Source organism: Triplophysa dalaica, chromosome 11 (genome assembly GCF_015846415.1).
Source record: "Triplophysa dalaica isolate WHDGS20190420 chromosome 11, ASM1584641v1, whole genome shotgun sequence".
NCBI classification, from domain to species: domain Eukaryota; kingdom Metazoa; phylum Chordata; class Actinopteri; order Cypriniformes; family Nemacheilidae; genus Triplophysa; species Triplophysa dalaica.
In genome coordinates, this window is record NC_079552.1 from 23,557,744 (window position 1) to 23,684,423 (window position 126,680).

The window sequence follows — 126,680 nt, forward strand, 5'->3', positions numbered from 1 at the left end:
CGCCAGCCAAGTGCTCACGGGCCGTTCGCATCCCGATTCGCTCTTCTGAACGTTCCCCATCCGGTGGTGGCATACCGTCCGGATCCTCAGGCACGCTCTCGGAAACGATGCGTGACGTAGATGAGATGATGCTCGCAGCATCGGAGGGAGACTGGCATCTGACTCTGACGAATCCGAGTTCCACCCCCAGCGGTCGAGTTCAGGAGGAAGCAGAAGTGATGTCATCCGTGCTAACCCGGGGATACGTGGTTCCTGAGGTCGGTGCGCGGTGCATGAGGAGCTGTGTAAAACTTGGAATGCTCCACTCACGGACCGTTCCAGTGAAACCAGCTCCGGCTCCCTTACTTCCCTCGATGGTGGGGCAGCCAAGTACTACGTCGAGATCCCCCGGGTGGAACGTCCGCCGGCGGTGCACCTGTGCCACGGACGGCTACCACCTGGGGAGAATCGGGTGACTACCTTTTCAGGGCCTGGCGCCCACTTACTCGCAGAGTTTTTCCGTTCTCCCTGGGTGTACTTGCAGCCGATCGCACACTCCACTGGACTTTGCCCAGCAACCCGACCTCGCGCCCTGGCGAGGCGTTGGGTCATACACACACGCCAGCTGCCACCACTCTCAAACCGACAGTGTGTGCCGTTGTCCCGCCAGGCAGGCAAAAAGGAGCCAACCATCCCTCCGGAGAAAACCCTGCGACAGACGGTAAGCTCCGCCAGCCGACGAACCACCCCCCGTAGGAATGATGAAGCAGACCGTCCCCTTGGTCACCCTGTCACAGTCCCTGAGAGCTCGAGAGCTGCCCACACTGTCTCGCTGGCTAATGAGGGCGGTCCGCCTTGGTTACTCGATCCAGTTCACCAGAGACTCTGGAGAGAGGGAGGGACGCCTCCGTACTTCGGGTAGAGGTGCTGGGATGTGCTGCGAACCAGTCTGTGACTGCAGCAGAGTGGCGGAATGCCACATTATCCCACAACACAACAAGGTAGGGCAGTTTGATGCCCCTCGCCATCTCTCCTCTGCTGACACAAGTTGATTATGCAGGTCATTCAGAAAAGAAGTAAGCCTCTCTGTATTGTAGGGACCAATGAGTGGTTTGTGTAACAGCAAACCATCATTGGCAGTGTTGGAAGAAATGCGTTACAAAAGTAATGTATTACAGTACCTTATTACTTTTTGCTGTAACGCAGTAGTGTAAGGCATTACAAATCAATTTTCAGTAATATTTTCCTCGGTACATGTTCAGTAATGCTTGCGTTACAACAAACTTTTCACCCGGGAGACATTAACAAATCAAAAACACAGAAGTAAGTTCTATTTCCTGTTCCTGAATAGACGCTTGTGGTGATTCATCTCCCTCTGGCTGGCATGATTTCAGTTTCTGGGCTAAAGGTCCGAGGCAATTGGCCCCACTGGTTAGCTATAACCCTAGCGCTAGTGTTGCCAGGGTCACGGCTTTCCCGCACAATTGGGCTATTTTGAAAATGCAGTTGCGGGAAAATTTATGGAGCCGCAGGTTGCGGGTTTTTGGGCTACTTTCAAAATGTACTGCGGAAGCCAAAATGTTTATTTATATTCTAAGGATAAATGTTAATTGATGAGATTCTTAATGCAATTCTTAATTAATTCTTAATAAAACACGTTTCTCGTCCATTTCCATGCATGGCCTCAAGCACACATCCCAGATAGCAACCAAACCAGCAAATTTTTGCTGCCAAAATTTGGCCAACATCTTACTATCCATACCGCCTCATCTGGCCCACATACCGCATGGAATGATGGCACTTGGGCGGACCACTCTTGTTTTTTAACAGCAGATGTTCATAACTAATTACTCAATCATCACTTTAATAATAATGAAACTCAATAGAAATTCTGTCAAATAGGATCACAGAAAGTTGTTGGTTGTGGGATAAATCTGGGCCAGAATTGAAATGAACTGCTGTTTATATTTTGGTCAGCTCTGCCTTATTTGTTTAGTTTTTTTACATCATAGCTTCGTCTTGGCTGCGGCCCAAATATGGCAAACAGGAGCGGACCACCCAGGTGCCATCATTCGATGCTGTATGTGGGCCAGATGATGTGTTATGGGGAATAAGGTGTGGGCCGGATTTGGGTCGCAAAAATTTGGTATCTGGGATGGGATCTTTTTTAAAGGGACACTCCATCCAAAAATGAAATTTCTGTTATGGATTCTCACCCTCTTGTTCCAAACATGTATACATTTGAACACAAAGATATTTGGTAGAATGTTAGCAGCTGGAAATTCCTTGGCATCATTGACTACCATAGCTTGTTCAATTATAATGGTAAAGGTGACCCAGAATTTTTTGCTTTTGAGTTCAACAGAACAAAAAATATATACATTACCTGGGAAACTATTCAGATAAGTTAATAGAAACGTCTTTTGGCAGTAGTTAACTTTGATTTTACACCAGAAAATAATTGGGGTACTTTTCATTCCCTTTTGGCGGGTTTTCAGGCGTCATTGGGCTGCTTTCAGGAAGCTAGTTAGCAAGATCCCTGTGACCAGCAGCAATGACAAGGTAAGCTAACGTTTGAATGATGACTACCTAGAATTCTATATAATCTAGTTCAGTGATAGGATGGGACTATTTTGTATTTAATACCTTCAATTTTTTTATTGTATTTTGTATTTAAATGTGTTTAATCTTAGTATTTGTGTATTTTCAAACTAAAATATTTTGCCAATCAACCTCCTTATTAGATTGCATGGGTGGGCACTGTATAAAATACATTATTTTGAAATAGTATTTTGTATTTAAATGCATGTTATCTTAGTATTTTTAGTATTTATTTTTGTATAGCCAAGTTAATTCAAGAAATCAGCAGTCTAATAAAGAGGTTAATTGACCAAAAGTATTTTGAAATTCAAAATACCAAGACATTTTTTTTATGTTAAGTTCTACTTCTGTAGTTATTTTGGTGAAAGTAACTCAAAAGTAATACTGGAGTCATGTGACATATTTCAATTCTGAGACAGTAATATTGTAAGGTAAGGGATTACTTTTAAATTTACATTTACATTTACATTTAGGCATTTGGCAGACGCTTTTATCCAAAGCGACTTACAGTGCACTTATTACAGGGACAATCCCCCTGGAGCAACATGGAGTAAAGTGTCTTGCTCAAGGACACACTGGTGGTGGATGCAGGGATCAAACCAGCAACCTTTGATTTACCAGTTCAGTGGTTTAACCCACTAGGCCACCATCTCCACCCAGATCTCCACCTCCACCCACCATCTAAATAACGGTAACAAGTAATCTGTTTTGTGTAACAGTTTGGAAGTAACTTGCACAACACTGATCATTGGACAATGCTGCAAACCTGTTGATTGTTGTGAATTCCCCCCTTTAAGTACATTGTGTTTTTACCAGTCTGACGCTTGGGGTTACGAGGTACGTAAGTTATGTAATGATGTGTTTCTAGGGCAGGCAGACTAAGCGCAGCTGCTTATTCATAGAGTTAATCAGACGCAGCTATCGTCAGCAGACTTGCGCTCGTGCCGTGCTAGATAAAGTTTATAAAACAGAAAGTATACATTTAAAGGCAAAGTTTGTGTAATTTGATTGCAATCTGTGTAAATTCTTATGTTAGTTACAAGATAACGTTTATGTTTGCACTTGCAGCTGCAGTACATTAGCCCGCTAGCATCTCGTCTCGTGCTGGAAATGATTCCTCAGTTTCTAGTTGTCATTAATGTTCTTGGTGCTCTGACGTTTGTCAGTACTTGGCATTATTACTGGCTGTATGAATGTTTGTTATTGCCATACAAGTCGGATTTCAAATGTTATATTGCATTGCCTATGTAACTTATTATGATTATAAAGGACTAGCCATGGTTAAGATTTTGTATATTTAAACAATGCACATATTGTTTATTGAATTTGTAATTTCAGTTGTAATCTCCTATTTACAAATTGCTTTCTGTTATTTTATTTATTTCAGAAACTACCTATATAAATATCTGTCTGGTTACCTCAAATGTATAGATGGTCAACAGCGCAATTGTCATGATTCCGCTATTATGTCATGTTTATTCTTGTTCGTGCAGCGGAGTCATGGCTAAGCCTAGGGTTTTGTGTGAGAAGGACATGGCATGGTTTAATTATTGGCTGTCATGCGCCTTCTTGTGTCTCGTCTATGGCCCTGCCCCTCTCGTCTCCTCGTTAGCTCCCCTTGAGTGTTTTGTTACCCACACCTGCCTATTGTTAATAATCCTTTTGTTCGTCTCCCTATTTAATGCCCTTGTATGCCCTTGTCCTGTGCTCGTGTGTCTTGTAAACTTTGATGTCCGTTTGCTCGTCTGATTCTGCTGATTTGTCCATATGCTGTGTCCCAGCGTTTCTGCTCCAGCACTCTGTACCTGAGAGTTTTTGTTACAGTTTGTTACCGTCCATGAGTTTTTTTGTTCCTGTTTGGCTGTCTCTGTTATCTTAGTTATTTTACCCCATTGTGGGTTTTTGTTTTAGTGTTTTATTAAAGTCTTTTGTTACCCCGTACCGCTGCCTGCATTTGGGTTCTTCCTTCCTGTTTCGTGACAACAATAAACGGCCAAACTCAATCCAATGTCTCCAACTCCTTGATCAGAGTACTGTAGTGATCAATACCATAATCACCAGTTTCAGTGGGACAAACCCACAGTGATGTTAGCTCCTCTATGGCCTAGGACACCCACGGTTGCTCTCTGTCCAATCACATTTCTACCCCTGCGTCGTGTTTTTGCCAAGTTGAATCTAGCTTCATCCACAAAGATACAACTATGTGGAGTTCGGCTGGCTTCCAGCTCCATTACCCTCTAAATTATAGGCAGTTTTACAGTAATTTACATTATGCATAACTGCATGTGTATGTACCCTGCTTGGTTACTGAACAGACATCTAACCTGGACATACTGATACCGGAGTTCTTTCACTCGTTCAAAGTTGCTCTCAAATAGTACGGAGTACAATTGGTTCATCCTTATTTCATGTTTCTCTAGGACTCTGGCAAATTGTTGTTGTGCGGACCATATTCACATCACTAAAGGTGATATTTTCTGCCAGCACTCTATCCTGAATTTCCCGCAGTTTTATTGCATTGTTGGCAGTTACCATGTCAACACAGAGGCGGCGCCAGAGGGGTGTCCTAGGTTTTTTCCAAATTTTATTGGACAGTTTAATGATGATGAGGCTAACGTCAGCTACAGCCACCACCAGTGTTTAAATGTTAAGCTAACTTTGAAATTCTTAAGCTATTTATCTGGTTGTGATACTCTGACAATTCATAGTATGTGAATAATATTTTTTAAGCCAAATCTCGTTACAAACACCAGGTTAAGTAAATTATTATTTCTCTTTTGATGCCAGGTTAGGGTTACACCTAGAGATGCGCAGGTAAGCTAAAATGTCACCCGCATCCGCTGCTTCAAATAAATTATCCACCCGCCCGCACGTATAATTTTCTCTGATATAGATATCCACACCCGACCCGAATCCGATCGTCACTTTAATTACTCAGTTAATTTTATAGCACTGTCTTTGTCTGTAAATGTTTAAATCGAATCTTTCGATTTAGCACACACATGATGGGACCAGGTACATACAGTGCCTCACAGTCGTTGCATATTACATACCCACTTGATTCATCCTTGTTAACCACTTCGCTAAAACGCTCCCACACGGTTCTTTTCTTTCCTACCTTTTGTTTTGTTTTTATTTCTCCCTTTTAAAATTTCTCTCGGATCTGTGTTGCCCCCATATCTGCTTTAAGAAATAAACCGTCCTCTATCGCCACCACGTGCGCATTTCTTTTAAATTACTGCAAATTAGCGCCTGCTTTAAAATGCATTTAAAACAAATTCGTATTTTTTGAGAGATGTTCTTAATATTGTATATGATATCATCCACCCGCAATTAATCAGAATGTAATTTTTTATTACCCGACACACCAGTCCCTCGGATCATCCGCAGCGGCCGCGGATGTAACCACAATCCGCGCATCACTATTACACACTGACTTTCTATCATGGTCTATGGACCCCCTGAAGTTGCCTTGGCCACCCCCAGGACACCCCATGTGAAAAACTCTAGCTCCGCCACTGTGTCAACAATGGCAATTTCCTGCACATCTGAAAAGATTCTGCCTCTCCCTCCTCTCTGAGGCAACCTTTGGATCCTAAAACACAACAATTACTGTATTTTAATAGGTTTAACATTTTTGACATATTGTCTTGTACTGTAACATGTCTATTTTAAAGCTACTTTTGAAATCTCATCTGTTGGTTTGCCGGAAAATTTGTACTATTGATTTAACTGTGGAGCGGTGCAGATTTGGTTGCACCCTTAGACCGGCGTCTCTCAAAGTGAGACCACGGTTCACAACATGGTCAATAATTGTGGCACTTATTTCATCAGATATCATCACTCTTGGTCTTTCTCTCCTTTATCCTCCAGGCACTCTCCCTCGTACCACTCCTCTTTGCCCACCAACCTGTCTTCTGTGATCCATATTTCCAAACAAAATTCCAAGCTATCCCCTTTTACTAAAACATGGTAATGAGACTGAAGCAGGACACCTGGGTTGGCTTTGAGCTGAAATTGCAATTACCGGTAGATTGAAATGATTATTTCATTTTCTGCTAAGATTTTCTATTTCAAAATAATTACTGCAGAAATGCTTGAAATTTGCCATCATTCTGATTTGAATGTGCTTTTATCAGTTTTGAAAGCAGTATGTTGGCATGTGAAAAATATCCTGCAAATATAGGTTTTTGTAGTTTGTGGAGTATGAATGACAAAAGTGTTTGTGGATTTTGAAAATGTGGTGATTGGATGCATTTTGTCTGAAAGCAATGAAATATTATTCGCAGTTTGGTCTGTATACACTTGTGTGTCGCTGAATGTGTGAAGAGTTTTGAAAATGTTTGTTAGCAGTTGAGAAAACTTTAGGTGTTTATCTGCTGAATGCTACATTCAAAATGTTCAAAATTGTTTATATTTGTATGTCTTGTAAATATATCCTTTTTTTTCAGCATATTTAATCTCACTAGATTTGATTATATCTCACGCAGCCGATCTAACCAATATCGATATTATACCTCAAAGCGACGATGTAACGATCCCCATCTTATAACATGTACACTGCGCACTGCAGAAATCAGTTGTATATCTCGTTATCAACAGGGTAGAACAATCACCTCAACTACTAAAGATAGTTTCATAAAGAACTTACCAGATCTGACTCCTTTAATAACCTTGCTAATAAATAATCGCTCTATGACATGAGCAGCAACATGGGCTCTATTTTCTCTAACACATTAGAAGCGGTCGCACCTATGAAGTCAACAAAGATTAATGAAATATCATAGCACCATGGTACAATAGCACCACTCGCGCCCTAAAAAGAGAAACGCGTAAACTGGAGCGAAAATGGAAACAAACCTAAATTAGAGGTCTTTAAAATTGCATGGAAAGAGAGTACAAACTGCTACAAAAAGGCACTAAAAGCAGCAAAAGCCGAGCACCTCCATAACCTCATAGAAAGTAACAAAAACAATCCAAGGTTTTTATTTAGTACAATTGCTAAACTAACAAAAAAACAGACTTCACCTGACCTGGCTATTCCGCTGCACCCTGGTAGCAATGAATTCATGACATTTTTACAGAGAAAATCGAAACAATACAAGACAACATAGTAAAAACTCAACCTCCAAGTGTGTCTGATGAATAAGTATCAACCATCACCCAAAAAGAAAAGCTAGAGTGTTTATCTCCTATAAGTCAGGAAGATTTAATTAAATTTAATGCAACATCCAAACCGACGACATGCTTATTAGACCCCATTCCGACCTGTTCATACCTGCTGTAATTGAGCCCATTTATAACATCATCAACTCTTCAATTAATCTAAGACATGTCCAAGGACATTTTAAGATGGCTGTAATTAAGCCTCTTATCAAAAAACAAACTTAGACCACAATGAGCTTGGAAGCTATAGACCTCTTTCAAATCACCCGTACTTGTCTAAAATACTAGAAGAAGTAGTGTCCATATAATGACATACACGAAAAGTTTCAGTCTGGCTTTTCATAGCACTGAAACTGCGCTCATTAGAATTACAAATGACCTTCTTATTGCATCAGATAAAGGAAAGATCTCACTCTTAGTCCTTCTTGAGCTTAGTGCTGCTTTCCATACTGTAGACCATAAAATACTTTTAGATCGTTTACACAATTCTACCAGTATTCAGGAACAGGCACTACAAGGGTTCAGATCTTACTTATCAGACAGATATCAATATGTCCATTTAAATGGGGAATCGTGATATTTAACACAAGTTAATTATGGATTACCTCAGGGATCGGTTTTAGGAACCCTTCTTTTCTCCATATACATGCTGCCCCTTGGCAACATTATTAGAAAACATGGAATTAGCTTCCACTGTTATGCAGATGATACTCAGCTATATATCAAGACCAGATGATTCCTTCAAGCTATCTAAACTGGCCGAGTGCATCGAGGACATAAAACATTGGATGACTAGTAATTTCCTTCTTTAAACTGTAATAAAACAGAAATATTACTTATAGCACCAAAATCAAGTAAACAGAATATCTCAGATTATAAACTGCCAATTGAAGACTGCACTGTTACTCCAACAAATACAGTTAAAGACCTAGGCGTTATATTAGACTGCAACCTGTCATTTAAAAATCATAAAAATATCACAAAAACGGCCTTCTTCTACCTAAGAAATGTTGCCAAATTACAAAATATTTTATGGGTTGCTGATGCAGAAAAGCTTATTCATGCATTTGTGACCTCACGGCTTGACTATTGTAATGCTCTACTTAGTGGTTGTCCTGTATCATCAATAAAGAACATCTTGGTTACGTATGTAACCTCAGTTCCCTGATGGAGGGAACGAGACGTTGTGTCGAGAATGACAGATGTGGGTTCGCCCTTGAGAACCAATCAATTCTGACTACTATAGAAAAGGCCAATGAAATTTGGCGTATGAAATTTGCATGCCGGGCTCCGCCCCCGGATATCCGGTATAAAAGGAAGCCGGCGTGCAGCATTCACTTACCTTCTGTTCTGAAGAGCCTGAGAGCCTCTCACGACTGCAGCAGAATACGATACGTGTTTGTGGCATAAGGGACACAACGTCTCGTTCCCTCCATCAGGGAACTGAGGTTACATACGTAACCAAGACATTCCCTTTCTGTCAGTCTCTCGACGTTGTGTCGAGAACGACAGATGGGGTTGCCTACCGAAGCGACGGTAACAAGCCTGGGCGTGTCAGCTCGATGCTTTCGCGAAACTGAAACCTTCCAGTGTGGTGGTCGGGGGGTTCCAGAGCTTTCTTTGAGAAAGTTGGGTACAGCCCTGACCGGTAACCTTTCACGGACGAGGCCTTAGCTCTCTATTGGCGAGAGGCCGTCCAGCTCGGGTTTACACCGGGTGAGCGCAACTCTTAATCAGAGAAGCGCTGCAGAGGCCACCTCCTACCCGTGGGGAGGAATATGGTGGATATCGGTATGGTCTCGTCCTTGGATGAGAACGCTTGGAACGTGCGGACTGGGTAGTTAACCGCGAGGTGGAGGTCCACCTGGGGAAGCTCATGGGTTACCAGGAGTGGGAACCATTCTCATGAGGGTATAGCAGACGGAACAGCCCACGGAGGGGGTGTTACAGACGTCCGGTAGCACTAGGTCCGGTTAGAGCTATCTGTGATAGCTCACATGGTATCCCGGCCTAAGGGGGAAGGCAGCTCTGCCCAGCCAGCCCCCCTGGGGGTGCTTGCTTAGTGATGGCTGGAATGCCTATTCTTAACCAGTGTCTGGGTAAGAAGGGAGGTTGGTGAGGTACCAGTTTCTTAGCCATGTGTTTGGGTAAGAAGAAAAGGTAGATAGCACAATAGATCACATACACAATCATACAGGGTATAATCAGCAGTGAAATGGAGGTCAGGACAGGTCCGCTCAATGGACAGTGCAAATAAAGGATAAAGAGCATATATTTAAATATAGGTAGGAATAAGATTAAAAAATAAATAAATAATAATAAGTAAAAACAATAAAATAAGGAGTAAAATGTGCAGTAAACTAGAATGTGCAAAACAGTCCACTGTGGATTTAATAAATATCAATATAAACAGGGATGTGCAAGAGAAATGTGCAAACAGGTTGTACTGGGTATGTACACATAGCAGCAATGCGAAAGATGGATAATGATGGGTGTTACAGTTAATTAAATGAGTCCTGATGATCTTATGAGACTGAGTTTAGGAGCCTGATGGCCTGAGGATAGAAGCTCCTCCTCAGTCTCTCAGTTTTTGCCATCACGCTTCTAAAGCGGGGTGGAAAGGTGCTTTCGCAGGCATACGCCCCCCCAGATGCCAGTCCTACATGTCGCCACGTAGGCCGTGGGCTGACACCGGGTTTACGCGAAGGTTGTTAACCCTTGCGAAGGTGTTTGGGCGTAGCCCAACCCGCAGCTCTACAGATGTCTGCTAGAGAGGCGCTTCTGCCAGTGCCCAGGAGGTGGCTAAACTCCCTGTGGAGTGAGCCCTCACTGCCAATGGGCATGGGAGATTCTGAGATCGGAATGCCGTCGTAACGGCGTCCACGACCCAGTGCGCCAGCCTCTGTTTGGAGACAGCCTTCCCCTTCTGCTGTCCTCCAACAGACACGGAGCTGGTCAGAGCTTCAGAGCTCTGCGTGCGGTCCAGCACGTACTGGATACAACACTGATCGGGTTAGGTCTTCCTCCCCTATGGGGAGCGCCTGCAAGTCCACCACTTGGCCCCGGAGGGAGTAGTGGGAATTTCTTGGGCACGCATCTGGGCCTGGGTCTCAAGATAACGTGAGAGTTTCCAGGGCCGAATTTAAGGCAATCCAGGGACACGGAGGATGCTCGGTGGTCCCCTACCCTCTTGAAGGAAGTGAGCGCTGTCAGGAGGGCAGTCTTACTCTGTGAGGAAGATCGGAACCTCCGAGGGGCTCTTGGGGGGCACTGAGGCTCCCCAGGACCACTTAGGGTCCCAAGAGGGTATGGGGCGGAGATGAGGCAGATTCCGCCCTCTCGCGCCCCTTAGGAAGCTGGTGACCAGGTCGTGTTGCCCTAGAAACTTTCCACCGACTGAGTCGTGATGAGTGGCAATAGCGACTACATACACATTCAGTGTGGAGGGGAGATGTTAGTCTCCAGTCTCGAAAGAAGGAAAACACAATCCTGATCGAGCGCCTCAGTGGGTCTTTCTCATTTAGAGAGACACCAGGATGAGAAGAGGCGCCGTCTAGAGGCGTGTAACCGCCTAGTAGATGGGGCCCTAGCCTGGGTGATGGTCTCTGCCATAGAGGGGGAGTAGCCATCTCAGGATCTTCTCGTCCCGTCTAGAAACCAGACAAGGGTGTTCCAGAGGTCTGATCTGGGATGCCAGAACGTGTCCCTCCCCTGATAGAGCAGGTCCTCTGTCAGGGGAATGGTTCAGGGGGAGTTCTGTCCAGAGCATCAGCTCTGAAGCCATGTGCGGTTAGACCGGTGTGGTGTAACCAATAACACTTGGTGCTCCTGCTCCCTGACTTTGCATCTGTGCAAGGAGGCTCCTGGGGGGAAAGGTGTGCTTCCGCCCATCTCGCGGTCAGCTGTGCGCCAGGATATCCGTGCCGAGAACATGGAATACCAAGCGGGCAAATGGTGGTGTTACGGGAGGCAAACAGGTTTACCTGGGCCAACCCGAACAGCCTCCAAATGAGCTGGACTACGCGGGGGTGGAGTTGCCACTTTCCACGAGGCATAAACTGGCGTGAAAGCACATCAGCTGTCTAGTTCAGTTTGCCCGGGGTGTGTGTGACCCGCAGGGAACGGGTCACCTGTTGACTCCACCGGAGTAGGGTGATGGGTGGTGACCTCTACCCGAAGTAGGGAGGCGTCCCTGCCTCTGACAGAGGGAGAGATGATGCCCCAAAACTTGGGAGAGTCTCTGGCGAACTGGATCGAGTAACCAAGACGGACCGCCCTCATTAGCCAGCGAGACAGTGTGGGCAGCTCTCGAGCTCCCAGGGACTGTGACAGGGTGACCAAGAGGACGGTCTGCTTCATCATTCCCACGGGGGGGTTCGTCGGCTGGCGGAGCTAACCATGTCGCGGGTGTCCCCGGAGGGAAGGTTGGCTCCGTCTTTTTACCTGCCTGGCGGGACGATGCCACGCACTGTAGGTTTGAGAGTGGTGACAGCCGTCGTATGTGTATGACCTCACGCCTCGCCAGGGTGTGAGGTCGGTTCGCCGTGCACAGTCCAGTGGAGTGTGCGATTGGCCCAAGTACACCCGGGGAGAACAGAAAACTCTGCGAGTAAGTGGGCGCCAAGCCCTGAGACGGGCCCGGCTTTGGTGACGAGGCAGGAATCGTCCCGTACCGACAGATCAGAGCCGTGGGTGTGAAGGTTCGGGCCCGAAGTTTTTCTCCCTTGGGTCTTCGCGTCAATGCCCCTTCTCGGAAGAAGGTTGTTGACGGGGTGGAGGTTTCCCCCTCGACCTCTGCTTCCGGGGTGCCGCCTGTGGGGGCACAGGAACCAGAGCCGATGTCGAAGGGGTCCTGGGTTGCAGGGAAGCAGACGTCAAAAAAATTTGCCTAATTGCCACGGTCTGCTTCACCGTCAAAAACTGCTGAGCGCAGTCCTCGACGGTGTTACCAACAACCCACCCTGCGAGATGAGTGCATCAAGAAAGCGGACTTCCTTGGTGTCACTCTTCTGCACAAGGTATAGCCGGGGGTGTCTCTCCTGGACCACTACCGTGGACATCGTCCGACCCAGGGCCCGCGCCGCCACCTTAGTCGCCCATAGAGCGCTGTCAGTGGCGGCACGGAGATCCTGCATTATTCCCGGGTCGGCCTTACCCTCGTGGAGCTCTCTCCACGCCCTGGCCTGGCGGACCTGCAGGATGGCCATGGCATAGAGAGAGGAGGCAGCCTGGCCCGCGGCAGTGTAAGGATTCGACACCAGTGATGTCGAAGTCCTACACGCTTTGGACGGTAGGCGTGGCCGATTCCCCCAAGGAGGTAGCCGCCCGTGGCACAGGTGCACCGCAGGCACCCGTTCCACCCGGGGGATCTCGACGTAGCCTTTGGCTGCCCCAACAACGAGCGAAGTAAGGCAGCCGGAGCTGGTTTCACTGGAACGGTCCGTGAGTGGAGCGCTCCAAGTTTTACACAGCTCCTCATGCACCTCCGGGAAAAACATGGCACCCGGGGTGGGCGCGGTTTGCACCGCGCTCCGACCTCAGGAACCACGCATCCCTGGGTTAGCATGGATGACATCACTTCTGCTTCCTCCTGAACTCGACCGCTAGGGGTGGAGCTTGGATTCGTCAGAGTCGGATGCCAGTCTCCCTCCGATGTTGCGAGCGACATCTCATCTACGTCACACATCGTTTCCGAGTGTGTGCGTGAGGATCCGGACGGTATGCCACCGCCGGTTGGGGAACGTTTAGAAGAGCGAATCAGGGTGTGATCGGCCCGTGAGCGCTTGGCTGGCGGGTTTACGTTCGCAGAGTTCCCTATATCACTAACGCTGCTACGTGGGTTGTCATCAGGGCCGTAGCCACAGATGTCACAGCCCAGGTAGCAGACGAAATGGTGGCTGGTTCCCGTAGGAAGACAGCCACCCGTGACCGAACCTTCTGAATGACAATCTGCCCGCATAACAGCGACTGAACAACGCTTGCTATTGGAGACATATTAAGAATTTAAAGATGTAATCACCAAAACTCTAAATACAGCGGCAATAAACAAAGCAAGAGAGAAAGGTTGGCAGGAAATTGCTGATCGTCTCAATGCGTAAGTAGCGGTGTACAGTATTTAAAATAAATGTGTAAATGTGTGTCACAATACATTGCAAAGTTTGTGTGTATAACAGTAATTGCTATAACATTTACACAACAGCAACTTAAGTGAAGAAAAAAGAACCTGGCAGCAGGTTAAAATAAAATATAAAAATATTCTTCAGAATTGTAAGTAAATCTAATGGTATGTAGATATGTAATCATAGCCAGCTTGAAGTTACAACTGTTCAGTCTCATAAGTTTTTTTTAATTGCAGCTGCCAAAAAGAAGACTGAGGTTGCTGGCACTGGGGGAGGGCCACCACCAGCCAACTTTACTCCTGCAGAGGAGCTGGCATTGGAAATTAACAAAGGGAGGCCAGTCCTTGAGGGAATAGATGGGGGACGTCATCTGAAATTATACCACCTAGTATAAGTAGAGACTATATAAAAGGTGTGTGTGTGTGTTTTATTATTATCAGTATTCTTTCCTTCCATAGGCATCGTAAGCCTAAGTAAATCATAGCAGTAATGTCATGTAGAGGTACTTGTGCTAATGAAGCTTTTTGCCAAAAAAATATTTTATTCTATCATGTTTGGATTCAGTGACGAAAGATTCTGTGTGCTTGATGGCTCCAACAGACATCATGCTGCCTGTGAGTATGACAGCTTTTAAAAAGTTCATGTAAAATAATGAGTTTAACTTAGTTTAATTAGTGGTTACAGGGTGAAGGCCCATCCACAGTTGAGGAGGATGAGGAGACTGTCTGTATGTTCAAGGATGCCTGAGGTAGTTAAAAAATTTACTTGAGTGATGAGGTGATCATAATATGTGTTTTCAAATATTATTGGCTGCAGGATGCTGAAACAGTTCTAGAGCCCTCTCAGTCTGGGACCACATGTGACAAAGTGAGTATTAAGAATTGAAAACAATGTGCCAAGAGCATTCAATGAAATAACTTTAATATGCAACATATAAATAAATTTTGCAACAGAACCCAGAAAACATAAATGATGTTTAATTAACAAAGTTCGGGAGGAGCCGGAGCATATAATCAGCCGGCTGTTCCATAATCAGCAATCACTGTGTATATACAATCAGCCCTAGCGAGCTCGCTAATAAAAAGGGAAACCATCTTACCTGCTCGTTCTCCTAAGATTAAGCATCGATACGCTTCGTTCGAAGCCATGTCCGAAGATTCTCTACGAGTAGACTAATAATCATGTCTCGAACGTCTCGCAACTGCAATGCCCATCGACGCACACACAAAACAGCAGCTTGTTTACATTATACATTTCTTTCCGCTTTTCGACAACTATTTACAAATGTAAACCAAACTCTTAATGGGTTAAACAGGAAGGACGTCATGTATTCAAGGGACCTTACGGATCTTTAAACGCTGACTAGCCACGCGACAGGCCCGATCCGTAAAGCAACATTTCCAATACCTCTTCCCCGCAGCTTCGGGATGTGATTCCGTATTCCCGCTGGAATAAGTATCGCTCGTCACCTCTTTCGTTCCCTTATGCAAGTGCTGCCGGCACGCTAGCTCGCTACACAACGCTAGCTCGATGCTAAACGCCGGCTCGTTGTAAACGCCAGCGCTGCTAGAGAGAGCTCATCGCTAAAGTGACGGCAGTGTTTCAGACGCAGGCCGTTGGCTACCACTAAGCATTTGCTATCGGCTCGCAAGGTCGCCGCATTTCGAACCGATCAATACGATAGGCCAATGCCAATACGATGTCGTTTCAACGGGTGCACACATTTTCTGCGAAGAGAAACAATCATCTTGGGCGAAATAATTAATTCTGTTGTTCCATGCAGTCACTCGGATCAACCCCAAATTCCACGACTCATTTCCGATAAATCACAATGTATTTATAGACTGAGTTTACTTGAGTTTGAACCACCGAAACGCAAGAAGCTGGGTGAGTACAATCTTTTTACTCGAAAATACATTTAGTTTAATCCGCCGTCATGCCGTCGCCTCTGCTGCTCTCAAGAATGGTATATCGCTAGCCGGCACAAGCGCACTCACTTGGTTGTTTATTTTACAGGGACAATGTTTTATGTATGAACTCTGTGTCCGTGCTGTCCAGTGAACCTGTGTTGCCAATTCCTTTCATTTGATAGTAGCTAAGCCTGCCCGAAAAGTAGCTAAATGTCGCCAGATGACGTCAAGTGCTAAATTGCACATCAGTGACGTCTCCGCGTAATATCGGACTAGCTATGCACTTTAGTTCCGCTTCATACTCTCTCAGTGGTTGTATAGAGCTTTATTTTAAAGCAATACAGCCAAATGCAAAATAAATAGGTTCTTAATGACTTATTTTCTGTATCTGTTGGGCAGACAACAAGGCTTTGTAATGAGTGTACTAAACCTCGTAAACTGTACACCAGCAGTCACTTTGGTCGAACAGCTAAAATGCGTTTGTGTTCATGTTTATGCGTCCATACAGTTATCACGTTTTAAATCGTACATGCTCGAACGAGGTCAATGCTTGCCGCTGTTACCTTAAGTTAGACAAACAGCAGCACGCCTAAGCATATTTACTAGTTGCTTCACCGCAAGATCTCCCTCGTCTCTCTACATGAACACAACCGACGTAAGCTCGCAATGATCATTTAACTTTTGCAAACAGACCTTGTGCGTTCCCTAGGTTTCAGAGGCATTATACGTTCACAAACCTCGCCATGCGTCACTCAACATCATCACATGCCTGCCAGCCATATGGGCTCTCGGGGAGTCCCTGGTCAGGAGCAAACAAGTCCGCAGACTTTCTGCATCAGATTCCGGCCGCACATGTCGACATTCCCTCACAAGAAAAAGCCACGATCGCCAGGTTGCGGTAGCAGGCCATCGGCGAGCGTGGGTAGCACCACAGATTCCTGGATGCTATGGAACCCCCAGTCGGGAGCTTCCAGTAGCTTGTCCTACACTCCGCATTCCAGCACAAGTCTACCAACAACGCCCCGCCAGCAGGTGACAATGCTAGTTAGCCAGGAGACATAAGCTCACAAGCACCCGGAGCTCCGGTGCTTTCTCACCCATTCCCCGCCCCTGGCTCTTGGCCCACGGCACCTCCATCTATCACTAGCGCGAGGCTGCCTCAGCTAGCAATGCAAGTACCGGTTCTCGGCCATTTCCCTGCCCCCTTAGAACTCGCCGCTAGCGTGAGCATGACTCCGCTAGCCTCTCATGTGGCTGCAATCCCCCCCCCCATTTCTCTCTTCCGCAGAGCCGATTATACTTCTCATTTGCCACGGAGACAGCAATACCAGTGCCGGGTAAAGCACCAGCGTTAGAACAGCCTCCGGTATCGGGGAACATCAGATCTTCGATCTTGACAGAAGTTCAGGCTGCTTGCATCCGAAGCAGACCCTTTGCCAACACCGGTACCTCCCTATTCGCCGATATTCCGGTTAACCACCCTCTTCGAAGCTTCTCTAAACTCTATCATCCATGCCGTCTCCCTCAGGACCCTCCACTCTTATCTCACTGCATGGAAAACTCCAGGATGCAAGGCAACCTTTAACCCTGGATATATTAACCAGATGCATTTCCAACTTCCGTAAAGGATACCACTCCAAACACGTTGATCGCACACTCGACACTGTTTATTCTAGCGTTCTTCGGCTTTCTAAGATGTTCGGAAATTTCCACCACATCCATCTTCAACCCCCTAACCCATCCAACAGTATCAGACTTGTCAGTACTCGATTCAGAGACGATGTCATTCTCCATTAAACAGAGCAAAACGGACCAAACCAGGAGAAGACATTTTATCTACATATTCAATCTCCACTCAACCTTATAAGACCCTCCTAACCTATCTTCACTTCAGGAAATCCCAGACCAAAACCACATCGGGTCCTCTCTTCGTCAACAAGTCAAACCGCCCAGCTTCACGCCTCGGGTTACAAAAGCACCTCAAAGCCGTCCTGCTCGTATCCAGTATCCCCGCAGACCACTTTTCCGGCCACTCCTTCCGCATAGGCGCAGCAACCACAGCCGCCCAAAAAAGGTCTCTCGCAGTCTGAAATCCAAGCACTAGGGCGCTGGACATCGGAAGCTTTCAAGAGCTACATTAGGTCAGATCGCTCCATCATCAGGGAAGCCCATCGAACCCTCATTTCCCGAATCATCTAGAGAATCCATCCTTCACCCGCATGGGCGCGAACCTCCTCCATGTCAGCCTAAATCTCCCTAACAGGAGATCTCACCGCCGCAGCGGCCTCAAGGGCCAGTGCCCATGTCTCGGGCTCTGCAGAAGCAGAGTCGATAGCTGAAGCTAACATCACAGGAGCGACCGCCTCGGCAGAGGGCCGCACTTCAATCCCAAGCGTGGAAAGCTAGCATAGCTGCAGCGACCGACTTAGCAGATGTCACCACTTCCATTCCATGCAAGGAAAGCTAGCATAGCCGCAGCGACTGCCTCAGCAGAGGTCAGTACTTTCATCCAAAGCATGGAAAGCCAGCATCGCCGCAGTGACAACCCTGGCAGAGACCAGCATGTCCATTTCAAGCATAGAAGCCAGCGTTGCCACAGCAAAAGCCTCAGCCAAGGCCAGCTGTCCCTTTTCAGGCATGGAATCGAGTGCCGCAACTAAGAACCATCCGCAGCAGCCTATTCTTCCTTCACAAGCGCCAAAGCCAGCGTCGCAGAAGGGATCGGCTCCGCACATTAGATGGAAGCACTGGCCTCTGCGGAGGCGATCGCTGCGGCGACGCTCGCTGCGGCGACGCTCGCTTCTGCGCATTAGATGGAAGCACTGGCCTCTGCGGAGCCGATCGCTGCGGCGACGCTCGCTTCTGCGCGTTAGATGGAAGCACTGGCCTCTGCGGAGCCGATCGCTGCGGCGACGCTGGCTTCCATCTAATACGCAGAAGCCAGCGTTGCCGCAGCGATCGCCTCCGCAGAGGCCAGTGCTTCCACCTGACTTTCTGCCACCTACGACTTTCAACGGAAGCAAGCATCACAGCACGATTACCCCAGCAGGAGCCTCCATCAGGTGCTCCGCTACAGCCGGCTCCCTCCTTCAGTCGCCTCTTTCCAGTATCAGTCTCAACAACAGGGTTGGTTCCGAAACTTCCATATTAGGAACGGTTCCCGAAGAACCGATGGTTCCCGAAAACTTCCATATTAGGAACTCTCCCTACGCACTACTACCAGCCACTCGTGGATTCAAACTTCTCATCACTACAGCAGGCACCTTTCATCTTCTCCGTCTCAACCAACCTCGGATGAACCCCTACCCCTTTCTTGTCTCATAACGAACCACATCTCCTAAGGAGCCCTCATCCTCTCGTCTCTAACCGAACGCAGGCCACGCCTCCGCAGCGCTCAGCATCGCGTACTATGGCGGCTGTCCCACTTTCTCGCTTTATGGGGGTGTGCTCTGGGCTCAGACCGGTTCCGAGCTCGGTGCACTCACCCGTACCAAGGTAGAGTGTTTCGGGCTCGGATAGATCTGGCGAGCTCGGAGCCCGCTTCCCGGACAGCACGCCAAATACGCATAACCTTCATAACCAAGCTCTATCATTATCCCTATCAATATCGCTGTTATCTGTGTAGGTGAACTCGTGAAAAGGAGTATATAAATGCTTCCTCCTCAAACAAACGTGTTCGCCCTCGCAGATAAACAGTTCCGTTATAGGGAAAGATTGGTAAGCATGGGTATGCAGGTTATGCGTATTGGCGTGTTGTGCAGGGAGTGGGCTCCGAGCTTACTGGATCTATCTGAAAACCCGGAGCACTCTACCTTGGTCAGGGCAAGTGCGCCGGTCTCGGAACCGGCTCGAGCCCAGAACACACCCCCCAAATGCTGATAAAACTGAACATCCACCGAAGTACGCATATATCCCCAAAAAGAACCATGCTTGGCGTTGCGGAGGTGCAATCCAGAAGTGGGTAACTAAGAGAGGATGAGGGCCCCGCTGGGGCGGTTGCTGCTGTAATGCAGGCCTGTAGATGTGTGGTGTCTGCTGAGAACACTTGTTGGAAGCTCTGACCACTGCAGGGCTGTTGCTGCCATGCTGCAGGCTTCCTGGCGGGTGGTGTCTTTCTTTGCTGGTGGCGTCTGCCCTGCAGATCATGAGTTGGAAGCTCGGGCCCCTGCGGGGGCGGTCGCTGCTGCGATACTGGCTTCATGACGAGATGTGACCGCGCTGCAGATCACGAGTTGGAAGCTCGGGCCCCTGCGGGGGCGGTCACGCTGCGATACTGGCTTCGTGACGAGAGGTGTCTGCGCTGCAGATCACGAGTTGGAAGCTTGGGCCCCTGCGGGGGCGGTCACTGCTGCGGTACTGGCTTCGCGACGAGAGGTGTCTGCGATGCAGATCACGAGTTGGAAGCCCGGCCCATGCGGGGGCGGTTGCGCTGCGATACTGGCTTCATGTTGAGAGGTGCCTGCGCTGCAGAGCACGATTTGGAAGCTCGGGCCCCTGCAGGGTGGACACGCTGCGACACTGGCTTCGTGACGAGAGGTGTCTGCGCTGCAGAGCACGAGTTGGAAGCTCGGATACTGAGATACTGCTGAGATACTGGCCTCCTGGAGATTGGTGTCTGTTGTAGTGTGGCTATAGTTGGAAGCACAGGCTTTTGAATAACGAGGCTGGACAAACATACTGTAGATGTTGAGCCAGTTTGATCTGAGGTGTTACAACCTTCTTGGGAGTCTTGTGTCAACATGGCCGAGGTTGCACTGACAGCCGAGACTATCAGGCGATACGGGAAAGGAGGGTTTGATGGGCTTTCCTGATGAGCGACAAGTCCGTCCGAATGTAGTTTCTTAAAGCCTCCGATGACCATCGGCCTAGGGCTTGGATCTGTGGCTGAGATAGGCCCTTTTGGAGGGCTGTGGTGGCTGCACCTATGCGGAAGGAGTGGCTGGAAAAGTTTTCTGCTGGGATTCCTGACTGGAGCAGGACGGCTTTGAGGTGCTTCTGAAACCAGAATCGTGAAGCCGGGCGATTATATTTGTCGATAAAAAGGGGATCCGATAAGGCTACTGTCCGGGGTTGTCTGTAGCGAAGATAAGCTAGAATGGTTCCATACGGCTAAATCGGAGCCTGGAGGTTGAAGACATAGATGAAATGGCCTCTCCTGGTCTGGTCAGTCTTACTTTGCTTAATCGAGTAAGAAACTGTCTCTGAATCCAGCACTTGAAGGTCATACACTGTGGGGTGAACCGCGGGGTCAAATTTGGATGTGGTAGAGAACTCTGAGCATCGTAGAAAACCGAAGAACGCCAATGTGAACATGGCGTCGAGTGTGCGGGCAACATGCATTGAGTGGTATCCCTTTCGGAGGGTGGAGATACATTTGGTGAGAATCTCCAGGGTGATGGGTCTCCTAACATCCTGACGGGCGGGTTGGGATCTTCGAATGCCCTGGATAACCATTGATGTTTGAGAGCTTGCTATGGCCGGCGACGTAGAGTTGAAAATCTATTTGTGGAAGAACTGGAGTCCGCTTAGGTAACCTCTGATGGAGCTGGCCTGAAGGCTTTTGGCAGTGTTGAGAAATTAGATGAAGGAGGTGATGGTGAGGAGTGAAAAATCCGGGAAGGAAATGCTGAAAGCCCTGTGAAATGATTTGAAGCTTCTCCACGCCGTAAGGTATGACGTATGATTCACATCAGTGAATAGGCGAATGTCGGTGGGAGAGGAGATCATGTCACTGTAGAAAAATGACAAGCCATTCCATTGACCAAGGCATTTTATCCATAAGCTCAGCTCTTCTCTGCATGAACTTGGCAAGAAGATTGTGTCCTCTAGTGTGTGGGCATATGACGCGAGAGAGGTGCGAGACGAACGGGCGGCCTTGCGGGATTATACGCATCGCGAAATTTAGGCGGCCGAGCACGGACAGGAGCTCTCGTTTCGAACATCTGGAAACATTTCTCAAGGAGGAAATGATCAGGATCGTTCTGTCTATTTTTTCTTTTGGCAGAGAAGCCTGGAATTGGAGAGAGTCTAATTTGATGCCGAGAAATTCGATGGATGCACTTGGTCCGGATGTTTTGTCTGGGGCGAGGAGAATGTTGAGCTGCTCAAAAACTCGTTGCACTATGGTGAGATGCGCGTCTGGCATGGTATCTGGTGGTGAGATTATCAAAAAATCGCCCAACAAGTGGATTAGGTATGGGATCGCGTAATTATTGGAAAGAATCCAGCATATTGCATCTGACAATACATCGAAAATTTTGGGGCTACTTCGAAGGGGCTGATAATAAATTTGGCATCGATCTCCTTCTGTAAAAGGCGATCGACTGCCTCCGGTTCGTTTGTTGCCGACTGTAGGTTGGGGCAGAAAAAGCTTTGCGAAGGGAGATTTATGACGCCGGGGTCGAAGCCGTTCGAAAGGCCGGTCAGGAGATAATCAGTGAACTACAGGTCAGGGTGCGAAGACATCTCATGAGACAAATGAGAAATCGAGTCGAGAGGTAAGATCTGAATTTTTATTGCCATGGGAATGTGATACAGGGCAAACAAGGCGAGCGTGCGCTCCGCTGCAGAAAGTGCACACATGCAGGTACCGACAGCTCTGCCTGGTGCATTTGCCCGCGTTGAACTTGTTGCAGGCTTCTCGTGCGCGGGAGTCGGTGGTCTCGCGTGGATTCGAGGTAGCTGGGCGATTTGGCAGGTGCAGGACCTTAGAAGTGGACTGGTGAGTTGGAGATGTGCATGGAGGGTGAGAGGGAGAGACTAGAGGGCATTCGCCGGTGGAGTGCACCACGGATCGGCAAACAGCACAGGAGATGTTTTTCACCCCCAAGAATACCCTACCATGCAGCTCAGCGTCCAGGGCTCCCCAATAAGGGCACTGGTTCCACTGAGCCACACAAAATGCGCATTTGGCGGAGAAAAGCTTGTGATGTGTGTAAAAGTGAGTTCCTCCATAGGAGAGAGCGAGCTCAGCCATGAGGGACAAGTAATCACTTAGCTTGCGTTTCCTATCGGGGAACACCGTGCATATTACTTCAGTGTAGCGTGAGAAAGCTACTAGTGAATTCAGGATGATAACGTGCAGAAGTGTTGGGGTGAAGCATTTTTTAAAGTGAATGATAAATCTTCGTATGTGATCTGACGCTCAACTGATGGAGGTGACAGGGGTGAAAGAAGAGAATAAAGATCGATATCCGCACCTGCCAAAATCTGCGCTCTGACTCCGCTGGAGACTTGCGGAGGTTCCAGCGCAGGCGCATTTTGAGGCGCGGGCATCGCAATCGCCGTAGCCAATGAGAATGCTGGGCGTGCCTGTTGAAGAGAGAGAGAGGAGGGAATGGCGGCCGCTTGCACGTCGTGCAGAGACATGCTCACGCTTACGTTGGCATCGGCGCCGAAGAAATGAGGTCCAGAGACCAGAACTCTTGATTCTAGCAGGGGCCTCCTCATGCTAGAAACTGATTCCGGTGCTGCGGGCCAGGAGCCCGGGGCGGGAAAGGCGGATCTTACGGCGACTGCTTGTGTGTCTAGCGGGTGTTGTGATGTTGAGCCAGTGCTCCTGAAGGTTTCCGGCCGGCTTTGCCTGGGAGACCCACTGCGTACGATGTGATGTCATGCGCGTCGACCTGAGATGCCTCGGCCTGCCTGAGGTGCTTAGCCGGGATGTCCGCGGCTTCCAACGCAACTGGTGCGCTACCTGGATTAGCTGAATGTCTGCTGCGGCATCTCGAGTGAGAGGCCATGCCGAGCCGCGGAGGTAGATTGCTCGTGCCTGGAATGGACGGGACCTCGAGCCGAGCCTGACTCATCGTTGGCAGCCATTCGGGCCAACCTGACCGACGGGGCGTCAGTCTGGGACGACACGAAGAGGGTGTAGAGCTGTAGTTTTGACATCCGCCTGCTGAATGGGATTTCCACGATGGTGAGTGTCCTATGAAGACTCTGGACCGTCCACTTGTGGAATGTTGGTATATTGGGGTTTGCAGAGGTGTAAGACGACGCTGGTGGGAGAGATGCCGAAACCTTCGCTTAGATGCGCGCCGCTCCGAGCGGCCCCGAGGAGAAGCTTGGGAAGCGTCCGTAGAATCTGACTCTGAACTGGAGAGCTGGGGAGCGCAAGATGGCACCGAAAGATCTGTAATAACCGATACACTGTGAACTACTGAAGTCTCAGACATCGTAAAGTGTTGGGTCTCGGGCCTAGTACTTGTGGTGTTTTTTCTTTCTCTGTCCTTTGTTATTCTTGCCATGTGTCTGAATTACTCGTTTAACCCGCCCTCTTGTTACCTCGTTAATTTCCACGTTACTATGTTCTTTGATTCACCTGGGTTTCTGATTTTCCCGCTCTTTTCTCCAGCTGTTCCACGTTATCTCCCCGTGGGTTCTCCTTTATATTCCCAGTGTTTCTTGTGTTCTGTGTCAGTCCGTTTTGGTCTTCACCGAAGGTTGTTCTGTCCAGTCCAAGGCCAGTCTTGTCTTGTTCTGTCCTGCCCTGGCTGATCTACAAGTCAGTAACCATTTGTCTTGTCTAGGCTCCTGAACTGAGTGACCGCACCAAGTACCTACCTCTGTCTTGCTCACTGTCTACACTCCTGGAATCCAGGGATTCATTTCCTTTCTCAAGGGAACTCACCTCAACCTCCTAGGGAATCGGTCTGTGCTCCAGGGACTTCGTCAGAACCACTGAGAGTGACTTTCTCTCATCTCAAGGAACCTTTACAGTGGGAAGATCCTGGCCCTCGTCGGCGGGTGAACGTTCATTTTGCCTGCCTTCAGCGGGTGGATTTCCCTTGGCCCTCGTGGGTGGATTTACGTTCCTTTACCTGCCATCACCAGGAGGATTTTTGTTGGCCCTCGTTGGGTGGATTTATCTATTCCTTTGTATGGATTACCTTGACTGAACTCCCTTGCTATTTCTCACTTCTGAGAGGAGTCCCTTGTTTTTTGGCCGAGCGCTCGAGCCTTTTTGTGACTTTGCCAAGTTCCCGTTTTTTCCCCTCTGATCGCTATCTCTTGTAAAGATCTTCTGTTGTTTGTTCCCTGCCGGGGATATTAATAAAGATTCAGCAATCTGCACTTGACTCATGAGTCGTTCATAACAGAACGGACTGACCAAAATGGAGTCCGCCGGATCGGATCCTGTTCACTCGGCCCTTGCTCAGCAAGGGGCGTTGTTAGGACAACAGGCTTCCCGATTACATGCTACCGCCCAGGAGATGGGAGCTCTGAACAATCGTGTGGCTGAACTCACGCCCATCTTGGAGAGCTTCAGGCTGCACCTACCGGCCGAGTCCATGACCCAGAGCCCCATGTTAATAATCCCCCCATTTATAATGGTGATCCCTTGTCTTGTCGAGCCTTCTTGTCACAGTGTGCCCTGGTCTTTACTGCTATACCTTGGAAGCCACTAAGGTGGCCTATGTAATCACGCTTCTCTCCGGTTCCGCCCGGGACTGGGCCGTGGCAGTCTGGGATTCGAAGGCACCTTGCTGTGCTACCTTTGAACTCTTCCGCGAGGAGATGGTTTACTTGTTTGATCGAACAGCTCAGGGGGATGAAGCAGGCGCTCAGCTATCCCGCCTGGCCCAGAGAGGAGGATTGGTCACAGACTATGCCATTCGACTCAGGACTGGAATCAGAGCGCCCTGCGTGCCCGCTTCCTGGATGGGCTGGATGCTAACATCGCGGACGAACTGGCACCTCTAGACCTCCCAGAAGAACTCAAAGCTCTCATCAACCTATCGGTGCGAGTCGAGAGTCGTCTAACCCGACGCAGTCAACGCCGCCTGACAAACCCCTTCTGGAACTCCCCTCTGGCGGGAAACACGGAACCTTCAGGCAACTCACCCACTACGTCGGAACCCATGCAATTGACTTTGCCAAGTTCCCGTTTTTTTCCCTCTGATCGCTATCTCTTATCAAGATCTTCTGTTGTTTGTTCCCTGCCGGGGATATTAATAAAGATTCAGCAACCTGCACTTGACTTGTGAGTCGTTCATAAAAGTAAAGGAATTTGACGATGTTTATCTGGCGAGAAGCATCAGGCAAGATTGTTTGGCAGCTTCAATGACAGATTACAGATTTTGACTTTTGTGTGTCTGTTAAATTAAGGGCAAAGTTGAGGGTCCATTGAAAAATTTTAAAGGCTACACATGGTTTGGACCATATTAAGCAAAATAATTATTGGCATATGTGTCTCGCATGATTCTGCCTGTTTGATTTTCTTCAAATACTTCTTCAATGCCCCAGTCTTCCTCTGCAATAATCCTTGGTTGCTTCTCTTTCCTCAGACAGGCAATGTTATGGAGCACTACACAAGCAACTACAATGTCACATGGCCTAGGTGGAGTCACTCTGAGGTGCTTCAGGCACTGGAACCTTGACTTTATGAGCCCAAATGCCATCTCTATACGACCTCTTGTGCATGCATGGGCAGTGATGTAGCTGTGCTGTGCCTCTGTCTGGGGCTCCTGATAGGGAGTCAATACGTAAGGCAGGCATGCGTATCCCTTGTCTCCCAGCAAAACTCCTGAGAATTCATCTGCATAGAAAGGTCTTTTTTTTAGTATGAATTAAATTGAAGACTTTTTGCCATTCGTTAAGTGACAAGCATACCTCTTGCCAGTTGTTGGTAGACAGATGAGGCTCTAAAGATTCTGGAGTCATGCACAGAGCCTGGCCATTTGGCCTCTACATTTGTGATGATGCAATCTGCATCACAGATCATCTAACATAAAATTAAAAATGTAGCTCACTACACTGTAATTATATAATAAATATAAAACATTGTATTGTAACTACATTTAATTACAATGAACCGAACACTGGTGCTAAGCTTAGTACAGAACAATAAGTGTTAAAGAATAGCCTTCAATATCATCTCAGTGGGACCGTACCTGTACATTGATGCTGTGTACTGATTTCCTATTTACAAAGTCTGCTTCATGTGGACCAGATGGACACTTAATACGCACATGGGTGCAGTCCAGTGCACCGATAACATTTGGGAAACCTAGGAAAATGATTTGTTTGGTTTAAATGTGTCCTGTGTAACATCAACAGTCAAGAAATGTTTCCACGTTTTATACAGTCATTTTAACTTACCAGGTAATCCATAAAAGGCATTAAACCATGTTTAATGGTACAAATTGCTCTGTGGCCAGGGAATGTGATGAACAAATTGAGGAGTCTTTTTAAAGAAAGGTACACAGTTCCTACAGAGCAGCAAACCGATGCTTTGCTGATATTCTCTGCATCTCCAACTGTGTACAAAAATGTTCCACTGGCAAAAAAAGGAAGTGCAATGCACACCGTCTGCAGGACTGTGAGCGCTGTCTTGCAGCATGTGTTATGTGCAATGTGTGGGCTCAGCAATCTACAAATATACACAATCCCATCTCTTGAGAACCTATGTCGCTCATACAGGTAGCTGTAATGAAAAGCTAACGGGTCTGACCTGTCCCTGAAAGTTCGCTCTCTTTGAAATGCCCTTCGCATGATAATAGCTCTCTCATCCACCACCTCATCAATAAAAGGACACGCCATGGTTAACTTTGGAAACGAGTTCAGCTCCCTATTTATACACTTTTAATTAATTCATTACCAAACTCATCATCCAAACTCACCAAGTAAACACGTAACTTCTTTACATTTCTTAGTGTTTTTGTACCTTATAATTTCTTTCATTTATTAGTAAAGTAAATTTCCTTATTTATTTATTTTATTAATAGTGGTTAAGTGAAATAAAATGTCATGAAATTACCAGCAGGTGAGTTTTAATGGTATTCTGGTTAAGCATGAACTAAGACTTAGCCTGAGAGTCAGCCTGCTCCGGACCAGGTTAGTTTCCCAGCATAAATTGCCAGAGTAACTGAGTTTGAACTGTTTTAAGTTTCATTTGTGAAACCGAATCCACCAACAATAAGCCTGACTAACCAAAATAAGCCTGGCTTGTACTCTAATCTTGTGTTATGGAACAGGCCCCAGGTCAAGAAAATATGATCACATAACCCAAGTTTTATCATCGCTTCAGTGGCTACCCATTAAGTATCGTATTGATTTTAAAATTATTTTAATTACTAACAAAGCCTTAAATGGTTTAGCCCCTACTTACTTAACTGAGCTTTTATCACATTACAACCCATCACGCTCTGTAATATCTCAAAACTCAGGACTTTTGATAACACCTAGAATAACTAAATAACTGTCCTTCGGTCTGGCCCTGTCTCCACAGGTTTTCACAAAACTCCTTCATGTGGTCCTTCGTGGCCTTGGTACGCCCCCTTTCGTGCCCCTCAGAGACGCCTCTCTTCCTCTTATATCGATGAAGACTGCGCTCTTGATGGGGCTCGCCTCTATCAAGAGGATGGGGGATCTCCAGGCATTTTCCATGTCCCAGGGTTGCCTAGAATTTGGGCCTGGCGCCTCTCACGTGATCCTAAGACCCAGGCCCAGCTACGTGCCCAAGGTTCCCACCACTCCCTTCAGTGACCAGGTGGTGAGCCTGCAGGCACTCCCCTCTGGCAAAGAAGACCCAATCTCTGATTTGATGTGTCCGGTACCTGATGTGTCCCGTAGATTGTGCCTCTACCTGGACCGCACACAGGACCTGAGAAGGTCCGAGCAGCTGTTTGTTTGTTTGGGGAGACAGCACCAGGGGAGGGCTGTCTCCAAACAGAGATTGGCACACTGGATTGTGGATGCCATTTCCATGGCGTACCAATCCCATGATCGCCCGTGCCCGCTTGCAGAGAGAGCCCACTCCACACAGAGTATGGCCTCCTCGTGTTCACTGGCCCAGGGTGCCTCTCTGGCAGACATTTGCAAAGCTCCGGGTTGGGCTACGCCCAGCACCTTCGCGAGGTTCTATAACCTCAGAGTGGAACCAGTGTTAGCCCATGTTTTACACCCTACCATGTAGGACAGACATCTGGTCTGGGCGTACGCCTGCAAAAGCGCCATCCTGCCTCCCCAGGTAAAGACCGTTCGCTATTCTTGCCTCCCTACTTCCCCCTCTCTTGGGTGAAATATAGGCATTCCATCCATCACTAAGCAATTGGTAACGGACCGGGCGGAGCGGTCTGTTGGAACCAATTCCAGTACTGGTAGAGTACCCCCTACTTGGGTAGACCCCTATACTAGGACTATTAATCCATACGTAGTGACTCCCCCGTTGGGTAGTCCCGTATGATGATTTCCTCACTCCTGATTCCCCTGTTGGCGAATCTGTGACCTCCCCTCCGGTGGTACACCCACCTAGGCTGGCCCCCTACGGCCGGAAATTTTTCGCATGTGATCTCCTTCGGGAGACCATGTCAGTATTTCCACATGTTACCTCCCATACGGAAGGATGTGGTCTCCGTAACACACAGTGTTTTTTTGTGGCCCTGTCCGTGATGACTGTCAGTACAGGCTTCGCAGTATGTCCACTACTATACACTGGAAGGTTATATCTTGCTGCTCCGCTCACTTGTGACTCACCAGACTAGTCAGTGTCGCTCAGCTCGAGGTCGTATGATGGCTCAGCGCCGTGGCGTATTAAGAAACTCTTTCTCTGTCTAGGGCTCTTCGAACAATTTGAGCGGAGATGTCCACAGGATTTCTTAGAAAAAGGGAAGCCATTGCAGCAGACAACATTTCAATCTGAAATCTCGGATCCAGAACATAACCTGCCCCGGAACAGATAAACTGTGCAGCGTAAATTACCATGGTGATGAACACAGATTAAAGCAGAGCTACTTTCATGATACCTAAAACCAGGGCTGAACCATATGCTGAACTCTCCTAGTCCTTCATTCTGCGTGACACAGTCTTTGGTGTTTTAGGGAGTGTTTTTTTATTTGGCTCTCAGAACAATAGAGCCAAAGAGCGCCCTCTTCTGAAATGAGTAATTTATCCCACGTAATACATTTTATTATTAAAACCACAGAACAACATGCAACAAATCATTAATCTATTTCAAAAGCAATCCTTACCCTCCAGATGAAATTACCCTAACCCTAACCATGTCAGTATTTCGATATGTTACCTCCCGTACAGCAGGATGTGGTCTCCGTAACACACTCTCCTAGGAGAGCAGCGTTTTTCCCTGTCCGTGATGACTGTCAGTAGAGGCTTCGCAGTATGTTCACTACTATTCACTGGAAGGTTACATCTCGCTGCACAGCTCACTTGTGACTCGCCAGACTAGTCAGTGTCGCTCAGCTCGAGGTCGTATTATGGCTCAGCGCTGTGGTGTGTTAAGATATATCCCCAGTCTGTCTCTCAACACAACGTCGAGAGACCGACTGAAGGGGAACGTCTTGGTTACGTCTGTAACCTTCGTTCCCTGATGGAGGGAACGAGACGTTGTGTCTTCATGCCACAACGCTTTGCCGATCCACTGCAAGGAGCACCTCTCAGGTTCCTCAGCACAAAGGGTGATGAATTACCGCCGCTATCTTCCTTTTATACCCGTATGTACGGGGGGAGACTGGCGTGGGCGGGCCATTCGCCAATCCCCATTGCCATTTTAGTTTTATCTCGGAGATGATAGGTTCTCAGAATCAAACCCCAGTCTGTCTCTCAACACAACATCTCGTTCCCTCCTTCAGGGAACGAAGGTTACAGCCGCAACCGAGACGATTTCATTCAAGTTAATATCAGCCAAGGAGTTTTGTCTGTCCCTAAAAACTCTTTCTCTGTGAAGGGCTCTTCGAACAATTTGAGCGGAGATGTCCACAGGATTTCTTAGAAAAAGGGAAGCCATTGCAGCAGACAACATTTCAATCTGAGATCTCTGATCCAGAACATAACCTGCCCCGGAACATATAAACTGTGCAGCGTAAATTACCATGGTGATGAACACAGATTAAAGCAGAGCTACTTTCATGATACCTAAAACCAGGGCTGAACCATATGCTGAAATCTCCTAGTCCTTCATTCTGCGTGACACAGTCACAGAATTTATTTGGCTCTCAGAACAACACAGGCCAAAGAGCGCCCTCTTCTGAAATGAGCAATTTATCACACGTAATACATTTTATTATTAAAACCACAGAACAACATGCAACAAATCATTAATCTCTTTCAAAAGCAATCCATACCCTCCAGATGAAATTACTTAAATCCAACAAGCATCCAGTATCATGTAGGGGATCTGATCCATGATGATTCTCCTCGAAGCAACAACCTCCAGTTGAACAAGATCCACTCCAATAATACAACTTGTGTTCTTGTCCAGTTAATATAAACAGGGGGCAAGTAGTTTTTAAGTAGTTTTATAAACACGCCTTACAAAAAACATAACTTCTGTGCATTTCAAGACAAAATAATGGCACTGATGTATTTTAAGATGTGTCAGTGCAAGCAGCACATACAGCTTTAGAGGGGTCATATGACACAGCTATAACGAATATTATAGTTTGTTTTAGATGTAATGCAATGTGTATACATTTAAGGTATCGTGCATGTTTGTATCTCCTCTTTGCTCCGCCTCTCTGAAATGCACAGATTTTTACAAAGCTCATGTCTCTGAAAAATGAGGTGTGCTTTGATTGGCCAGTTTACCAGTGCGTAGTGATTGGTGGAATACTGCAAGCGTGTGAGGGAAATGTAACACCTCTGACCATATTTGTGTCTGGGGAGTGATAGCTGCCCACTGCTCCGGGTGTACGTGTGTTCACCACTTGCTGTGTGTGTGTTCAATACTCACTGGATGGGTTAAAAGCAGAGGTCACATTTCGGGTATGGGTCACCATACCTGACAAATAGGTCACTTTCGCTAATACTCTCTGTCCAAAACTGGCCTTATCAAAAATAAGTTAATTGTGTGCTATTAGTATACATCTTTTAAACTTTAAACTTCTTTTATCTCGGCATACAAGCGTAAATTACATGTAAAGTAATGTACAAGTAAACTAGCAACTGCTAATTGTTTTGATTTGTAGATTAATGTTGTTATGGGTATAATATAGATTTATACGGAGATTAAAACATGAATTTCACAACTAGTGATTCGCATTGGTAAGGTTGTCATGGTTTCACCTCTCCTTGTCAGGTATTTCTTGGTTTAGAGGTGAGATCATACAGAATCCTTTGTTTCTTGTGGGGAGAGATGTTTTTTGACCTTTTGGGCTTCCATACTCTCCCCGAATCGCCTCATCGTTCCTTCCCTCCTGTTTCATAGTTTGTGTTAATTAGCTTCCCTTGAGTGTTTATCCCCTGCACCTGTTCCCTCTTGGTTTGCTCCCTATAAAGAGTCCTCTTGTTTCATTGTCCTGTGCGCGTTCATTGTAAACTGTACCTTGTCTGTACATGTAAGTGTTACCTTGCCCGTGCCTTGCCCGTGCCTTGCCCGTGCCTTGCCCGTGCCTTGCCCGTGCCTTGCCCGTGCCTTGCCCGTGCCTTGCCCGTGCCTTGCCCGTGCCTTGCCCGTGCCTTGCCCGTGCCTTGCCCGTGCCTTGCCCGTGCCTTGCCCGTGCCTTGCCCGTGCCTTGCCCGTGCCTTGCCCGTGCCTTGCCCGTGCCTTGCCCGTGCCTTGCCGAAGTGTCAAGTTTTCCTTGTTACCTTGTTCCTGTTTCCGGTTACCCTGAGTTCTAGTAAGTGTTAGTTTAGTTTTGTGTCAAGTGTTTGTGTTCTTAGTTTTTATTAAGTCAGTGTCCTTGTCTTTATTTATACATATATATTCCTGTCCTGTTTTCCCCCAAGTGGGTTTTTGTTTTGTCATTTTATAGTCTTGTTATTTGTTAATAAATCAGTGTTACCCCCTACCCTTCTCGTCTGTGTCCTGCCTGCACTTGGGTTCTGCTCACACTGTCCGTGACAAAGGTAAATTCGGCCTGTGTTGTAAATGTTTGTTGTGAGCTTTCAAGCTTTGAGAAATGATTAACGAATGTAGTCAAACAAAAGAAAGTGATCTTTACAACCATTCACATTTTTTTTATAGTATTTCAATTGCTGATATTGACATAACTATTCAAATGTGGTGATTTAAGTGTTTATTTTCAGTGTGGTAAGTCATGTGCTCTTTTGATAATGAATAGTCAGCGTGTTTGTGTGTATAAAAGGGTTTACGAGGACACAATTGTGTGCAATGCCCTTTTGTCCAATAAAAAATGTTTTCTGTGGCAGTTAAGTTCAAGGTAAGGGAATAGAAATAAACAGTGTACAGTATGAAAATCATTACTGTACATCGTTGGACTATTTTGTAACATATCACAAGTGTGTGAGTGTGTGCAGTAGAAAATTGTGTGTGTGTTTGGAGCTGATGTGATCTTTGCATCTCTGTGGGTCTGATCTCAAATTCTTGTAATGGGTGTGGGCTTGAAGGATGGCTTAAGGTGCAGCTTGTTTCTGATTGGGTCAAGAGGGTGTATCCTAGAAGGGATGGAGTAATGGGGTTGAGTGAGCGAAGCAGCTCTTATTCCATCATAACTGCAGACACACAGCTGTGGAGGATATTCACAGCCCATCATGAAGGTGAGGATTTACAGTACATTACTCAACCAACAAACTGACACCGGGACATAAAGTGTTCGCTGCTGAAAGCTTGTGTGAAATGCTTTGATATTTTGGCTGTGCTACTTAATGCTCTAAATGAAGGGAGAAGCGTTCAGGTGTGGTGTTCAGTTTCAGTCTCTTACTGTGATGTGGATCTGATGAAATGATGGAGTAGGTTGCTTCTTTGTGATTGTGTAATGCTGCTGTGTGTTTAACAGATGTTTCTTCACCGCGTAGACAACACAATAAACCTAAACAGTCGGTGTGTAAAAATGTCTTTTCGCAGTCAAGTATGTGATGTTGTAAGATTACAGAATCCTTCCTGTGGAACAGCACTGTCAGTCACGTTGGGACATTGTGTCTGACCCAAATCTTTCCACTTCACTCAAACTTGGACTGAATATTTGCAGGAGGATTTAAGCACTTGACAACGACAAATTTCTGGCGGTTTTGCTGCTTAAAGGTTCTTGTATTTCTTCCTTTCTACATTAGAACGGATGTGTGATTGTGTTTATGATTGTTTCAGTCACACGTTTAGAGCTTGAACTTTTTCTCCAGAAACACTCTCCGAGCTCCTCTGGTGCAGCTGTAGACAGACTATTCACCCCGTCTGTTATGATTTTGATCTTGATCGATCCCTAAATGTTAGTGCGTCTAAATCGAAAGCAAGCAGCCAGTGAGAAAGACGCGGAGTGATGGGAACATCAGCGTCTCCCCAAACAGGTTGAAATGAGCCTGCAGTAAGTAAAGGACAAGCGCTGAGGTTAACCAGCCACCCTTAAGTGACCATCTGTGTACTTTAAGCAGTAGAACACACCAATGTCTCTGAATCTATTCTCTCGGTAAAGTGAGTGACATCAGAGAGGTGAAAGCTGATGACATCATTCCAAACATGTGATTTATGATCTTAAATACGACAATATAACCATAGTCACACAAGTTGATTTACTCGGGCAATTTCCTTTTTTGCACACAAAGTTGTTTTAAAGCTCATCATTTATTTATTCATGTTACAAACACCCGATGGTTATCCAAACCATTGCAGTCTATCTGTCCTTCCGGTTTCTTCCCTCCTCTGCCTCGTATTGGATTTCAACATGGCATTAGAGTGAAATCAGTCATTACAGTCTAACTATGCATAATGTCATCTGCATATCATTTCCATATGCATAATTCCATTAACTTGACAGTGTGGAAGATGAAGCTAATGGACCGCTCCAAAACCATATCATGCAGTGTCCACAATAATATCAAAATGCGCACCGTTGAACCAATGTAACTTAATGAAGAGAGGAGTGATGTGTGCTGCTGCATTCTGGATCATCTGTAAAAGTTTGGTCGTGCAAGCAGGAAGTCCAGCTAGTAGCGCATTGCAATAGTCCAGTCTAGTCCATTTAAACTTTAAAACGTTCAACATGCCACAGGAAAATGTTTACAGCAGCGCATGCTCTAGAAATATATCTATACTTTTTGTTTAACATTAGACCTCACTTGAGTGCTTAGCTCCATTAATAAGAGTGAAATATTTAATCAAACGTGTCTATAAAAGAGAAATCACAGTTCAAAATAATTCTGCCTGTATTATTAGGTGTCAGTCGCACCAGTAAAAGAATGCGTATGCATGTTTTTTTTTTCATGGCTTTACTGCAAAGAACATATTTTATGTCAGCATAAACTCTTGTCTGCTTTGCAGCTTTTCTCGCCAAGAAGTGTTAAGTCTGTTTAACCCATACACATAATAAATACCTTGACTGTGCACTGGTTGCTGGATCGTGTCAACGGCCCCACCATATCAGTCATGGCAAAATTCCCATAAACACACAAAAGTGAACGCGGAGTGAAGCTTTAAAAAAAACACAAAAAGGTTTACATTTCTCGACCAATTCAATAATTTATGATTAGCAAGGAGTAAAGGAATGTTTTGGCTCTATTTACCGATGGACTGACTTAAAAAGGAATTCGGAAAACTTACACTTTCATTCATTGTGCTTGTTTTTTGCTTAATAATTGTCGAGACATCCCTGATATGACATAATTTAAGGTAGGTCGTATGCACATGATCAGAATACAATTAGTTTAATTTAAAAAAACGAATAAAAATGCTGCTTATTTAAGTCCTTTTTTACTATATAATGCTGTTATGTACTATTTATAATGGATGACAATATCATTTGTTTAACCATATCATATATAGGAGGACGAGGGGGGAACAAAAGCTCGGCGGTTAGTGCAGTTGCCTCATAGCAAGAAGGTCCCTGGGCTCAAGCAGGGCCAGATTAACATTTCGCTGTACCCTGGGCAACAATATTCAAGTACCCCATCATCACGACCCTAGGATCACCATAATCTGGCAAAATACAGAATAAATTACAGTAATACAGTAAATATACTCAATATTACAATAACTAACTGTCATCAAGTGCATTTTGATGTACAGATGTGCAAATGCTCATAGAACTACAAATGCACCACTATGTTCTCATGTCAAGGCCACTCATTTATGATGTTATGAAAACAAAATGCATTGGCATCAGTATAATATGGCAAAATTGACCCGCTACATAGAGAGTGAAGGAAGTGTACTCTATTTTCTCAAATAAATAAATAAGCAACCACTTTCAAAGAATCCAGTATTTATTTATCAACACCTACTCCTAGGACAAATGTATTGAATTTATAGAGCCATCACAGAGGAAGTCCACAGACACAAACAAAAATCCATAATATTCTAGAATCAAGTAGCATTTTGGTCCTCACTTTATTTTTAAGCAGAAATCACCTGTCACCTCAGAATTCAACAGGACAATCAAGTTATAGTACAATATAAACATTTTGAAATCTGCTGTTTTCTCTCAACAACAATAAACAATTTACAGCATTTTCATGGATCCACCACAAGGAAAAAATAAATAAAATGCCGTATCACCTGCTCCTCAACTCATTTTCAACAAAACAGTTCAACAAAACAGGCAGTGTTAAATATTTCAGTGCAAGATAAACATTTGGAAATCTGTAAATCGCTCGATTAGACAATGCTAGATATGCTAAATTCCCTATTTTCGGTATATATTTTACATTTTCTGCGTTCCTGATATCCTTCTGCTTTTTTTCATTTCCGTTTAGCGCTCCCACTTAGCTTTTCCATGTTTGAATTTTTTGAGTTTTGTTTTGTAGCGTCGCTTGCCAACACGTGACCGGCTCAGTGCACGTTGATTGGCGTCACGTCCCTGGGGCCTTTAGAGATTGCCCAATTGCCCATATGGTTAATCCGGCCTTGGGCTCAAGGCTTTCTGTGTGGAGTTTGTGTGTTCTACGTGTGTCAGTGTGGGTTACTCTAGGTGTTCCGGTTCCTCCCACAGAGACATGCAGGTTAGGTTGATTGAGGATTCCAAATTGTCCCCCCACTTGTGTATGGATCATTTTGTTTATAGTTGATTAGTTCTCGCAATGAATATAGCCTTAGATGCTGCAATAGTGTTGAAAAAATAAAAACATATCACATACATAGGGTGACCATACGTCCTCTTTTTCTCGGACATATCCTCTTTTTGCGACAAAAAAACTGCGTCCGGAGGGGATTTCTAAATTTCCTAAAATATCCGGGATTCAGTTTTTGCGTTCTACAGACGTTAATCATTGTATGCGTTTTATCATTTTTGCAAAGCAAAACCTTCTTGCTCGCCACCATCGGTCGGTAATGTACGTACGTACGCACACACGTATGTAAACAAAGTGCATCTCAATCCATCAGCACAACGGCAACAACAAATAGCGAGAGAAGCAGCTTGCTTTTCAGTGGGTGGCACCTGAAAGCGTTAACGATACCCAAACGTAAATGTAAATTCACAGATGAATTACAAAGAAAATTCCCGTGTTTTCGTCTCGGACGAGATCTGTTTGAAGCAGAATGCATGACCTGCAAAGATGGTATGTACGCGTCAGTGTCAAATAAAGGTTCTAGCGACCTAGAAGCCCACAAAAGCTCTGCAAATCACAAAATTGCAGCTAAAGGTGAGAGCTCGTCAGGTAAATTAACTGACTATTTTGTGAGACCAGGTAAAACAAATGATGGAAAGTTTTTGCATTCCACACCACCAAGCACAATAGCTATATATCATTGGACTGCAAACATCGGCCTTGTTCAAAAAGGCTTTCACCTGATTTCGAGACTCGTAAAAAGACTGAAGCAACTATTAATGCTGTGATAGCGCCACATTCGGTTGACATAGCTCTGAAAGCACTGGAAGACATACCCTATTGTGGAGTTTCTACTGATGGAAGCAATCACGGTGCTGTGAAAATATTCCCTCTTATTCAGAATTTTGATTGGAAGAAAGGTGGCGTACAAAGTAAATTAGTTGAAGTTAAAAACACGGCAAATGAGTCTGCTGAAACGATCACGCAATACATCAAAGAAACATTGGAAATGAAAGGGATTTTTTCCAAATGTATTGTGTTTACGGGTGACAATACAATGTTCAGGGGAATCCGGCGTGATGAAGACGGAAAGAATGTTTTCGCAAACTTAAAGAGGTCATTGCAGAAGTCATTAATCGGTGTGGGCTGCCCAGCACACATCTTGAACCATTGTGTTCATTACGGGGCAGACACACTAGATGTCGATCTTGAGAACATCATCTTCCAAATATATAAATACTTTCACATCTACACTGTGCACACAGAGAATCTGAAGGAGTACTGTGAATTTGTTGATGTTGAATACAGAAGTCTCCTTGCTTACAGCAAGACGCGGTGGCTGTCATTATTCTCAGGTATTGAGAGGTTGCTACAGAGTTTTCCAGCCTTGAAAGTGTTCTTCTTGTCGCAGGAAAAGCACCCATCTCAATCAAGAAGTCTTTTGAAGAGGAGTTCAGTGAAATTTACCTCTGGTACATGCACTCACTCATGTGTGTGTTTAATTCACAAATTCAGGAGATGGAAAGAGAGAGGAATTCAATTGTGGAAGTGAAGAACATTTTGAACAAAGCCTGCACTATGCTTCTTGAACGCAAGACCAATAACTCTATGTTGCTTAAAGTCAAGGGACTACTTGCACAAAAGCACAAGGATGGACTTTGTAAGAGGTGTGCCCATTTCAGTGATCAAGTACAGGGTCTGTACAGTTCATGCCTGAAGTATCTAGAGAAATGGAAGATGGCACCCATGGAGGAGTTCTCCTGTTTCATGTAGATGGATCTGAGTGAGACACCTGACTGGAATGACATAGAAGCATGTATCAAATACCTGGGAGAAAAGGGGGTGCCAATTGATGATTTAAAGTGCTTTGATCAGGTCACCAATCTGAATAAATTCACAGAAAGATGTAACAGTGATGGATATTTCAGTGATCTGCAAGTACACAAGAAGTGGACATAATATTTTGAAAGGTGCAAAAGCATAGTTCCCTTTCTGTCGGTCTCTCGACGTTGTGTCGAGAACGACAGGTGGGATTCGCCCTTGAGCACCAATCAACTCTGACTACTATAGCAAAGGCCAATGAAATTTGGCGAATGAAAATTGCATGCCTGTCTCCACCCACGGATGTCCGGTATAAAAGGAAGACGGCGTGCAGCATTCATTTACCTTTTGTTCTTCAGAGCCTTCGCTCATGACTACGAACAAAACAAATTCAATGATTTCTTCTTCTTCTTCTACATTGCCGGATCTACGACGTAGAGAAGTGGATCGTCCCTACCTGAATCGGCCACGCCTACCGTCCAAAGCGTGTAGGACTTCGGCATCACTGGTGTCGAGGGCAAGGCTGCCTCCTCTCTCTACGCCATGGCCATCCTGCAGGTCCGCCGGGCCAAGGCGTTGAGAGAGCTCCACTAGGGTAAGACTGACCCGGGTATAATGCAGGATCTCCGTGCCTTGGGTCGGGCGATGTCCATGGTAGTGGTCCAGGAGAGACACCCCCGGCTGTACCTTGCGCAGAAGAGTGACACCGAGAAAGTCGCTTTCTTGATGCACCCATCTCGCAGGGTGGGTTGTTGGTAACGCCGTCGAGGACTGCGCACAGCAGTTTTTGACGGTGAAGCAGACAGTGGCAATTAGACACATTTTTTCTGCGCCGCGACTCGGCCGCCTAGAGGCCTTCGAGATCCCGAGTGACGTCTGCTTCCCGGCAGCCCAGGACCCCTTCGACAGCGGCTCCGGTTCCTGTGCCCCGACAGGCGGCATCCCGGAAGCGGAGGTCGAGGGGGAAATCTCCACCCCGTCAGCAGGCTTCTCGCGAAAAGGGACACTGACAGGAAAACACCAGGGAGAACAACATCAGGCCCGACCTTCTAAGCCACGGCTCTGATCGGTGGGTACGGGACGCCTCCTGCCTCGTCACCAAAGCCGGACCCTTTTCAGGGCCTGGCGCCCACTTACTCACAGAGTTTTTCTGTTCTCCCCGGGTGTACTTGCAGCTTATCGTACACTCCACTGGAGTGTACCCGGCAACCCGACCTCACGCACTGGCTAGGCATAGGGTCTTACACACACGACAGCTGCCACCACTCTCAAACCGACAGTGCGTGCAGCTGTCCTGCCAGGCAGGCAAAAAGGCGGAGCCAACCTTCCCTCCGGGGACCCCCCGCGACATATGGTTAGCTCTGCCAGCCGACGAACCACCCCCCCATGGGAATGATGAAGCAGACCGTCCCCTTGGTCCCCTGTCACAGTCCCTGGGAGCTCGAGAGCTGCCCACACTGTCTCAGTGGCTAATCAGGGCGGTCCGTCTTGGTTACTTGATCCAGTTCGCCAGAGACTCTCCCAGGTTTTGGGGCATCATCTCTCCCTCTGTCAGAGGCAGGGACGCATGCCTCCGTACTTCCAGTAGAGGTCATCATCCTTCTGGTGAAACGGGTATCAAGTCCGTCCCTCAAAACCAAGATGTTCAGTGGGTTACAACCCGCACTTCATCGTTCTCAATAAAAAACGGCGGGTTGCGCCCCATAGGTCTGCGTTCCCTGAACAAAGCACCTACAAAAGCTGCCATTCAGGATGCTCACGCAGAGGTGCATCCAGACATCTATCAGGTGTCAGGATTGGTTTCGTGGCAATCGACCTGTTCTCCCTTTCGGTCTGTCCCTGTCCCCATGGTCTTCACGAAGATCGTGGAAGTCGCCCTATCTCCCTGAGGGGAGGAAGGTGTGGGGGAACTAAACTATCTCGACTACAGGCTTATCTTTGCACACTCGCGAGATCTGTTGTGTACACAAAGGGACATGGTGCTCCGCACCTAGATCAGTTGGGATTACAGGTCAACCGAGAGAAGAGCAAGCTCTTCCGAGTGCAGAGCATCCTCTTTCTCGTTAGGGAACTGTGCGCAGGACGCGCCCAGTCAGTGTTGAACTGCCTGGAACACTTCAGGCAGTCGGCGGTCCCCCTGAAACAAGTTCAGAGGCTCCTGGGACACATGGCATCCTCGACGGGTGTAATACCCCTCAGGTTGATGCACATGCGACCGCTTCAACACTGGCTACAGAGTCGAGTTCCGAGGACAGCGTAGCACACCTGCAGCAGGCGCATGGTGATGACGCCCTTGTGCCGACGCACTCTAACCCCTTGGTCTTCCATGACGTGTCTACGAGCGGGGGTTCTCCTCGGGCAGGTTACGAGGCACGCCGTTTTGACGATGGATGCCTCACTCCAGGGGTGGGGTGCAGTGTGCAACGGGAACGCAGTAGCGGGGCGCTGGACGGGCACCCGTCTGCGCTGGCATATCAATTGCCTAGAGTTGTGGGCTGTTCCACTTGTGCTGAGAAGGTTGCGGCCTCTACTGCTGGTCCGCCTGGACAGCACGACACCCGTAGCGTACATCAATCGCCAGGGTGGTGTACGCTCGCGGCAGCTAACACGACTTGCCCGACACCTGTGGAGTCAGCAGGTGATCCGCTTCCTGCGGGCCACACACATCCCAGGCGAACTAAACCAGACAGCCGACGCGCTCAATTGTCAGTGTATGCCTTGCGGAGAGTGGCGACTCCACTCCCGCGCAGTCCAGCTCATTTAGGTGTGTTAGGACAGGCACAGGTAGACCTCTTTGCCTCTTACGACACCACCCATTGCCCGCTTTGGTACTCCTTGTCCGAGGCTCCCCTCGGCATGGATGACCTTGCACAAAGCTGACCGCTGGACGGGCGGCCCCCCCAGGAGCCTCCTTGCACAGACACTGTGCAAGGTCATGGAAGAGGAGCACCAAGTATTATGGGTTACACCGCACTGGTCTAACCGCACTTGGCTTCAGAGTTGATACTCTGGACAGCGACTCCCCCTGAACCATTCCCCTGACAGAGAACCTGCTCTCTCAGGGGAAGGACACGTTTTGGTATCCCAGATCATACCTCTGGGACACCCATGTCTGGTCTCTAGACGGGACGAGAAGATCCTGAGTTGGCTACTCCCCCTTTCTGGCAGAGACCATCACCTAGGCTAGGGCCCCATCTACTAGGCGGTTACACGCCTCTAGACGGCGCCTCTTCACGTACTGGTGTCTCTCTCAACGAGAAAGACCCACCGAGGTGCTCGATCAGGATTGTGTTGTCCTTCTTACAAGACTGGAGACTAACATCTCCGCTCCACACTGAAAGTGTATGTAGTCGCTATCGCCACTCATCACGACTTAGTGGATGGAAAGTTTCTAGGGCAGCACGACCTGGTCACCAGGTTCCTAAGGGGCGCGAGAGGGCGGACTCCGCCTCATCTCCACTCCATACCCTCTTGGGACCCTAACGTGGGTCCAAGAGCCCCTTGGAGGTTCCGATCTTCCTCACCTGACGAGTAAAACGGCCCTGCTGTGGGCGCTCGCTTCCTTCAAGAGGGTAGGGGACCTCCAAGCATTCTCTGTGTCTCCGGATTGCCTTAAATTCGACCCTGGCAATATCTCACGTTATCTTGAGACCCAGGCCCGGATACGTGCCCAAAGTTCCCACTTCTCCCTTCTGGAACCAAGTGGTGAACTTGCGGGCGCTCCCAATTGGGGAGGAAGACCTAACCCCATCCGTGTTACGTAACACCGCCATACATAACAACCAAGAATACTGCTTAACTATTGACGGATGCTCCATAAAATCCTTGTCGTCAGCTAAGAATCTTGGCGTTGTATTCGATAGTACTCTGTCATTTGAGAGCCAACACCTGTAAAATTGCATTTTTCCATTTTAAGAATATATCTAAATTACATCATATGCTGTCACTCTCAGATGCAGAGAAATTAATTCATGCATTCATGACATCAAGACTAGATTACTGTAATGCACTTTTAGGTGGTTGCCCTGCAGGCCTATTACAAAAACTGCAACTGGTTCAAAACGCGGCAGCTCTAGTTCTTACACATACAAAAATGTATGAGCATATAACCCCGGTTCTGTCAACCTTGCACTGGTTACCTATAAAGCATCACATTAACTTTAAGATCTTGCTTATTACCTATAAAGCCCTACATGGTCTAGCGCCGCAGTATTTGAATGAACTTCTATTGTATTACAATCCTCCACGTGCATTACGCTCTCAGGCGTCCTGTCAGTTAGTAATACCTAGAATTTCAAAATCAAGTGCAGGTGGTAAATCCTTTTCTTATCTAGCGCCTAAATTTTGGAATATTCTTCCCTGCACTGTCCGGGAGGCAGACACACTCTGTCAGTTTAAATCTAGACTAAAGACCCATCTTTTTAAGTCATTCGATAGCTTTATGCAAGGATTAAACCAATATAGCATAATTAAGAATCTCTTATCTGAAGCGGTGAAGGTTAGGACGTTACTCCAAGATGTTACAATGTTTTCATTATTCTTCATAATCATTAGATGATACTCATGGTTTTGTTTAAAATGTATTTTGCTAGAGACGGTGAATTACTTGCTGAGTTTAGCTTAATTTATTAGAAGACCGGAAGCGGTCTGAATGTTGTGCATCCATCCTCATACGCATTAACTTTTTTTAAACCTCTGATTTAAGTGGGGCAATCGTGGCCTAATGGTCAGAGAGTCGGACTCGTAACTCTGGCGCTGCAGTGATAGCTGCCCACTGCTCCGGGTGTACGTGTGTTCACCACTTGCTGTGCGTGTGTTCACTACTCACTGGATGGGTTAAAAGCAGAGGTCACATTTCGGGTATGGGTTAATGTGTTTAACTTGTTACATATCATCTCTTCTCGTTGTGTTCTAACTGTTATTTACTTTGGGGAGCAAAATGATCCCCGCGACTTCATAAGGAGAATGTGCTTTAAGCGCAGGTAATTTCCCAAGTAGTTAATAAGGTAATCCGTGCATTAACTGATTGTTAACAAATACAAGTATAACCAAAAATACTACATAAACGAATTGTGTGAAATGACATTAATGGGACGTGTTGTTCCCAAGCCTTAAAGGGATAGTTCACCCAAAATTGAAAATTCTGCAAAAAACAAAGATTTTTGTTTTTTGAAAAACATATTTGGAAAAAAAATTTGGATCGCTTTAATTTACTTATTGAAAATACTTTTTGATTGTTTGTGTATAAAGTTAGATTTAATGTTTGCATTTCTTTTTCTGCTTTCTTGCAGTCTCAACAGAAATGCATTGTGATCTTTGCTCTAGTGGGTTGCTGTGCTGTCCTTGTAGCATTAATATTCTCTGCTGTGGATTTGTGGGGGGACGATGAGGATGGTATTACTGAAGATAACTGCAGCAGGACATGCCGGTAAGAGAAACTCAAATACAGGGGCGGACTTACCCATTAGGCAAAGGTAGGGAATCGCCTTGGGCCCCAAACTACCAGGTGTCTCCAAAAGTTACTGGTGGACTAAACCAATAAACCATGTCAACAGCCACATAGAGCCACACTTAACGCACTTAACTCTTATTTGTTTGATTATACGGTTGGCAATGTCAGTTTTTAGAAAGAGTATTGATTTAAAGTGGTTTTACTGCGTAACTGCCAGGGCCAGGGTTCAGTTAAAATGGTCTTTTAAGAGCTTCTATTACATTCGATACAATGTAACTGTACACTGGTGCTCTGGCATCACATTATCAGATCGACATTATTAAGGCCGTAGTAGAAAACATTACTAGACACTTTCTCTCATTTAAGGCCACTTTCAATAAGAGACAGAGATAATGTCCCTCTGGAGCCACGTATGGTTCAGTGCAACATTTCTTACATACTGGGCCTTTACCAGCCTTCCTCCGTATCCACTAAACAACGGCCACTCTCCTGTGAATTTATACGATTTTTCAGCCTGTGCCGCTTGACACAATTATTAAACATTTTCATGTAAAAAGATGCACTAGTTTAGTGAGTTCTCAAAAATCTGAATTCATATTTTGGCCAAATTAGAGTGGTAATGTATAAAGACAATGTGTTCTTCATTCCAGAAAAGCAGCAGTAATTCCTTCATATGCTATTACATTGTTTACATCGCTCTACAGGGCTGCCATGCATGACTTAACTGTACACACCAGTACTTCATGTTATCTACTACCGGACTGTTTACACACACATGGCATCATTTGCACTCTATACTGCTCACTTCCACACCAGGAATATTATACTGAATGCTCATTTGCACTAATGGACCACTTTCATAACTGCATTACCTCATCTACTGCACTGTAACTTCAATAACTGCATTACCTCATCTACTGCACTGTAACTTCAATAACTGCACTAACTTATCTACTGCACTGTAACTCTATTAACTGCATCTACTCATGTATTGCACTATAACTTCAATAACCGCATTAACTCATCTATTGCACTGCAACTTTAATAGCTATGTTTATAATTAATGCACACTCAAGTCACTTGCACTATTGTATAGTCTAAATTGTTATCTGTTCATAACCACCTGTACATTAATGTTCACAGTATATAGCCTTCTGTGTATATTGTTCATATTACAAACCGACTGTCATATTTTCATAGAACAATCCTTCTGTAAAGTATTGTCATAGTACATGCCCATTGTATAGTATTTTCCTTTATATTGTATTCTGTATTTATTCACACTGTATATCCTGCATTTGCTAATTGCACTTCTGGTTAGACCTAAACTACATTTCGTTACACTGTACATGTACACTCACCTAAAGGATTATTAGGAACACCTGTTCAATTTCTCATTAATGCAATTATGCTGGTGGTGTAATGGTGTGGGGGATTTTTTCTTGGAACAATATACCTGAGCATTGTTTCTGACTATGTCCATCCCTTTATGACCACCATGTACCCATCCTCTGATGGCTACTTCCAGCAGGATAATGCACCATGTCACAAAGCTCGAATCATTTCAAATTGGTTTCTTGAACATGACAATGAGTTCACTGTACTAAAATGGCCCCCACAGTCACCAGATCTCAACCCAATAGAGCATCTTTGGGATGTGATGGAACGTCTTGATCACGTATGTAACCTCAGTTGGAGGGAACGAGACGATATGTCAAGAACGACAGATGGGGTTCGCCCTTGAGAACCAATCAACTCTGACTACTATAGAAAAGGCCAATGAAATTTGGCGAATGAAATTTGCATGCCGGTCTCCGCCACCGGATGTCCGGTATAAAAGGAAGCCGACGTGCAGCATTCAATTACCTCTTGTTCTGAAGAGCCTGAGAGCCTCTCACGACTGCAGCAGAATACGATACGTGTTTTTGGCATACACAAACATGTCCCTCCATCAGGGAACTGAGGTTACAGACGTAACCAAGACGTTCCCTTTCTCCAGTCTCGTAAGAAGGACAACACAATCCTGATCGAGCACCTCCGTGGGTCTTTCTCGTTGAGACAGAGACCAGGATGAGAAGAGGCACCGTCTAGAGGCGTGTAACCGCATAGTAGATGGGGCCCTAGCCTGGGTGATGGTCTCTGTCGTAAAGGGGGAGTAGCCATCTCAGGATCTTCTCGTCCCGTCTAGAAACCAGACAAGGGTGTTCCAGAGGTCTGATCTGGGATGCCAGAACGTGTCCTTTCCCTAAGAGAGCAGGGCCTCTGTCAGGGGAATGGTTCAGGGGGAGTTGCTGTCCAGAGTATCAACTCTGAAGCCAAGTGTGGTTAGACCAGTGTGGTGTAACCAATAACACTTGGTGCTCCTCTTCCCTGACCTTGCACAGTGTCTGTGCAAGGAGGCTCCTGGGGGGGGAAGGTGTGCTTCCGCCCGTCCCGCGGTCAGCTGTGCGCCAGGGCATACGTGCCGAGGGGGGCCTCGGTCAGGGAGTACCAAAGCGGCAATGGGTGGTGTCGCCAGAGGCAAAGAGGTCTATCTGTGCCTGTCCGAACAGCACCCAAATGAGCTGGACCGGGGGTGGAGTCGCCACTCTCTGCAAGGCGTATACTGACGACAGAGCGCATCGGCTGTCTGGTTCAGTTCGCCTGGGATGAGTGTGGCCCGCAGGAAGCGGATCACCTGGTGACTCCTTGGGAGAAGGCGTCGGGCAAGTCGTGTTAGCTGCCGTGAGCGTACGCCACCCTGGCGATGTACGCTATGGCTGTTGTGCTGTCCAGGCGGACCAGCAGTGCTGGCCCTGCACTAGAGGCCGTAGCCTTCTCATGGCAGGCAGCATAGCCCACAACTCTAGGCAATTGCCAGCACAGACGGGGGCCAGTCCGTTGCACACTGCGCCCCACCCCTGCAGCGAGGCATCCGTCATCACCACGACATGCCTCGTAACCTGCCCGAGGGGAACCCCGCCCAGAGAGTTTGCTCTTTTCTCAGTTGACCTGAAATCCCAATCGATCTAGATGCCAGGTCCCTTTGTGTACACAACAGATCTCGCGAGTGTGCCAAGATAAGCCTGTCGTCGAGATAGTTTAGTACCCGCACACCTTTTGTCCCGAAGGGGAGAAAGGGCAGCTTCCACGACCTTCGTGAAGTCCCGTGGAGACAGGAACAGACCGGAAGGCAGGGCTCTGTACTGATATGACCGCCCCTCGAACGCGAACCAAAGGAACGGCCGCTGTCGAGGGGGATCGAGACATGAAAGTAAGTGACCTTCATGTCATATAATAAAGAGTTATTAAAGGGTCAAATGCATTATAATTCTTCATAATGTGTGTTGTAATGCATTATATGTAGTTGTAAAGAAGTATTACCAATTTAAAATGTGTAGTGTTACAATGAATTGGTAAGTGTCATAATCTTTTAACTGTAATAACAATTATTTATAAGATATTACAATGCTTTAAAACTACTTTTATTTGGCATTACATTCTTCAAGGAAAGTGTTACAGAGGAAACCTTTACTCAGTGTCAGTAACCATAGTAACTTACTCTGTGAACCTAACCTGGTCGGGAGCAGGTTTTCTTGGGTAAACCCAGAGTTTCTTTCCATGTCCTCCCCCTTTTTAATGCGCAAGTGGTGTACCTCATTCACTCATTAATTAAAACAGTTGTAACAATTTGAGAATATTCAATTTCAAGATACTTTATTGGCATGATTGAGTGTTCTTACAATATTGCCAAACCATTGAACATATTATAAAAGACATACAATAAGTAAAAACATTAGATTCAAATTAAACTAAGGTGCTGAGTAAGGCATTCACGTCCTTGAGGCTTTTCTTTAGCTAATCATGAAGGCTTGTTTGGCTGCATTCTGTTCATCACAAATCAAGCATTAGCATCAGTCTCCATGTGAAGCCTGATGAAGGTGCTGAGTAAGATATAAATATAGAATGAAATATAAAATAAATTATATGTAAGTCAACAAATGAAATATGGAAATAAAATCTCAGTATCAAAAGTAGATTTCAGGCAGAAATATGAGAATGTAATAAAAGGAAACAGTAACAGATTAAGGCAGCAGTTTGTTTCTGAGAGTGTGCAGCTGATAGATGAATGTGATGTGTGTCTCTTCTCCTTCAGTAACATCTGCATTTGCCCTGTTTCTGAACACTTATCAAACTCTGGCTTGAGCTTTGACATTTTGTGAAAGTGTTTCACTCTCACATCTTTAAATTTATCACAATGAAGGAGAAAGTGTGTCTTTGTCTCAACCTCAACAGAGTCACAGTGTGCACAGACTCCATGTCCCTTTATCTACGGCCAGACTGTGATCACGGAGTCTGTATTTGCTCAGATATATCTCTGTTTTACATCTTCAGATTGTATTTTCTGTTTAGGGTCCGATAGCATTCTAGTTTAATTTGGTTTTTATTTCTGGAATATCTGTTTGGGTGAATTTGCCTTTGATGGCATAAAACACTCGTCTAGCTTTCTCTTTTAGTGCATTCACTAAATGACGCGCTGATGTTTAGGCCAAGATAATTGTAGTGTTAAGTGTTCTATTGAGGTGTTTCCCCAGAGTGAATGAGTATCTGTTATCCTGATTCACCTGTAGTTCCTCTTTCTCTCCATGAAAGGGGCGCTAGTGAGTTATAAGCAGTTAGGAACAACTTCTATTTAATCAGAGAAGATGTAAGTCTGCCATGAGAGGGAGGAATGGCCTACCTGGTTTTGACACATATTTCTCTCTTGTTGATCAAGTTGATCGCCCAGTAGGGCTTCATGTTATGTGACGACTGCTAAGTGGGTTGGCATGGTACGCTAATCCTGCATGGTTTGGCCTACTCAAAGGGAGCATGGTGTTAAAGTGCAACAAATGTTTCAATTAGTGAATTCCTGCTTATGGACAACGTTTCACAAGGATTACACATAGTATAACGACTACTACTATTTATTTAGGTAACACTTAACAATTTAATTATATTTGTTAACATCAAATGACAATAAAAATAGTTTGTCAGCATTTATTAATCTTACTATGTGTTCATTTCAGCATCTTTATTTTAAGTTGTTTCTGCTAACAAAAGTTGATGCACATTGAGGCAAGTGAATGAGGGGAAATCAGACACTCTCCAGACAGACAGTAAATGCAGATGTCAAATAGATGTAATGCCAGATGTATGTGTGCTATCAGGGTCAATATTTCACAATATCGTCACGGAAGTCCTGCCTTGCAGCTATTGTTTGTTTATTTTGATTATAGTTTGTTCGAATTTTCGCCGGTTCCAGCCTCCTTCCTTTCCTACTTTGAACTTTGCTAAACCTACCTTTGTTATCCTATTGTGGGTGGCACAGGGGGTGAGAGCAATATTCTAGATCTATATTTCCGCCTGAATTTGGCATACCAAATTTTAAATGCACACCATATCCACATACATGGATAATTTGTGTGGATAATTATTGGTGTAAATACAAAAATTTGGTTTCATATTCCGGGGAAGCCCTCCAAATTTCACAAACCACTGCTGAAAGGAATAAACATTGTATCTATTCAGTCCTATGAAAAGACAAACAAAAAAAACTGAAAGTGCATGTAAACAAGTCAAACCTGGTGTTGAGTTTGCTCGTGGTGTTTTGGCCCGCCTTCCCTGTTGCGCATTGCCTTATCTCAGCCTCCGATTGGCCTATTTGGACAAATGAGGGTTCTACATAGAGGTCAGAGCTTCCGTTAAATATGTGGATAGACAGAGGTTCAGATTTGGTGTACCAAAAGGGTGTACTTCTCCAGAAACTAGAGGCTCTAAGCTTTCAAATGATACCACATGTGATAGTTAGAGTTACAGAAATACATTAAGGGGATTCTATGACGTAATTTTGGACCTAGCCTTACAGGTTACGAAAGAGCTAGGATGACGTCACGCAAAAAGCCGCTAAGTAGGCAGGGCTGGAGAGAGAGAAATGGTAGAGCAAGCCACACATGTCTCCAGCGTCTAATTCCCTTACGTTTCCTTCTTGCCAACAAAGTGTTTTCCTTTGAGATTATTATTACCGCCACAAATTATGATAAAAACTTGAACAAAATGTCGCCAAGCTTGGGCTAAACAGAGAACCAGAATCTCCATATGGTACTACGCCGAGATGGGCAGCTGCCCATTTAAAAGTGGGGTGCACAATTAACATAAAATGACTCAAGAGGAATTTTTGAAAGGAACACAAATAATACAGTACAAATTGTACTTATAAAGATATGTGAACACAGAGAAAAGCCTTGCTATTATCATTATTGTATAATAACTTTCTCGCTTTGATTCCTGTAGTTGAGAGAATTATTCAATTCAAGTTTGTTTATATAGCGCTTTTCACAATGTGCATTGTTCCAAAGCAGCTTTACAGGGGCAAACATGAAAAACAGAAAAGGTAAAACACGGCACAGTGCATAGTGTTTATAGAACGAGCAAGATCATTCTAATAAATAATATCTAATTAATAAATAAATAATAAATAAATGAATGTAGTCTCCCTGTGAGCCAGCCAACACTGCCCTGCTGTGGCGAGGAACTCAAACTCCAATGATTAATTAATGGAGAAAAAAAAAAATAGGGAGAAACCAGGCTCAGCCGGGAGGGCCAGAACTCCTCTGACGTGTCATAGCTGCACTCAGTGACCCCGACCAAGCCACCGAGCAAATATCCACGAGGAAGAGGGAGAGCCCACCATCCGCAACCCAGAAAGTCCCACTCGCCGAAAACCGTGCAGGGTTAACCTGGTCCCACTCCACGATCAACACCAGAAAACAGATGAACAACCAGGGAAAATAGTAATGGGATGTTGTAACTTTATTCCTCTGTTGTCTGACATCGACCACAAAACAAGATCAAACCGGACCACACAGCCCCAGCAAATGAATCCCCCCAACCATAACCAACGAGCCCCCGCACTCCCCACAAACACCCACCCAGGAACCTCCAATCAGGGCCACTGAATGCAGCCATTACTTCAAACTGCTAACACTTGATGTAAGCATTAAATACAAAGTATTGTAACTTCAGCATTAATGTGAGAAGTAGTCCGTCTTTGTTCTTGGTTGGGGATGGAATGGTCTGAGCTTGGATGGTCAGATGGTCGTATTTCTCTTGGGTGGTGGTGGAATTGCCTTAGATGGAGCTGGGATGGTCAGTCAGTCTGCAGCTGTAGCTGGGTGGGGATGGGCACATGTCGATCATCTGGACATGGCGGAATTTCTTCCTACCTCGGGATGGGCATCCCGAGGCGAAGGCAGAAATAGAATTATTAGCGTAGCTGCTGTTCATTAATTATGCATTAAGTGAAAGCTTGGCTGAAAAGATGTGTCTTTAATCTAGATTTAAATTGGGAGAGTGTGTCTAACCCTCGAATAGTATCGGGAAGGCTATTCCAGAGTTTAGGTGCTACATATGAGAAACTCGACCCCCTTTGGTGGATTTAGTTATTCTAGGTGTTATCAAAAGTCCTGAGTTTTGAGATATTACAGAGCGTGATGGGTTGTAATGTGATAAAAGGTCAGTTAAGTAAGTTGGGGCCAAACCGTTTAAGGCTTTGTTATAAATTAAAATAATTTTAAAGTCAATACGATACTAAATGGGTAGCCGGTGAAGCGTTGATTAAACTGGGGTTATGTGATCGTATTTTCTTGAACTGGTAAGAACTCTGGCAGCTGCATTGTTTACTAACTTTAGTTTGTTTATTGATGATACAGGACAACCACTAAGTAGAGCTATACCTGTTCGGCTACCTTGCACTGATCCCATTAATAAATACAAGGGGATTCGTGATTTGCCAGTAAATGAATTGGTTATAGAATGAGTTTCACTTTAATTTACACACAAACATTGGGTTTCTCAGATTAACATTTGAAGTATACCGATCTCAACACTTCATCTACCCCTTTGTGAGAATGTCCAAAGTTCACAAAAGTCTTTAAGGATCCACGACGACTTGGTTCTTGGAGATCATTAGCTCCCCTCTGATGACATGAAGAGAAGATAGTAGCCTCTGTAGAAACTTTAATTGTCCATCCCGTAATCACAGTACATCCATAGATAGACTTTACAAGATTCTCCTTGAGTCCAGAACCCAGTAACTCAGTTCTATAATAAGCATCCTACCATTCAAAATCCCCTACAAGAAACAGTACACAAACATAACCACATATATTTCATATCCATCACCCTTAGTGCAGTCTGCTGGTACATAACGTCCAATTATATACCAGCTCAAATCAAGATAAAAATCATATGTAACCCGGTTGAACTTTAATCATTAGTACATTATACCAGTTTGAATAAATAATTTCATAGTTTAAAATGTTGGGGTTAAAAAGAAAAAGTTAATAATCATTAACCAGCAATGAAGTTATGATCTTGCTGTATAAGAAAATGCATATTGTACTATGTTCATGTTTTACATTTAAAAGGTTAAATATTTTTTGGTTAATAATATTTGTGATTCTTTAATAATGCAGGTAAGAATAGGAAGAAAGAGGTACAGAAATGTTTTGTGAATGTATTTTATTTCTGGAAGTTTTGTAATGAGCCAATCACGGTTGAGGTCAAAGGAGAGGGAGGAAGAGAATCGCGAGACGCAAGAGACACAAGGGTTTGGTCTGTAGAGAAAACGTGGTTAAGAGTAATATAGCGTATGCACCCGTTTTAGTGAAAGTGTTCGACCAGGACTCTTATATTTGCTTAAATGGTGATATTTGTGTCGGTGCGAGTGACAAACTCCAAACATGAAGATTGAAATTAGTGCTTGGCGTTTTGCATGGACTTTGCTAACAAGCAAGCGGCCAGCGATCTCGGGTGGTTAAGCCTGTGTGGAACTGTGAGAGGTAAAAGCAATAAGAGCCAGTGATCCTGAGGTGAGACCTGAAGACTGCTTAGAAGCCCTGGAGCATGCTTTTGGGACAGCCGAGTCAGGAGAAGAGTTGTATTTTGCATTTCGTTTACTTCAGCAACAAACAGGGGAGAAGCTGTCTGACTTCCTCAGATGGCTAGAGCAGTCGTTAAATAGGGCGGTGCAGAGAGAGGGTCTCCCCCTTGAATGTGCCGATAAAGCAAGACTTGACCAGTTGTTGCGTGGCGCAATAGCCTCTGATCTGATGTTAGTTGGATGGATGGATTTGGATTTGGATTTATTGTCATTACACATATACAAGTACAGTGTAACGAAATGGATCTAAGAAGAAAAATACAGCATAACATGAGGAAAGTGGTGAGAAAAAACAGATACGCATAATACACCATAGACAAGACTTGCAACAGGGTAAAATAATCCAGCTCCGGCAAGCAGCCATCCGGTGCAGTGCCATTACGGCGCCGCTCACAGACCCGCTTGTCAGGCTGGCGGTACAAAGCTACGGAGGTGTAGGATTAGGTCAGGGCAATGTCTGTATGTGTGTGATAGTTCTGAGTCTGTAGAGTGGGGGAGGAACGCAAGAGCGTCTCACTGCAGTGCTCTCACAGGGTTAATTTTCCAGCTGCGGCCTTGTCCAAGGCCATTGCTGGATCCAGGGAGCCGAAAAAGATAAGATTGCGATTTTTTAGTCGAGAAACCGTATACCAAATGTCACGGCAACCCTCATTGTACATTGTCAATTCTGATCTCCTATACCATAAATTTTCCTTTCCATAACTGTTAAGATCACCCTGATATCAACCATATTTCGATTAATAGTCTCAGTCTCAATGCTGACTGCTCTTCCCACATCTTCAATCGATACGGGCAGCCTTGTGAGGCTTTGGACAGGTGTTCCTTTTTATGAATTCTTCGATAACCCAGGGCAAAGCCTAATCCAATCAGCACAAGACCTGTTATTATGGTTCTGAATAGATAGATATCTTCGATGTCCTCCAAGGAAAGAGCAAGATCCGCCATCTCTCCCACGCGTCCATCGTGTAGCCAGCTGCGAACGTTCCGTCAGGGCAGACAGGTTCCCCGAACCCAAGCTTCTCATCGAGAAAATGGTGTCAATTGCTTTGAGAGACCAGTTGATCAGAACCATAATATTCCAAGTTTGGAGAGCAGTGCAGAGAGAGTCTCTCAGTAGATGAGATGAGACAAGACAAGAGACAAAAGCAGGGAAAATAAGGGCAAGGATTGGGAGTGAAAAAATGCGACCGCCTCCGCTGAGAGCCAAACGAGAAGGACCTTTGTCTGAGAGAGAGAAGAGCAAAGCCCACCATCCTTTCTTCAGCTGTTGAAGGAGGTTCGCACAGAAGAGGAATATGAGGCATCACGAAGGAAGATTACTCCTGTCTTGTGGAAATGTAAGGCAGAATGCTGATCCGAAACAGGCTGAAATTCAGAACTTGAAGTCTGAGATCAAAGAACTACAGGCCTTGGTTGCTGCTGTTGTGTCAAATCCAGCACAAGACCCGTCAGTTAGCAGCGAGAAAATTCCCCAAGGGTAGTGTACAGTGAGTGCAGTTCGGACAGTGATATAGCAGGCTTGAAAAAACAAATGAAGTGTTTGCAACAGAAAGTCACAAATAAAGTTGCTGAACCTCAAGCTGCCGTTTCAGCTGTGAATACCTCCAAAGCAGTAGCCAGCTCCCCACAATGATCAGTCAAAGTATCAGAGGAACATTTCTGCTACCGATGTGGTGAGAGTGGGCATTTTGACAGGAAGTGTCAAAGCCCAGAAAACCAGGCTAAAGTTATCAAGAGACTTATCCAAGCTTTGAAGCTGTCTAAGAACCACCAGCCGTCCAGTGATGCCCCCGCTAATAAAGTTAACTGTTCTGTTAAAGAAAGTACCGCTGACATGCCTGAGAGTGTTCATATTCCTGATGGTTTAATTGGACCGCCTAGCCTGGTGCCGCTGAAGGTTAATGGACAACCCTGCACTGCTCTATTAGATAGTGGTTCTCAGGTGACGATCAATTTTGAACCCTGGTACCAGAAGTACTTGTCGGATATCCCCATTCAGCCAGTAGCTGGTCTTTCCCTGTGGGGTTAAAGTGAATCTGGTGCTAGCTACCCTTACCGTGGCTACGTAGTAGTTGATGTGGAGTATCCAACTGAGGTGTTAGGAACCAGTCAGACTGTAACTGTCCTAGCTCTCATATGTCCTAACCCCAGGAGTGAAGATAAGACGTCTGTCATTGTGGGCACCTACGCGAGCCACGTTAGACGCTTGGTTAATCAATACAAAGACAATGGCGTTGATGTCACCCGTACACTAGGGTTTCGTGTTCATGTTGAAGAAGATCAACCTGCTCTAAAGGGTGTGGCAGTCCAAGAGGAGGAGGCGGGTCTGCCTTACCTGCAGATGTGATTTTTCACCCCATGGTTGTGCCCAGTGGGGCATTGGATGTCCACAGTTTGAGAATATTACTAAAAAATGAATCTTCAAGAGAAACTTCCATACCTGTGGGAACAGTGCTTGGATGTGTGTACCACATTGATTCAGTTGCGACGATTCCTCCTAAGGAGACTGCTTCCTCTGACTTTGATGAGAGCCTGATAAATTTTGGAGACTCCCCCATCTCTGAACAGTGGAAGTACAGATTATGTAAGAAACTGGGTCAGAAGTCTCATGTCTCTTTCCGTCAACGATCACGCCGGCTAGCCCCAGCAGAGATCGAAGACGTGAGAAAGCATTTACAAGAACTGCTGCAGGCTGTTATCATAACAGAGTCGCGGAGCCCCTATGCATCCCCTATAGTTGTAGTCAGAAAGAAGACTGGGGCTATTAGGATGTACATAGATTACCGACTATTGAATAGGCCAACCATACCCGACCAGTACACAACACCATGCATTAAAGATGCGCTGAATGCTTTATCAGGAAGTCAGTAGTTTTCTGTACTGGATTTGCGTTCGGACTACTACCAGATAGCCATGTCCGAAGAGGACAAAGAGAAGACGGCATTCATTTGCCTGTTAGGATTTCTCCAGTTCGAGCGAATGCCTCAAGGCATTACTGGGGCACCAGCAACCTTTCAAAGGTTGATGGAGAAGGCTGTCGGGGACATAAACCTCTTACAAGTGCTGGTGTACCTGGATGATGTGATCGTGTTTGCAAAAACTCTTGAGGAACACAAAGAAAGACTGCTCAAGGTCCTACATCGTCCCGGTGAAGTTGGGTTGAAGCTCTCAGTGGACAAGTGTCAGATCTGTCTGCCGAGGGTCAAGTACCTGGGGCACATTGTGTCTGCAGATGGAGTTGCCCCAGATTCAAACAAGATTGAGGCCGTCACTGCATGGCCCATGCCAACAAACCTTAAGACGTTACAATCTTTTCTAGGATTTTGCGGTTATTACCGTCGATTCATCCAGAACTATTCTGAAATTGTAAGGCCACTGACTGAACTCACAAAGGGTTATGCTCAAACTAAGAAGAGAAAGAAGTATGACCAAGATGTGAACAAAGTCTACTTGAAAGAATCAGAACTGTTCGGGGAAAGATGGGACAAGTCCTGTACAGATGCGTTTCATCACATAATTCACTGTCTGACACATGCGCCTGTCCTGGCATTTGCCAATCCACAACAACCATACATTCTGCATGTGAATGCAAGCTTGAAGGGTCTGGGTGCTGTTCTTTATCAAGAACACCCTGGAGGTTTGAGACCAGTCTACTTTGCAAGTAGAAAAGTCAGCTCTACTGAGAGAAACTACTCTATACATCAGGTGGAATTTTTGTCTCTCAAGTGGGCAGTATTCGACAAATTCCAAGATCGCTGGCTAGCTGCCCTGTCGACATACGAGTTTGTTGTGCAGTATCGCCCAGGCCGACTTGTTGTCCAGAAATATGCCAGAGGAGGATGACAATGGCTGGGTGACTATACCTCAGTCTGGAGTGAAAACCATCTGCCAGAGAGTCTGCATCACAGAGTCTGCACGTAGCACACCAGTCTATGTTGCTCAGCTTGGAGCATCTCCCCACTGTGTTCCTGACCTGTATCCGTTTCCAACACACATGGAGTTAAAGTCCCTGGAACTCATGTCCAAAATGAGTCTCAGAAAGGCGCAAGAAAAGGATAAAGCCATTGGACCGGCCATCCAAGCCATCAAAACTGGGCACTGGCCAGAGGAGGGTAACATGAGTCCTGAATTGTCCAGATTGAAAAGAGAAGCTGGGAAGCTGTCCATGAAAGATGGACTGCTTTATCGGAACAATAAGAGACCATCCGGAGATGTGGTCAATCAACTCATCCTGCCAAGAGAGTTCCGGGAGATGGTAATGCAGGCCATACATGATGACGTGGGGCATCTTGGACAAGAAAGAACTGTTGACCTACTCCGTAGTAGATTCTTCTGGCCTAGGATGTTGATGCAAGTGGAAGAGTACATCAAGAACTGTGGGGAGAGTATCACTCACAAGACCCCCATACAGAGAGCTGCTCCATTGCACCAGATCGTAAGTCAGGGGCCTATGGATTTAGTGTGCATGGACTTTCTTTCCATGGAGCCGGACTCCAAAGGCATAAGAAACGTGATAGTGGTCACGGATCATTTCACGAGATACGCCCAGGCTTTCCCAACTAAAAGCCAGAATGCCCATGTTGAGGCAAAGGTCCTGATGGAGAAATATTTCATACATTATGGACTGCCTTCAAGGATCCATTCGGATCAAGGAAGAGATTTCGAGAGCCGTCTGATCCGAGAACTGTTGACCTTGATGGGGATACGCAAGTCGCGGACAACGCCGTATCATCCGCAAGGAGACCCTCACCCAGAAAGGTTCAACAGAACTCTGCTTTCCATGCTTGGTACGTTAGGCTGGGAGAATATGCCTATGTGGAGTCAACATGTGCCTTAACTGGTCCACGCGTACAACAGTACTAAGTGTGATGCCACCGGTTACTCCCCTCACCATCTAATGTTTGGAAGAGAGGCGAGACTTCCTGTTGATCTGTGTTTTGGAACGTCCCCAGATGGCATAGAGGAGCCATGTTGTCGTTGGAATGATGCCAAACCTACCTGTGTTCAAGATCAAGCGGGAAGATGGAAGGTTAGGGACAAAGACTATACACAGGGACAACCTTCTTCCGATTGGACAGCTTGTGAGAATGCCTTTCACTGATCAAGAAGTTGATCCGCCTGAGAAACCCCAGACCAGAGCAGACACTCGTAGGAGAAGTCAAAGGGTCCCTAGACCAGAGATTCGAGAGTTACAGGAGTTTTCTAATTCTTCCTCTGACATGGAGTATTATGTCACTCACCATTGCACTCGAAGAGAGCCTGTCCCGAGGGTGATAAATACTGCTAGGCCCGTAATTGAATTAGAAGATGACTCTGAAACAGAGCAGGAAAATGATTCAGGCCCAGAAGAATTTGACCATAACTATGAATCAGGACCTGCGAATGAGGAGTGTGATCCAGAAGTATCTTTGGAAGAGACTAGTGAAGAGGGAACGGAGTCTGAACAAGAAGTAGTATCTGAGGTCCAGGAGAATAGAGTGCTGCCTAGCCACATCTGAGCCTAGACCTGAGAGAACTGCCAAGCCAACTATTAGACTTACCTATGATGAGCCTGGTAGATCAAGGAATGATCCTTTGACTATTGTACAAAGAGGGATAGTCATTGAAATAGGAATACACTAGAAACATTGGTTATTATGCCTCTATGACTCCTTTGTTAGTATTAGTGTCTGATGAGAACACGCAGACATTTAAAAGGGGGAGGGTGTAACCCGGTTGAACTCTAATCATTAGTATGTTATACCAGTTTAAATAAATAATTTCATAGTTTAATAAATAGATTTTGAGGTTAAAAAGAAAAAGTTAATAATCATTTACCAGCAATGAAGTTATGATTTTGCTGTATAAGAAAAATACATATTGTACTATGTTACTATGTTTTACATTTAAAAGGTTAAATATTTTTTGGTTAATAATATTTGTGAAGATTCTTTAATAATGCCTGTAAGAATAGGAAGAAAGAGGTACAGAAATGTTTTGTGAATTTATTTTATTTCTGAAAGTTTTGTAATGAGCCAATCACGGTTGAGGTCGAAGGAGAGGGAGGAAGAGGATCGTGAGACGCAAGAGACGCGAGGGTTTGGTCTGTAGAGAAAACGTGGTTAAGAGTAATATAGCATATGTGTAACGCAGTCAAGCCAGTGAAGTGCTGTGCAAGTATGTAAACCTCCCTCCCTCCTCCCTCCCGGTCTTTAGCCTCCTCGCTAGAGCGCCCGACTCCCATGCAGAACCGACTCGGTTCAAGGCCCGCCTGGAGCAGGTGTGGTTCGTTCCGTCACATTGGTGCCGTGACCCGGATTGGGAGTGAGGTTTAGCGGGGTGAGTGTAACGTAGTCAAGCCAGTGAAGTGCTCTGCAAGTATGTAAACCTCCCTCCTCTGCCTCAAGGACTCTCTAGCAACAGACGCTAGAGACTGCAGTCTTTAGCCTCGTCGCTAAAGTGCCCGACTCCCATGCAGAACCGACCCGGTTCGAAGCCCGCCTGGAGCAGATGTGGTTTGTTCCGTCACATATGCACCCTTTTAATGAAAGTGTTCAACCAGGACTCTTATATTCGCTTTAATGTGGATATTTCTGTCGGTGCGAGTGGCATACTCCGCACATGAAGACTGAAATTAGTGCTTAGCATTTTGCATGGACTTTGCTAACAAGCTAGCAGCCAGGGATCTCGAGTGGTTAAGCCTGTGTGGAACTGTGAGAGCGACGATGAGCAAAGACCCTGACGGAGCCGGATAGTGTTACTAAGTGGTGGACTTTGCCAGCCTCGTCGACTATGTGACTTTCCTCGTCAACAATCTTCCCTTCAACTCTTTTCGTCCTGTTTCCTGTGGCTGATGCCTTTGATCCTGTCCGTGTGAGGTTGCATCTGCATTCAGTATATAAGGTTCCATTTTTAGTTTGGCCCGTGTGGTGAAGCAGCCATTTGGTTTAAGGATACAACGTACCCAAGCTACATTCAGGCCTGCAGCATTGGAATATTTGAAGGGTATTTCAAATTTAAACTAGAGTCTTGCCGGTTATTTTATTTTCTTGGGCCCTACATTGTTTGTATGTGAATTTAAATGCCTTTGTGATATGAAAAGTGAGTTTTTCAATACCTGTTTACTTTGAAACACTTTTTCTAACGAAATCTGGTATATTTTTTATGAAACCGTTGTGGTTACTGTCTCTTTTGATATTTTTAAATTGATTAAGGGAAAAGAAAAATTTTGGGTTACCTTTGAAAGTGTTTATATTGTAAGTACTTGAAATACTTTTCATTTTCGTTGAAGGTGTAAATAATACTGCTTAAATAGTGATTTAGAGGGGAAAAGTATTTCATACCAGGAGTTAATGATCACACACACACACACACACAGGTTGCATACGGATACATTTATTAGTAAAACTCACATATTTGTCTAAAAAGACATTGATAGAACTCAGGATAGCTACCTCTCAATATAGTGAAACACGCTAGAGAGGCGGTACACATAAACTCACATTTGAGCAGCAACTGCCCGAGATTCTCAAATGGGATATAGGAAGCACAGCAAACTCTGCCATGTGGCAGCTTCAGAATTCTTGCCCTCGGTCTTGTTTTATACTGACTCAGATGACTCGAGGTGTCCACCTAGTGGTCTGGTCCCCCCCACTCCCTAAATGCACAGACTGGTAACGACTGTTACAGAGCATTACAATAGTCAAGTCTTGAGGCCATAAATGCATGAATTAGCTTTTCTGCGTCAGAAACACATAAATATTTCGTAATTTGGCAACATTTCTAAGGTGGAAGATGGCTGTTTTTGTAACATTTGAGATGTGATTTTTAAATGACAGGTTGGCGTCTAATACAACGCCTAGATCTTTAACTGTGTTTGATGGAGTAACAGTGCAGGCTTCAATTTGCAGGTTATTATCTGAGATATTCTGTTTACGTATTTTTGGTGCTATAAGTAATATTTCTGTTTTGCTAGATTTTAAAAGAAGGAAATTACTAGTCATCCAATGTTTCATGTCTTTGATGCACTCTGCCAGTTTGGATAGCTTGAAGGAATCATCTGGTCTTGATGAGATATATAGTGGAGTATCATCTGCATGACAGTGAAAGCTAATGCCATGTTTTCTAATAATGTTGCGAAGGGGCAGCATGTATATGGAGAAAAGCAAGGGTCCTAAAACCGATCCCTGAGGTAATCCATAATTTACTTGCGTTAGATTTGACGACTCCCTATTTAAATGGACATATTGATATCTGTCTGATAAGTAAGATCTGAACCATTGCAGTGCCTGTCCCTAAATACCGGAATAATTGTGTAAACAATCTAATAGTATTTTATGGTCTACAATATTGAATGCAGCACTAAGGTTAAGCAGGACTAAGAGTGAGATGTTACCTTTATCTGATGCAATAAAATGGTCATTTGTAATTCTAACGAGCACAGTATCAGTGCTATGATGCTGTCTAAAGCCAGACTGAAACTTTTCGTTCATGCCATTATTTTGTAGGAAGGTACACAACTGAGTGGACACTACTTTTTCTAGTATTTAAGACGTTAAGGGAGATTTAAAAATCGGCCTGTAGCTTCCAAGTTCATTGGGGTCTAAGTTTGTTTTTTGATAATTGGCTTAATGACAGCCAGCTTAAAGGGTCCTGGTACATGGCCTAGATTAATTGAAGAGTTGATAATGTTATAGATGGGCTCAATTGCAACAGGTAGTAACTCTTTTAATAATTTAGTTGGAATGGGGTCTAATAAGCATGTCGTCGGTTTGGATGTTGCAATAAATTGAATTAAATCTTCCTGTTGTAGGAGAAAAACACTGTAGATTTTCTTTTTGGTGATGGTCGATACTAATTCTTCAGACACACTTTGAGGTTTGGTTTTAGCTATGTTGTCTCGTATTTTTTCGATTTTCTATGTAAATAATTTCATGAATTCTTTGCTACCAAGGTGCGGAGGAATAACCAGGTCTGAGGGGGAAGTCTGTTTGTTTGTTTAGAAACTGTACTAAATAAAAACCTTGGATTGTTTTTGTTAGTTACATAAGGATACAGAAGTGTTCGGCTTTGGCTGCTTTTAGTGCCTTTTTATCACTCTCTTTCCACTTTAAACACTTCTAATTGGTTTTGTTTCCATTTGCTCTCCAGTTTATGTGTTTTTCTTTTTAGGGCGCAAGTGGTGCTATTGTACAATGGTGCTATGATCTTTTCATTAATCTTTGTTGACTTCATAGGTGCGACCGCTTCTAATGTGTTAGAGAAAATAGTGCACATCTTGCTGGTCATGTCGTCGAGCGATTCTATATTTGTTGGCAAGGTTATTAAAGGAGTCAGATCTGTCAAGATCTTTACGATACTATCTTTAGTAGTCGAGGTGATTGTTCTACCCTGTCGATAACGAGATATACAATTTATGAATTATGACTGATTTCGAAGTGGATATTTTTTGTGCAGAGGATATCACTCGGGTGAAGCATTCTAGACTCAAAAGGGCCCAACTTATGGAAATAATGTGGCACTGTGAAGTGGAGAACATTGAAGGTGATATGAGGAAGTATGAGTTAATGAATGTGCTTCTGTTATAATTTTGTATATCTGCTGTGACGGCTGAAATTCTAAGATGGCTAGGGAAGAGATGAGGAAGGAACGTGATGCGATTATAAAGTGTAGATGGCAGGAGTTGGAAAATGAGTGTGTGCGGCTAAAACTCGAACGTGATAAAGTAAATCAATTAAATAGACAGCGGGCAGAGGGAGCCATAGGCTAAATTTGATATAAAGAAGTGTTTTGCACTCATGCCACGATTTCACGCTTACACAGTTGATGAATTTTTTGAGGCATTTGAGAGAACTGCCGCAGAATGGGGTTGACCACAATCTAAATTGGTGACCCTGGTAAGGAGGGAGCTTGTGGATAAGGTCCAAGAGGCACATGTAGCCCTTGATGCAGAAATACTTTTTGAGAAACGAGATAAGAAGTAAAAAATAGACTTAGGGGGTCCCTCATATATTTTTATTTGAGTAAAAATTACGATGACAAATGTGATTTAAATTCATGCAATGGATATGGTAAAATTTTTGAATTCATTGTTTACATTCATTTATATAAAGTTTGTTTATGGGCTAGTTGTCATGTCTCTTTAAATTCGAAACGCCCCGCCGCCCGTCTAAAGGCCGCTTAGCGCAGGACATCTGTAGAATGGTTCCATAAAAGGAAGCAAGAAGGGGGGAACCGGCAGGCATTTAAACAAAGTTTAAATCAAAATAATAACAAACTACAAAGACAGCCGGCGCTCTTTCACCTGTTTGAGGCTCCCGAGGAGGAGCTTTCGGCCAAGACCCTGACCAAGGAGATGGTGGTCAGGGCTATAACCTGGGCCCACAAACGGCGAGTGGCAGAGTTCAGTCGAAATGTGTAAGTGGAAGAAGAGTGTCCAGCGGGCAGGCTGTTCATGCCGGCTACGCTGCACAGCTGGTCCGTCATAAGCAATTACATCACCCATCCTATCAGCTCTAGTGCAAGCCCTATGAATAGTTAAACCACCTTACCTTCATTCACTCTGCGTTTTCGTAGCAGTCATGTCAGAGAATAAAGTCCCAATGAAAACTCCCTTGTACGGCGCAACAGAGGATGCCAACCTTCCCGCACTACCACTTGCACCCTGAGACGCCTAGGTAATAATACATCTCCACCACCATCCAGGGGTTCGATATCTTCTTCGGGGTCCTCCTATGCCTCGGCTCTCAGCTCGGTTCCTGCCATCGAGAAATGGACCGTCCTGAGCCTAATACAGGCACTAACCAACGCGGATGTTACTTTCTCAAGGAGGATCAGTGTTGCCACAGTTACTTTGAAGAAGTAATCTGATTACTGATTATACCTCAAAAAAGTAACTTAGTTACTGTACAGATTACAAAATTTTAAAAGTAACTAAATTAGATTACTCGTTACTTTATCAGTTACATTCAGCAGCTGCCACCTACACCCCCGCTACCTCAACATAAAAATGACAATCGGTTTTGCCAACACTCACTTTATTGGAAGTGTATTTTTAACATGTCAACAATGTATCTCCTGACATTTTAAGTTGAACTTAAAGACTATTTCCTTAAATAATATAAACACTGATCTTCTTGATTTCACTTTACAATCAAATCAATCTTTCTTGACCTGACATATTTAACTGTTTACACTTTAATAATGGCAAAACATACTTTTTATAATCTACATTATTTATAAATTTAACTATTTATTTCTTTTTAACATGTCTTATGAACATTGAACCTGTTGTTCACAGCGTTAGAACAGCAAGGAATGGTTTTACAAAACAAGTTTAAAACGCACGAAACGAGCATCCACCCGCCACCCGCCCGCACGTATTATTTTCTCTGATATAGATATCCGCACCAGACCCGGATGTCATTTAAATTACTCAGTAAATTTTCTAGCACTGTCTTTGTCTATAAATACTTAAATCTAATATTTCGATTTAGCACACACATGATGTACCGTTCTCACAGTCGTTGCATATTACATACCCAGTACTTGATACACTTCGCTGAAACGCTCCCACATGGTACTTTTCTTTTCTACCTTTTTGTTGTTAATATTGTATATGATATCATCCACCCGCGACCCACCCGCAATTAATCTGATAGTATTTTTTTATTACTCGACCCGCGGATCATACGCAGCGCCCGCAGATTTAACCGCCATCCACGCATCACTACAATGCCCGACCAACTTCTTCAACTCTCCCCCACCTACTGGTTTTGCACCAAAGTCCAGAATTTGTTGTTCTGGTGGTGGGGGACCTGCTGCTCTCTGCTTCCTGCCACCTGGTGGGACTTGCTCTGTAAATTGGACTGTGCAGTGCTGCGACTCCAATTGTTTCTTCAAATTTGACGTAGTGTTTTTGTAGCTAGATAGCACTTTTCGCCAGCACAGAGAGTACAACGAACCTTAATATTGTCATATAGTGGATACAAACTCGTGACTGTATATCCAGCTAGAAACGCGCATCTGGAGGAGGATGAATAAAGCCTACCTTTAAGTCTTTTTACCTCCCTCCATCTAGATGTGCAGATTAATTCAGGCTTCATGATCGGCCCCTTTTCTAATCCTCCTTTCGATATTTTCTGCTTCAGTCCAAGCAGCGTAGCTACCAGAACATTTTCTGGTACAAAGATTAATAACCAATCTCTCATCCCTGCATAACTCTCAAATTCAAAGTGTTAACATACTTATTCCGCTCAAAGAATTCCCTTCGCCTAACTTCCAGATGCAGAAACAGCTTAAAAAATCTTTGAAATGCTATCTGAAGCTATCTGCTGGATTCTTTCCAATAACTACTCCATCCCCTACATCATCCACTTGCTAGACGCTTAATAGTTTCGCCTCCTGCTTTTATCCCAGCTAGGGTTTGAGTCGACTATTATGTGATAAAAGTTGCGTCAATGTCGACTAAATAAAATAAGAGCTAGGGAATGTTTTTAAACAAGATTTGATGGGTGTGGGCACTAAGACACTCGAGTGTGTGGGGCTGCGGGAGAATGACAAAAAACTGTAAGTGGTAGCGGGGCTATGCAGTAAAAGAGCAGAAGGTGGATCTCTACAGCAGCCTAATGTTACTTCAGATCCTAAGCGTGTGTACAGACCAAACTTCCCTGACATGTACAACAAGTCAGGTGAAAGGGTCATGTGCAGTGATAGATGAAACAACAGAAAGATGTGTTGAGTTTGTTTGTGACCTATGACTTTAAAACAACGTCAATATATTTATTTGCTAATGTTGCAGATGCTTTATCATAGCGGACTTACAAACGCAGCATCTCAGTGACACAGCAGCCAACATGAGAAACATTTTGATTCATTCTGTTTCTTAAATGTTTTATTTAACGGGGAGCAAGTACAAATTAAGCCTATAATCGGAAAATATCTGCCAGTAGAAGCGCACAGGGCACTGAAATCTATGTAACATTGGCCATTAATGTTACCTTCGAGGCTTTTGAGGCATCAGATCAAATCGTGAAAGATGTGGATGAAAAGAGGACACATTGTGAATGTTGAGTGCGGAAGGAGGGCAAGATAACATATATCATTGCCTGGAGTGTGACAGAATCCTGCCGAAGTGGATGGGAATGACATCTGTCCCAAACGCAGCTCTCTTAGAACAGTCAGCCTCTTCTTAAAGGTACAGTGTCAAAATCACATGACCCGGGACTAGTCCCGTTAATGTCGACTTGTTCGTGGAACCCCTTATCCCAGCCGCACATCTTTTAATAGTCCAAAAGGTTTTTGCTGAGCTCGGGATACCTCTCGCCCAAAACCTTGGGACCAAACACGTCCATTGAATTTTGAGGCATTAATTTAGACGTAACTAAATATCAGGCTTCTTTCCCCAAAGAAAAAGTCATGGATTGTTGGATTGTAGTTTTGGTCGCTAAAACCCTCGTTTGATAACCCAAATTGCACTAAACGCGTGCTGCCGAGGGTCAAAATAAGAGCTTTGTTCTACGAGAGGTGAAATCATATGTCAATCAACATAAGTAGGGAATCCAATTTTTCCAACCTTGGAGCCCCCCTCTGGCTCCACCACTGCTCTTGCATCCTCAGTTCACACGCTTGAGGCTCAAATATCCCTAACCAGTTAATGCAGCAAGGAGCTCAGTTTGTGGATAACTTTCCTCAAGCAGTGGAATGGCTTGTGTGACGAGGCGCCTAGAGCCTAATCAGCGTCGCCAGGGAAACGCACAATCACGGGCTCACAGCTGCCGGTCGTCAACACCTGTAGCTCGTTCCCAGCATTATCAAGACGGGAGAAAGGAACGAGACGAGAGACTTCCTTACCATGCCAACCGTAAATGCTTGTGATCTATATCTGTCTTTTGAAACAGGCTCAGAGGACAAGATGACCGGCAGAGGAACAGACACCACATTCCCGCACTTGGGCACTCAGGATTGCACCCAGAAACCCCAGAGGGATTATCTGCACCATTTTTCCCCAACTGCACTTTTAATAAACTGCCCTCCGGGGGTTTTTGACACAAACCTGAGTTGTTTCGTGCTTTGCCCGCCACAGCTTGTCATTCTTTTAAAATAACATGCTTTCTCTCCCACGGATATCCAATTATTCAAAGATGCCACTCCCCCCCCACTTATTATTAATTCCTCAGTCTTCATTGTCTTCAGCCCTGTTGGATTTATATCCTTAAATTGTCGATACATTTCTGTTGGGAAAAGAATGGTCTACCTTCCCACAGCTTTGAAGTAAACTGCGACAACGAAGCCGTCATGCATTGCATCAATAAAGGCTGTTCACATTCCTCCGCTCTAATGCCGATGCTAAGAAAGCTGGATAATGGCTTGCGATCAGTTTACTCTAACACGGTCCTGGGTCGAAATAACAATACCTGACTCTCTCTAATGTTTTGCCTGCTGGCACCAGAGGCAAAAACTTCCAACCCCAGTACCTCATTAAGAAATGATATTTCCCTGAGCCTTGTTCTGCCGGAGTTCAATGTCTAGGGTGAGACAACAAGCCGGAAACTTGGCTTCGGAGATTCTGCATAAAAGCTTGTGTGAAAGCATCAAGACCAGACTGGTAGATTTTCATTGAGAACAGTAAGCAATGTCAGCAATTTGGGAATATTTTAAGATAAAAGATGACGACAGGAGTAATTCGGTTTGTAAGATCTGTACCTCTACGGTGTGAAGGGGTGGAAAGGAAAGTACATTGTTTAACACCAGCAATTTGATTAAACATCTTAAGACGCACCATAGTGCTTAGTACACAGACTTTCCTTAGTTTAACAGCTTATTGGATAGCATTTAGGATTCACCACATCTCGTTACAAGCAAAGCCATTTCGGGGCTCTCACACCAGCCAAGCTATAGCTAATATATCCGAAGACATGCGACAGATTTGGGGCATCCCAAAAATATCGGTCCATGTTGTACTCGGTGATATCGTGAAAAATATGATTAAGACCATGGCTGATGCTGGATTCCCTAGCCTGCCTTGTGCTGGTCACACTCCAGCTAGTGGTTCACGTGGGGCTCCTCTCTCAGAGAAGGGTTGCTGATGCTGTGTTTTTTTCGGTCGAAAAATAGTTGGGCATTTTAAACATTCTGCTTTAGCCTACTCCCGCCTTGAAAACATCCAGTAACAGATCAATCTCCCTTCAAAACGACTTCAACAAGACGTCCAAACTCGCTGGAATAGTACCTTTTACATGATTCATTTCAATTCAAGTTTATTTGTATAGCGCTTTTCACAATGTGCATTGTTCCAAAGCAGCATTACAGGAGCAAACAGGTAAAACAGAAAAACACAAAGGTAAAAACAGAGCACAGTGCATGGTGTTTATAGAACATGCAAGATCATTCTAATAAATAATATCTAATTAATAAATTAATAAATGCAGTCTCCCGCAAGCCAACACTGCCCTGCTGTGGCGAGGAACCCAAACTCCAATGATTGATTAATGGAGAAAAAAACCTCGGGAGAAACCAGGCTCAGCCGGGAGTGCCAGATCCCCTCTGACGTGTCATAGCTGCACTCAGTGACCCCGACCAAAAGCCACCAAGCAAATATTCACGTGGAAGAGCCCACCATCCGCAACCCAGAAAGTCCCACTCGCCGAAAACCGTGCAGGTCCAACCCATTCCCACTCCGAGGTCGACACCAGAAAACAGAGGAACAACCAGGGAAAATAGTAATGGCATGTTGTAACTTTATTCCCGTGTTGTCCGACATCGACCACAATACAAGACCAAACCAGACCCACAAAGCCCAGAAAAATAAACCCACACAACCACAACCAACAAGCTCCCCACAAACACCCACCCAGCAAACTCCAATCAGGGCCACTGAATGCAGCTATAACTTCAAACTGCTGACATGTGATGTAACTTTACCATCAAATACCAAGTATTGTAACTCCAGCATTGATTTGACAAGTAGTCCGTCTTTGCTTTTGGTTGTGTAGGTTGTGTGGTCAAATGGTCGTATTTCTCTTGGGTGGTGGTGGAATTGCCTTAGATGGAGCTGGGATGGTCAGTCAGTCCAAAGCTGTGACATGATCCAGTCCCTGGTCGAACAGAAATGGCGCTAGGTATATATCCATCTGAACCCGAGCTCCCTGACAATCTCATGTTTTCTCGTGTGTTTGTGTGCGTGTGTGTACTCCGAGGTGAACGCTGAATAGGATTCCATGCGAGTTAATTTTGTAGTTTTTTTGTGGAATACCCAAATGGCCGCACAATGACACTACATGTTTGAATGTTTTAGGTATAAAGGTTTTTTTTTTTCAAACACCAACACTGCTGCAAATGCCAAGGAGATCCTAATGATTGAGCTGCAGAGGCTGACAGCAGAAGAGGAGAAGCAGCAGGAAGATCACAACCAGCATGAACTACCTAACAGAAAACCACGCAGGGACCAGGCAAGCAGCAGTTTAAACAATATATTTGATGAAATTGTATATGAGCAAGTATCAGCAGCACTGACCCCATCTGTTTTACCTCACAAATAGAGACATACCTTGGGGAGGCTCCCATGGCCCCTGAGGACAAAACACTACAATACTGGGAGGTTAACAAAGTGCGGTTCGCTTCTCTGACCAAAATGGCAAACAGATACCTCTCAGCTCCTTGCAGTAGCGTTGACAGTAAACGGCTAATTAGCTCAGTGTCACACATTGTGAATGAAAGCAGAAACAGGCTAACACCTGATCATGCAGTGATGATTCTGTTCATCAAAAAGAATCTCCCTCTCACTTTCCCCCAAAAAACATAGCCTATTTCAAAGGCAGCAACCTTGTTTGTTAATAGTCATTTAACTACATAGTGTGTTGATTTGTTTAATGGTAGAATAGTGCCACACAGTTTAAGTGAAAGTATGTATAATTAAAAGCAGAAAGCTGTTTTGAGACTTTGTGCAACGTAATGCTAATGAGTAATAGTTCTGCTCACTGTTTGTTAAGTTATTGGGTGTGTTAACTATGCAGCACTTTTCATTTCATGTTCACATTTTGTCTAGAGTGATGACATAGCCTTTTTTTGTTAAAGCCAAAAAGATCTGTATATTTTTGGCTTAGAGTAGCCTTCTGTAAAATAATTTTTTTATCTATCTTTACTATAGGCAAAAAATAAAACTCCGTCCAAATTAATTGCACTTTCATTAACACCAATCCAATAAGTATCGGTAGGCCTACTCTGCATCGGTAATTACACAAATGAAAATACTCTTACTTGTATCGGTTTGGAAAAAGTGGTATCTGTTCATCCTTAAAGAGTAGGTAGCATGAGATCATGAAAACGACATTTCATGCAGTCTGTTATGTTGCCGTGTTTGAAAGTAAGCTGTCTGCCAAGTTGTAAGTCCGAAGGTGAATAAATAACAAAGTTATTTGCTTGTAAAAATGTGAGTCGACTCTGAATCACACAAACGAGAAGTGGAATAGTTCACCTGCATATCTACGTCACTATACATAGTCCCCGCCTACGTTTTGCTGAGACTGACGTGGACTTATTTCTCCTCCCCCAAACACTGTCACTCGTTCATTATGCGTGTGTATCATGTCTAGAGTCTGTGTTCTACGGTGTGAAACTAAGTCCGTCTTATTTCAACTACCAAAGGAAGAAATTCTGAGGGAAAATAGTTACAATTCATTTTTCAAACAATACCAAATTAGTATAACCCCAGGGTCGTAATGTGCGCACGTCATTTCACCGAAGATTGGTTTAATAATCTTGGCACGTTCACTGCAGGGTATGTGAAACGACTATCCTTGAAAGAGGGGGCAATACCAATTCTATTTGGACCTGTTAGCTCCACCGAATCACAACCTGTAAGTGTGACTATTTATTTTTGTCTGAACTTCAAGAAATATTTGTGTATATTATGTCTGTGTTTAGCTAATGCATAAAACGCTAACATTAGCATGTAGCGTTATTTCTGGGGTTTACCTATATAGATATATTTGGGTGATACTACAATAATTTTTCATAACGTCGACTTTCTAAAATGCTATATGTACCATCACAACCCACAGTTAAGACAAATAATTACTTAATTACTAACGTATTAACAGTATTTTAAGAAAAAAATTAAAATGTATTTCATTGATGAGCAAAAGCACCACATGCTAGTTGTCACATTGGGAGGTTTTATGACAAGAGTTGTCACTTGCCACTGACAAACATCCTGCTCCAGTCGTGGTGGAGTTTGTTGTGGATTAGCGTCTTCTGATGCTTCCTCGTCAGACTCGGGCTCAAATTGGTGCGGTAAAATCGTCTTGGTTACTTATGTAACCTCAGTTTCTTGATGGAGGGAACAAGACGTTGTGTCGAACCGACAGATGGGGTTTGAGAACCTATGGAGCCCTTGAGAACCTATCACTTCGACTGGTTTTGAAACAGGCCAATGAAATTGGCGAATGAAATTTACATGTCGGACTCCGCCCCCGGATATCCGGGTATAAAAGGGAGGCGGCGTGCTGCATTCATTCACCTTTTGTTCTGAGGAGCCTGAGAGCCTCTCACGACTACTGCAGTGGTCGGCACGTGTTTTCTGGCAAGAAGGACATAACGTCTCGTTCCCTCCATCGGGGAATTGAGGTTACATCCGTAACCAAGACGTTCCCTTTCTGTCAGTCTCTCGACATTGTTGTGTCGAACCAACAGATGGGGTTCCATTTAAAACTCGCCACAACGCTGTGCCGTATTACAATCTCATCGACCGTTACAGGCCTGGTCAGACGTGAGCGCTTTTGTGAAATTTGTAATCTTCCAGTGGAGAGGTGGGTAGTGGGTCCCGGAGCTTTTTTAGTAAGGGTGGGAAGCCTCTACCTTCGGTCCTCACAGGCGGTTGCCTTAGTTTCTCTAAAACGCAAGGCCACTGAGTAAGTGCACTCCTCGAATGGGGAACGCACTACAGAGACCACTTCCTACCATCGGGAGGAGTTCTAGTGGAGACACCCGCATGGTCTCACCGTCAGGGGAGAGCTCATGGGAAAAAATATGCGGACTGAGGTAGTTAGCAGCAAGGTGGAGGTCCACCTTGGGAGGTCATGGGTTACCAAGGTGGGAACCAATCATGAGGATACATCAGAGGGAACCGACCGAGTGGGGGAGTTACAACGTCTGGTAGCACTAGGTCCGGTTAGAGCTATGTGTGGATAACTCAAATGGTACGCGGCCCAAGGGGCAGGTCTGCTCTGCCCAGCCTCCCCGCAGGGGGTGCTTGCTTAGTGATGGATGGAATGCCTTTTCTTCGCCCAGTGGGGGAAAGAATGGAGGCTGTACACACTAACCCGCGTATTGAAAAGAGGGGAAGGTGCTTTCGCAGGCATACGCCCTACCGGCTGCCGGTCCTACATGTTGCCATGCAAGACGCGGGCTGTCAGCCCAACCCGCAGCTCTGCAGATGTCTGCCAGAGAGGCGCCCTGTGCCAGTGCCCAGTAGGAGGCTATAGCCCTGGTGGGTTGAGCTCTCACTGAAAGCGGGCACAGCGTCCACAATCCAGTGAGCTACTCTCTGTTAGGAGACAGCTCTCCCCTTCTGCTGACCTCCAAAACAGACAACGAGCTGATCAGAGCTCCTGAGGCTCTGTGTGTGTGGTTCAAGTAGAGGCGCAGTGCGCGTACTGGACACAACACGGATGGGGTTGGGTCTTCCTCCCCAGTGGGAAGCGCCTGCAAGTTTACCACCTGGTCCCGAAGGGAAGTGGTGGGAATTTTGGGTACGTAGCCAGGCCGGGATCTCAGGATCATGCGAAAGTCGCCGGACCCAATTCTGGGCAATCAGGGGACACGGAGAATGCTTGTAGGTCCCCTACCCTCTTGATGGAAACGAGCGCTATCAGGAGAACGGTCTTCATCGTTAACTGAGGAAGAGCGCGTCTCTGAGGGGCTCGAAGTGGGGCCTCTTAAGTCCCGCCAGGACCACAAATGGGGAATGGAGCGCGGGGGAGGCGGATTCTGCCTCCTCGCGCCCCTCAGGAACTGTTTCGGGCAGTTAAACTCTGACTGAGCGTGTGCCGGAGGCGCTTCAGGTGCCTCCGGGTAAGAACCAGCAGACTAGGAAACAGCTTTTATCCCAGAACTGTTTCACTATTGAACTCGGCTCCCCATTGATTCCACTACCCCTCATAACTTTAACTGTAATGCTGCTATTACATTGTTTACATTGCACTACAGGGCTGCCACTCATGACTGAACTGTACTCACCAGTACTTCATGTTATCTGCTCTACCGGACTGTTTACACACACATAGCATCATTTGCACTCTATTCTGCTCACTTGCACACCAGTAATATTACACTGAATGCTCATTTGCACTAATGGACTACTCTCATAACTGCATTACCTCATCTACTGCACTGTAACTTTCATAACTGCATTACCTCATCTACTGCACTGTAACTTCAATAACTGCACCAACTTCTCTACTGCACTGTAACTCATCTATTGCATTACTGCATCTATTGCATAACTAACTGCATCTACTCATCTATTGCACTATAACGTCAATAACTGCATTAACTCATCTACTGCACTGTAACCTTAATAACCGCATTAACTCATTGTAACAAATCTCAATAAAATGGAAGGAAGGAGGCGGGAACCGGCAAACATTTGAACATTTAATAAAGTAATATAACAGCCGGCGGCCCCTCACGGACGACCGCCGGCGAACAAAACATAATATAAATACAAACATAACATAAGTTCGGGCCCGGTCCTCTCTCTTCGACGGTCCGGTCGCTCGTTCCTTTTATGCTCCCATCTCCTACGTGATTCGAGCCCGGTGTGCGCACAGCTGGCGCTAATTCACAATTACTCACCGGACTCGAACCACGGTCTCGCCCCGCCTACTCTGCTACATACCCCCATCACCCCTCACAGGCCGGGGGGTACCCCCGCGACTGTGCAAGCTCCCTCCCCCTCCCTCGGGGGGGGTGGGTTGGGGGTTATGCATCGACGAGACGAGACAACGGAGACGGGAGCCCTCGGAGCGACCGGAAAGAGAGAGGGGAGAGAGGAAAAAAAAAAAAATCCGGTTCCCCGACATGCTGCCGCTCGTTCCTCAACCAGCCGGAGTACTCTCCGTCGCGGTGCCTTGCGGTGGCCCTGGGGCTTCGGTGGACGGCTCGACCATCCGCCCCCTGGCGGCCGGCGGTGGCTCCTCCTTTATCCGGGAGTCGGGGCGGGTTCCCCGTCCCCTGTTCCTCCCCCTTGGGCGGACGGACGCAGGCTCCGGCCTCTGGCAGGCGGTGGCTCACCCGGCACTTCCGCCCCCTGCCCCTCCCCCTCGGGGGACGGACACAGGCTCCGGCCTCTGGCGGACGGCGGCAACCCCCCCGCTCCCACTTGGACGAAAGCCACCCCACCTCGACCCAGGGGCGCGGCAGCAAAGGTCGCCGTTCCACCGAAGTTTTGACGGTGGCCGCACTGTGCACTTCCGTTTCCCCAGAGCCACCGCTTCGGGCAGCCACTGGCGGACGCCCTTCGTCCGCGCTGCCCGAACTCTCCGGCACCGCGAGGCCACTCGGCGGCGAGGACTCTCCGACAGCATGTCTCTCCTTCCTCCCGGGTTTCGGCACCAATGTAACAAATCTCAATAAAATGGAAGGAAGGAGGCGGGAACCGGCAAACATTTGAACATTTAATAAAGTAATATAACAGCCGGCGGCCCCTCACGGACGACCGCCGGCGAACAAAACATAATATAAATACAAACATAACATAAGTTCGGGCCCGGTCCTCTCTCTTCGACGGTCCGGTCGCTCGTTCCTTTTATGCTCCCATCTCCTACGTGATTCGAGCCCGGTGTGCGCACAGCTGGCGCTAATTCACAATTACTCACCGGACTCGAACCACGGTCTCGCCCCGCCTACTCTACTACACTCATCTACTGCACTGTAACCTTAATAACGGCATTAACACATCTACTGCACTGTAACTTCAATAACTGCACTAACTCATCTACTGCACTGTAACTGTATAACTGCATCTACTCATGTATTGCACTATAACTTCAATAACTGCATTAACTCATGTACTGCACCGTACCTTTAATAACCGCATCAACTCATCTACTGCACTGTAACTTTAATAGCTAATGTCTGTAACTAATGCACACTCAAGTCACTTGCACTATTGTATAGTCTATATTGTTATCTGTTCATAACCACCTGTACATTATTGTTCACAGTATATATCCTTCTGTTTATATTGTTCATAGTACATACCGACTGTCATATTTTCATAGTACATGCCCATTGTATAGTATTTTCCTAATATTGTATTCTGTATATATTCACACTGTATATCCTGCACTTGCTAAATGCACTTCTGTTTGACCTAAACTACATTTTGTTACACTGTACTTGTATATGTGTAATGACAATAAAATTGAATCTAATATAATCTAATCTACTCTGTGCTCAGGCGTGCTGTCAGGAAGACAGAGTTGAGTTCCATAGCGAGAAAGAGGATGCTTTGCACAGGAGAAAGTATGCTCTTTTCTCGGTTGACCTGTAGTCTCAATCAGCCTAGGTGCCGGAGCACACAACAGATCTCGAGGGTTTGCCAAGATAAGCCAGTCGTCAAGATAGTTTTGTACTCGCACGCCTCTGTCCCTGAGGGGAGTGAGAGCGGCGTCCACGTTCTTCGTGAAGACTCGTGTGGACAGGGACAGACTGAGAGGGAGGACTCTGTACTGATATGCCTAACCCTTGAAAGCGAACCGTAGGAACGGGCGATGACGAGGTAGAATCGAGACATGAAAGTAAGCGTCCTTCAGGTCGATTGCCATGAACCAATCCTGACATCTGACAGACGCCAAGATGCGCTTCTGCGTGACATAATTAAAGACAGCTATGCAGGTGCCTGTTCAGGGTACGCAGATCTAGCCACAATCCCCTGCCTTATTTTGTGATGATTAAGTACGGGCTGTAAAACCCTTTTAAAACATCTCTGCTTAAGGGACGGGTTCAATCACCAACGACTGACAAGCGATGGAATGGCTGGGGTGGGGCCCAAAGGTATTCTCAGTCTCCCTGGGGTCTTCCCATGAGGGCCACTTCTGCTTCCGCCGCGGCTGCTGACGGGGTGGTGGTCTCCTCTGTGACGTCTTCCGGGGTGGCACCGGAGCCGGAGAGCGTCAAAGAGGACCAGGGCTGCTGGGAAGCATTCCATACACGGGATCTCGACGGCCAGAGGGTGGCCCAGTCGTGGCGTGGAGGCTATGCTTGATAGCCTCTGTCTGCTTTTTTACTGTCAAGGACTACTGCTCAACAGTATCACCAAACAGCCCCCCCTAGAGAGATGGGTGTGTTGAGGAGGCGGAACTTCTCGGCGTCACTCATCGGCGTCACTCATCGGCGTCACTCATCTGTGCAAGGTTTGGCCAGAGGTGTCTCTCTTGGACCATAAGTGTGGACATCGTCCGACCCAGGGCCCGCATGGTCACCTTGGTCGCCCTTGAGCGAGGTCGGTGGTGGTGCGGAGTTTCTGCATAACCGCTGAGTCAGTCTTATCCTCGTGGAGCTCCCTCAATGCCTTCGCCTGGACCTGTAGGATGGCCACAGCATGGAGAGAGGGGGCAGCTTAGCCCTCATCAGTGTAAGCTCGACACAAGAGATGCCGTAACGTACATGCTTTGGACGGGTCGAGCCCCGCAGATGGCAACTGTCTGCACTGCACGGAGACAGCACGTTCGACCTGGGAGACATCGACGTATCCTCTAGATGCCCCACCATCGAGGAAAGAAAGGGTGGCGGAACTAGTTTGACATGCAGAGTTCCTCATGCACTTCCGGGAAACTCTGCAGCGGGGGCGGGCACGGCTTGGAGCCGCGCTCAACCTCGAGGCACCATGTATCCAACCGCGAGCAAGGGGAGAGGCATTGGGTTGGGGCATTCATCGTGTCCGTCCCCACTCCTCTATGAGTGTATTGCACCCATGAGAACAGCGGGACTTGCCACGCTCGAGAAATTCTAACACTTCTGGAACTGCCGAGACGCCGAAGGGAATTCGCTGCAGGAAGGGACAGTCCGCTGCATCACGTCGTAGAATCCAACAGTATTTTGCTTGAAGATCTGTAGATCTGCTGTTCAGTCATAAGCAAAGGCTCCAAAGAACAAAAGGTGAATGAATGCAGCACGCCATCTCCCTTTTATACCCGGATATCCGGGGGCGGAAGCCGGCATGCAAATTTCATTCCCCAATTTCATTGGCCTGTTTAAAAACCAGTCAAAAGTGAGGATCTCAAGGGCAAACTCCATCTGTCGGTTCGACACAACGTCGAGAGACCGACAGAAAGGGAACGTCTTGGTTACGTATGTAACCTCAGTTCCCTGATGGAGGGAACGAGACGTTGTGTCGAGAACGACAGATGGGGTTGCCTATGGAAAACGCCACAACGCTGTATCGCGTCACAATCTCTAGCGAAGCGACGGTAACAAGCCTGGGCGTGTCATCTCGAAGCTTTCGTGAGACTGTAACCTTCCAGTGTGGTGGTCGGGGGGTTCCAGAGCTTTCTTGGAGAAAGATGGGTACAGCCCTGACCGGTAACTTTCACGGACGGGGCCTTAGCTCTCTATAGGCGAGAGGCCGTCCAGATCAGTTTACACCGGGTAAGCGCGACTCTTAATCAGAGAAGCGCTACAGAGGCCACCTCCTACCCGTGGGGAGGAATATGGTGGATATAGGTATGGTCTCGTCCTTGGAGGAGAACGCATGGAACGTGCGGACTGAGTAGTTAACCGCGAGGTGGAGGCCCACCTGGGGAAGCTCATGGGTTACCAGGAGTGGGAACCATTCTCATGAGGATACATCAGACGGAACAGCCCACGGAGGGGGTGTTACAGACGTCCGGTAGCACTAGGTCCGGTTAGAGCTATCTGTGATAGCTCACATGGTATCCCGGCCTAAGGGGGAAGGCTGCTCTGCCCAGCCAGCCCCCAGGGGGTGCTTGTTTGGTGATGGATGGAATGCCTATTCTTAACCAGTGTCTGGGTAAGAAGGGAGGCTGGTGAGGTACCAGTTTCTTAGCGATGTGTTCGGGTAAGAAGAAAAGGTAAATAGCACACTGACCCAACCTGTTAGAGGGTGGAAAGGTGCTTTCGCAGGCATACGCCCCCCCGGATGCCAGTCCTACATGTCGCCACGCAGGACGTGGGCTGACACCGGGTTTACGCGAAGGTTGTTAACCCTTGCGAAGGTGTTTGGGCATAGCCCAACCCGCAGCTCTACAGATGTCTGCTAGAGAGGCGCTTCTGCCAGTGTCCAGGAGGTGGCTAAACTCCGTGTGGAGTGAGCCCTCACTGCCAATGGGCATGGGAGATTCTGAGATCGGAATGCCGTCGTAACGGCGTCCACGACCCAGTGCGCCAGCCTCTGTTTGGAGACAGCCTTCCCCTTCTGCTGTCCTCCAACAGACACGGAGCTGGTCAGAGCTTCAGAGCTCTGCGTGCGGTCCAGTACGTACTGGACACAACACTAATCGGGTTGGGTCTTCCTCCCCTATGGGGAGCGCCTGCAAGTTCACCACTTGGCCCCGGAGGGAGTAGTGGGAACTTCTTGGGCACGCATCCGGGCCTGGGTCTCAAGATAACGTGAGAGTTTCCAGGGCCGAGTTTAAGGCAATCCAGGGACACGGAGGATGCTCGGTGGTCCCCTACCCTCTTGAAGGAAGTGAGCGCCGTCAGGAGGGCCGTCTTACTCTATGAGGAAGATCGGAACCTCCGAGGGGCTCTTTGGGGGGCCCTGAGGCTCCCCAGGACCACTTAGGGTCCCAAGAGGGTATGGAGTGGAGATGAGGCGGATTCCGCCCTCTCGCTGCTTAGGAACCTGGTGACCAGGTCGTGTTGCCCTAGAAACTTTCCACCGACTGAGTCGTGATGAGTGGCAATAGCGACTACATACACTTTCAGTGTGGAAGGGAGATGTTAGTCTCCAGTCTCGTGAGGAGGGGAACACAATCCTGATCAAGCACCTCAGTGGGTCTTTCTCGTTGAGAAAGACACCAGGACGAGAAGAGGCACCGTCTAGAGGCGTGTAACCGCCTAGTAGATGGGGCCCTAGCCTGGGTGATGGTCTCAGCCGTATAGGGGGAGTAGCCATCTTAGGATCTTCTCGTCCCGTCTAGAGACCAGACATGGGTGTTCCAGAGGTCTGATCTGGGATGCCAGAACGTGTCCTTCCCCTGAGAGAGCAGGTCCTCTGTCAGGGGAATGGTTCAGGGGGAGTCGCTGTCCAGAGCATCGGCTCTGAGGCCAAGTGCGGTTAGACCGGTGTGGTGTAACCAATAACACTTGGTGCTCCTGCTCCCTGACCTTGCACAGAGTCTGTACAAGAAGGCTCCTGGGGGGGGAAGGTGTGCTTCCGCCCATCCCGCGGCCAGCTGTGCGCAAGGATATCCGTGCCGAGGGCAGGGACTATCAAGCGGGCAAATGGTGGTGTTACGGGAGGTGAACAGGTTTTACCTGGGCCTACCCGAACAGCCTCCAAATGAGCTGGACTGCACAGGGGTGGAGTCGCCACTCTCCACGAGGCATAAACTGGCGAGAAAGCACGTCGGCTGTCTAGTTCAGTTTGCCCGGGGTGTGTGGCCTGCAGGGAACGAGTCACCTGTTGACTCCACCGGAGGAGGCGTCGAGCAAGTTGTGTTTAGCTGCTGTGTGCGAACGCCACCCTGACGATCTGTATTCGCTACAGCTATAGTGCATGTCTCGCACGAGAGGCCGTAGCCTGCTCAGTGCAAGTAGCATAGCCCACAACTCTTGGCAATTGATATGCCAGCGCAGGCGGGGGTTCGTCCAACACCCCACCTGCGTGCCCGTTGCACACTACACCGCACCCCTGCAGGGAGACTTCAGTCGTCACCACGACCTGCCTCATAACCTGCTCAGAGGGACCTGAGTCCGTCGAAAAAGTCATAAAGACTAGGGGTTATGGTGCGTCGGCAGCAGGGCGGCATCACCATGCGCCTGCTGCCGGTGTGCCACGCTCTCCTCGGAACTCGACTCTGAAACCAGTGTTGGAGCGGTGTCATGTGCATCAACTCGAGGGGTATTAGCCCGCGAGGACGCCATGTGTCCCAGGAGCCTCTGAATTGTTTCAGGGGGACCGCTGTCTGCCTAAAATGTTCATTTCAGACAGTTCAACACTGGTTGGGCACAACTGCGGACAGGTGTGCCGACATGGTGACAGAGTTGAGTTCCATACCGAGAAAGAGGATGCTCTGCACTGGGGAGAGCTTGCCCCTCTCTTGGTTGACCTGGAGTCCCAATCGACCTAGGTGTCGGAGCACCAGGTCCCTTTGTGTACATAACAGATCTCGCGAGTGTGCCAAGATAGGCCAGTCGCTGAGATAGTTTAGTACCCGCTCGCCTTCCTCCTCTCAGGGAGAAAGGGCGGTCAGGGACAGACCGAAAGGGAGGACTCTGTACTGATATGCCCGCCTCTCGCACGCGAACCGTGGGAACGGCCGGTGTCGAGGAGGATCGAGACATGAAAGTAAGCGTCCTTCAGGTCGATTGCCACGAACCAATCCTGACACCTCATAGATGTCAGGACGCGCCTCTGTGTGAGCACCCTGAATGGCAGCTTGTGAAGGTGCTCTGTTCAGGGTACGCAGCCTTTGGGGGCAACCCGCCGTCTTTCTTGGGAACGATGAAGTGCGGGTGGTGACCCACTGAACATCTTGGTTTTGAGGGACGAACTCGATGCCTGTTTTGCCAGAAGGGTGGTGACCTCTACCCGAAGTACGGAGGCGTCCCTGCCTCTGACAGAGGGAGAGATGATGCCCCGAAACTTGGGTGAGTCTCTGGCGAACTGGATCGAGTAACCAAGACGGACCGCCCTCATTAGCCAGCGAGACAGTTTGGGCAGCTCTCGAGCTCCCAGGGACTGTGACAGGGTGACCAAGGGGACGGTCTGCTTCATCATTCCCACGGGGGGTGGTTCGTCGGCTGGCGGAGCTAACCATGTCGCGGGGAGTCCCCGGAGGGAAGGTTTTTGCTCCGCCTGCTTACCTGCCTGGCGGGACAACGGCACGCACTGTCGGTTTGAGAGTGGTGACGGCTGTCGTATGTGTACGACCTCACGCCTCGCCAGGGTGTGAGGTCGGTTCGCCGAGCACAGTCCAGTGGAGTGTGCGATCGGCTGCAAGTAAACCCGGGGAGAACAGAAAACTCAGTGAGTAAGTGGGCGCCAAGCCCTAACAAGGGCCCGGCTTTGGTGACGAGGCAGGAGTCGTCCCGTACCGACCGATCAGAGCCGTGGCTGTGAAGGTTCGGGCCCGATGTTGTTCTCCCTGGGGTCTTCCCGTCAGTGTCCCTTCTCGCGAGGAGGTTGCTGACGGGGTGGAGGTTTCCCCCTCGACCTCTGCTTCCGGGGTGCCGCCTGTGGGGGCACAGGAACCGGAGCCGATGTCGAAAGGGTCCTGGGTTGCAGGGAAGCAGACGTCACGTGAGATCTCGGAGGCCTGTAGGCGGCCGAGTCGCGGCGTGAAAAAAATGTGGTTAATTGCCACTGTCTGCTTCGCCGTCAAAAAACTGCTGAGCGCAGTCCTCGACGGTGTTACCAACAACCCACCCTGCGAGATGAGTGCATCAAGAAAGCGGACTTCCTTGCTGTCACTCTTCAGCACAAGGTATAGCCGGGGGTGTCTCTCCTGGACCACTACCGTGGACATCGTCCGACCCAGGGCCCGTGCCGCCGCCTTAGTCGCCCGTAGAGCGCTGTCAGCGGTGGCACGGAGATCCTGCATTATACCCGGGTCGGCCTTACCCTCGTGGAGCCCTCTCAACGCCCTGGCCTGGCGGACCCGCAGGATGGCCAAGGCATAGAGAGGGGAGGCAGCCTGGCCCGCAACATCGCAAGCTTTCGACACCAGTGATGCCGAAGTCTTACGTGCTTTGGACGGTAGGAGTGGTCGATCCCCCCCCAGGTGGTAGCCGTCCGCGGCACAGGTGCACCGCAGGCGGACGTTCCACCCGGGGGATCTCGATGCAGTCCTTGGCTGCCTCACCATCGAGGGAAGTAAGGGAGCCGGAGCTGGTTTCACTGGAACGGTCCGTGAGTGGAGCGTTCCAAGTTTTACACAGCTCCTCATGCACCTCCGGGAAAAACATGGCACCCGGGGTGGGCGCGGTTTGCACCGCGCACCGACCTCGGGAACCACGTATCCCCGGGTTAGCACGGATGACATCACTTCTGCTTCCTCCTGAACTCGACCGCTGGGGGTGGAGTTTGGATTCGGCAGAGTCGGATGCCAGTCTCCCTCCGATGCTGCGAGCGACATCTCATCTACGTCACACATCGTTTCCGAGTGTGTGCGTGAGGATCCGGACGGTATGCCACCGCCGGTTGGGGAACGTTCAGAAGAGCGAATCGGGGTGCGATCGGCCCGTGAGCACTTGGCTGGCGGGTTTACGTTCGCAGAGTTCCCCGTATCACTAACGCTGCTAACGTGGGTGGTCATCGGGGCCGTAGCCACAGATGTCACAGCCCGGGTAGCAGACGAAATGGTGGCTGGTTCCCGTAGGAAGACAGCCACCCGTGACCGCAACTTCTGAATGACAATCTGCCCGCAGTGCAGGCAGATGTGTCAACGAACGCTGCTTCAGTGTGCTGGACGCCCAGACACCTAATGCAGCGATCGTGTCCATCCCCCTCCTCGATGAGGGTGCCGCACCCAAGAGAACAGCGGGACATGCCGCGCTGGAGAATGCTCAGTCAGTCCTGAAAAGGACTTTTAGAAAAAATCTCTAACACCTCCGGAACCGCCGAGACGCCCAGGGGAAGGTCGCTGCAGGAAGGGACGATCCGCTGTAACACGTCGTAGCACCAGCGTGTAGTTGTAGAGGATTGAATCCTGAGTTGTACTCATGAGCGATGGCTCTGAAGAACAAAAGGTAAGTGAATGCTGCACGCCGGCCTCCTTTTATACCGGATTTCCGGGGGCGGAGCCCGGCATGCAAATTGCATTCGCCAAATTTCATTGGCCTTTTCTATAGTAGTCAGAGTTGATTGGTTCTCAAGGGCGAACCCCATCTGTCGTTCTCGACACAACGTCGAGAGACCGACAGAAAGGGAACCTTGTTTTACACAGAAAAGTACAGGAAATACACAGGTCATGCATACAATTCTGTGGACATTAATAAATTAAGATATTTGAAATTGCCACAAGGAAAGGACACAGGCCTACAGAACGATTTTATTCTTACGTGTAGCTTTTTAAACTGCTGGCATCTAGAATGAGTTTGATCAGCATTTTATTGTTCATAGCAAAGAGCTCCCTCAATTTACTTTTTACAGTTTGTCAATTTATACGTTTATAATCTTCTTATACACACCCCTCAAAATCCCCAACAGAGTCATGGTCATGAGAACATCATTTCCTAAGTGGGTTGTCTCTTTTTTTATTTCATCCCATTCTATTATATTTTACCCTCAATAATGTCATGCATGCCTCCATGAAATTACAGCAGTTTTGGTTCTGTTGAAAATTAAAATGCTGTTAGTTTTATTTAATAAAACGTTCAGTTCTGATCCTTGATTCTGATTGGCGGTGCCGCGTTCTCAGCAGTCTTACCTGATTTGTAACTGCTGACCACATAAAAAAGCCTAATTATCAGTGTGCCACTGTTGTTGTGTCTGTGTTGCTATACGGTACGCATTAAGGCTGCAAGATAAATCATATTTCGATCGTGATATCTAGATGTAGGCCCCGAGATTCATTATTAGAAATCGTTGCGATATCAAGGGACCAAGCACAACCGTCTGTTATTATCTTTACTTGACAGTGTTTAGTTTGCGAGCGGACTCTCTCAAATCTCATATAAAGATACAACATTCCCTTACACAACCATTTTTCTAAAGTTGCGCTGCCCTCGTTGTTGTCACGAATGAGGTTCCTGAGGTTCTCCTATTATCTGCCTTTCTGTGAATTACCCTTGGACTGCCTTTACCGTTCATGTCTGTTTGCTGCCTGTCTCTGGACTCTGATCCCTGGTTACTGGAATACTCGATTGTTTGCCGCCTGCCTCGACTTACGCCTGCCACTGGATTCACGATTGTCTGCTGCCTGCCCCAACCTATGCCTGCCATTGCATTACGAACTGTCTTGCCTTTGATATTGTGTTTGCTGGTGATTGACTCTGCTTGTACGACCTTGGTTTCAATAAAGCTGCTCATGGATCCTCAAGATGCAAGTGCTTCATTACATAAGACTTCGCCAACCCACGATCCAGCAGCTATGGAACAGATTTCTTCAGAATTATCCGTCCAGGGAAACCAACTCGCTATTCATCAACATCAGCTGACTCATCTAACCACACTAACGGAGGAACTTGTCAGGACACTTCAAACGCTGAGACTAACTCCAGCAAACCCAGTACCCGTTCAATCACAGGAAGTTAATCAGACACTATCTCAAGTGCTGCCATCGGTCAACCCTCGCCTGGCTTTGCCTGATAAATTTGACGGCGACACAAGTAAATGTAAGGGATTTTTATTACAGTGCTCTTTGTTTCTCAACCAACAACCAGCGATGTATCCATCACACTCTAGTAAGATTTCACTAGTCTGTTCACTTCTCAAGGGCAAGGCTCTGGAATGGGTGACTGCGGTCTGGAGGGATGATGGTACAGCTTTTCCTACATTTGATAACTTTTTGCTGCGGTTCAGAGAGATATTTGAACATTCTGAAGGAGGCAAGGGTGCAGATGACCGGCTACTTGAGTTATGCCAGGGAAAGAACACAGCTGCTGAGTATGCTTTAACTTTTCGCACGTTGGCAGCTCAAACCGACTGGGTGGAGAGCACTTTAAAACTACTTTTTCGGAAAGGGCTTAGTCTGGAACTTCAAGCTGAACTAGCCTGCAGAGACAAGGGAAGAACACTTAGTCAGTTCATTGAACTTGCAATACAGATTGACAATCTCATTCGTTCACGTCGTCCGATTCCAACGACGACATCTAGTACTTTCAGCCCTCTTTCTACACCTCGAGCAGAACCTATGCAGCTTGGTTACACTCACCTAACTCCTGAAGAACGAAATCGCCGACTACGTTTGCATCTGTGTCTTTACTGTGGTCAGGAGGGTCATCTGATAGCAACATGTCCAACAAGACCATTTCAACGTAAAACATCATCGGTGAGTCCGTGCATGCAATTGCATCATTCTAACTCTTGTATGAAAGTGTCTGTAATGTTGAAAGTAGAGAGCAGAGAGATCGTCTCATCAGCCTTAATTGATTCTGGGGCAGCAGGAAATTTCATATCACAAGAATTTGTTCAACAACATCAACTTCCAGTAACTGGTTGTACTTCTCATTTGTCAGTGGAGGCGCTAGATGGACGCCCACTCTGAGATGGAAGGATTGTGCATGTCACCATCAATTTACAACTGGTAACCGAGACTACGCACTCTGAGACTATACAGTTCTACGTCATCACATCTACTCACAACCACATTGTTCTTGGTTTACCTTTGTTACGTCAACATAACCCGCTCATCTCATGGAAGGAATGTCGAATCATGCAATGGGATCCTATGTGTCACTCCAAGTGCATCACAACCACTTCGTCACTTCCCGTTCAGTCTGCCACAGTAAAGGTTGAATCTACAGCACCCCTATTACTACCTGCAGAATATGCTGATCTCGTGGAGGCCTTCAATAAGTCCAAAGCCTCTGAACTTCCTCCTCATCGACCAGTAGACTGTGCCATAGACCTAGTCCCGCACTCAACAACTCCCAAAGGTCGAATCTTTCCCCTCTCACAACCAGAATCCGAAGCTATGGAGAGTTACATCAAGGAAGAACTCTCAAAAGGATTTATTCGACAATCTACATCTCCAGCATCTGCAAGTTTCTTCATAGTCAAGAAAAAGGATGGTGGATTGCGGCCATGTATTGATTACAGATCTCTCAATGACATCACAGTTAAATTTCGTTACCCTTTACCTCTAGTACCTCCAGCCTTAGAACAACTCCGGCAAGCCAAATTTTTTTCCAAGTTAGACCTTCGAAACGCTTATAATCTTATTCGGATCAAAGAAGGAGATGAGTGGAAGACTGCCTTTTCTACTAGTATGGGACATTATGAATACCTGGTCATGCCCCCTCAGTATTTCAGTCATTCATTAATGATGTCTTCCGTGATGTTCTCAACCGCTTTGTGATTGTATACATCGATGACATTCTCATCTTCTCCAACTCATACCAAGAACACATCCAACATGTTCGGAAGGTCTTGCAACGACTCATTGAACATCAATTATATGCAAAAGTTGAGAAGTGCGAGTTTCACCAGACCTCCACGTCATTCCTGGGTTATGTTATCAGTCAGGATGGTGTTGCCATGGATGAAAAGAAGGTCAAAGCTGTTCTCGACTGGCCACAACCCATTACTTTAAAGGAATTACAACGGTTCCTGGGATTTGCTAACTTTTATCGTCGCTTTATAAGAAACTTCAGTGCTGTGGCAGCACCACTAACGTCATTAACCAAGAGAAATTCATCCCATCTGGTATGGTCACCCACGGCCATAGAGGCATTCAAAGAACTGAAATCACGTTTCACATCCGCTCCCATCCTACATCACCCTGATCCAGAATTACCATTCATTGTGGAGGTGGATGCTTCAAACACAGGCATCGGTGCGATTCTCTCGCAACGCCATGGTTCTCCACCTAAACTTTTTCCCTGTGCTTACTTTTCACGCAAACTTACACCCGCTGAACGAAACTATGATGTTGGCAACAGAGAGTTATTGGCTATGAAATCAGCTATGGAGGAGTGGCGCCACTGGCTGGAGGGAGCAAACCATTCATTCACTGTTTTAACAGATCATAAGAATCTAGAATATTTGCGAACTGCCAAGAGATTGAACCCCAGACAGGCTAGGTGGGCACTCTTCTTCACTCGCTTTGAATTTACTGTGACCTATCACCCAGGAACTAAGAATACTAAAGCTGATGCCCTGTCACGCCAACACGATTGTCACACTTTTGACACGTCTAATGCTAATCTTCTGCCTAAATCTATAATTGTGGCCCCAATTCAATGGGATATTATGACCGAGCTGGCACAGGCCAATGCACAAGAACCCACTCCCCCTGAATGCCCCCATGACAGGACCTTTGTACCTCTGGAGCTACGTAAAAGGGTAATTCAACATGTACATTCTTCTCTCATCTCTGGTCATCCTGGAATCACTGCCACCTACCAACAACTTCAGAACAGCTTCTGGTGGTCCACCATGCGCGCTGATACCATAACATTTGTTCACGTTCACGTAATGCATTACCTGTAACACAAACAAATCCTCCAAGCAACTACCAACGGGTTTACTGCAACCATTACCCACTCCTCACCGTCCGTGGTCTCATATTGCCATTGACTTCATTACGGACCTTCCTGAATCTAACGGTAATACCACTATACTCACTGTTATTGATCGCTTCTCCAAGGCCTGCCGCCTCATTCCCCTTCCCAAACTGCCTTCTGCACTGGAAACAGCAGAGGTTATTTGTAATTCCGTCTTTCGTTTTTATGGTATCCCTGAAGACATTGTGTCAGATCTTGGTCCCCAGTTTACATCAAGAGTGTGGTCTAACTTCTTCAAACAACTTAATGTTAATGTCAGTCTCACCTCAGGTTACCACCCTCAATCTAATGGACAGACTGAACGTCTTAATCAAGAGATCACCCGTTTCCTCAGATCGTATTGTCAACAGAATCAAACGGACTGGAGTCGTTACCTTATGTGGGCAGAATACGCACAGAATTCACTTCAGAAACCCTCTACAGGACTGACGCCATTCAAATGTATACTGGGTTTTCAACCCCCGTTCTTTTCGTGGTCTGGGGATCCCACAGAGTTACCTGCTGTTAATAGCTGGCTTCAGAGAAGTGAGGAGATCTGGAATCATGCTCATACACACCTTCTTCGTGCTGTCAGGAGACAGAAAATGCAGGCCGATCGTCATCGCCGTCCCAATCCAGTATATACTCCAGGTCAATGGGTCTGGCTCTCCACTAGAGATATTCGTCTCAGGTTGCCGTGCAAGAAACTCAGTCCCAGGTATGTGGGTCCTTTCAAAATTATCAGACAAATTACACCAGTTTCTTTTCGTCTTGAATTGCCATCTAATTATCGGATCTCTCCTACGTTTCATGTCTCACTCCTGAAACCCGCTGGTGGTCCGAGAGCGGGAGAGGAGGAGCAGACTGGTGTTCGGGGTCCCCCACCCATCCTAGTGGACGGCGAGGAGGCGTATCAGGTTCACCTTCTCGATTCCAGGCGCCGGGGAAGAATCCTACAATATCTGGAGGACTGGGAGGGGTATGGGCCGGAGGAGCGTTCTTGGGTTAATGAGGTAGATATCCTTGATCCCACTCTCATTGCGGAGTTTCACAGAGCGCATCCGTCATTTGCCTACTCGCGTCAGGAGCCGCTCGCAGGGGGGGGGCTCTGTCACGAATGAGGTTCCTGCAGACTCTTCCGTTCGCCACCAGAGGGCTCCCCCCCAGAATATTGAACTTATTTGGACTTCAATTCCCACATGCCTTTTGCTGATTACTTGCACACCTGAACTTCATTGTGGGAGCTATTTAAGTCATGTACACTCCTTGGATCTTTGCGAAGTCTTGTTTTGCCCCGGTTAACATTTCTGAGCTATCTCCTATTATCTGCCTTTCTGTGAATTACCCTTGGACTGCCTTTACCGTTCGTGTCTGTTTGCTGCCTGTCTCTGGACTCTGATCCCTGGTTACTGGAAAACTCGATTGTTTGCCGCCTGCCTCGACTTACGCCTGCCACTGGATTCACGATTGTCTGCTGCCTGCCCCGACCTATGCCTGCCATTGGATTACGAACTGTCTTGCCTTTGATATTGTGTTTGCTGGTGATTGACTCTGCTTGTACGACCTTGGTTTCAATAAAGCTGCTCATGGATCCTCAAGATGCAAGTGCTTCATTACAGTTCTATGCAACATGCCAACTGGAAATAGAGTAAAACACAGCATTAAATATTTTGTCTGGTGCCAACACAGACTTATAGTCAAGTAGAACTACTGAACTGTATTTGAGCTCGACTGTTCATTTCATTGACAGCAATGAAAAGCAAGCTTTTGCAAACTTTGTTTTTCTCACAATACCATACAGGAGAGTTTATTTCAGCTGGCCTCAAAGAAGCGATCTCTGCATGGGGTTGCATTACAATGGACAACGTGGCAAAATTTGATTAGGGCAGCATTTGTGAATAACAAGTCGAGGTTACAATGCTTTGGTCATAGACTGCATTTATCTATCGTTGTTGCCTTAAGTTGTGTTCACCTTTTTCCTGATATAGTGTAACTATTTGACAATTTATAAATGCACTTTTTCTGATATTACAGTGACACCCAGAGTCATGCAGTATAATCATCTTATTTGTTTTCAAAAATGCCTCTGATGGGGCTATATCCCCAGCAAGGCCCCAAACCACATCCAGGACCCCGCAGCATCGCCACTGTGAAAGGACAAATCCCTGCACCTAGTAGTTGAGTTTACAGATGCACTATTTGACGAGCCTGGTCAAGAGCAATAAAGTCTACAATCCTGGAGTACCTACATGAAAAATCCAGCGACCCACATGTCCAGGCTCTGTTGGATATGGCATCAACTGTGGATCCACCGTTTAAAATGAGCTGCATTGCTGAAGACAACCAAACATCAATACAAGCCAAAATGAAAGCTGAGATGCAGACTGTGGCAATGACGGTAACAAAAAGAGCTGCAATGTGATTTATATAGTGATTTGAGACTACTTAAAATTTGTTCTTAATGCCTTTTTATGTGTTCAGGTGCCACCCGAGAACCACAACTAGAAAACACTGAGGAGGATGCTGAAGCTGGACGCGCTCCAATGAAAAAGATGACATTCGGAAGCTAATTCAAGAAACTCATGTAGCTGTGAGCTGCAGTCTTACGTACAGTCATGCAATCTGGATAGTGAGGGGACCCAATAAGATGGCGGAACGAACATGAAATGATCTACACAACGCTTTCAAAACTGGCAAAGAAATACTTGTGCATACTCTCCTTCAGAGAGGGCTTTTAGGACAGATGGAGTTGCTTGCGGTTTTCCCTGAAGACTGACCAAGTTGACAGGCTTGTGTTTTTAGCCAAAAATCTATAAACATATGCATACAGTTGAAAGAAAAACTATGTGAACCCTTTGGGCTTACTTGGATTTCTTCATAAATTGGTCATAAAATGTGTTCTGATCTTCATCTAAGTCACATCAATAGAGAAACACAGTCTGCTTAAACTAATACCGCACAACCATTATACGTTTTCATGTTTTTATTGAACACAACATGTAAACATTCATGGTGCAGGGTGGAAAAAGTATGTGAACCTTTGGGTTTAATAACTGGTTGACCCTCCTTTGGCAGCAGTAACCTCAACCAAACGTTTCCTATAGTTGCAGATCAGACCTGCAAAACGGTCAGGAGAAATTTTGGACCATTCCTCTTTACAAAAGTGTTTCAGTTCAGCAATATTCTTGGGATGTCTGGTGTGAATCGCTCTCTTGAGGTCATGCCACAGCATCTCAATCGGGTTGAGGTCAGGACTCTGACTGGGCCACTCCAGAAGGCGTATTTTCTTCTGTTGAAGCCATTCTGTTGTTGATTTACTTCTATGCTTTGGGTCGTTGTCCTGTTGCATCGTCCATCCTCTGTTAAGCTTCAGTTGGCGGACCGATGGTCTTAAGTTTTCCTGCAAAATGTCTTGATAAACTTTGGAATTCATTTTTCCATCGATGACAGTAATCCGTCTAGGCCCTGAGGCAGCAAAGCAGCCCAAACCATGATGCCCCCTCCACCATATTTCACAGTTGGGATGAGGTTTTGATGTTGGTGTGCTGTGCCTTTTGTTCTCCACACATAGCGTTGTGTGTTCTTTCCAAACAACTCAATTTTGGTTTCATCTGTCCACAGAATGTTTTGCCAGTAGTGCTGTGGAACATCCAGGTGCTCTTTTGCAAACTTCAAACGTGCTGCAATGTTTTTTTTTGGACTGCAGTGGCTTCCTCCGTGGTGTCCTCCCATGAAGTCCATTCTTGTTTAATGTTTTCCTTATTGTAGATTTGTCAACAAAAATGTTAGCATGTGCCAGAGATTTCTGTAAGTGTTTAGCTGACACTCTAGGATTCTTCTTCACCTCATTGAGCATTCTGCGCTGTGCTCTTGCAGTCATCTTTACAGGACGACCACGCCTAGGTAGTGTAGCAACAGTGCTGAACTTTCTCCATTTGTAGACAATCTGTCTTACCGTGGACACATGGACATCAAGGCTTTTAGATATACTTTTGTAGCCCTTTCCAGCTTTATGCAAGTCAACAATTCTTGATCGTAGGTCTTCTGAGAGCTCTTTTGTGCGAGGCATGGTTCACATCAGACAACGCTTCTTCAGAACAGCAAACTCAAAACTGGTGTGTGTTTTTTATTGGACAGGTCAGCTTTAATCAACACATCCAATCTCATCACATTGATTGGACCCCAGGTTGGCTGACTCCTGGCTCCAATTAGCTCTTGGAGAAGTCATTAGCCTAGGGTTTCACATACTTTTTCCACCCTGCACTATGAATGTTTACATGTTGTGTTCAATAAAGACATGAAAACATGAAATAATGTTGGTGCGGTATTAGTTTAAGCAGACTGTGTTTCTCTATTGTTGTGACTTAGATGAAGATCAGAACACATTTTATGACCAATTTATGAAAAAATCCAAGTAAGCCCAAAGGGTTCACATACTTTTTCTTTCAACTGTAAATGCGTACCATTAGTCATACCATATCACACACAGTTTTATTCTAATTTGACTTTGCTATTACTATTTGACATGTAAAAGAGACAAAGTTTTTACCAGAGTTAAAAAAAAACATTGTCAGAAACCTCAAAATAATAACTTAAAGTATTCATGATCTGACACTTCTGTTTATAGCGTAATGTTTTATGGCTGTTAAGTGCAAAAAAAAGTTCTTAACTACAAGAATAATCCTCATTATTAATCAACATTACATGTTTGAGCAAAAGCATTGTGATTTTCTTGTAATGCTGCCACCTTACTACGCATAGAGAAGAACCATTTTATAAGTGCATGAAGACTTGCGAAACATTGGGTCTCAAGTGTTTTTTATAAACTCTAGGCTGGTTTACTTCACTTCGCGTCTGTAAATATCTGTGGGCACTGATTCCGGTCTGCCCATTTGGTCTCTAGAGCATGTATAGAATATATTTTAAGAATCAAAACCTCTCTCCGCTAATGCATGTCTGAATTCTTGCTGACCGTGTAGCCTCATCCACCAATATCTCAGCATTCCTGTCAACCGTCCCCTTTTTTTCAGCTATAATCCTGTTTAAATATGTTCCTGTATTTCTTCTGTATTTTATTCTTCCTATAAAAAATCCTGCAGGGGGCGTATTTTATATATTAATTGTACATAAAAAATATGCTTAGAAATTATGGCTCTCTATTTATGTGTTCTGTTAGGTTAGCGCATCCACTTGTATGAAACATGACTGCCTCCTACTGGTTATGTGTTTCATGTCCCAGAGAACTCCATGAGGTGTCAAAAGAAATAGCAGAATCTTTTCCCTGTGAAACACATTCTTAATGACCAGCTTAATGAATTCCTTTCCTGCCTTGTTAACTCTAATTATGTAGCATCTAAAGACATTTATTTTTGATGAAGCAAACTGTACTGCTGTGTACTTCAGCCACAGGTAGCACTGTAAGCATGTAGAGTGTTGGTACCAAACTTCACAAGCATGATCAGATGGTACATGCGCAGTTCCCTTTCTGTCAGTCTCTTGACGCTGTGTTGAGCCGACAGATGGGGTTCACCCTTGAGAACCAATCAACTCTGACTACTATAGAAGAGGCCAATGAAATTTGGCAAATTAAACTTGCATGCCGGTCTCCGCCCCCGGATATCCGGTATTAAAGGGAGAAGGCATGCAGCATTCATTTACCTTTGGTCCTTCAGAGCCATCGCTCATGATGAGTCCTGAACACGATAGTCCTGAACACGATAGCAGCATCGGAGGAAGACTTGCTGGAATCCGGCCCTGAAGACTATGAGCTCCTCCCCAAGAGGGATCGAGCTCAGGAGGAAGCTGAAGTTGAGATGTCAGCCATGCTAACCCGGGTACGCCACTGCCTCTTCCGCAACGCTCGCGGTTTGAAACGTGGTTCCTGGGGTCAGAGCGCGGTGCCAAACCCCCGGTGCCATTTTTCCCGGAGGTGCATGAGGTAAGACTGTGTAAGACTTGGAGCTCTCCACTCATGGCTCGCTCCAGTCAAACCAGCTTCAGCTCCCTCACTTCCCTCGATGGTGGGGCAGGCAAAGGCTACGTCGATATCCCCGAGGTAAAACGTCCGTGGCAGACATTTGTAGAGCTGCGGGTTGCGCTACGCCCATCGCCTTCCCAAGGTTTTACGACCTTCGCGTAAACCCTGTGACAGCCCATGTGGCGACATGTAGGACTGGCATCCAGCGGAGCGTATGGCTGCGAAAAGCACCTCCCCACCCTCCAGCAGGTTGGGTCAGTGTGCTATCTACCTCTCTACTTACCCAACCACATGGTTAAGAAAAGGCATCCCATCCACCTCCCTTCTTAAGAGACGGTTCCCAGTCCTGGGAACCCATGAATTCCCCCAGGTGGACCTCCACCTCGCAGTTAACTACTCAGTCCGCACGTTCCATGCGATCTTCCCCAAGGGCGAGACCATATCTGTATCCATTGTATTCCTCCCCCTGGGTAGGAGGTGGCCTCTGCAGCGCATCCTTAATTAAGGAAGTCGCGCTCACGTGGTGTAAACCCGATCCGGACGGCCTCTCGCCAGTAGAGAGCTAGGGTCTCTTTCCGTGGAAGGTTACCGGTCAGGGCTGTTCCCATCTTTCTCCAAGAAAGCTATGGAACCCCCTGACCACCACACTGGAAGGTTACAGTTTCGCGAAAGCTTCGAGCTGACACGGCCAGGCCTGTTACCGTTGCTTCGCTAGAGATTGTGACTCGATGCAGCGTTGTGGGGTTTTCCATAGGAACCCCATCTGTCGGTTCAACCCAACGTCGAGAGACCTACCGAAAGGGAACGTCTTGGTTACGTCTGTAACCTCAGTTCCCTGATTGAGGGAACGAGACGTTGTGTCCCTTATGCCACATCACGTATCGTTCTCTGCTGTAGTCGTGAGAGGCTTTCAGGCTCTTCAGAACAAAAGGAAATGAATGCTGCAAATTTCATATAGTAGTCAGAGTAGATTGGTTCTCAAGGGCCAACCCCAACATGTGTCGGCTCGACACAACGTCTCGTTCCCTCAATCAAGGAACTGAGGTTACAGAAGTAACAGAGACGTTTCTTCACTTCAACCCCTACTGGTCTAGATATAGGAAAGCGGCTATTCATGTCCAGAATCACAAGGGTGGTCTTTGTCTCCCTTTTCCTTGGAACATATGGCAATATCCAGTGTACCTTTGGTGGCTACAATTTTTATTTGGTCATAATGTGCAGTAATTTACAATATTTACACAATTTTGAATGCTTTAACAGCACCATGATACTAATTTGGCATTTGATTTAAAACCTACTATTTCTAACTCCTCCTATTCTGTATGTCTGATATTCAAGGAGTGTTTCATGCAGCAGCTACTGACACTCCTGTCCATAATTCCAGCCGCCATTTTAATGTAGATTCTCTTGCAATCACAGATTTGTGCTCGTGGAGAATATTCCGGAAGATTTTTCCATTCCATATAAGGGTACCATTCCACTGAACGCTGGTCTTCATGAACTTTTAGACCAAGCGCGTCGATTCGTTGAGATTGTGTCACCATGGTGGGCTCTGAACTCAAGCAAGAATGAGTTTCTCATGCCTCAAGCCAAACAGGTAATGGCAAACACAGAAACATATCTATTTGTACCACTTACATAATTGTTGAATATCTGCACATTAAACACAGAATAAAACAAAGAGAGCAGATTGTTCCCCACTTACTGTCACTGCATTTAACTGAATCTTCTCCTTCTGTGATCCTCAGGGTGAGATCTTATTTCATCGACTGACACTTCTGAAGTCTAGATCAGTCAGCTTAAGGGTGGTCAGTGGAATATCAGATTCCTCAGAACTAAACGTTCTAAAAAAACATGGTAAGTATTTCACAGTGTTTGTTTCATTTCTTTGTCATAAATGATATGTTGTCTGAATTCACATCTTTGCTCACTCGTAGACTTTAAGGACTAAAGCCAAATGCTTAATTGCACAGAAATTGAATAACAGTTTGTAACAAATGCATTTAGAAAAATACATTTCTTCAAAATCTACAGGAAACACACAACTCAGATACACTAGACATTAGACACAAGTTTAAACATAAGCAGTCAGGGGAATGCTGGTTTAAAATCATATTATATTATATTATTTCCTAGTCTCGCCCCTCCATCTCGTTTGACTCCTCACGGGGTGTACCTGATCAATGATTAAGATCCTTGTAAACAAGGTTCTTTGTAAGGAAAGAAGGAGATGAGGTCGGATTGGCTGAATCAGGCTTTTATTCAGCTCTTCAACAAAACATAAAGCAAAAGTAAATAATATGTAATTTATGGCCTCCTGGCACATAAGTAATTCACGTCGCGACTCTTGTCTCTGTCTCGAACGTGTCCGCTGCTCGTCCATTCGTCTCTCCCCCTCGAACGTCTTTTGTTGGCTTTTATACTCTTCTCGCCAATCACTGGAATTACAGACAGGTGTTTACAATTTGTCTCTGACCTACTTACCTCCCGTCGATTTCCTCTCTCTCTCTCTCTAGATTCCGCTAGGCCACGCCCCCCTTGCCACATACCCCCACCGCCCGACTCAGGCCGGGGCCCCATCCGGCCTGCAGCTTCCCCCACCCCCTACTGGAGAGGAAGTCAGCCAGCACCATTTGGGTCCCCGGTCTGTGGACCACCCGGAATTTGAAGGGTTGTAATGCCAGGTACCAACGGGTGATCCGCGCGTTGGTATCTTTCATGCGGTGGAGCCATTGGAGGGGTGCGTGGTCCGAACAGAGGGTGAACTCCCGTCCCAGGAGGTAATAGCGGAGGGTAAGGACGGCCCACCGGATCGCCAAGCATTCCTTCTCAATGGTGCTGTACATCGTCTCTCTTCTCGAGAGTTTACGACTGATGTACAGCACCGGCCGCTCCGCCCCCTCCACCTCCTGAGACAGGACCGCTCCTAGCCCCCTGTCCGATGCGTCTGTCTGTACAAGAAAAGGGAGAGAGAAATCAGGAGAGTGTAATAACGGGCCACCACACAGAGCCGCCTTAACCTGGGTGAAAGCCCGCTGGCACAGCTCCGACCATTGGACGGGATCTGGTGCTTCCTTTTTAGTGTGGTCCGTCAGGGGGCTGGTGAGGGTTGAATAGTCCGGAACAAACCTTCTGTAATAACCTGCCAACCCCAGGAATAGCCTCACCTCCTTTTTGGTCTTGGGACTCGGAGAGGTTGCAATTGCTGCTGTTTTATCAATTTGGGGACGTACCTGTCCGTGACCCAAGTGGAAGCCCAGATACCTAACCTCCACTCGCCCAATTGCACACTTCTTCGGGTTAGCCGTGAGCCCTGCTCCTCTCAGCGAACCCAACACCGCACCTAGGTGCCGCATATGTCGCTGCCAGTAATTAATATAAATGACAATGTCATCCAGATAAGCAGCGGCATATGCCGCATGTGGACGTAGGATACGGTCCATGAGACGCTGAAAGGTAGCAGGGGCCCCGAATAAGCCGAACGGAAGTGTGACAAATTGGTGTAATCCGAACGGCGTCGTGAAAGCTGTTTTTTCCTTGGATAAAGGAGATAAGGGGATCTGCCAGTATCCCTTTGTCAAATCCAATGTCGAATAGGTGGCGAGCCGTACCTAGCCGATCAAGCAGTTCGTCAATCCGTGGCATTGGATATGCATCGAACTTCGACACAGCATTCACCTTGCGATAGTCCACACAGAACCGGACAGAGCCGTCGGTTTTGGGAACCAAAACTATCGGGCTGGCCCAGTCACTGTTGGACTCCTCTATTACCCCCATATCTAGCATGGCCTCTAATTCTTCCTGAACTACTTTTTTCTTGTGTTCAGGTAAACGATACGGTCGGCCACGTACAACCACCCCCGGTGTGGTCTCAATATGGTGTTCTATGAGTGTAGTGAGGCCAGGCAGAGACGAGAACACATCGGCAAAACGAGCCTGCAACCTGGCAACGTCAGAGGTCTGGGACGGCGAAAGATGATCCCCCCGGGGGCAGAGTGTTCGATTGGGTTTTCCTTCCCACCTCTGGTCCGAGATCATCCTCCCTTCCCACTACTGTCGCCAGCATCACCGTGTCCGCCTCACTCCATTTTTTAAGGAGGTTGAGGTGATATAATTGATGTGTGTCGCTTCTGTCTGATCTCACCACCTCATAATTGAGATCCCCCACTCGTCGTGTAACCACAAAGGTTCCTTGCCACTTGGCGAGTAATTTTGAGCTGGACGTTGGGAGTAATACAAGAACTTTCTCTCCCGGTGTAAATTGATGTAATCTGGTACCCTTATTATATTGCCGGCTTTGTCTGTCCTGGGCCTGTAACAAATTCTCCATAGAGAGCCGCCACAAGGTGTGGAGTTTTGTTCTCAGGTCCATTACATACTGGATTTCGTTTTTACTAGCGGTAGGTCCGTCCTCCCAAGTTTCTCTTAGTACATCCAGCACCCCACGGGGCTGACGTCCATAGAGCAACTCGAAAGGGGAAAACCCTGTGGAGGCTTGGGGGACCTCGCGCACAGCAAACAACAAGGGTTCCAGCCATTTATCCCAATTTTTGGCGTCCTCGTGAACGAACTTTCGGATCATGGTTTTTAAAGTGCGGTTAAAACTTTCGACCAGTCCGTCCGTTTGTGGGTGATAGACGCTGGGCCGAATCGTTTTCACCCCCAACAACCCGTATAGTTCGCGGATTGTCCGTGACATGAACGTCGTGCCTTGATCCGTGAGAATCTCTTTCGGGATTCCCACGCGGGAGATCAATGAGAACAGTGCATCCGCCACGCTTTTAGCGGAAATATTACGGAGCGCCACTGCCTCGGGGTATCGGGTTGCATAGTCCACAATGACCAATGCAAATCGATGCCCTCGTGCAGAACGCTCTAATGGCCCGACCAGGTCCATACCAATTCGTTCGAAGGGGACCTGGATTAAGGGAAGCGGGCACAATGGTGCTTTTGGAGTGGCCGGTGGGTTTACCAACTGACATTCACGACATGCGGCACACCATCTGCGCACATTCTCGTGGATGCCCGGCCAAAAGAAACGGGCCATTAAGCGATTCAGTGTCGCGGTGTGTCCTAAGTGCCCTGCCATCGGATTAGCATGAGCCGCCTGAAAATGCATTTCCCGGCGGCTCTTTGGAATGACCAATTGTGTTGTATTCTTCTTTGACTGAGTGTCTTGGGCCACTCGATACAACCTGTCTTTTATTATGGCAAAATATGGATAGGTAAGCGGCTGTGTTGGTTGGAGAGACTGTCCGTCAATCATGCGGACCTGCTCAAACGCATTTTTGAGTGATTCATCTCGCGACTGATCCAGGGGAAAATCATCGCAGGATGAGAGAATTCGTCTCTCAATCGTGCTTCGTTCCCCTGAATCTGTCGTTGAGGGTCCCGGCTCTGCCTCTCCAAACTGCGCAACCGCTCCCATCCGCCCATGTTTATCCCCAGAGACATCCGCACATAAATACCCTAATAACACACTAAAATCCGGCCAATTCGTCCCCAAAATTAGCGGATGTCGGAGGTGTGAGTTAACAGCTACCTCAACTGTATGCTTTTTCCCCCTAAATTTAATTACCAGGGCGACTAAGGGATAACTCACCACCTCCCCGTGCACACACCTTACCTTAACCTCGCGGCCCGTATCCAATGCCGTAGTTTGAATCACGCCTGGGTGGATCGAGGTTTGGTTGCAGCCTGAATCCACCAAGGCCTGATAAGTACCCCCCTCAATACTCACAGGTATTTGGTACCACCCAGCCTGATCGGGGGCAGTCCGCGGGGCGTCGGGGATCCGGATCATTGCTCCAATCTCCATAACCGGGCATGACCGGATGAAATGATCCGGGTCCCCGCACCGCCAACAGACCGGCCCAGGCCGACCCACTGCTCCGGTGGTCGGAAGTAGGCCAGGGGATTGGTGAGAAGAGGAGGGTGTAGACAACCGGGAGAGCTCTCTCCCGCTGGTCATTCCCCCACGCTGGAGGTTGGCCCCGAAGTTAGGCAAGAATCGGGGCGATGGGCTGCCTCGATCCTGGGCAGCTGTCTGCGGTACCAGACGGGACCTGGGAGAGGAAACAGAAAGGGAAGGGGGAAGAACCGTTACCTTGGATCCTCCGACCCCACAGCACGACGCCATGTGATCCTCCGCCAACTGGATGGCCTGGGTCAGCGATGTCGGCCGGTGACAGGGGACCCACTGAGCAGTTCCTGCGGGCAGTCTTCCCACAAACTGTTCCAGCGTCACGTTCTCCACCGTATTGTCGACATCACTGTCCTTGTCAACTAGCCATTTGCGGCAGGCGTCCCGGAGCTGTTGGGCAAACACGAAGGGGTGACCACCGTCCCCAAATTCCAGCGACCGGAAACGCAATCGCTGCTGCTCCGGGGTTCGTCCAACCCGCTGGAGGACTGCCTTTCGAAGGTCCGCATAATCCAGGAGATTCTGGACTGGCAGCTGTTGAGCCGCGAGTTGGGCCTCTCCCGACAACAATGGAATAAGTCGGGCCGCCCAACTGGTACGGGGCCAGCCAGATACCTCTGCGGACCTTTCAAAAAGGTCCAAAAAAGCCTCCGGGTCGTCTTGGGGCCCCATTTTATGGAGCAGCACGGAGTCTGAGGGCCGGTAGCCACTGGTATCTCCCCTCGAGCAAGCCAGCCCCGGAACAACTCGCGGTCATCCGTCTGTGCCTGGAAGAGCCTCTGAAACCTCTTTTCCTGCTCTCCCTGTAGCGACAGCAGAGCCTGATGTTGCTCTTGGTGGAGACCCGCGAGTGCCTGGATCACTTCCGCAAATGGCGAGGTTGGCGGGTTCTGCATAGCGGCGGCTTTCTCCTTCAATCCGGGTTACGGCACCAGTGTAAACAAGGTTCTTTGTAAGGAAAGAAGGAGATGAGGTCGGATTGGCTGAATCAGGCTTTTATTCAGCTCTTCAACAAAACATAAAGCAAAAGTAAATAATATGTAATTTATGGCCTCCTGGCACATAAGTAATTCACGTCGCGACTCTTGTCTCTGTCTCGAACGTGTCTGCTGCTCGTCCATTCGTCTCTCCCCCTCGAACGTCTTTTGTTGGCTTTTATACTCAACTCAACTCAACTCAACTTTATTTATATAGCGCTTTTTACAATTTTCATTGTTACAAAGCAGCTGTACATGAGACACATTTAATACAAGTATGAATTCTAAAGCAGCCCCCCCGGCCAGGCAGATAGTGCAAAACAATATGCAAACGGTGGTGAGGAACCCAAAACTCCCATCGAGAAAAAAAACCTCAGGGGAACCCAGGCCCAACCAGGGGATTCCAGTTCCCCTCTGGCAAAAGCTGCTGCCTCTGCACAAGCTCATCAGTGCTTGCACAACAAGGCTTAATAAAAATATAAAAATTAAAGATTATCATTAACAATCTAATAGCATTTGAAATGTTGTAGAAAAAAACAAAGTTGTCGCGTCCTTTATCCAGCTCTATCCTCTTAGCACTTGTCAGGTCACCGCTTCCCATTCTCAGCTCTGCCATCAGGTCTGGGCATGAACTGCATCCTGCGGTAACCTTGGAACAAAGAGACAAGACTGGCTGAGAGTAGAGTACTGTTCTGCACTCTTTGATGCAACAAGTACATCATTTGTTGTTGGATGTGTTCCTGGTTCCGGTTGATCTAAATAATGCAGCCTAAATCCTCTGAGGATTAATATTATGGAGGTGTAGTGTATGCAAGATTAAAAAGATGAGTCTTTAGTCTAGATTTAAACTGACAGAGTGTGTCTGCCTCCCGGACCGTGCAGGGAAGAATATTCCAAAGTTTAGGCGCTAGATAAGAAAAGGATCTACCACCTGCACTTGATTTTGAAATTCTAGGTATTACCAACTGACAGGACCCCTTAGAGCGTAATGTACGTGGTGGTCTGTACTCTTCTCGCCAATCACTGGAATTACAGACAGGTGTTTACAATTTGTCTCTGACCTACTTACCTCCCGTCGATTTCCTCTCTCTCTCTCTCTAGATTCCGCTAGGCCACGCCCCCCTTGCCACAATCCTATTGGATGTTGTGAGGACTCTCCCTGTCGATGTCTAAACTTGTTCCCTAATTCCCTTTCCTCAGTCTCATGACTGCTCTTGCTCGACTGCTGGCATGGTCAACCCGCCCGATGCCATGAGCATCACAGCCAAAGCTCCCATATGACCAGGGGTCCCAAAATGAAGGGGGCAAGGGACCACTTAAAGGGAAAACAATTTTCCAAGGACCACCTCAAAATTGTAACAGTTATCAAGCATACTGTATGTTTACCCCCATTTGCCCTGAAGGCTTTCCTGTGGCTCAGCAGTTAGACCATGCCGCTGACATTGCCAAGATCATGTGTTCGATCACAGGAAGGCACATGCTCAGAAACACATGTTTAGTATAATGCAATTTAAGTCACTTTAAATAAAAGTGTCTGCCAAATGCATAAATGTAAATGTCATATAGAAGTAAGTATATTCCTTTTTTTCAAACTAGATACTAATATACATTTTCAACATTTTTTTTTCTTATTGATTGACATTGAGACATACAGCCTTAAGATCTACTGTTCACTTACATTACACATATCATCATCAACGCACACATAAGAGTTGCCTATGTTGTAGAGAATCAATCTTATCTGTGCTGGATGAAATTGGACTCTATTTTAATGATCTAAGCCCTTGGTTTTTATTATGTTTTTTTGCTTATACACACACAGAGGGACACGCATCAGCAGCGCATATTACTAATGGGCTCTGTTAAAATAAAAAAACAAATACTGCCCCATTGACTTTAGACCCGGTTTCAGTTGGTCAGTGGTGCAGTATATTTCAGGAGCCTTAAAATAGCAACACGCCAACAATGCACCTGAACAAACCTAATTTTCAGACCAACATGGCCATGGGCATACAAGTGGGTGCAAATGCATGACTTGAAAATTGAACTGCAAAACTAGGGCTGAAACTAGCAAAAAGCACTTGCTTGGTGCCACATAAAAGCTTCATATAAAATACAAGAAATTGTCCCATACCTTGCATAATCATTTCATTGTAAAGGTATCACATTGTCATTTTTATTTGGTGCATCAACTGTCAAACTAGTCTCTATCAGTGTTTTATGAGAATTGAGCCACTATTCCTTGTGTAGTTACACAGTAAGTGCATGGTGTGTGCATGTAGAAGAAAACTGCACATTTAAAAGCTATAAAACCATCAATAAAATAAGAGCGATTTAAAGGTTTAAGGCGACCCTAACACACAGGGTTTCTACCAATCTCATATTCATCTTAAGTGAGTAGTATTGCATACTTTGTATCTTAGTTTGATCACATTCATAAAAGATAGATGCAGCTTGACGATTACTTCTGAAATCATATAGCACGTGCAGGGAGAGGGGTAGGCTGCACCAAAGTACATTGTCAACAAAACACGGACATCAGTTTCACTCACCGCATGTGGTACATGTCCGGTATCTTTTAGCGCTGGGACGGATCCATATATCAGTTTCAAACCATCTCCAAATCCAAATCCAGAGTTATGTCCACCGTTTATATAACATTCATCACCCAAATGCAGTGAACAAACAAACACCTGAACTTCACCAACATATGCTCTTTCTCTCTCTCTCCTTACAAGTGAAAGTGACGTCTGCACATGCTCCTTCACCTGCTTTCCATACTGCCGTGTGGCCGTGCCGCATGCTTTTCCAGGAGAATTGTCCAATAAGGGACTAAGAAAAGTTGTTACAAAACAATTTTATATTTAAAAAAAATCCAAAACCTGTCTGATTGCTGGGGGAGTGTATCCACCACAGAAATACTACGCCATAAGCCCAACTTGTTTTTTGACAAGTTGACCATGTTAAGCATGAGAAGACAGACAGTTGAACATTGTAAAGAAGTCAGAATGCATGAAACACCATTGCAGCACCCCTTTAAAGACAAGCTGTGCAGGTAAACCTCTCTCTCCCGCCCCTCAGAGGTGCACTAGCAACAGATGCTAGGGGCTTTTTGCCTTAAGTCTCCTCGTTAGAGCCCCATATTTTGAGAGGATGCAGGGAAAACCGGTTACAGTGGTGGCCTGACCTGGATGGGAGTGAGGTTTAGGGGGCTGAGTGTAACGAAGACCTGTAAGTGTGAGAGCTGTGCAGGTTAAGCCCACTACCTGACCTCAAGATGGTCGTGGCATTGAGCCCCCTCATTAGAGTTCCGCATCAGGACCGATTGTCGGTTCGAGGCCCGCTCGGGGTGATGCAAAACACCGGAGTCAGATGCAGAGATAAGAGAGGGTACATTAACATTTACATTTAGTCACTAAGCAGACGCTTTTATCCAAAGCGACTTACAAAGAGTTTAGGAGCAATAAGCGATAGTTCATACAGGAGCCATAATACATTAGGTGCCAATACAAAGTTACTGGTATTAATTTACAGTTCAATACTCAACACAAGTGTTCAGCTAGAGCAAGGACATTAGAATCATAACAGGGATAAAACAACAGACACAGATATGTGCCCATATAAACAATATAAGGGCAGAAGATTTTTGATCAATTTAGTCCACCGTGCCTCCCTCAGTGTACACTGTGATTTAAAGTCTTTCTGTTGAGCTAACCCTTATCCTGACTGTGTTCTTTCAGGTGCTGAAGTCCACTTTGTGAATATGACAGTGCTCACCAAAGGTCAGATGAACTCTTCATTCTGGGTAGTGGACAGAAAGCACATGTACATTGGAAGTGCTGCCATGGACTGGAGATCATTCTCTACGGTACAGAGAAACTCTCTTTGGATCGATTAAACAGCAATAGTTTGATTGTTGCAACAGCTGTGCATGTCATAATCTAGTGCCAACATGTTTTATGACTAGCCTAAACGATAGCATGTCATATGTTTCATAGATATTTGTAAAAAATCTAGATTAGTATGTGGTTTATTAAACCAGAACACAAGAATGAGCACATAGCCCCCTAATAACAAAGAAAGACTGGAGTCAAGGGCAAGGGCTTACATTCACAAGAGCTAAGATAAAAACACTTATATAAAGACAAAATAAAAGTCAACATGGCAAAAGAAACATAAACACAAGAAAGATGTGCAATGTTCTTACGTGTTTATCTGGGACAACTTGTCGACACTTTGATTTAATTATTTTCACACACTTGAAAGGTTATATTTTCCATGTTATTTTTGCCCACACCAGCCACGATGGCGATACATGGCAAGCTACAATATACTTTTTCGTGTCAGATGTGGTACAAGTGGCATCACGTAAATCAGAATGCTGTACAACTTCAACCCATTAATCATATAACACAACCTGTATTCTGGTATTGTGTGAAAAGTTTTTATAAAGAATCTACATATCGCCAACACTGTTGGTTTGGAAATTGTAAATAAAAAGTCAATTATACCTTTTTCAATGTGTTGCCAGATCACATCGCATCCATTAACATAATCAGTTGCGACGACGCGTCATTCCAGTCTTAATTTCATCATTGGGCTGGAAGTGAGATTTACTTTTTTAAACAGATGAAGGAGTTTGGGCTCATCATTTATAACTGTAGCTGTCTGGTGATGGATCTGCACAGAATATTCACCCTCTACAGGCAACTGCAATACAAGGAGTTTGTGCCATCGATATGGTCCAAGAAACTGACTGCACTGTATAACAAAGACAAGAGTCTCCAGCTGTTCCTGAATGACATCAATGCAAAAGCATACATTTCTGTGAGTAACTATTTTATTAAATCAACATAAATGAAATGCTTTTATTTAGAGGAAAAAAAAATATTTAGAGGAAAGATATGTTAGTAGAAAAAATCCTTCTTTAATTGCTTTAGTGTACTGATGGTTTATTGTTTAAGTGTTTTCAGGGGCGATTCTAAGATTTTTACACTGAGGGTCACAAGTGGGGCCACAATTTAAACAGAGGGACCGATAATGTGGGTTTATATGTACATATTTAAATCTGTATAGTTCAGTTAGCATTAAAATAAGAAATTAATAGTGATACCTTTATAACTTTAAATGGCATTGATTTACTTTTGTAAATAGGAACAGTCGACAACATTTTTTTATTAACATTAAAACTGTAAGAAAATAATTTTGCATCCTGGACATTTCTCAAAAAAGTACACAAATCTTACGTAAAAAAACGTCAAAGACTTTACACAAAACAATGCTTCACAACGGTTTTCAAAACAGAAGGCCAGTCTTACAGAAATAAAAAACACTATATGAACTGTATGTGTCCTGATACCAGTCTGTGTCTTGTTTAGATTGTCATCCATTAGTCTGATAATCATATATGCTGTGGCAATGACTCATGTTTGTTGAGTATTTGCGCTAAATAAAATATAAGCCGATTACTTAAACTAGGATCCAAAATTGACTTTTATACAAGCACTTGTGCACCCAACTTCAAAGTGTTAGGACCTCTAGCAGAAATTAAGGAGCAACCACTCGAAAATGAAGAATACCAGGGTCTGTCTGAATACACGAAAACAAAGTAGTAACAATTTCACCATTAATACTTGTCGGCCTATGTGGCGTCTGCTGTGTTTTTCACAGTCACAATGGCTTCATGATTTCCTGCAATCATACTTTTTTAAATAATAAACCACAAACACACAGCATGTTATAATTGAGCTTATATTAAATTAAGCTTAATTTGGATGTGTGAGGAAAGGGATCATATCACGTTGTCCTCTTACTCCATTGACTGAACTCTCATTTCTCTTTATAGCCTTCAGAGAATCAGTTCAAACTAAATGAACATATATCCCGAGTCGTCTATCCCGATAACGAGATATACGACTGAATTCTGCAGTGCGCAGTGTACATGTTATAAGATGGTGATCAGTAAAATCGTCGCTTTGAGGTATAATATCTACATAGATTAATTAAATTTATTTATATAGCGCTTTTCACAATGTGCATTGTTCCAAAGCAGCTTTACAGTATCAAATAAGAAAAACAGAAAAACACAGAAAGGTAAAACACAGCACAGTGCATGGTGTTTATAGAACAAGCAAGATCATTCTAATAAATTTTATCTAATATTAATAAATAGATGTAGTCTCCCGGTGAGCAGGCCAACACTGCCCTGCTGTGGCGAGGAACCCAAACTCCAATGATTGATTAATGGAGAAAAAAAAAACTTGGGAGAAACCAGGCTCGAGTAGTCTAGTGTATGATTATGTCGATGAGTAGGTCTATTGATGTAGTAGCTCTTTAAATGCCACTGCTAATGCATAATTAGCACTATCTATGTGGATATTAAAATCTCCGACAATCAGTACTTAATCAACGTTAACCAATAGGTCAAATACGTCTGCGAACTCTAGACTCCCCGGGCCCTACATTAATTTCCTGATATACACAGTAGCAAATGTAAGAGAAAGCACTGGTTTTTTACTTTTGTTTGGAACAATTGTGTTCAACACAATTACTTCAAATGATTTAAATATATGCTCTGTTCTCTAATGATTGTTGCGACACCACCACCTCGACCAACCGGACGAGGCTCATGCATGTAACCGTAGCTTGGTGGAAAAGACTAATTTAGACCGAAATAGTCATTTGGTTTAAGCCATGTTTCTGTAAGGCAGAGTATATCCAAACTGCTGTCTGTAAACATTTAATTTACAATAACTGCCTTTGGATTTAGTGATCTAATATTAAGTAGCCCGAACTTTAGGCGTTGGTTTTGCTCATTAATTATATTGTCTTCAGGTTTAATCACGATAAGGTTTTTTCTCTGACTTTTCCCGAAATTACTACTTTGTTTGATTATTATGGGACAGAGACAGTCTATATGCATTTGGAAGCAGTAACATTTTTAAGAGTTGAGTGAGAGGAACACAGACTATGGTTAAAGGTTTGACTTACTAGTCAAACGGTGCGTAGCGTCTTTGAGATGTTGTCAGACAGAAGATCCGCTCCGATGCTGCTGGGGTGCAGGCCGTCAGGGCGGAAAAGCCTTGGTCTTTTACTCTGAAGCAGCGTTCGTTGACACATCTTGCCCACAACCGCGCCCACCCCGGTTGCCGTTTTTTCCCGGAGCTGCATGAGGAGCTGTGTGAAGCTTGGAGTGCTCCACTCACGGCCGCTCCAGTCAAACCAGCTCCAGCTCCCTCACTTCCCTTGATGGTGGGGCAGCCAAAGGTTACGTCGAGATCCCCCTGGTTAAACGTGCGGCTGCGGTGCACCTGTGCCGCAGACGGCTGCCACGTGTGGGAATCGGCCACGCCTACCGTCCAAAGCATGTAGGACTTCGGCATCACTGGTGTCGAAGGCTTGCGCTGCCCAGGCTGCCTCCTCTCTCTACGCCTTGGCCATCCTGCAGATCCGCCAGGCCAAGGCGTTGAGAGAGCTCCAAGAGGGTAAGGCCGACCCGGGTATAATGCAGGATCTCCGTGCCGCCACTGACAGCGCTCTACGGGCGACCAAGGTGGCGGCACGGGCCCTGGGTCGGGCGATGTCCACGGTAGTGGTCCAGGAGAGACACCCCCGGCTCTACCTTGCGCAGAAGAGTGACCCGAGAAAGTCCGCTTTCTTGATGCACCCGTCTCGCAGGGTGGGTTGTAACACCGTCGAGGACTGCACTCAGCAGTTTTTGACTGTGAAGAAGCAGACAGTGGCTATTAGCCACATTTTACCGCGCTACGACTCGGCCGCCTAGAGGCCCCCGAGATCCCACGTGACGTCTGCTTCCGGGCAGCCCAAGACCCCTTCAACATCGGCTCCAGTTCCTGTTCCCCCACAGGCGGCAACCCGGAAGCAGAGATCGAGAGAACTCCACCACATCAGCAACCTTCTCACGAGAAGGGACACTGACAGGGAGAACAACGTGGGGCCCTACCTTCACACCCACGGCTCTGTTCGGTCGATACGGGACGGCTCCTGCCTCTTCACTAAAGCCGGACCCTTTTCAGGGCCTGGCGCCCACTTACTCAGTTTTTCCATTCTCCCCAGGTGTACTTGCAGCCGATCGCACACTCCACTGGACTGTGCCCGGCAACCCGACCTCACGCCCTGGCGAGGTGTAGGGTTGTACACACACGACAGCTGGCACCACTCTCAAACTGACAGTGTGTGCAGCTGTCCCGCCTGGAAGGCAAAAGGTGGAGCCAACCTTCCCTCCGGTGATCCCCGCGACATATGGTTAGCTCCGCCAGCCGACGAACCACCCCCCGTGGGAATGATGAAGCAGACCGTCCCCTTGGTCACCCTGTCACAGTCCCTGGGAGCTCGAGAACTGCCCACACTGGTTCGGTGGCTAATGAGGACGGTCCGTCTTGGTTACTCGATCCATTTCGCCAGAGACTCTCCCAAGTTTCGGGGCATCCTCTCTCCCTCTGTCAGAGGCAGGTACGCCTCCGTACTTCGGGTAGAGGTCACCACACTTCTGGCGAAACAGGCATCGAGTTCGTCCCACAAAACCAAGATGTTCAGTGGGTTACAGCCCGCAACTTCATCGTTCCCAAGAAAAAAGTCGGGTCGCGCCCCATAGGTCTGCGTACCCTGAACAAAGCACCTTCACAAGCTGCCGTTCAGGATGCTCACGCAGAGGTGCATCCAGACATCTATCAGGTGTCAGAATTGGTTTCGGGGCGATCAACCTGTTCTCCCTTTCGGTCTGTCCCTGTCCCCACGGTCTTCACGAAGATTGTGGAAGCCGCCCTATCTCCCTTAGGGAGGAAGGTGTGGGGGAACTAAACTATCTCGATGACTGGCTTATATTTGCACACTCGCGAGATCTGTTGTGTACACAAAGGGACCTGGTGCTCCGGCATCTAGATCGATTGGGATTTCAGGTCAACCGAGAAAAGAGCAAACTCTCCCCAGGGCAGAGCATCCTCTTTCTCGGTATGGAACTAATCTCTGTCACCATGACGGCGCAACTGTACACAGTACGCGCCCAGTCAGTGTTGAACTGCCTGGAATACTTCAGGCAGTCGGCGGTCCCCCTGAAACAATTTCAGAGGCTCCTGGGACACATGGAGTTCTCTGCGGGGGTAATACCCCTCGGATTGATGCACATTAGACCGCTTCAACACTGGCTACAAAGTCGAGTTCCAAGGATAGCATGGCACACCATAACCCCTTGGTCTTCCATGACCTTACTCCGGGCGGGCATCCCTTCGGGCAGGTTACGAGGCACGTCGTGGTGACGCCTTGCGGAGAGTGGCGACTCCACCCCCGGTCCAGCTCATTTGGGTGCTGTTCGGACAGGCACAGATAGACCTCTTTGCCTCTGGCGACATCACCCATTGTCCGCTTTGGTACTCCCTGACCGAGGCCCCCCTCGGCACAGATGCCCTGGCGCACAGCTGACCGCGGGACGGGCGGAAGCACACCTCCCCCCCCCCAGGAGCCAAGGTCGGGGAAGAGGAGCGAGCACCAAGTGTTATTGGTTACACTGCACTGGTATAACCACACTTAGCTTCAGAGTTGATGCTCTGGACAGCAACTCCCCCTGAACCATTCCCCTGACAGAGGACCTGCTCTCTCAAGGGAAGGACACGTTCTGGCATCCCAGATCAGACCTCTGGAACACCCATGTCTGGTCTCTAGACGGGATGAGAAGATCCAGAGGTGGCTACTCCCCCTCTACAGCAGAGACCATCACCCAGGCTAGGGCCCCATCTACTAGGCAGTTACAATCCTCTAGACGGTGCCTCTTCTCCTCCTGGTGTCTCTCTCAACGAGAAAGACCCATTGAGGTGCTCGATCAGGATTGTGTTGTCCTTCTTACGAGACTGGAGACCAACATTTCCACTCCACACTGAAAGTGTATGTAGTCGCTATCGCCACTCATCACGACTCAGTTGATGGAAAGTTTCTAGGGCCACATGACCAGTTTCGCGAAAGCTTCGACCAGGCCTGTTACCGTCGCTTCGCTAGAGATTGTGACACGATACAGCGTTGTGGCGTTTTCCATAGGTAATCCCATCTGTCGTTCACGACACAACGTCAACAGACCGACAGAAAGGGAACATCTTGGTTACGTATGTAACCTCAGTTCCCTGATGGAGGGAACGAGACGTTGTGTCCCTTATGCCACAACACGTATCGTATTCTGCTGCAGTCGTGAGAGGCTCTCAGGCTCTTCAGAACAATAGGTAAATGAATGCAGCACACTGGCTTCCTTTTATACCGGACATCTGGGGGCGGAGACCGGCATGCAAATTTCATTCGCCAAATTTCATTGGCCTTTTCTATAGTAGTCAGAGTTGATTGGTTCTCAAGGGCGAACCCCATCTGATGTTCGAGACACAACGTCTGGTTCCCTCCATCAGGGAACTGAGGTTACATACGTAGCCAAGACGTGTTCACACCAATGTATACATGAAATGCTTTTAATTGTTGTAAAGAGTGTCGGGATAGGTCAATATTTTGCCAAGCTAAAACTATCTGAACATCTGGAATCTGAGGGTGCAAAAAATCTAAATATTGAGAAAATGGCCTTTGTCCATCAGAGGCGCTGGAACAGGCCGCTACGAAGAAGAAACTTGTTTGTTTTCACTTTTTCTGTTTGCTCTCCGCTGTCATGACGTTATGTAGAGAAGAATATGAAAGCTGAAATTGTAAATGTTACATAGATATCAAACTTGAGTGGTTAATTCTCAAAGAGCACGCAGCACGCGTGGTTCCAGCCTTTTTTGTTAGCAATTTTGCTTCATCCACTCACAATACTAAAGATTTGAAATATTTTAACTTGGAAATTAACTAAATATCTTCATGAAACATCTGAGAGATTGAGATTCAATTTATTGTCATTACATATGTACAAGTACTATGCAACGAAATGTATCAGGAAGGAAATACAGCATAACATGAGGAAGGTTGGGAGAAAAACAAGCACACAGTACACATAGACAAGACTTGCAACAGGGTAAGTAATCCAGCTCCGGCAAGCAGCCATCCGGTCCTGCAGCCATTACAGCGCTTAACACAGACCCGCTTGCCAAGCTGGCGGGTCAAAGCGAATGAGGTTTGGAATCGGTCAGAGTCTGTGTTTGTGTGTGTGTCTGTATGAGGAAGGTCCAAAAGTCTGTGTGTGTGTGTGTGTGTGTATGATGGGGGAGGGAACGCAAGAGCGTCTCGCCACATTGCCCTTCAGGGTTGTTTCTCCGGTATCGGCCTCGGCCAAGGCCAATCCTGATTCAGAGGGGCCGAAAAGATAAGATTGCAGTTGTTTCATCTTGAGGCGAGTAAACCGCATTCCAATTCCACGGCAACTCTCTTTCTCCATTTTGGTCTCTAGCATCATCCATTTTCTTTCCATAGCCGTGAGCTTTTTCAAGATATAATCCATATTGCGATTAATAGTCTCAGTCTCAGTGCTGACCGCTCTTCCCACGGCCTCCGTCAAAACCTTGTGAGGCTTTGGACAGCTGTTCCCGTTTTAAGAATTTTTCGATAACCCAGGGCAAAGCATAATCCAATCAGCATAATACCTGTTATCATGGTTCCGAAAAGGTAGATATCTTCAATGTCCTCCACGGAAAGAGCGGCCAGACACACGATCCGCCATCTCTCCCATGCGTCCATCGTGTAGCCAGCTGCGAATGTTCCGTCAGGGCATTCAGGTTCACCCGAACCTTTGCTTCTCGTCGAGAAAATGGTGTCAATTGCGGTAAGGGACCGGTTGATCAGATCCATAATTTCCAAGTTTCGAGGGCAGTGCAGAGAGTCTCTCAATAGATGAGACGTGACAAGACAGGAGACATAGCAGGGAAGATATGGGCAAGGACGGGGAGTGAGAAATTGCGACCACCTCCGATGAGAGCCAAATGAGAAGGCTCTCATCGGCCTTCTCGTTTGGGCCTTCTCATCTACTTAATGTCCTACTGATTTTTGGCATAAAAGAAAAATCGATAATACAATTGACCCAAACAATGTTTTGTTGGCTATTGCTACAATTATACATGTCCTACTTATTACCTTATTGGTGACCCTGGACCACAAAACCAGTCATAAAAATAACAACACAAATGTATTTGTGTACTCTCAATTCAGAATTTCTTTCATCTCTAAGAAAACATGCACAAACACTATCCCCGTAAAATAATTCAGAAGATATCTTGTAATCATTTTACAGGCCTGCTAACAAAAACAAAAGATCTCTGCTGAAAAAACAATAGAACTGTAGCAAGCAAACCGGGACAAGAGCTGTGAGGGAACGACGCGACAGGTCCAGGCCTGGATTTTATGTTATGTTTTATTATGTTTGTGACATTTTTCTTTCATTTGTTGTTTGTTTATTTTATTAAAAGTTTGGTTTAACGTTTGCCGGTTCCCGACCCCTTCTTCCCGTTTACTTCGTAACTTCGTACTTTGTTACTTTGTAACTTTGTTACAAAAACTTTTAAAGGATTTAATGGGAATTGTATTGGTTTTAGAACTACAGTATAATGGTGTTTACTGGTATGTGATGGGTGATATTATGTGGCAGATGTAAAGCAATATAACTCATTATTATTAACAATTAACAATATTATTATTGAAGAATGCCTAAAACACAATACAAGAAGGAATTATGTAATGGTTCTAATGAAATAAAGCCAATGGTTTATAGCAGTATTTTACTTAACACCATTAGAACTTCTGTGATGGTTTCCCTTGGGTTTCTTTAGCAGGGAGCATTTATACACTAACAAATTAAGTTAATCAGCTCAGATAAGCTAGTATTATCAGCTAGTATTAACTCTTTTCATTAACTTCAGCTGATCTGTTTCTAGAGTTCTGTGTATAAAAACACGATGATTTTTTTAATCTTTGTTGGTTGTGATAGGGTTCCCCAGATGTCTTCTGTCCTAAAGAACGTATGAAGGACATTGAGGCCATTTTCAGAGTAATTCAAGACGCCAAGACCTTCATCTACATCTCTGTACCCAACTATCTGCCAATACTTAAGAGGACTCAGATCAAGTAAGTCCTGTCAAACTATGCAGAATACTCTAAATATATTTACAGTGTTTCTGTTGTTTGTGCAGTTTAACATTTTTCTGTTTACAGATAATGTGTCCCAGCCAGGGATGTCCGGTCAGGGGAGCAGGACCGGTTCTAAACATTTGGAGGCTAAATTTATTTTGGAGGCCCCAATCCCCTACACCTTTTAGTATAAATAAATAATTTTTTACACTGTAAAAGTGTAACAATTTTAACAAGTGTCCGGACAGTCAGTCAATCTCCTCATGGTTCAAGATCAATTATTCCAGCAGGGACAATCACCTGTTGCGGAATATGCGATCAAGTACCGAACTCTCTTCGCAAACTGGGGTTGGAATGAGGCCCCCTCATCGCGGTCTTTCATCAAGGTCTAGACGCCACCGTTTGAACCCATCTGGCGATTCATGACTCGGCAGGATTGGGGAATCTTATCCAATATAAACCGTCCTCACAGCTGTTCCCCCATCTGAACCCGCTGCATTTCCTCAATGCACCCCCATCAGTACAACCCAGAATCCTTCAGAGCCCATGCATATCGACCAGTCCAGCCTTTCTCGTGAGGAAAGAGCCCACCTTATCAGTCAGCTGCTCTGTTAATCCGTTTTCTGCAATCAAACTCCTGCCCTTGTAATGTCTGCGTCACTGCCTCCTCCGAGGGTTTGAAGCTGTTCCTACGGCTGGACATCCGATCTCCCCACTAGAGAGATGGCGCTTCCCTACTCCAGCTAACGCTGCCGTACACCGGGGTTTTCCCAGTTGGCCTTGCAGTCTACTACCTCCCTCTGGAATCGCTGGGACTTTCATTCACGGAAGGCAGTGAAATCTATTGGTCTTACTACTGACTGTACCTGTGCCATAGGGATGTTTGTGACCTGTTGCGTGTGCTAAATAAAGATTTGGATCATTCTACCTGCAATTGAGTCTACTCTGTTGGTGTATCATGACAGTTTCGCAACTACGGTTTGCCAGTAGACATTGTGTTGGACAGGGCACCCCAGTTTATCTCCTGGGTCTGGTAGGCTTTCTTCCACCACCTCAACATCACCGTCAGTCTCACCTCTGGTTATCTTCCTCAAGCCAATGGCCAAGCTGAGTGGAAGATTGAGGATATTGGGATGTACCTGAGATCCTATTGCCATGATCATCAGCAGGCCTGGCACTGTTTCCTTGCCTGGGCTGAGTATCCACATAACTCCCTCCGTCAGGCTTCCATCGGGCTAACCCCCTTTCAGTGCATACTCGCCTTCCAGGGGTACTGTAACAAGCTCTCCACAGCTGCCAGCTACACCCCCGGCATCTGAACCTTTACATTTACATTTACATTTAGTCATTTGGCAGACGCTTTTATCCAAAGCGACTTACAGTGCACTTATTACAGGGACAATCCCCCTGGAGCAACAAGGAGTAAAGTGTCTTGCTCAAGGACACACTGGTGGTGGCTGCTGGGATCGAACCAGCAACCTTTGATTTACCAGTTCAATGGTTTAACCCACTAGACCACCATCTCCTTTCCCCTGCTTCACACGTTCCCATTGCAAAGCAAATGCTTTCTCCAATCTATCTTGCCGCCGTTATAAATGTGAAGTTCATTCTTAGCCAAAAATGTAGCTAACCTATGAGTGTGTAAACTAAAGAATGTTGATGAGATATAAAACTGAACCAGTCAATGTGCATGCTGCCAATTTAAAAGTGAATAAATTACTGTTTTGGGTTTAGTAATTTGTCAATCTGACTATCTGTCAATCTGTCAATCAAGCGTTTCACCTCTACCCCTGCACACAAGAGATGGAGAAAAGTGGCCCACATAAACTGGACTCTAGGTGTCCTACTGTAATGTAACACAACAGTGATTTCTTTACTGTGTCATCTAACAGGTACTGGGCACAGATTGACAACATGCTCCGGGAAGCGTTGATTCTGAAAAAGAACATTAAAGTATGCATGTTAGTGAGCTGTTGGGAGCAGACAGACCCTTTGACCTTTAACTTTCTATGGTCTCTACAATCTCTATGCATGGACTCCATCAATTGTTCAATGGAAGCGGTAAGTGTGGATCTGTCTAAATCATACACTTCTTTTGCTTTTCATATGTCCTGTACACAGTCTTTCTTTCTTGACCTGTTAGCTATTACATTTATTCATTTGCCAGACACTTTCATCCAAAGTGACTAACAAGTAGGAGAACATACAGTATATATATTTAGTAAACACACAAGACAGTACTGTTAGTTTACAAGGCCATGCTATTATGGGATTAAAGATGCAGTAAGCAAAGGAGAGAATGAATAAAATATTTTTCAAGACAAACAGTTATTGGTTAGTCAAATAAATGCGGACAGGTGTGTTTTGTCAGAAAATGACACTTTAACCACACTAAAAAGTTACTGCTTGATTACAATTATAAAAATGTGTAATTCAATGAACTGTGTTTGGATAGGAAATATGTAGTTTGTGTTTTAAAACAGTCAAGTTAGAGATGCTCAGAGCATTATGAAAGTTGTGGCCGTTTGTTTGGCATTTTGGGGGACTGAAAAGGCGAAGAAAATTTACATTTCCAGCTACAACAGCGTTTTTACGCATCATTATGAACACAGATCGTTTGTCATGTATAACTTTTTAAAAACTCTCTTGCTTTTAAAACTGTAAAGTCATCTTATTCACGAGTTCACCTTAGCAAATAATTAAAAAGAGAGGGGGCAGTGTGTTTACGTTGAGAATTTAGTATGCGTATTTGGCGTGCTGTCCGGGGAGAGGGCTCCGGGGTCAGCATTCTCTCCCGACCCCGGAGCGCTCCCCCTTTGTTCGGGGCGAGGACTCTGTTCTCTGTGCTTGACCGTGCCCCGAGCGCTTTCGCCCCCCTTTTTTGGGTAGAAAAGAGTTTTGATGGTTAGGAGTCTGCGATGGTGCGAAAATCTATGAGTGGAGGAGGTAAGGCGGTTTTACAACTTATAGAGCTCGTTCTTGTTTGGTAGGGTGGTTGATGTGATTGCTAATGCCGGGCAGCTGCGTGATTTATAATGCTGTGCAGCCGGGTGGCTGTATGATCGCTAATGCCGTGCAGCTGCTTAATTATTTGCACGTGCTCCTCCCGAACTTTGTTAATAAAACATCTTATCTATACATAGTGCACTTCTAAATATTGAAAAAACATTCTGATTTTGAATAGTTTTGAATGTTGATTTAACGCGCTCATCCTGTGAAGTCTTTGATTTTTTTTCCGTTCATTTATATTTATCCATTATCACTTTCTCTCTATTATTGCAGAGATCTGCTTATTTAAGTGATCAGAGCAATGATGAACTATATAGTGTTTTAAAATGTGTTCCAGTTTTACCTGTCAACTGCACCTGACCAGTCATTTGTGAGAAACATTACATTCATTGTTCTGTCTCTTGAATAGCTTGCCTTCCTGTCTGGCATTAAAACAGATGTAGAGAACAGAACACGTTAAAAACACAGTCTACTGCTTTTACCATCTGTGTAACCGAACTGCATAAGTGCCATTGATGTCTTGGTGATGAAATGCATCAGTAATACTATATTCACTGTGTGGAGAAATCCACACTAAAGTTTAGTAGCTACCAGCTAGTTTGTAACTAATTCTGTACTTTAATGGGTTTAATGGGGCTTTAAACAAGTACAACAGAATTAAGTTAACTCACTTAAGAAATCTTGAGCTTGGGTGAATTGATTTTGCTTTACTGACACTCAAAATGATTAAATCCACTCAAATGATATTTACTGAGTGATAATACTGTCAATATTGTATTCCTCATGTAGAAATTCTTCATCCAGCGTGAGCAGAGCGGCGGACGCCTGTATGGCATTAATCATAACAGATACATGGTGACAGATAACTCTGTTTATCTCGGTGAGTAAAGCAGACAAATCTGCTTATTTTTATTTCAAGACTTTTACAGGATTACACACTATCTGATCATGTCACATGTGCAACACAAAATTATAGACTAGAAAAAAGCCTCTCTCTCCTACTGTACATCATGTTTCTGGGTTTGCAGGGAATTTTGACTGGGTGGCCAATGAGTTTGTCTTCAACGCTGGTGTTGGGATCGTGATCAATCAGCAGAATGAGACGAACTCCACAGTAGTGGAGATGATGAAAGCTGTGTTTGAACGAGACTGGAATTCCCAGTACAGTAAAACTTTACAAGCCAACAAAATCCCAGCATGCAGCAATACAATCAAAGAGCACACGGACAACATGTCAACTCCAGCATTTTTCCAAAACTCCAAGGCTTGGAAATGACACATAGATTTTTACTTCTGTTGTTTTTATTAAAGCAAAGGCTATGAAGCATGCACTTTATGCATGGTTGATTAAGCAAAGTTATTTCATTCCTTTTTAATAACTGGTTTGTACTTATATATATATATATATATATATATATTTTGTTGCAGAGTCACATATTGGGCTTTTTGACATTATTGCAGAAAGATCTTCTGGCCTTGACCTTTTAACTATTCCCAGAACACGTCTTAAAGAGATCCCCAACTTTGAAGAACTGTCTTTGAACTGTCTCTCTCAATAGGAGTTGTTCCGGCTTTGTAAAAACTAATATCTTGGAATAAGCACTTATTGTATTATTGTCTACTATCGATATGAATCCCTAAATGTAATGTAAATATAATTTGTCGTAGAAAAAACATGAAATGTAATACTCATTATTTAACCTAGGGAGGCCGTCATTTCTTTTTCCATGACGTTAAATAATGCCTGCAATCTGAATGATTCAGACACAGTGCAGACAAACTACTCAGTTCTTCCGTAGATATAAGGTGCTGTAAGATAAAAATATATATATACAGTGAGGGAAATAATGATTTGATCCCCTGCTGATTTTGTAAGTTTGCCTGCTTATGAAGAAATTAAGGGTCTATAATTTTATGGTGGGTTTATTTTAACTGACAGACAGAATATAAAAAAATGCAGGGAAAAAATGTATATAACAGATATAATTTGATTTGCATTTCAGTCAGTGAAATAAGTATTTGATCCTCTACCAACCAGCAAGAATTCTTTGATTATTGGTTTGGTTAGAAGATGGGTTGGAAGATGAAGATGGCGCCAGTATGCTTCGACTATTGTGTGTGTTTATGTTACTTGTAACTTGTAGAATCTTCGCCAAAGATCTGGTCAACTTTGATTATTATGGACAAAAAACTCTGCCTCCTTACTATTGGACATCACAACATACCTCCGCCACGCAACAGCGCCACCCCCGCGGCGAAAACGGCACCGCCGCCGGGGTAAGCGTAGTGGCCATCTCGTGAGGCTGAGGGCCGGATTGGTATGTCCTGAACGAGGTGGATATGGAGCGAGAAGTCCCCTTTGTATCTCTCCTGTTGCTGCATGGTTGGTACCACTGGCGGGCTCGGATGTGATGTTCCAGCCACACTGACCCTGCCCTCCTCGTTTCCACTGGAGCAGAGTAAATATGGGGAATCTTGCGGCCTCTGTGTCAGCCCTCCATGTCAGCTATTCGCCCTGACCCGACAGCTTTTTCCAGGTTTGGCCTTGTAAACGGCAGATTGCTTAAGGATCTCCTCATATCCCGAGAACTGGACTTCCTTTTTATCTCCGAGACCTGGCTGAGTGTTGGTGTGACCACTCTGGCTGGATTACTGTAATTAGGATTCATTTTAAAATAATTTTAGTTGCTTTTAAAGCCTTGAATTGCCTTGCCCCACCTTACCCTCTCTGAGCTGCTGCACCCCTACACTCCCAGCCAATCTCTCAGGTCAGCTGACCAGCTGCTCCTGACAGTGCCTGAAGCTAGGCTTAAGCTAAGAGGGGATCAAGCGTTTGCCGTTGCAGCTCCAAAACTTTGGAATAGACTGTCACTGTACATTAGACAGGCCTCTTCTCTGTCTCATTTTAAAACTCTTCTTAAAACCCACCTCTTTCTTTGGCTTTTGACACCAGGTAGAGTGTTGATTTTAAGTGTATACGTGCATATTCTTTATCTTCTTTTATTGTGTATTTCATATTTTTATGGTGCTTCTTTTGTGTTATCTATTTATTCAGTTTTATCGTTTTGTGCAGCAATTTGGAAACCTTGTGTTTGTTAAAACCGTGCTATATAAATAAAGTGGATTGGATTGGTTATGTGCCTAAATGGACCACAGATTAGTCCTGTCACTGCAAGACAGTACACCTAAATCAGCTTATGTATATACAGTTGAAAGAAAAAGTAGAAGACATTAGCTAGGGTTTCACATACTTTTTCCACCCTGCACTATGAATGTTTACATGTTGTGTTCAATAAAAACATGAAAACGTATAATGTTTGTGCAGTATTAGTTTAAGCAGACTGTGTTTCTCTATTGTTGTGACTTAGATGAAGATCAGAACACATTTTATGACCAATTTATGAAGAAATACAAGTAAGCCCAAAGGGTTCACATACTTTTTCTTTCAACTGTAAATGCCTGCAAATAGAATCTGTATCTTTCATTCAACCTCTCCACCACCATGGTCCAGACCAAATAGGTTTCTGATATCAGGGACAAGATTGTAGACCTGCACAAACCTTGAATATGCTACAGCCAGAAGCTCGCTGAGAAGGAGGCAACTGTTGGTGTGATTATTTGGTAATAGAAGAAATACCAAATAACTATCAAATAACTAATGGTCTGGAGCTCCCTGCAAGATTTCCCCAATGGAGTAAAGATGATCATGAGAAAGGTTAAAGATCAGCCCAGAACTATTTGGAAGAAGCTTGTTCATGATTTCAAGACAGTTTGGACCACAGTTAACAAGCAAACCATTGGTAGCACGCTATGACACAATAGATTGAAATGTATCCTAAAATCTTGGACGAGAACCTCCTCCCCTTAACTAGATCACTGAAGATGGGTCGTGGATGTCCCTTTAACATGACAAAGACCCAAAACATATTGCCAAGACAACCAAAGAGTGGCTTAAGGACAGGCACATTAAATGTCCTCTCCAGTCTTTAGACCCTATAGACCTGTAGAACATCTGTGAAGAAGGATAAAACTCTTTAAAGAAACCTTAAAGATTGACAGAGGAGTGGACTAAATGTCTCCTGACACATGTGCAAACCTGCTGACCAACTATCAGAAATGTTTCACCTCTGAAGTTGGTGGAGAAACCCTTGTTGGCAACCACAAAGTTATGTTTTGCTTAGTTCACTGAAATGCAAATCATTTTATATCCGTTATATACATGTTTTCCCATGCTTTTTTATATTTTGTCTCTATCAGTTGAAATAAACCTACATTAAAAATTATAAACCTTCATTTCTTTGTAAGCATGCAAACTTACAAAATCAGCAGGGGATCAAATCATTCTTTCTCTCATTGTACAGTTGTGTTCAAAATTATTCAAACCCCACTGAAATTGATTGTTTTGGTCGGTTTGACATTTATTATGATCATTCAGTCATCCTGCTTACAATTAAATCAAAGAGGCACGTGTAGGTCAGACAAATATAACATAACATTTATAATGAAATAACCACAAATGTCTTTTCTGAGCTCACATCATTATCATGGTGATAGCGATGGCCACTTCAAAATGTTCCAGCCTTTAATCTGCAACCATGCTCTAGTGGACTTGGAGGTATGCTTGGGATCATTGTCCTGTTGAAAGGTCCAACGTCTTCCAAGGCTCAGGTTTGTGACGGACTGCATCACATTGTCATCCAATATCTCTTGGTACTGAAGAGAATTCATGGTACCTTGCACACGCTGAAGCTTCCCAGTACCTGCAGAAGCAAAACAGCCCCAAAGCATGATTGACCCCCCCGCCATGCTTCACAGTAGGCAAGGTGCTCTTGCCTTGTTCTTCCTCCTCCTAACATAGCGTTGATCCATGGGCCCAAACAGTTCTAATTTTGTTTCATCAGTCCACAGAACACTATCCCAAAACTTCTGTGGTTTGTCCACATGACTTTTGGCATACTGCAGTCGACTCTCCTTTTTCTTTGGGGACAGCAAGGGGGTGCTCCTGGGAGTTCTGGCATGGAGGCCTTCATTACGCAGGGTGCTTCGTATTGTCTGAGCAGAAATTTCAGTACCCACATCTGACAAATCTTTTCTCAGTTCCTCAGCAGTCACACGGGGACTTTTCTCCACTCTACGCTTCAGGTAGCGCACAGCAGTCGAAGTCAGCATCTTCTTTCTGCCACGACCAGGTAGCGTTTCAACAGTGCCCTTTGCCTTGAATTTGCGAATGATGCTTCCTATGGTGTCTCTTGGTATGTTTAACATCTTTGCCATCTTCTTATAGCCATTGCCCTTCCTGTGAAGAGTAATCACCTGTTCTCTTGTCTTCCTGGACCATTCTCTTGACCTCACCATGTTTGTAACCACACCAGTAAATGTCTAGAAGGAGCTGAGTATCACAGTCATTTTAAAGCTGCCTAATTGGTGCTTATTAGGCTTTATTGCTGCTCCCTGATATCCACAGGTGTTTCAATACCTGATTGAAAACACTTCATTGAACCTCTGTTCTTCAGAGTGGTAGTCTTTAAGGGGTTGAATAATTATGTCAATGAAGAATTCACAAAAGAAACATTTACTACTGTATTACAAAACTAATTGATGTCATTTTAGTTGCATATGGTTCCTTAAGAAGTCCTTGTAGGATTTCATTCTGAATACAATTACAAATGTACACTAAATTCCCTAAAACCATTTACAGCATTGGGGGTTGAATAATTTTGAACACAACTGTATATACACAATATTTTTAGCCATTAAAAAGATGCATTTTAGATGCTGATACTGTCTCTCTCTCTCAGAAATTTGCCGACGTGGACTGTCACCTATTGTAATACAATTCATTAAAAGGAAGGAAGGAGGCGGGAACCGGCAGACATTTAAACATTTAATAACAGAAATAATAAAAGCCGGCGGCCACTCACGGCCGACCGCCGGCGAACAAAACATAAATACAAAACACAAGAACATAAATATTAGATTAGATTTTTAGATTAGATTCAACTTTATTGTCATTACACATATACAAGTACAGTGTAACGAAATGTAGTTTAGGTCTAACCAGAAGTGCAATTAGCAAGTGCAGATATACAGTGTGAATAAATACAGAATACAATATTAGGAAAATACTATACAATGGGCATGTACTATGAAAATATGACAGTCGGTATGTACTATGAACAATATAAACAGAAGGATATATACTGTGAACAATAATGTACAGGTGGTTATGAACAGATAACAATATAGACTATACAATAGTGCAAGTGACTTGAGTGTGCATTAGTTACAGACATTAGCTATTAAAGTTACAGTGCAGTACATGAGTTGATGCGGTTATTGAAGTTATAGTGCAATACACGAGTAGATGCAGTTATACATTTACAGTGCAGTAGATGAGTTAGTGCAGTTATTGAAGTTACAGTGCAGTAGATGCGTTAATGCGGTTATTAAGGTTACAGTGCAGTAGATGAGTTAATGCAGTTATTGAAGTTATAGTGCAATAGATGAGTAGATGCAGTTATTGAAGTTATAGTGCAATAGATGAGTAGATGCAGTTATTGAAGTTATAGTGAAATAGATGAGTAGATGCAGTTATTGAAGTTATAGTGCAATAGATGAGTAGATGCAGTTATTGAAGTTATAGTGCAGTAGATGAGTAGATGCAGTTATGAAAGTAACAGTGCAGTAGATGAGGTAATGCAGTTATAAGAGTAGTCCATTATTGCAAATGAGTATTCAGTGTAATATTCCAGGTGTGCAAGTGAGCAGTATAGAGTGCAAATGATGCTATGTGTGTGTAAACAGTCCGATAGAGCAGATACATGAAGTACTGGTGTGTACAGTTCAGTCATGCATGGCAGCCCTGTAGTGCAATGTAAGCAATGTAATAGCAGCATTACAGTTAAAGTTATGAGGGGTAGTGGAATCAGTGGGGGACAGCGTTCAATAATGAAACAGCTCTGGGAAAAAAGCTGTTTCCTAGTCTGCTGGTTCTTGTCCGGAGGCACCTGAAGCGCCTGCCGGAAGGCAGGAGAGTAAACAGTCTATGAGCGGGGTGAGAGGAGTCCTTGAGAATGCTGCAAGCTCGACGCAGACAGTGTTTCTTTTGGATGTCCTCAATGGAAGAGAGTGTAGTCCCTGTGATGCGCTGGGCTGTTTTCACCACCCGCTGCAGTGCCTTGCGCTCAGCACAGAACAGTTCCCGTACCAGACTGTGACACAGTTGGTCAGGATGCTCTCTATCGTGCAGCGATAGAAGTTCACCAGGATAGTTGAAGACAGTTGGTTCTTCTTCAGTGTCCTCAGAAAGAAGAGACGCTGGTGAGCCTTCTTGACCAGGCATGAGGTGTTGGTGGTCCAGGACAGGTCCTCCGAAATATGGGTCCCCAGGAGCTTAAAACTGGAAACACGTTCGACAGCCGTCCCGTTAATGTGGATGGGGTCGTGTGTGACTCCTTTCGCCTTCCTGAAGTCCACAATGATCTCCTTTGTCTTGGAGGTGTTAAGGAGCAGGTTGTTGTTTGAGCACCATGTGGCCAGGTGCCGTACTTCCTCCCTGTAAGCAGTCTCATCGTTGTTGCTGATGAGACCAATCACTGTTGTATCGTCTGCGAACTTGATGAAGGAGTTAGTTCCATTCACAGGTCTGCAGTCGAGTGTGAAAAGGGAGTAGAGAAAGGGGCTCAGTACGCAGCCCTGTGGTACACCAGTGTTGAGGGTGATGGTGGTGGAGCAGATGTGGCCTAACCTAACAAGCTGAGGCCTGTTCGTCAGGAAGTCCATAATCCAGTTGCAGGTTGAATTGTTAATGCCTAGGTTTCCAAGTTTGATGATTAGCTTGGAAGGGATGACGGTATTGAATGCAGAGCTGAAGTCTACAAACAGCATGCGTGCATAAGTGTCATGAGTGCAGTGCCATGGACGCAATATAAACTTAACACAAGTTCGGGCCCGGTCCTCTCTCTTCGACTGTCCGGTCGCTCGTTCCTTTTATATGCTCCCAATCTCCTACGTGATTCGAGCCCGGTGTGCGCACAGCTGGCGCTAATTCACAATTACTCACCGGACTCGAACCACGGTCTCGCCCCGCCTACTCTACTACACCTATCATCCGCGTCTGCTATAATTCAGAATGAATAACTAAACCGCCAGCATTTTCTTACTTTGGCATTATCGCGTACTGTATACATTATGAGAATATAACCGATAAACAGAGTGTAATGTCTTAAAGTTTTCAATATTGTTTATATGACTATGTGGTGTTTTTAATATGCTTTAAAATAAACAATGTGCAAATTCATCATTTTAACAATAATGAAGAGTAGGACACGGAGTAAAAATGTCCTGGAAAAGAAAGCATAAATCCAGGTGTCAGAAATGTAATGAAAGAAAGGAAAGGGAGGCAGAACTGCTTTAACCTTTTATTGTGGCCAGCCTTAGGCACACCTGTGCAATAATCATTCTGTCTAATCAGAATCTTGATATGCCACACCTGTGAGGTGGATGGATTATCTCGGCGAAGGAAAAGAGCTCACAAATACAGATGTAGACAGATTTGTGAACAGTATTTGAGAGAAATAGGCCTTTTGTATCCATAGAAAAAGTCTTAGATCTTTGATTCAGCTCATGAAAAATGGGGGCAAAAACAAGTGTTGCACTTATAATTTGTCAGATGTCTCCTAAGCATCTCACTTAGTTGACTCGAGCAATAAAGTTTTGACATTTTGGCACCTGGAACCTTTGTCTGCAAAATTCTCTCTGCAATGAGAAGACTGATTCACCACAACATGGTCAGGTATTCTTCAGTATAGAGTACATATCAAATGGTAAGACCCCAGATAAACAAAAAATGACACTATTAACTTAACGGTCTTTAAACTTTACGGTAATTAAAAAATTACGGTCACTGTGGACAGATACTCCAAAGTCTGCAGTCTGGTCCCTTTAAAAGGTCTTCCCACAGACATGGAGACAGCTGAGGTATTATAAACTGAACTGATTTAATCAAGTTTTTCACAATTTTGGAATTCCTTAAGATAATGTATTCAACAGAGGACCACAATTCATATCCCAAGTTGGGAGATCATTCTTCTCTCTCCTAAGTGTGACTGTCAGCCTATCTTCTGGTTACCACCCACAGAGCAATAGCCAAACTTAAAGGAAAATCCAGGCAGTTATCTCCGTACCTTCTACCATAACCACCAGAACTCCTGGAACCATTTCCTAGCATGGGCCAAGTACGCACAGAACTTCCCTTCCAGCAGCCATCCGCCATCCGCTATCCTCAGCCTGTATCAGTTGGCTACCAGCCACCACTGTTCGCCTGGTCAGGGGACCAAAATCCCCAAGTCACCCTATGGTTTAGGACAGCGAGAGGGTCTGTGACTCATCTCATCAACACCTTCAGCGAGTAGTTAGAAGACACCAGCTACAAGCAGATGCCCGGAGAGCTTCCACACTCACCTTTCAGCAAGGACAACAGGTCTGGGTCTCCACCCAGGACATCCGCACGTGCCTGCCCTACAAAAAGCTGAGTCCCAGGTTCATTGGTCCCTTCCTCATCATCTGTTAAATTAATGAGGTGACCTTTGAGCTGGAGCTTGCTGCACTATACAGAATTCAACCCACCTCCCCTGTTCCACGCTGCTCACCCAGAATCTCCAGCCCCATGCAGCCAAGGCGGTCCACTGTGACGTTGACCTCTTCGGCCCTCAGCAGATGGCCATGGAGAGGGAGGTTCTGTCACGGACGCATCAGGCTCAAAACCCCTTCACCTCACCAAGCACTATAAAAGTGCTTCTCAGTCCCCAGCATTTTTCATGTAGCTGTCCACCTCCGCTTGTCCACCAACTCATGGTAACACAAATATTCTGTCAGTTCTATCTCCAAAGACTCTATTCGATAGACTTACATGCTGTTGTTTGATACCTCTGCTGGTAATAAAGTCACCTGTTTGACTCCATCTGTCCCAGGTATTAAGGTATTTCTGGTGCAAAACAACCGAGCACCTGAGAGAGTGGAATTTCTAGTTGTAAAGATTGGCCGCACAAAATCAATTGGAAATGGGAGAAAAAAAAAATATTTGTAAAATAAATCTGAAAATTTCCATAACGAAATGAAGACCTGTTACTAGAGCACAAATGCAATTTAAAAAAGACATGTTCACGCAAGCACGGACTTACGCAGGCACGCACACACGCGCGCACACACACACAGGGGCCAATGAGGTTCTTCAACCGCATGAGTAACAAAGCTGACATTTCAAAATACATAAAAAACAGTTAAAAAAAATGTTTTACTCTCTTTTCTAACGTTTATATATGAAGAAAATTCACATAATTCATCATAAAAGTTGTGATACAGTTGGCCACATATTGACATCAAATACCTGGAGTGTAAACAGGAAACGAGGACCATATGAGGTTTAAAAGTTCTGTGTTCCTTAACATGCTTTGTGTTATTAGTATGCTTATATCTT

At 45.7% G+C, this 126,680-nt stretch overlaps 1 protein-coding gene across 1 annotated transcript; it reads left to right on the forward strand.

Moving 5' to 3' along the window:
* Window positions 1-33,125: 33,125 nt before the first annotated feature.
* Window positions 33,126-117,479, forward strand: LOC130431265 (inactive phospholipase D5). The gene is made up of 10 exons (XM_056760197.1): window positions 33,126-33,232; window positions 43,783-43,919; window positions 94,673-94,850; window positions 95,002-95,110; window positions 103,894-104,021; window positions 104,783-104,980; window positions 113,055-113,191; window positions 115,087-115,255; window positions 116,993-117,083; window positions 117,232-117,479. Exons 1-10 carry the CDS (start codon window positions 33,227-33,229, stop codon window positions 117,477-117,479), a joined length of 1,401 nt encoding a protein of 466 aa, XP_056616175.1. The 5' UTR covers window positions 33,126-33,226.
* Window positions 117,480-126,680: the final 9,201 nt, after the last annotated feature.

What these genes read in the sequence shown, in the direction of transcription:
- LOC130431265 (XM_056760197.1), top strand. An exon ending in TCAATTGTTCAATGGAAGCG is followed by an intron (nt 115,256 to 116,992) that starts GTAAGTGTGGAT and finishes TTCCTCATGTAG; the next exon opens with AAATTCTTCATCCAGCGTGA. An exon ending in AGATAACTCTGTTTATCTCG is followed by an intron (nt 117,084 to 117,231) that starts GTGAGTAAAGCA and finishes CTGGGTTTGCAG; the next exon opens with GGAATTTTGACTGGGTGGCC.